Source organism: Lepeophtheirus salmonis, chromosome Z, assembly GCF_016086655.4.
Source record: "Lepeophtheirus salmonis chromosome Z, UVic_Lsal_1.4, whole genome shotgun sequence".
Classification (NCBI taxonomy): Eukaryota; Metazoa; Arthropoda; class Copepoda; order Siphonostomatoida; family Caligidae; genus Lepeophtheirus; species Lepeophtheirus salmonis.
The window spans coordinates 10555618-10697683 of NC_092584.1; the positions used below are offsets into that span (position 1 = coordinate 10555618).

Below are 142066 nucleotides of genomic sequence, written 5' to 3' on the forward strand. Positions count from 1 at the left end.
GCGATAAAAAAGGAAAAGTTTCCTAGTAGAAAAATTGGCTAGATTCGTTTAAGGTGATATCTCAAAGAAAAAATGGCGGTAGAAAAAAAAAGTGTGTATTTGGAAAAAATGGCTAGATTCGTTTAAACGGATAGCTAAAGGAAAAGATGGCAGGAGAAGAACATAGAAAATTGTCTATGTAGAAAAATGGCAGGAGAAAAAATAAGGTAAAGTGTTTATATGGAATAAATGGCTAAATTTGCTAAAACGGATATGTCAATGAAAAAATGGCAGCGGAAAAAATGCAAAAGAAAAAAAGAAAAGAGTCCAGGTGAAACAATTGGCTAGATTTGTTTAAAGTGATATCGGAAGGAAAAAATGGCAGCAGAAAAAATAGTAAAAATAAAAAAGAAAAGAAAACTGTCAAGTTGGAAAAAATAGCTGGATTAATTTAACCGGATATCTTAAGGAAAAAATGGTATGAGAAAAAAAAAGAAAAGTGTCTTATTGGAAAAAATAGCCTGATTCATTTAAACGGCTAGCTAAAGAAAAAATGGCAGCGGAAAAAATGGTTGTAGAAAAAAAAGCGTCTATTTGGAAAAATGGCTAGATTCGTTTAAACGGAAATCCGAAGGAAAAAGTGGCAGGAAAAAAACAAAGAAAAGTGTCTAGGTGGAAAAATGGTCTGAGAAAAAAAAGGAAAAGTGTTTATGTGGATAAAATGGCTAGATTCGTTAAAGTGATATAATAGCAACAAGTTGGCAATCACCAACATATTTTATACTAAGATTAAAGAAAAATAAACGAACACGAAAGCGCAGTTGTTCGAATGGAAGAAGAGATAATATCTTCAATCTCCCGTTACTCATGGATCGACCAACAAGCATTAGCATAATATGTCGAGAAATACAAGGCACCTGTAATTTTTGGGGGCTGGAATATCCTTCCCAAGGAAAGAGTACACTCTACGCCCTAATGAAGATTTGTAGTTTTCCTCGAATGGATTTTCATTCCCTCGTCCCTTATGGGATTTTGAATTCCAACATCTCTTGAGATGAATGATCAAGTTAGAAGTATCTTCCTTGAATCCCCTTTGACCTTCTTTTGGCCCAACTCTTGAAGGATATAGAAGTCCACTTCTTCCGGTCTTAATGCTCCCAGGCCTGAGCAATTGTCATATTAAAAGAACATCTAAATATCAAATTTGTCTCTCTTAGAATGATTCAATTCTTTCCATGTGTTGTTTTTCATATATTTTATTTTTATGGTAATAATTTCAATCTTACATCTGAATTGTTAAAGGATCCCGTGATAGTTTCAACACTTGAACATATTCATTGCTGTATTGAGGTGAATAGATTCCTACCCTAGGAAGGAATTCACTCTACTCTAGTATGAAGCTTAGCTTGTTTTAGTTAGCTTCTCAGGATAAATGTTCATCCCCGCATATATCAAAAATGGAGACTCTCTTGTTGAGGATAAAGTATCTCGAATCTCTTCTTTTGTCCTAATTCTTAGAGAACATGGAAGTATTCCTATCTTTAATGAATGAAGATCGATCTTAGCTAATGAAAAGCACATCTAAATTTAAAATGTTTGATATGTTTCAACCTTAAGATAATAACTAGTGTTGTGATAATCCTAAGTAAACATATTTTACATTATTATATTTACATATACGGCATTGAGTCCCCTTTTATATTCCATTATTATTATAATTGTAGTGTTTTGAAAAGGGAGTGTAACTAGACTTTAACCAATTCAATATATTTATTTTATCACAAATTGAAAGATGTAACTTTTATAATTATGTAAATCCTCTTTAGTAAGTTATTTGATTTTTTCCATGGATTTGTATTTGATCTAAATTAGTTGAAAATTATGCATTTTATAAACACACATAAGCAGAAAATATCGATTGAAATCAATAAAATGACATTTTAAGTACCTTTGAAAAATTATGAGGGTATTTAAGATCTCCAGAATTGGACTAATACCCACCATGATAAAAAAAAAAATATCCATTTCTCGGTAATTGAAACGTAAGCCTAGAGTTAAATAGACAAAAAAGTTTCACAAACGCCAAACTTTTAAAATACAAAAACAGTTAAAAGAAATATAGGGCACCTCACATATTAAAGGCCTGAACCCCTTGCCTTAAGTTTTCCCCAACCATGTCTACCAAATTTAACCGAATGAAATAATTGCATGAGTGTCAAATAAATCTTTTATATCCGCTTCTGTTCTCATTAAATATGTATTCACATTTATTTAATAAATAAATTAATCGATGGAATTAAACAAAATCATTTACATTAATATTTGTTTTACAAGTTAATAGAGCTTGAGTTGGATTCTCATTCCAAATTAAAATAAATGAATATATAGTGTTGTAATATTCATATTCTTTGATAAATATCACTGAAGATCATTATTATTCATAACAAAAGTAGTAATATATTCAAATGTCATTGTATCAAACTACATTTCTACACATAAAAATTCGTTCAAAGAGCCCATAACTTATAAGTCACTTATTATGGTTCCCATAACTGGGTATGATACATTGGTAATATGAATTCACAATCCTAGATAAATAACTTTGAGAATTTATAGTACTTTAGGTAACTACATTATGCATCCTGATTCGTTCTCTTTAAAATACTCTTGCCATTTCTTTCACTTATATTCATTCTTTCTTTTCTCCTGAAATTCTCCCATTTTTCCCTGAAATCCTATTAGATAAAACAGGTTTAAAAGGGGAAAAAATTGGGATAGAATAATCACCGACCTATCAAAGAATTGGAATCTCAATAGCAAAGTAAAGGAGAGTCCGCTGATATTTTATGTAATAAATAAACAACGGGTAGTACTCTTTATTTTTTAATCAACAGCTGAAAGACGATTTGCTCTTTTTCTCATTTTTATTCAATAGGTTGTGCATCTAGTTATTATATAGGTCGGTAGATATAATGAGTAGTGATGAAGCACAGATATTGAAATCACACAACCTCGTTTTTGCTGAGGGGAAGCCTTCGTTAAATAAATCTTAGATATTTTGTATGATTAGGAAACAAGCCAAGGAATAAAGTGAAGTATCCCGATATACATGGAGATTATGTTCTTCGAATAAGTACAGGACTTCAATAAAACAGCATCTATTATGTAGAAAATAATTTATTATGATTATATTAATCAATGAAAACCAATAATAATACATTTAAGACTCCAATTTAGATAAAAATATAAACATGGTTTTTTTAAATGCCCCAGAGTGCAGTATAAATAATATTTCACCCTGAATACAAATTTACTTGCTACAATATTATAGATACAAATACGATAACATTTGGATTAAGACACATACAATGAATTTAAGATACATTTGACAGTTTATTCACTCTTTTCTTTGCTCCAGGATCACTATACCTCTTGCGTTTCCTATTCCAATACTTTTAACTATAAAATTAGACGTTTCTAAGCGATAAATTCAATTAATTTAAAAATGATCGAATAATTTTTCTACATATATAGCACTTATAAAACAAGGTCTATTGTACATATTAGTCTTCCTCTATACCAAGATATATAGAGACAAGGTAGTACAGAGACGTTCCTTTCAACATACAAGTGCAGAAAAGGCAAAATGACGTCACAAAGTAGGTCTTTAGTATTAAAAAATAATTTGGTTCTAAATAAACTAAATATATTTATAAATAGCTTTGAAAAAAGTTATTAATAAAAATTAATTATTATGGGTACTTTTCATAATATATTTTTTTTATTTACCTGATAACATTCGACTATTTTTAAATATTCTCCATTGAAAGATAACTATTCCCTGATTTGATAAGTGGTAGTTTTTGTAATGAATGGCAAAGGTATTATAAATACATTTCAAATTATTTATTTGACCCTTGAATGACTTTCGAGTAAAATTTAACTTTTTTCGAATTGATAGAAACTGTTAAAATTTACTTTAAGTATTTTCTTTTTTAAATAAAATACTAAAAATAGGTTTCCAGGAATTTTTTAAAAAGTTATTCATGTTTTTTTAAAGATTCTACAAGATGCTACGAGGGTTGCATTAATCCACCTTTAGATACACTTTGAAGCCAGGGAGATATTTCTGACGAATTTAAGTTACTGGTTTTTCCGATAAATGAGGGCACTCCTCTTGAAATTTGTAGGGAATCCAACATATAAATAAATCCCTGATTGCCCATAATATCGTCTTCAAAGTCTGAGTCTTGGATTCCTTGGCTTGTAAAAGTAAACTCGGGAAAATAATCCTCAGCTGTTAAAGCAACACAAGATTCAGTGTATGACCCATCGAAGCTGTAATGAATTGTCCATCTTCAATATGATCAAACCTGTTGGATTTGTCTAATGTAGCTCCTTGTTTACTGCTATATTAACTGGAGCAGATGGAACAGCAAATTTGGCTTGTGGACCAAGCTTCAAAATAATAAATTCGACTCCGTATCGGTCCTTGACGACATACGGAAACATTTGTATAAGGGCATTTGTTGTCATTAAAATTCCGTTTTGGAAAGAGCAAATATGTTGATGAGTACCAAATTTCCGTAATTCCTACATTTGTCTCTCAACTTCTTCAAGTACATACTGTTGTTCATGTTGATGAAACCCACCATAACCACATTCAAGTTTTTTGCTATCGTATTTTCGTCTGGACGAAAAAATAGAGTACCACTTATTGATAAAATAAATAAATTCATCTTGTTCTTTTAAGTCGGGCCATTGAATTTTAACAAAACTTGACACTTCATGACTCAGTAATTCAGTAGCTAAGTATACTCGTTGACGATCATTTCCTTGAAAATTAATGTGAAGGGGCTTTAATTTATGAAGTGGCTTTAGGTCTCCTTGCAGATTGCCATTATGGCTTGAAATAAAATGTCTTACCATAGGTTGATCGAATCCCAAGTATATGGGCTGCTTCCATGGACAAAGTAATCCACGTACATACCTAACTTGCAACCGTTTAAATGGACCAAAGACTTGATCTAATGAATGATTGTATTCAATGGTTTCAGAAATGTTAACTTAATCTAAGGATAAAACCATTAGATCAAAATTGTTAGTATCACTAAACGCTAAAAAAGTCTTTTTCAGAACTTCAAGCCCATTCCACAAAAATTCTACGACAAGCTTAAAGTCTTTAATCCAACTTCAGAAAGTAGATGGGGGAGGAAGGCAAAGAATTTTTCTATCCCTAATTTTTCTATCCCTAAGAAACTTGTATACTCTAAAGGATATGGTTCTGAGCAGAAGACCATCAATGATTTCTTCATGTGTGAAATTTCCAGAACGATTTTTTCCCCCAATAAAAAGTTAATTTTTGTTTTACAGTGGATTTGCAATAGGTGTTTTTCGTTTCTTCTCAAGAGTTAAACCTCTTTTGACCCGGCGAATTTGAAGTTTCAGCAGAATCATTTCCCGTCGACAATTTTGATCAGCACATTTTTCCCTTGACGATTGAGGTACTAAAATATCAAACACCAATTACTCAGTTGATACATTCATTACAGCAGATTTTGATTCTTGAGTTTCTTCCACAAAGTTCAAAATTTCAAGGGACACCTTATTTTTAATATCATCTTCCTTGACTTTTTCAAGCCTATTCACAAGGTCAATCTTATTACCAGTAACTGGTAAGCCTTCCCCTATTAGTTGCTTTTTTAGATCCTTAATCTTATGGCAAATAACAGAGGGTACTGCCGGGGACTCCAATAAATGACTCAACATCTCACTTTTTTCCTTTTACTCTGCTCTAAGAGTTCTTGAGGACTTTTCATTTTTAATAGATCTTGGGGAATTGATATTTGGCTGGGATTTAGGTATTAACATTCTTTTAAAATTTGTTTCAGGAATTAACTGATACATTAACGAGGATGTATCAAACTAATCATCACTGAAATGCATGCTGCATATAAATGAAGTATAAAAATTAAATGGATCCTTCCTCAAACAGAATTGAACCCAATTTCTTCTCAAACACGGATCAAATGGGAATGAATGGTAGGATGCCTCATAAGAACTTGGACAATTCAAGAAAGTACATATGTTTTTTGAAGTTATTTTTAACATCTTCGGGCATGGACATGAATCCGAACTTGGATTTATACTTTGATCCATTCTTATTTTTTCCTTGACCACCTTATTGCACTAATGACTAAAAGAAGATAGTAAATTATTTGTCAAATCTTATCAAGAAGATTATCCTACTGACGTTCATTTCAAAGGAAGAAGGATACATTTTTACTGATTATTATATTAATTGATATGTAATTCTTATTTGGTAAATAAATAAAAATATATGATGAAAAGTACCTATAATAATTAATTTTTATTAATACATTTTTCAAAGCTATTTATAAATATATTTAGTAACCAAATTATTTTTTATACTAAACACCTACTTTGTGACGTCATTTTGCCTATTCTGCACTGGTAGGTTGAAAGGAACGTCTCTGTACTACCTTGTTAGTTGTCTCTATATATCTTGCTCTATCCTTCTGATGATGAAGAGAGCAAAATTTGCAAATTTGAAGGATTTGGTATATTTATGAATTTCTCAAATTCATGGTATATGAGGCATAAGAAAAAATCAATTTCTTAATTTTCGTAATCATCTCTTTTGTTTTCCACATTGTAGTCTTACTACCCAAGAATAACTTTCAAATAAGCTATAAAGTTATGAATTGTATCAACAATCTTAACTTATTTGATACTGGAAGTTTTTTTTGATTTTGATAAGGATAAAAACCAAGTTCTTTCTCTAAGAACAACCTTAATCCGATATCTGACAAACTGTTAAAATGATAGGAGGAGTGGAACGCGTCTATTTGTTCATTTAATAATTCCAATTATCTACTCCGTCTTGCTTCAGAAGATGCTGAATTCGTATTTTACCATTTGCAAGATTAAGGAGTGTGTTTCGGGTACAAAGATTGATGGAACTATATCTTTTTTTTAGTTTACTTCTTTTTAATAGGCCATAAATATAGAAAGGCAGGATTTGTTATCCCATAGGTCGTCTTCAAAGTCCTTATTCGAAAATGTAATGAGTCAACACTTGAATTCTAGAGTAAAAGGTTCTTTCTACAAATATCCTTAATCTATAGCCTCCAAAGATTTAGAAGTGTACGTTCCACTCCTGCGGCTTACAACACAGGATTAATCTGAGCTAGGAAAACGTCCTTGAATATTTTCATCGAATCCTCAGATGTCATTCAAGCTCAACTCAAGTCTATCACTATAATATATGGTCTATAGTATGAAGGCTTTTCCTGAGTACAGAATATACTAGGTATCGAATCTAGTCGAGTTACAAGACTTGGCTATGGATTCCAAGTCAAGTCTCGAGTCCAAGCTCCCATTTCTGGCAATAATTGACCATTATATCTTAAATTATACATTTATTATTATAATAACAATTAATAAATCCTAAATGTAGTATTGAAAACTCACATTGTCTTCGGAGGAATATTCAAAAAAGTGAAAAATCAAAGAACAAAATAATTTCTTTTTTCCCCATAGCAATTTTAGAGTGTGAGGCGTGCAAGGTACTGCATTCTAAATTATAATTAATTAAATTATAATATATATTATCCACTACCGAGGAGGCGTACATCCTCCTTCTTTATTAGATCCCAGCATACCTTTAGTACCAAAGACATATTTTACTTCAGGACTTGAATGGATCACGTACCCTATTGAAAGTGCGTGCTGTTTTCTTTAGTTCCATTCAATACATAGAAGTGAAGTGAAGAAAATATTATTCAGTTTATTTGGTCATCAATTAATTATAATTATAACTCACCAATCAGAATTGGAGACTCGAACATAGGTTATAGTTAACTTTTATTAAATTGGGACTTCGAACTCCAGGAGGACTCGATTTGGACTAGAAAAAGAAATTTCAGATTTGACTAGTACTCAATATGAAAGACTCGTAACTCGTCTTGAATTCATCGTCAGATCGACAAGGTTCAGATTTTAATTAGACTTAAGGCTTGAAACTCACTAACTCACGTACCAAAAACCCGCAGCTTTACTTTTAAGACTTCACTTGAGCTTATCTCTCAATAATTTATATTCTACCAGTGTTTGTAAAAATTACTTGTGAACAGCTACATTTACGATATACTTGTAACTCTTAATTTCTACTTGATATATGTTGAAAGAATTCAACAAAAGAATGATCATCATCACAAACAATTCTTAATTTGGAAATGAACTCTGTTTGCTCTTGAATTTGACTTATATATATACAGGTTTGAAGATGAGTTATTTGACTGACTAAAAAAAAAAGAAGCTCTTGTTTCATCATTGTTCATAATTTTTAGAGTGAAGACACAAGATAAATAAATTATATTAGAAGGTGAAACTAATCAACCCGTATTATTTATATTTTATCAAATTTATTTTAAATGGTTGAGTTATATCAACTTACACACATCATTGGATAAAAAAATGGTAGTAGTTTATAACCTTCTGGGTATTTTGTGACTTATATAATGGAATATAACTTATATATATATATCCTGATAAGTAAAAGAAGACTTCCTTACATCTTGACATATTTAAGAGTGTCGTTGGGCAGCCCTTCATCCATTATTTGTGCAAATTCATAAGAATCTTTTTAAATGCAATACTATATTATCAGAGATTAGAAAATGGCCAAATGACAGTATAACAATAAAATAATCATCACAAAATAAACAAAGGCTTTCCGAATAACAAAGGATATCTAAACTCCAAAAATAAAAATCTACAGTTGTCCTAGATGAAGATATTAGTCGTTGGAGAAAATAAATAACAAATTCTATTTGAATATTATACTAATAGATTTATGATGTGTAATTCTGAATAGATACAATAAATATAATTAAGTAATACTCATATTTATACTAATTTAATTTGTAAGTTTTGATGTAAATGATACTGCAAGTCTAATAACTGGTGCCTTATTTCTTAGAATTTCTCTTATCTATTTATGAATCATTATTTGTCGACAAAAAATCTATCCTTAGAAAGTTATTGAACATAATATTGTTTGCTTGATTCTAAGCGAATAATATTATTATATTTAAAAAATAATAAATAACAATTTTACTACAATAACATAAATAAAATCCAATAATAATTCAATAAATCCAAACAAAATTGTGGCTTATGAACAGTGAATAGATAATGACAATAATTAAATAATAGAAAATGTATAAGTTTAGCATTAAGTAATATATAAATAAATTATATTAGAGAATACTAATAAGAAAATGAATAGCACGTAGTTCTTGTAAGATACACACATTCGTTTTTAGCGTTCATGTCCTGTAGTAAAAGATATCCTTGCTTAAGTACTGGAGTCTGCATTATATTTTACACTCCCTAATATTCAAGAAGTTGTGCCACAATTTTTTAGTAAGTGTATGGAACCAAGGGTAGCAATAGACTATGATAGCTACCGATTTTTTACCCATTCAAGTGTAGTACAAAAAACAAAAAGATTAATTAAGTCAATAGTGCTAAAATATCATCAAAAATTACTGAATAACCAAATATGATATATTTGAGCAGTATTTTTTTAATATTCCCTTAAATTGAGACCTTTTAATACGACATGAGGTATAATTCTGCATTATCAATGATAAAAGGGGTTTCAAGAATATTCAAATAAAGTTTTGTTTCGGAAGACAAAGAGGATAATTTAGCAGCTTTTCTTCGTTAATATGATGTTAATTATTTTTTACGCTTCAGACTTGAATGAATTTCATTATTTCTTGACATATTGACATTGAATACTTTGCACGAAATCTGGCTCAATAAATCCTGGTACTGGTAACCCAATTCCCATTTTTTATCTAGAAGTGAGAATGCACTTTCATCGCCATTAATTCTTTGGAACACCTCATAATTGAAAATATTAGTAGCAGATGAAGCGTTGAACAACTTTTTGTTTCAATCTCGGCTCTTCAAAATGCTACATAGGAAGTTGTTTATGTAGCAAATTGACAAAAAGAGCATAATCAAAGGGGTAATAAGTACTCCTCTACTAATTAACTCAATTAAACTGTATTATCAGTTTTTTCTTCGGTGGTAGCTTGAATATTATTAACATCAAAGGAACCCTCTTTAATTAAAAGAATTTGGAGCTGGTACAATAATTTTTTTTTAGAGACTGACCTTGCAATGAACTCACCGATGTAGTAAAGAGTAGCATTGAGATCGGTATCTTCATTGGTAAACCCAATTTCGATGTTACAGATGTTAAACACCAAATCTAAGTCTCCCTCACATTCCAATTTATTACTGTCTTCAAGTATTCCGGACAACTCGGTTATTGGAACTTTAGTATATTTAAAAAAAGCTCTAAAGCGAAGGTTTTTTCAGATTGAAGAAGTTGTCTAATTGAGATGAAATAGTTTGCCCCTGCCATCTAAAAGCCCAGACACTTTGACTTTTTCTTTTTAAGCTATTCAATGCATCTTTAATAAGAATTTTTTTTTTCTACTTCTATGCTTTTCAAAAGTGACAAAATGTTTGGAATTTGCAAAGTCTCTGGAAGTATTAAGACATTAGACAATGGATCCTTGGAGAAAAGTTTGAAGCTTTGAAGCTCACATTTTCTTTTTATAATGATTCCTCTTTCTACCACAGGGAGTCCATTTTCACCCTCACAATATTGGAGAATATCTATATTTTTGGGTTTGATTTGAAGAATTTGAAATCTGCTGAGTAGATAAATGTTCCATTCTGAAATGAAGAAAAAGAAACCGTAACTTTCAACTAGACCGTTCTTGAATCAATAAGTAAACAAAAAGCAGAGATGGTAACCAGATTCATGAATTATCTTTCAAATAGGAGCTGACAATTTCAAATGAAGGGATTTTTCAGCTTCAAAAAAAAGCTTTTTCTTTTTCTTTCTACTGAATACCTACCCAGACTTGAAAAATGAGAAGTTGATACATCAGCTATAACCTTTTTTAAATCTTTTTGATAATCCTGATTCCATGAATTCACTTGTGTCTTCGAATTAGATTAGCTGAGAGCCGGTGGGTTGAAACGTGAGGCGGTTTTTCTTCCTTGGTTAACCCACAACACAACCAGGTACAACACAGGCGTTTGGCATGGTTAATAAATTACCTCAATGATTAAAGTATCTTTCAAAGAATCCAAATGGATGCCGCTTGAATTGAAATAGAACTCACGTTATAGTCATCCTTTGAAGGGAAGATGGAAACTTTCCTCAATTCATACTAACTAGAAGAGTAGAGGGAAAAAGGAAAATTAGCGACTATTACAGTTATATCGCCTTCCTTGGTATTAACTATTTTATTTGTGTGAGAATAATTCTTAATTTATTCAAAGTAATACAATTTTGACAGAACAACGGAAAATAAATAGAATATTACTTTAACAAGAATCCTTTTGATTCATAACTGCTAAGAAAAACTTCATTCTTAACATTCTATGGTTGAATATAATAGGTTGTTATTCACTATGACTATTATTATTAATATAAATTTACAGTATTTGATCTCTTGTAGATATAGTAAGTTTCCCCACTTGTAAAGATTTTCGATGAGATTGAGATCCAGAGACTTGGCAGGCCACTCCATGATCTTAATATGCCTCTTCTTTTTTAGTCATTCCTTTGTTGCCATGGCAGTAAGTTTTGGGTTATTACCGTGCTGGAAGATCCATTTTCAGTTCTTTCCCTGAGGTAAGGAGGTTGTCACTCAAGATATCCCTGAGGAAGGTCTATTCTCCCTTCGATGTGGTGAAGTTGTCATTTACCCTTCGCAGAGAAACACTCCCAAAACATAAAGTTTCCACCCCCATGTTTTAACGCTGGGGATTTTTCTTCCTCAAAACACTTTTGTTTTGTTCATATAATAAAATGTACCTCACTGTTAAGATAAACCTAGCACTAAAAATATAAACGGCAAGCCAACAAATACTTATTTTCATCTCCGTAGTTCGTTTTTCAATTATTTTCATAATTTATAATTACTTATTATATATCATTCTTAACAGAGATGGATGAACGTCAATGGCACAGTATTTAACTTTCAAAGGTCATTTGTGCATTTTTGAACTGGGTCCAGATTATTGACGACTAGAATTACTTTGGCTGTTCATTTCATAAGAAAAAAATGACAACTAGTTGTACAAGATATTTTATTTAAAAAGTTATTAAATTTTATGGTTAGGCGAGAATGAGGATACATATTACAAACAATCCGGTTTTTTTTTAAATGTCATAAGTTTCACAATTTAAAAGATGTTGCAACGCCTGGCTAACATTAGATAGGTTGTTACCTAAGACAAAGAATTCCAAAGTATTTTTGATGTAGTGTAATAATTAATAACCATTTATGGGTGTTTTTGAAACAAACCTAAAGTAGGAGACTTGATCCACCAGGAGGAGACATGATACATGGTAGGAGGAGACATGGTACGAGGTAGGATAAGACAAGTTACAATAGGAGAAAAAATGTAAAAACTACCATTTGTTAGTTTCAAGCATTGATTTTACTTTTTATTACAGTTTGTCTGCATAAAGTAAATACTTATAATTACTTAAGATAAACTAATAAAACATTTGAAGAAATAGAGCATAGCTAATAATGAAATTTAAAAAAATATTATTTATACTATTTACGGTGACTGATAATTAAAATATATCATGAAATTACAGAAAAAAAATTAAATATATTTGAATATAAAAATACATGTATATTTAATAAAAATGGGGTGTAACATGTCTCCTCCATAGCGTTGGAATTAGAATAAAGGATGTGAACTGAATATTGAAACAAATAAAATATATTGTAAGCATTTTAATTAACTGAACAGCAAGCTAGACTATGAAATTTAATAAAATGAAATTAAAATCTCAAGTTTTATAATATAAATATATCTCAAGAAACTCTTAACTAAAATGTTGACTTTTTGTGTCAAAAATTTCAATGTCGAATCTTTCTAACTGTAAACATTAACCAAATAGAGTTTAATGTTGATTTGATAAACAAAGATAGATATTCAATCGTATAAGAACAGGTTTGTTAGATAATATTACATTTTAAAGTTATTAGCAGTGTAACGTGTCTCCTCCGTAAAAAGTATTCTCACTCTCCCCTACTTTACATTTTGCTGTCATTATCTAAGAAATATGTTCTTTTTTTTTTAATTAAAGTATTTAGAGTAACAGCAAATACATGTTTTGGATTCTTAAATGTAAATTATGTGTTTCTTATAGTATCTACTTCAAAAAATGTATGTAATATTTAATAAAGATGAATTTTAGTCAAGGACATGAAATCTGTTGATCTTTTGAGCCCACTTTTATCCAAGGCATCCAAAAATGAATTTAAGATATAATATGTTTCATTTTCATCAACATAAATAAGATCATTGTCTGATGAACAGAACCATTCAAGACCACATTTTCAGTGTAAACATTTCATTATGCTAAAGGCTATAAATCAGCAGACGTAATAAATTACATTTTATATTCTGGTAATTTCATCTAAGTCTGTGATATCTAGATGAGAAATGCTTCACAAAAATGTTTTTGTATAATCTTCAACGTTTTGTAACATTTATTTGTATTAACTTAATGACCTAATGTTCATTTTCAATAAGGACCTAATTCAATTTTTTTTTTCGCTCTCCAAAAAATGAACGAAACTCCAACATTAATTACCTCCACCAAGTTGACAGGCCCATCCCTCTCAATGGGGGCATAACTTATTTTTCTGAGTAATATAAACTTAACGTATTTTATATGTAGGAGATTAGTCCTAAGCCGATCCTTTAACTGTATGAATTGCAGTTTGAAATGTTTCATTGTATAAACTGTAGCACTTACCAGATATTGTTTTACATTTCAATAACTATTCACTAAATGAAATTACATCCTATATTTGTGCTCTTTAATCGTTATGAATTCGTTTTCTACTGCCACCCATTAATTTTAAATAATAATTTTAATAGTAACTCGGCAATTCTCCTTTATTTGTACCATAATGATTTAAAGCCTCTATTGTTGATTTATAAATGTTTCAGTGATAGGTTAACTTAATTTTTTTTTCTATAGGATGTGAATGAATTACTTAATTAGTTAATTTACATGCGTTTTAGATGCCCCTGCTTATTTCTTTTTTAAAGATAGGCTTAATACCGTCTAATTTGCAGTAATGTAAGTGATTTTGTCATTTCCAAACGATGGGAAGACGAAACTTCGACGTATAAATTATTATTATAGAAATTTTTGAATATTTGCGCTAAGTCAAATATAAATATTTTTTTTTTTACCCTTCATTTTAAAAAGGATTTTTAATATAAGGAGCCTTAATTGATAATGTATCAAAGTATAATTATATGAGTATACATATATAATATTATCTACTTTTATAAAATCCGATATAATTGGAATAAAATGAATGAACTGGAACAATATTTTTTGTATGACAACTTGTAGAATATCAAAAAGAGTGCATATTCATTCTCTAGAGCGCTCCCTGCCTACATATATTCACTTATTTTTCTTCTAATGTATCAAGCACTGCAAAAAATAAAATAAAAGTATGGCTTAAACAAGTATAAAATTTCTTTACACTATGTTGAAAATGTGAGGCGCGCCATTTCTGAACTTTTTCTTATGAATAATGAATATAGCTAAAAATATTAATATTGAAAATACTTTGTATCTAAAACAATGAGAACAATCCTTATGAGCGTCCTTAGCGTCACCTACCTAGTGTCTTCCATTTGTAATGAATTCATATCTCTTTCCATTCAACTACCAATAACTTGAGCTAATTTTTAGTACTTCGTAAATTCTGTTTATTCATCTTGTGATGTCTACAAATGATTTTTTCACTCAAATGCAAGCCTCTCCGTCCAAGTTGGACAATAAAAATGATTACTCCAAGACAACTGGTCAATAAACTACAAATTGTTTGGTATACATTTCATAGAATGTAATCTATGTACAAAGTAATTGAAAGCTGTACACAGAAAATCAGATCTTTAATTTTTTAATATACATAGATATAACTATATTTTAGCTACCATCAAGATAATAATTATAATAATACCCATACTCAAGAAAAAAAGCTAGTAATCTTTGGAAAAAATAGCCAAAATAGTAGATCGTATAGACAAAATGAAAATAAACGCCGTTCGAATTTTTTTCCCGTTCATTGTTCATATTTTTTAGTTTGTCGTTCAAAAAATGAACGGAAAGCGTGAATGCCGTTCGTTTTTTCCTACAATGTCCAAGCTGATATGTAACAATCATAAGAGGAAATAATGTACTGTTTCTTTTTTAATGATCCATTTTAGTTATAGATTAGCTAGATATTCCAGAGAAGCACTTGCCTTAGCATTAGGCAGATTAAAGTTTAAAACTCTCTGACATTTAAAGGGAAAATTTGAGATATTATCATGTTTGGTGGAAAGGGACCAGCCGCAACAAATGTTAAAATTATCCCCGTATAGTCTTTTCTTGTATTATGTTACCAGCGGGGGTATTTGGCATTATATAAAGGTATTAGAATACGGTGTACTACTTTTAGTTGCCTTATAACTTTAAAAACTGCATCTAAATAATTTATTAGTATTTTTCAATTTTCTATAAATAAATGATCTACACCATTATCTTATTATAGGGTATATTTTTATAATAAATACTAGTTATGTGCCACGTACAAAACTCGTAAATTGCTACTCGAGTTTTATGAAGTAAATAAAAAACAACACAAAAACTCGGCACGTAGGCATCAAAAGCCAAGAATTACTTGGAACCCGACAAAGGCTCGTTACTCGTCAAGTCTTTGGGCTCTCTGTTTTTCTTTTTCGAGCCAATATAACATGTAAATCTTCCTAAACTGACGTCCTCTCTCTTTGATATTTAAAATTTATTTTTTCCTAGAGGCAACAGTTTTCTATAAACATGTTGACCTTTCTGGAATGAGTACTCTTAATTCCAGTTCGTTTAAAAAGTAATCGTTGTTTGACTATTTTTAAACCAGCGGGAGTAATCACCAATGGACATTGCTTTCGATTACGAAGTTTATTAAGCACAGCTTCAAAAGTATTCCTCACACCTGTAGACATAACACAAACTTGGCTGCATCAATATAGATCACTGGTTCTTAATCTTGTTGGAGGTAATGAACCCCACTAGTTTCATATGAATATTCACCTAACCCTTATTAATTGGTGTAGTAGAGCGTGTCATCAAAAATCATGTTTGTTTTCACCTCCACCGAACCCCTGGGGTTCAATCGAAGTTCAATCGAAACCAGGTTAAGAACCAATGATATAGATTAATAATGAATATTTCTAAATGCATCAGGAGGGGCCGCTATTAAACATAAATTTGAATGGTCAAATTTTATTTTCAACCTACTGGCTACTAATTCATTTGGCATATCCCTTGAGATTTAACCCTTCAACATAATCCCCATTCCTCTAGCACTTGCAGCATTTCAGTACTTGAGTATTATTTTAGTAACTATCAAAAATCTTCTTTGTCTAAATAGTAGTTACATCTTAAAGTGAATTTATTCGTCAAAATATGAATATGTATTCATATTCGATAAATAATTTTTCTGAAGACGAAGAATTAATGTCTTGTGTTGAGGCCGTAAATAATAAAGAACTGGTGACTAAGAATTTTAATGGTGAAGTGGGTTACATATTTGAGTATAACAGCCATATTTATCGTTGCGAATCTCTAATTGAACCTGAAGATTGTGAAATAGTCAACCCTGTATCTCTTATATGAGTGAGGCCAAGTTTTAAGTCAAATTCTGGAAATCATTCCGTTCCATCTACCCATACTCTATCGAGTCAGAAAATGGAAGAAGGTAAAAATAGCATTGTATATAAATTTTGTTTAACAAGATCTAAGAAGGGTAAAAATATTGGGATTTGCAGTCTATGCAACAAAAATATAAAAGTTACTGTGGTAACAGCACGACCTCAATGAAACACCATTTGGAAAACATCCATGAAGTCGCTTTGAATTATTTTATCAAAAACAATACGTTACAACCATCAGTTTATGATTATGTCCAAAAAAAAAAAGAAGTTGTCTGGCCCTCGAAAAGAAATGCTTGATCGAAAGACAGCTATGATTCCTATCACGGATCTAAAAAAATTATCCTTTCTAGAAGGAAAAGGATTTAGGGAATACACCTATGTACTTAACCCAATTGATGATCCTCCGTCTCGCAATAGGGTGACTGAATATCTTCTCCCTAAGATATATGAAGAGGATAAAATGGTGCATGAGGATCTACTGAATAATGTCTCTTTTGTTGCATTTACGACAGATATTTTGTCTAGCATTAATACTACGGCATTTATCTCTATCACGGCTCATTTTCTAGAAAACTCCAGTAATCTGGTACAAAAGTGTATTTATTGTAAGTCCTTTTGGGATGTCATAGTGGTGCCAATATTGGTGAGCTTTTGAATAACAAGGCTATTGAGTTTGGTCTAATCAACGAAGTTGTGAGTATTACTACTGATCATGCCCCAAATGTGTCTTGCAGAGTATGCGAATCAGAGTTGAATACGACATGGATCGGTTGCTTTGCACATAGTTTAAATTTGATTGTTGACAATGCAATTGATAATAACTAAGAATTGACATATTTTAGAAAAAAGATAGCAAAATTTGTAAGCAAGATCAGAAAGTCTCCTTATACTAAAGAACAGTTCTTTGAAGGTCAAGAAAAAGTTAGTCAGAGACCTCACATGACAAAGTAAATGCTGCTTCAGGATGTGCCTAACCATTAGAACTGTTTATATCTTATGCTGGAGAGATTTTTAATGCTCAGGTTGGCTCCTTTTAATAAGCTATATCTGTAAATTTATTTTTTATTGATATATTTGATGATCTGGTACTTAATGCCCTGTCTAAAGGGAATGATTAAATTAAATTTATTTCTAACTAATTAAAAATATACTAAGGAGTTCCTTTTTTCATGCTGACATACAGCCTTTCCAATCGGTAAACCTAAGCATTAAGTGTCAGAGGGTCTGATATTTAAATTTTGTACAAATTTAAATGTATAATGATCCGCCATCTGTCTCTTTGTAACTGTTTGGAACGAATCGAAAAAATAAATTATGAAGATCAATTTCGAGGATTGGAAAGTTATTGAGGAACTTCTGGAAGTGTTAGGAGCCATGTATTCTATTACAGTAGAAGTAAGCTCCAAAAAGAAGATCACGGCATCTAAGATTGCCCTACTCTCGAATTCGGTACAGAGCCCTCAGTGTCCATGGCCGTTTTTCTGAGGAGTCATCTGTCAGAAAGCTTGTCCTTGATATGCTTATCAATATGGAAAAACAGTTTTTAACCAGGGAAAGCAATGCTACTCTCTGTAGAACAACGATGCTTGATCCGAGATTCCGTGATTTTGAAAAGACTTTCCGGAACATGAATCATGTGGAAACAAACAAAATTGAAAAATTTGCTGAATGCAAAATGATGATGAAATTCGCCATACCGTCAGTTATCAAAAAAACAGAAAATCAATTAGATCTTGGTTTATGATAAGGATGAAATGCCTTCTGTTTTTGTAAATAACTCCACAAAATTAACGCTTGGGACGATTTAAAAAAATATCCTTCCTCAAAATGAACCAACCATCAAAGTTAATAAAGAATGGAAAAACTACATCAACGGGCCTGAAGTTAATGAATATTAAGATATTATTGCGTGGTGGACCATCTGCAAACGACATATGCCTACTCTTGCAAGTGTAATATTGAAATATTTAATTGTTCAGGGGACATCTGTACCAACAGGTTCTTACTGAGAGGAGAAATCGACTAATGGACTCCCATGCCCAGTAATTAATTCAACTTAATGCTAATCTGCATTAATCCCTCTTAAATTTAGTTAAAAATTCTATAGATAAATATACTAGTAATATAATTTTAATTTTAAATTAAATATACCTTTAATTATTTTATTAGGTTTATTTATTAAGATGATTTTTTCATTCGTGAAAAATTTATTTTTGTTGAAATAGTAGATTTTAATAGGCAAATGATTAAGAATATAGCCATGAAAAAAAAAGCTAAATAAGTTCATATAAAAAGGTACTAATTATGTACATATAATTTTTTTTAAATCAATTTTCCTTTTTTAAGGAGGAATATGTAAATAATAAATATTAGCCGTCTAAAAAATTTAATATATCTAATATTGATCCCATGCATTCATATTAATAAGGATCAGCAGTACCACTAAAAACATATTTCTTTATAAGTTATAATGAGACTATAGAAAACTATTTATGTGTAGACTATATAAACTCTTGAATGACCCCTATGACGACGATTTAAATAAGTTAAACTAATTTGCAAGTTAATCTTGGAAAATAAATTAGGAAAACAATTTTTAAATTACAAGTATTAAAACTCTTAAAAAAATATGATTTTTTTGTCTGACGAGTTTTTTAGCGACCAAAAGTGTTAGATGGAGTAACGAGTATTCAGACGAATACTGAGTATGCTCGTAATTCCTTGAGGTTTTTTTCTTTTAGAAACTCGAAAATACTCATGTAGCAAAATTCAGCTCGCGACAACATCACTAATAAAAACCACCCATCAGTAGAGCGAAGAAATCAACTATATATTAAGAATATGAAGACATTATGTACTTAACATGAAATGCTCATGTCAAAAACATAAAATTATAATAAGATCCTAATTATAGAGCTCAATGTAATGATCTTGTTATTAGAATCGAAGAGGCATTTAATAATTGCCTTGGGATTTTTAACTATTCTCTCTAGAGATATATATATTTTAGTAAATATTTGAAAAATACTCGGGAAATCATATTTTTTAAAGAGTTCCCACTTTCTATTGCTTTTAATAGTTTGTAATACAGGTCAATCATAGTTCTACAACTAATAATAGGAAGGATTTTGAAATTTCTACTCGAATAACAATAATCACAATAATGAAATAGTATTTGTGTGTCCAAAATAAAAACGGATCAATCAGATAAAAATAAAATAAAGTAGAACTTATTAGTAAGCAATGTCAATTTTGAAGAATATGATTGATGGTTTATTAATTTTTCAATCGATATTAAAACAGTTCTTTATTATATTTTTACATTTTAACAATGGGTTTCAGTAAAACAACTCATAATTAGTTAGTATGACAAATAATTAATAATTTATCTATTTGTCAGGGGATTCTAGATTTTTGCAAGAGTCATATCCAATATGGTGAAAATCAATTTGGCCGTTAAGAAGAGGGTTCTTCACTCAAAAAGTTTGGGAATTGCAATGGAATTCAGATATTTCAACAGAAATTAAAAGGGCTGCTAAATATTTTTTAAAACACATAATCACTTAACTGTTCCAAATAACTATATTATTTCTAATTAATTTACTTTTGTAGAGATCCCAGTTCTTTGTTAGAGTAATATCCCAATAAGGTGACAAGCAATTTAGTTGTTTAGAAAAGGATTCCCGACTCAATACCTTTGAAAATTGCCGTGATATTTCAAAATAAGTCTAAATAAGTTAAGAGGTATCTTATATTATTTTTAAAACACATAATCACTTCACGGTTCCAAATAACTATTTATATGTAATATCTGAATAGAATATGCTTATCAGAACAAAATATCAAAAAAAAAAAAAAAGGGAGCACATTATTTTTACAAATTTAAAATAATCTTCCATTTGTTTTCCAATGACAAAAGAGACTCACAAGTGATAAAGAAATCAGGCATGAGCTTAAAGTGTCCAGGTTATATAATTATCCATATAGACCATATATCACAAAGGTCAACTAATAAATGGAATTGATATAAATGTATGATTGAGATGAGTGATTTCTACGTTATATACATCAAGGACATTGAATGACTTATTATTGAAATAGTTTTCTTAGAGATAGAAACGAAGCAGAGTTTACTTTCAAGAAAAGAGCTGTGGATGTCGGATAAGAACTCTTTCTGTTCTTCACTGGGTCTTTTGTTAAATTATTCTGTAGTTTTATGGAACTCCTTAGTTCTAACATGTAAAAGTATAAGATGATTATGTAGAAAGCCTGGAGGACTTTGTATATAGGGATAATGATTTACGAGATCATAAGTAACTATCACTGCCCTCAATATGAAGAGGCATCTGCAAGATGAACAATCCTTCCATTGAAGGAGACAAGATCCATCGAGTGAAGAACTTGTTCAAGGGATCTCATCATAGGAGTTGATGTCCCTCAAAAATACCATGGCATTGAAGAAAGTCACAGAAGACTTGCTAATTGGATATTCCTAGGAACAGGAAGGATCCATATATCAGATTGACTATCATACACAAAGGGATTTGCTCGAACTAACTTATTAATATTAGCATATTGTCTCTTTTAGTACCTAAAAATTAAAACTTATAATTAATTCCTTAAATTTTTTTTCTTCGATGAATATCAAATAAATACTTGTTTAGAAAATAAGACCTCCTGTTTTTCAATGCATTGCAAAAATCTGAAATTTTTACAAAAAAACTTTCATTAGTCAATACTCCAATACAAATAATGATTATTCGTTGATCTCTTATTCAAATGAATCATTATTATTCTACAAATATTAGTTCATGGCTTTTTTGTTTAATATTAATATGATCAAATTTTAAACTTTGTTTTTATTATTACTAATAATTAAATAATTACTAATTAGCTTCCAATTAGTAACATTGTTACATTTTTAATAGCGACTCAGAAAACAAAGTTATAAAAAGTACGCCGTTGTGTTTGGGGTTCACAACTCAATACGTCCACCGTTGTATGAGAAAATCTATTAATTTGGATGTACTCATTTGAAGTCTTTAATTCTTATATATTCGACTCAAGAAGTCCTCTTTTTTTGTTTCGTATTTAATCTTATTCGATTAACTGAAAAGTTTTATTTAATGATTTTAAATAAAACTTTTCAGTTAGTATTGCAAATTCAAAAAATCAGAAATATGATTGGCTGCCTTGAAACAAAGAATGAATTTATTAGTACATTTACAGTGTTTGAGTGTTAATAGGATCTGACGGCATTTTTATTTATGAAGAGATCTTTCGTAATAATATTATTCACAGGAATTGGTTATTTTGATACAGGATCCAACTTTTCATTATCTCTTACAATAATAATATATTCTAAATTAAATCTCAAAAATGTAGGAGCTTTCTAAATTTGTGATTAATGGTAAAAGTCAAATATCCATTCTGATTTTCTGAAAATATAAATGTATGTGTTTGAATGTCTTATTATGTTAAAAACTTGGACGGATATGATCAAATCATAATTATATGAATAATTACTCTTCCATAGTTTTTTAAATCATTTACCTTGACTCCAATTTAGATTGTATTCTAATGTACATACTTATTAATTTACTACTGTTTAATATAATTTCAAACATGTATCTATCTGGTTAAGAAGGAAGTTTGGTTAAGTCATAAAATTATAGCAAGGATAGTTTTTAATTTTTTAGTATTTTAATATGATCAATCATCACTGTCACAAACTATTCCAAAATATACGCAAGAGTACTTACCATAGAGCTATTACCAAAATAAAATGACTAATTGCACTGTTGCAGTAGTATATTACTGGCAAATATGGCCTCTAGATCAGTGAGAACTTTTAACAATAAAAAGATTGTATTAAATAAGTATTTTAAAGGAGGTTCCCAAATGAAGAATCCCTGGAATAACAGTTTGAGAGGACTATAAATTATTGTAACTTAAATAGGTAGTTATAGACAAATTGAGGACTGAATGTAGGGGCCGAATCAGAATATCTTTGAGAAATGGAACGGGTTCGCCTTATTGGACAAAACTACTGTAAAATGTACTTACACTATTATTGAATTCCGAAATATTTTACATGCTTTTAATTGTTGATTTTTACAGATGACTCCTCATACCATTGGAAGTTCCGTGAAGACCCAATAATGTATTTCTTTGTGGATCAGATATCATTTGATGATGGAGAAGCGAAGGTTTAAGTGTTTTGATCTCACTAATTTATGCACTAGACACAATTTAAACTGTACATTTTCATACAGATGGCGTTTAACGTCTCATATGGAAAAGGGATTCATTCCTTCAATTTATCTTATATGCTTGTTCGTGAAAGGTTCCAATGAAGACTAATTCTTTTCACTATTTTACAAATTTTGAATATACCAGTATGTGTTTTTAATTTCATTTTAAAGGAGGTTCCCTAATGAAGAATCCGTGGAATACAGTTGAGAATGAAATAAGAATTGTTGTAACTTAAATAAGTAGTTATAGACGTTATATAATTTAATGTGGGCTTTTTTTAACCCTCAAATACCTTAAGACGTCCTCAAAGTTTTACATTTATTATTTAAAAAACGAGTTTTCAACTAACAACATATATTTTCAATTTTTTGAAATAATTTGATTATTTAAATCCTTTTTTCACTCGTTTTCGGCCAAAAAAAGCACCAAATTCAGTATTTTGTTTTACGGCATATTTTATATTCCACCAATAAAATCCTTAGAAATTGTCCTTTTAAGTCAGAAAACGTCCAAACTTTTTGTTGGTAATAGTTTTTAAACTGTCTTTTATCATGAAACTTTAAGATACAAAAAGTTTAAGGGTGATATAATGAAGATTTCTTTTTTAATTTGTGTGATATGTATTTTTATTCATAGATGTTTCTCAAAAAATAAATTAATAAAATGTTTTTATAGGTATGTTTGTATTAATCAAGGAGCAGATCGTTATATATATATATAATTGGGACAAAAAAAAATTTAACAAAATACAATAATTAACACTTTAACCCGCTGCTCGACCCCTTGGTTGAACCCATTTTAAGTCACCATATCTTCGATATATGCATATAAATATATTTTGTATAAGTTCAATGCATAAAAAATCATGCACGTTCTTTAGAAAACACTTTTACTATGAATCAACATCGAAGCCCTTTGATATTTCATTTTTCATTTTTTTCTTAAATAAACTATTTTTATATAGTACAACTAGAGTTAACATTCAGTAATTAATTTGTTTTTTATTTTTTATCGTTAAATAAATAGTTATTTAATAATATATGTATATATAAAAATATATATTTATGTGTTGTGTATTTTAAATATTGATATCGATTGATAGGTCGATAAAGTATGGAGATAAAAAAATAAATGTTTAAAAATAAATATCTCAATTGAATGTGCATTGATTCAGCATTTCGAATAAATAGAATATGTTTGAGACAGGTTCATAAATAATATACGTCAAAGTAAAGCATGAACATATTTGTGCAAGTTTATTTAACCTTTCGTTAAGTAACTTCTTTTTATATAACGCTATTAGTGAACTTGGTTAATACATAATTAATTACTGGATAAACTTGATTACTTAAACGATTATTATATTAAAGTCATTTAAATTTTATGTCATTTTATTAACTATTCCATCCAGTAAATATCAATTCAAATGTTAAAAATACCTGTAGTAATAAAATACATCCAGAAACAATACATTCTTATTTAAAAAATCTTACCAACATGAGTTTTGGGATCAAAAAGATATAATTGTTATTTTTATAGTAATAATATTATATTACATTACTTTGTAAAATTTCTACGGAGTATTTATAACTTTATTCGAATTTGGGAAATCTAATTATTACGCATTATTTATTGATGAGTTATTATTTATTACATAAAATGATAGCTACAATATCAAAAATTTTAGTTAACGTTTATGTCTCAGTCCTAAAATTGAAAATAATGATAATATTAATAATTCAAAAAATATACAGAATAGGAAAGACTGTCAAGGAACATTTAATTAAAATCACTAAACCTCAATTAAAAAATGGCTCAAGATACGAATTAATCATTAAAAAGACATTATCAAAATACGTAAAGAACTACCTATAATCTCATTTTAGGTGTATGGTTTTTACTGAAAAGAATTGGCTATAAAATGTAGATTCAAGGGAGTAGATAGTATTTTATATATTTTGAGTTGTATCCCAGTTCTCCAGTGGAGGGTTAATATATTAATATAACGTTTCCAAAAATTATTTATTTATAAATCCTAACTGTTGTATCTCAATCTCAAACATATATAATATTTAAAAAAAAAATTAAATTCAAAAGCCAAAAAGTGGTACTTATATTGTTCTTTGTAATTTCTTCCCCAAATTTCATCATTAATTATAAGTTCAATAAATACTATCAAAAAAAAGATTAACCATTCTCAGCAGTAGCTTAAATTACTTTCCAATCCCGTAAAAATAATATCGATATATGTGTTATTTTTGTAAAAGAAAGGATCTAAGAAACATCAATAAAATAAATTTAAAAATAACCCAGCTAGATGAACATTTAAGAATAGATTAATTTCTACATTTAAAATAAATTTATAAAGTTTTTCCACTGACACTTAATGAAATTTAATTCAAATACTTGAAATATAGTTGTTAACAAATGAAAATTTGTTCGATCTATTGTGTTTATTTACTCTATATAAATATCATATATCAATCAAATGAACCCATCAAATTCATAGATATGTATAATCTAATATAATCCACTAACCAATCCTATGAATTGTCATATCAAATTGCATTTATGTTCATATAATAGTTTTACTCAAATTGAATTTACGTCAATATAAATAGTATAACACAAATTTCAGAAATTTGTATATCAGTTATTTATTATATAACGTCTATGTATTACAAGCTGTATCGTAGCCACTGGGTGGGAGCGTGACCTCCCAAAACTATATTTTATGTTGGGGCACACCCCAACATGAAATATACATAGTACACACTTTATTATAGTACACCTGTAGAATGCTTTGTATACACAATTACATATTTGGAAGGATCGGGACTAATTTTAGTAAATAAATGCAACAGATTAACCAATTTTTTTACTTATAAACTACTTTATTCAAGCTATTATAGAAGATTTCGCTGACGATCATAAAATCCAAATATAAATTTAAAAGTACATTCATGACGAAAAGACATTAACTTGGACACCAAAATAAGCCTTGAAGGAAAAACACAAAATATACTTATTTACTTCTGCAAAAGAAACAAAATCATTATTTATTTTGTGAAGAAATGTCTTTAAAAGTTTCAAATAAAATATAATAATTATAATATCTTTGACAGGGTGAAATGAAGCAGAAAGATTTTGAACAAAACTCATAAAATTAACTATTCCGCTATTTTTTGGCTCGTATATATATATGTAGTATAAGTGAACTCAAAGAACAATACAAATATATAAGACAATACTTAAAACTCATTTCTGACAAACACTTTGTGGCCCAAAAAAAATTTTTTTTTTTACTCTAAACTCACAACACTAAATTAAATGGAATATACATAAAAGGTATATACGTATGTATATTAATAAAGGCGTCAAATATCTATATTAGGATTACTTTGATTTAGGAATACTCTTTACATGGAACATGCACTCTTTTTTTGACCAACTTGAGGCTATTTTTCTAGTATATATTAGAATTGTTATGACATGAAAGAGGGGGGAATTCAGTTAAAACAATTGTGTAGTTAATGCCTTGAGGAATTGTACAAAAATAATATATTGATTTGTATTCTGATAATATAAAATTAATAGAGACAAAAAAATCAAATATTTTTAATTTCTTCAGACATTCATCACAGGATTGTTTTTATTCTCTACCCTTTTTCCATTTATAAATGATATACTCTAAAAAATAACCCTTACTGCTAAAAAAAAGGCAAAAAGGAAAGAAATATGTGTGATCCATATATAAAGTATTCTATATTTTGATAATAATAAGGATTTTGTCAAGTATAACTTTTTCCATAGATTTCCACACATCACAACATTACAATTAGGTATATAACTCATAATTAATCATTTAGTTTTAAAGTTTGAACAGTCGAGGTTTGATGATATTGGGATCGATTGGCAAAATCTGTGTTGACATCATTCAGTTGTGAGGACTTTGTTTTCATTGATGGAGCTACTGGAGGGACAATAATTTGATCCATTGTTCCTTCTTCCGCATCTTTACTACAATGTGAAAATGTGAAAATAATTATTAATTAAAAAATTAGTTAAACAAACAAAAAGAATATCTTTTTGATTTCATATTGAATTCTAGTAGCAGAGTAGATGGGGTATAGTTAGTTTGATTTCAACTGCCCAAATTTTAACACAACATATCTACTGCTATAAGTTGCATACTTTTTAAGATAATGCACGTTTAGTATTTTTCTACCAATCGCTAATCATAAAAATAATTATAAAACTGTTCCAAGACCGTCTCAGTACTTAAAACATATTAAATTAGCGGAGTAATAAATTTAATAAAACAAGACTCAATATTATTTTTGCATGAGAAAATAACTAGATATTTTATGTTTTTAAATTATTTAACTTTAATGAGTAGATTAAGATATAAAAATCAATGAGTAGTATTATAAATAAGAAAATTCACTCTCAAAAATTTCTTCATGGCCAAGTTCTGTCAAAAGAAAAAAAAGAAAGATGTAAAATATAATTGTAAAAAACAATAAAGAAGAATCAACAACGTGAATGAAATACCAACGCTTTCTATAACTGTTTCATTTATTCTGAGTAGTGAGTGAGTGATTTTTGTATTATAATAAAATTATATCAATTGATAGCAAAACAATAAACAATTCAATTGATTTCAAATATAAGAAAAACAATGGAAAACGAACTATATTATTACATAAAGAACTATAGAGAAACCACTCTTAACTATGATAACAGCAAATTATTGCATGTTCAGATGGTATCTACTGTTAGGACTATTTTTAATGAAACGATATATTTTTTTAGCAATGCCTTGAGCTCATATGAGTATTTTTTTTAATTTTCTGAGATTTTAAGGTATTTAAAAATTGTTACGTAATTAAAAATATCACATTTAGCCAATGTCGAGAGACATTGTATATAAAACAAAAACCTATTTTATTTTTGTGGCAATCTTTTATCCCAGTTTACTAATTTTGTTAAAAAAAGGTTTTCTTTTCTTTTCTACGAACTCAGACCTAAAGTATATTATTGCAAATTCCTGTTTCTCTTTGTTTTTTGTTTATGATAATGTTCAATTGAGTGCATTCAGTTATCATTATTATGTCTTGAAAAATACGGAGGTAATTCCACTTTGGAAGAGCAATTAAGAATTTGAATCCATTATATTTAACCGATTATTAAGGATTTGTTAAAAATTCAGTACTTAACCTTCATAAATGTGTGCTTAAAAAGAATCATATCGTTTGGTGACTTCCAGAAAAGGATAGACAGAGTTGTTTTCTTTGTTAAGAAGGAAAAGAAATGAGCCGGGACCTGTAGTAAGGACTGGTCGAGAATCTTGGGATATGTCACATCTTCGAGGAAAAAATTGAATATGAATACGGGGTGGATGTTACCATACAGGAATAGAAGTCAATATAGAGTGTATTTCAAAATGGAATTTTTAATCAGACGTGTTTGCTGTTTGATATAAAAGAGGATGCCTTCCTATTGGCTTCGAAACTTTTTTTCAACGGAGTATAACTTTATTGAGGAGGTTTGAAAACAATGGCTCCAGAAAAATGAATTGGTATTACTGTTTTTGTCTTTCCTTATAATAAGACCCACGACATAATATATACGAAGATATAAAAGAATATTAATTTTAATATACCGGAACCATTTTATAAAATCAACACAACCTCGATTTAAAAAATGTAAAGTCGTTCAATCCACATCCTTTACTATTTACATTTATTTCTATAAATAAAAAAACATTTTGTTATTGCTGCTGAATTAAACCTTTAGAATTAAATACTCTTTTCCAAATAAAACAATAATTATTCATACTCCATACCTTGATGAAAAAACAATTCATAAATTGAAAGCTTAGTTCAAAGTGGGTGCACCTTATGCTCACTGTTGACCAAAACAAAGACGTGCTGATGATTCTGAGCAGTGTTTGAATGGCCATGTTTAAACGTAATAAACTAGAATTCTTGCAATGGTATGTGACAATGGAAGAAACATGAAATCATCATTTCCCTCCGGAATGACAACGATCATCACTTGAGTGGACGACAACCGATAAACTTTGTTCAAAGAACCCGAAAGCACAACTTTCAGATGGAAAGATTAGCACCTCCGTATTTTGGAATCCATATGGTAAAATTCCCATATACTACCTTCAGTATGAAAAAACAATCTATATTTTGTTTTATTAAAGCGGTTGACGGACAAAATGATAGACAAAATACGCTCATTTAAAGAAGAAGCCAGTGTTGGTTCACGCATCGTGTCACAAATCAATGACAAAACGACATGAATTGAACTTAAAATTAAATTTGCATCTACGTTTCCCTTCCAGTCACTGCTGGTGGCTGTTTGCAGACCTTAAAAAAATGCCCCAATGAAGAGTTTATTATTGAAACGGAGGATTATTTTGAGGCAATAGATGCAGCGATTCATGAAACTTGGATTGAAATGTTAGAGCAGCGATGATACGATTGTCTTGCTCTTAATGGAGACTATATTGATGAATAAAGCCAATTTTGAACAAAAACAAACCATTCTTTATTTGTCAAGGTCTGGACTTTTTAGCCCATATGTTATATAACAAACAACGTATAAATCAGTGTCGTTGAGCATTGTAACTATACATATTTCTTCTAAATATGGACTGGAGTTAGAATAGAGGGAGCTGTTGACTGTTTTTTTCATTCAATTCATGAATTATTCTCCTACGTTGATTTATTAATTATTATTTCACTTTCATGACGTCACAAATAATAATGAGCAATGACTTTACAGGACACAGTGAACAGCTGACTCAATTATATATCTAATAGTCTTTTCTACTCACCACAGATGGAGCTGAATTTGGATTTTTATTTATGTACTTAACACATTCTTAAACATAAATTATAAAAAGTTAGTTTGAACGTCATGAAACTAAATAACTCACACTTTAATTTTTGACAAATGCAACTCTCAATGACGTAATGTCGATATTGGCAAACATAAATCGGTTCAAGAAGGAACAGTACTTTCATTCAGTATTTTCATGAATATAAATAAATATTTGTAATAAGTAAGGAAGACCGGAGACACAGGACGGTTGTAATTTTGGTCAATTTTTCTTCGAGATATTTGATAAGGATCATTATTTTTAAATAAAGCAGTCAGTTATTCCTTTGTTTCGCATTGAACTATATCATTTTAACTGTTAATTATTTTACTTCGTAGTAGGTCAAAACGTCCAACAAACATAACGTCGAATGAACAAATGGTAGACCGGAAAATATTACATTTTTAAATATGAAAAGCAGTTTAATACACTTTTACTCAGGTCATTTCCTGCCCGAGATATTTACCCCACCACCCCTACATAAACTAACAGTAAGGAACCCTCACAAACGCCCATTTATACCTTGAAATTTGTGCTATTTTGGGTACGGCGGGGTCCTAAATGAATTGGTGAAAAAATGCTAAGCTTTTTCAAGGTCCCTAATGACAAGCTAGTATACGATATTTGTATAAAATGAATGATTTATCCTTGAGGTCTGCCGCAAATGGGCTTATAAATTAGTACATCCCTTTATTGGGGGTAAGCTTAGTCATATTACCTAACTACTGGTTAGTAGGAAGAGGTTTATACTCCGCATTTGGGGTATTTTTAGGAGCTATTTACTTTGATATAAAGTCTTATTTAAAAAAGGATGTATTCATAGGTTTGTTTTGAGGATTTTGATAATGCATTTCTTGGGCTTATTTTCCTATATTCTTACCAAAAGAAGTCATATTTGCGCAAACTTATGTATAAGTTTACTTTTGTGGTTAGGGAAGCAGCTAGTTTGAGTACAGGTTTGTCAACTTATGTAGTACTAAAAAGGGCTCCTTCGGCTTTAATTACTTTTTTGCTAATAAATCAATTAATTAAAAGGTGAATTCCAGTATTACCAAAAAAAAAAAATAGTGGCAGTGAGTTTTATCTCATTTTGGGGCCAGTTTGTATCCGAAAAGAGCCCCAACAATTTGGGGATAATTTAGGTTAGTGAGGGTCTCTTAACGGTTGCTTGAATAGTTACGGTGGGTTTCATCCCATTTTTGAAACAGTCGTACCCCAAAACAACTCCAAAATTCGGGTTATATAAGAGGGTTGGGAGGGGACCTTATTGGTGTTTTATATTGGAGTGGTACTCCATATGTTTGAGGCGGGAAATGTGTGAATGAGATATACTCACATACCATTTGGAGGAGCCCCTTATTTTATATTACACGTTCGACGTTCTGTCGGTCAACGTTTAGTCTATTCAACGTTTTGTCCATTTGACATTTTTTTGGTTGATGTTTTATCCCCGCACCATTTTACTATTTTATCAAGTTTTTAAAACTCCGTCCCAAAGGAGACATTTGAGAAATTGTGATGCTTTGTATAGAGGGGATATTTGCAATAAATGTCGCATTTTCCTCAAATTTTTGATTCTTTTTATTTATATTATACCATTACACTTTCCATCAAGTATGGTTTTTGTTAGCTTAAAGTTAAAATTTAGGAATTGAACAGCTTAAAATCCATCCTTAATAATAATAAATATTATTATGTCTAATTTAAAAAATATATAAACTCAAATTCGATATTTTTCAAGTTGTTACAACAGTCCCTCGCTATACGGGGAGAGTTGAAACATCTGACAAAAATAATTTCTTTATAAAGTAGATTTGTACGAAGGTCTCAAAAAATTACTAAACATTTACATAAATAATCAAAAGCGGCGCGTCATGATTTAAAAATATAAATATAATAATATAAATAAGTGGTTTTCAAACTTTTTAAATTGCAACGAGTAGCATTCAGTTGCAGTTTCTAGAAAAATAAACAACAGCATACAAATGATGTATGCTCTGCTAAAATGGGGCAAGTCTAAGTCAAACTAAGTCCGAGTTATTAATGCAAATAAAGTTCCTCCGTCTCCCCTATAGTTTTCAGTACATCTAGGGTTACATCATTAGGTTCATTTTTAAAAATTAGATAGTCTCACAACAAGAGAAAGAAAGTATTGAGTTTATTTCTTTAAAAAAATAAATTCTCTGTTTTTGACATTTTGTTGATTCATTTATTGCCCAAAAAAATCATATTATTTGCAAAAAAGAAAAGGAATATTTGTGCAATGAGCGTATTTGTTAGAATAAAAGACAAGGTTTGACATTTTTTAATAGTTATAATCGCAAATTATTTAAATTAATAAATCAATTTTTTTTGGTGTCAAGAAATAATACTGTAGCAACGAGCGTGTCGAGCTATTTTTTTCCCTTCAAAATGTTCCTTCAATTGATTAAATAGATTTGTAGAGGAGATAAGAATATATTACAGTAATGAATTTGCTCCATTATCTAGGAAGTGTCCATATTAAGCCCATATACATTCATACAGTATATTTCTTTCTCTTAAAGCAACCTAGTATCAAACTTTTACACATTAAGCTCAAAATAAAGTTGCTACCGAGAGCGTTGTTGCTTAGTGTGTCATATTTAAATATAAAAATATATAAAAAAAGAACATGGAAGTACATATCTAAATTATTAAAGAAAATTTAACTCTGAGCAATGATGGGTACTTTCACAAAGATATTATAAACGATACTTCTGATATTTCTGCATAATAATTTAACTACTACGAATCTTGAACCAAATCTGTAACTATAAATTGAGGATGTTCATTCCTCGATCCGCTGTTGCTCCCTCTCCTCTCAACATATAGGTCGGTGGAAAGTTCTGTTCAATCTTTATTAATATACTAATGATATAACTAATTTCATAATTTGTATATAATTATAGACATAGGTAAACACAAGTTTCAAAAACATGTGACATAATTTTTGTTCAAAATGGTCACTTTTAGTCTTGACCACAGCCCAAAGTGTCTCTGGAAAAGACTTGCATACTGCATGCACCATGCCCACAGGGCACCCATTTGCACTTCAGGTCTCTAAATTTTTGCTGGGATCACACATACTCTGCTTTCAAGAATGGACCACAAGGAGTAATCCATGACGTTTAGGGAGGGTGGGGGGCTGGAAAGGCATTAGACTGTCTTTTCTTTGAAACCATTTAAATTGCCCTCACACCACCGCTGCTTCTCTCTGGAAGTGTTGTTGGGTTCAAGGAGCAAGACCTTTCTCCAGAATGGTGCTGATCTACTCCTTGTTGTTGATCTACACCCCGACCTGCACAAAAAAAAAAAAAAAAGGGACTTCCCTTTATTAGTCATGGTCTCCAATCCATCACAAACTGTGATTTTTGTACTCTGTTGATCATTTTTTTTTTTTGGTCAGAATCTGATCTTTTCTGGGGTAAAAGCCTGTTGCTATGTGAAAATCTTCTCATCCCAAAAACAATGTTGGGAGCCATGACATTTCTTTTCTCAAGTCTTTTAATCTTGATCTAGCTTACCAGGTGCTATTGGCTGTTCAATTTGTAGAGATACATCCCAAGGTCATCTCGGATAATGTCTTCTTATTGTTGTTGCACCCATGTTAAAATCCTGGTATTTCTTGCAATCCTTGCCTTGACGGCTCCAGGCGTCCTTTTTGACCTAGGTCTGCCTGATTTGGGTCTTTTCTTCATAGATTGATTCTCCTCGTACCTCTCAATAATTCTCTCGATGAGCATGGGATTGACTTATAGGCTTTTGAGGTTCCTTAAGATGGCTGGTCAAGATTTGCCCTTTAGGAACTTCTTGATTATAGCCTCTCTCTCGGCTTCCATTGTGGTTAACAAAGCTGTTTGTTTTGATCTAGTCTCGACCCAACTAAAGTTTAAATATAATATTTTGCAACCTCACTTATAATTATATTTTATAAAGTTAATTTGTAGTATTAAAGTAGGTTTGGGTCTAAAACATCTTCCCGCTCTACCTCAGCTTGATGTGAAGAAGTAATATATAAAATAATTTATATTTATACAGAAAATTTTGTCAGTATGTATGTCGGGATAGTTGAAAAAATGATCCTTTGATCTAAGGAATAACAATGAATTCTCGAGAGTGTTTTGCATATTACATCGAGCGTAAATACAAGATGCATTGTAGAATGTGCTCCTTTATGTATATCATAACACATTTATATTTAAAGTACATGAAAATAGTTGTATATATTATAATACACTGGTCCATAAAAATGACTGAAATTTTGCAGGAGTTTACTTCAACTAAATTAAAAAAGAAGAAAACAAAAGAAGTACTTTTAAAAAAATTAAAAAAACGTGTAAGTAATGAGAAGGTAAACTATTTTAATAATAATATTTGTCTGTTTGTCGATCCCTAATTAGTCCAACAATACTGATAGTAATATAATATAGAAAAATAACCTGTTAGATAAAAAATATTGCTACTGATTACTCAAGGCTACAATACCTTACATTTATAATCAATGTGTGACTTTATATTTTGATAAAAGTATGTCAACCGATAGCAAAAAAATCAATAATTCAGAAAATAAAATTCCCTACAAAAACAATGACAAACTTACTGCATTATTGATAAAATAATATATCATCTTAAACGGACTTTGGCCGATTTAAATCAGTTTTTATCCAATACTTCAAAGTTCAAAGAGAAAAAAAAATTGATTCTTTTAATAATAATGCAAAATTATAATGTAAATTTTGTAGCCATAGTTATTTTGACATTAAAAAAAGGGCATATTGCAACTATCCCCGTGTTCCTTCTAATAATGTGCGCCTGATTAAAGTTTAAAGTTATATTTATGGGTTACCTTTTACCAAAGTCCTGCGAATGTAGAAATAAATTCTCAATTTTCCATAAAACGCATCAAAAGTTTGTTTTGTTCGCAAATACTATGAGGTCATTATTGAATGATAAGGTATGTTATGTAATTTAAACTTTTTAATTAATGTTTTTTCCCTATATGCACATAGTGCACATGCATTTTAAAAATAGGTAGGGTCAGGTGCACTCAATTGCAATTAGTTAAAGTGAGTATTTTTCATTTACTTAGGCTTGGCAGGTCTTATTTCGTTCCACTATAGTATTCAAATATTTTTAACTTGGGCTTTTCATCACTCACCAATTCAGGTCACCAAATCTGGCAAGCACAAGTGTAAGAATAAATATACATTTAGCACAACAATTTTATATATTTGATATAACCCTTAGCAACCAAGTATTAGAACACAGTAAGTTACACATCTTTTTAGTTACTTCAGAAAGACGTAAAAGATAGTAGCGTTTACATCCTTGATATCATTAGAGTTGCAAAAAAATATTACTTGTCATTATGTAAAAAAAAGATTGAAAACGAACATGGTAATCCTGACAATTTAAAGAATGTTTTAAAGGAAAGCGTCAACCCTGTCCTGACTTCTATACACTCTACATATATCTTGCAAAGACATATCCATACTCCAATGACGATTCTTTGTCAACTAGAGCTTATATTACTTTTACACATTATTAGTATCCATATAAGTTGATTTGTTCAACTTGTATTAGCTTCTGTGTTAAGCTATGAACATTTATCTAATATAATATCTGACAAATGATCAACTAATTTTGAGCTTTTTTCTATATCTTGTTGAAAAAAACAACAAAAAAACACTGGGAGGTACATAAATATTAGTTTTGTGATTAATGACCTGACCGTTAATATGTTGAACTTGAATTCTCTCTTCTTAAGTCATGGAAAAGTTCCAATTCCTTAAATTAAAAATCATTCATAACCAATTGATTTCGAGCTTTCTTTTTGGAGAAGTAAAGGTTGTGAGGTACAATCAGGATCAGTATTGTGTTAAGTGATCTGAACATTAATTACAATTCTATCTGTGTGATTTATAACTATGCGAATTCATAACGCAACTCAACAATACCTAAAATAAAAATAAACAAGTTTTTTTTATCGCATGTTTCTAGATGTAAAAATGCAAGGGGGAAAAAAGAAAGGAAAAGCTCTCCTCCACGCTGGTGTCTGTGAATGGAGACAGTTGGCATCTCCATCCAGAATGTCCACAACATAAAGAAGTACATTAAGGATTAAGGATACCCAAAAAGAAGGCAAAACTTTTGCAACAACAATATAACTAAATTCTGGCCTACCTCCATGTGGCCCTCCTTTAGCCCTGACCTCAACTCCTGGGACTTTGAAATTTGGACTTCCTGGAGAAAAAGATCTTCAGGACATCTAATCTAAATTTTGATTCTCTCCAACCTATTGTCATGACAGTGTGGTATGCCATGGACATGGCGTGTCGAGACTGTTATTACTTCTGGAGGAGGTCATATTGAATTTCAGCTAAATATAGTATTTATCCCAAAATGGATTTGAGTTTCCTTTTCTTGATTCCATAATAATCACATTCGTAATAATTTAGTAAAGCAAACCCAATTTTTGTATCTTCACTCAGTACATATTGACGAATTTAAAATGGCATTATACTCAATTGATATTGAAAATGGTGATTGCACTACCATTATATCATTAAAAACGGCCCTTTGATGTGACCAGTGGCGTAACTCGTCCCTTTTTTGAAGGGAACCCCGTCAAAAAATAGTTTGTGAACCCCTTCTCTTAAATGTTTATCATGTATAAAAAGAAAAAGGATTAGATATATAGTTTATTTTTAAAAAGCAAAGTTAACTTTCTTTTTGTGAACATCCTTTTTATAGCATGGTTATGAATTGGCTAAAAAATAAACCCCAAAAGTAAAGGGTATTTAGGTTCATACTAAACAGTTGAATGATTTTAATAAGTACATCATCAAAATTTGTTTTTTTTTATATATATGTTTAAGTTGCGATTTGGTTCAAGTTGTAACTTGTATAAGCAAATTGTACAATTTGCAACAGAATAATGAGTATCATAATTTAAAGGAAGGATTCACAGTTCACACGATGAGGATCATGCAATAATTGAGAATATTCTATGGATGATCGATTTATTAATGGTGTCATTTTTGACTATTTTAATACAAAGTTCTAAAATATAAGTATATGTATGTATGTTTATTCACAAAAAACTTTGATTTTTCTTAAACCGTCCTCGAAACAATAATTTAAAGGATATATTACTTTTAGAGCATGACCTTCTAATCAAGGCTTAGATTGTCAATACAGACGTTATTTGCGTTATAAATACTATATAAATATCCGTTAGTCATTGTTGGTAAATATAATATGGTGCTGGCTCTTGTTAAATAATACTTTTGATTACTTTATTCACCTTTTACTCTATATAAAGCTTGAATTGTTTTTTTTTAAAATACTTTATTTTCAATTATGAAAGATAACAAGAAGCAAAATATAGGATAATCTTATCCCTTCTTCCCACGTTAATGACGAAAAATGACGCTCCCAATATTGTAAACATTCTCCTAATGACTATTTACAATGGAAATAAGCCATTTGTGTTATTTTTTTAAATAGTCAAACTAGAGTTGGTGGGGACAACAAAAAGGGAAATGCCGACTTTTGTGCCATTTTGAAAACTAAACTAAAGTCTGACCCAACTGCGTCTAATATATGGCCTGTTTAAAAAAAAAGCTAAAGGTCAGTAAAGGGAACTGAACTCATAATTCAATAGAGTCTAGTCTATCGAAGTTTGAGAGCAGTAACAGCGTCAAGCAACAGGAATTAAATATGCTCTAAAATCTTTTTGTTCAAATAAATGCCCTTCCTCATCCTCTGAAGTCGGGGAATGACTATTTCTAGTCGAGTGTTATTGCAAGAGAGTCAAAATTGGAAATTTGGATTATGTCAAAAAGACGTTACCCATGCTAGCCACAAGATTTGTGAGGAAGTATGAAGAGGGTTTTTAGTAGTTTCCACCATTATAATCAGGTTGTGTCACTCCGGGAAGATGACATAAAAATTTGTTAAAAATTAGTTACTTTGCCTTCATTGTCAATACATTTTTTATGTTGATGAAGCAACAAATTTCCAAAAACTCAATTACATGGATTTTTTACCGAGCACTTGCATACCCTGTACATATACAGGGTGTGCAAGGTTACCTTTCAGTACTGTTTTGTTTGATTTTAGTATTATCTTATAGGTAAAAGAAGAACAAAACACACTCAGATAGGCAATTACTCCGTAGTAAATGATATATGGTCTCACAACAGGGTTTCAAATCATATATACATCTGCCAAGCCCCAAATGTTTTGTCGTGAGAAATCTCACAACAGGGTTTCAAATCATATATATACATCTGTTTGTCGTGAGAAATTTATGGAGAATGTCCTTCTGCCCCATCCTCATATCATTTCAATCTTCTGAACTACATTGTGTAGAGCATTTTTCATGCCACGATTGTTAAGACCTCTTACCGCAATGTGAAATAGTTGAAAGCTAGTATTATAGGGCACCAGATGTCCAAGGAATACATTTAGAAGACCCATGTCAGATTTGGATCTCGTATCGAGAATGTGATTGATGCCAAGATTGGCCGAGTTAAGTTATGCTAGTCATCAACATAGACTTCATTTGTAATTCAAAGAGTTTTTCGAGATGCTTTAAGTTCTGCTATCTATATATAGCATACTGTTTTAAAAATGAGTCGATTTCCTACAGCAACCTCTACGTAGGGTTAAGAAACACAGTGTTAAGCAAATGATATCTGGGCTTAACTTTCTTAATCCTCTGAGCCAAAATTAAATCCCTGACCTTTTTTATGCAATACAAGTGTCCTAACTCCCCCACTAAGTTACAGAGTTACTTACTTACTTAGAAGTGATACAAAAATATTACGTATGTACATGATTTATTGTTTTTATAAATCAAGGTTTTGAAAGCAGTTAACTTAACTGACGTCAAATAACGCTTTAAATTGATTTTTACACGTCTCTCATGTCTATTTTACCCCTTCTAAAAATGTCTTCTGATGAATGAGATTTGCAGAGTCTGCAATTTGTAATGGAAAATTATACAGTACGCGCATGTTCATTAGAGTGATTACTTTTTTTTTTTTTTTTTTAATTTAATATATGAATGTGACAAGTCTAAAAATTACAAAAATTGTTGGGTCTTCACTCTTTCAAAACTTGGGAGGATCATTTACATTATTTTGCTTAATTTTGGTAATAGGTTACCATAATATATTGATTTATATTCAAATAACAATATTTAAATAAGTTGATTTGTGAAGAAAAGTTAAGGTGAGTTATGAACAAAATATTCTCATTTTGAAAGGGAGAGTTGTTGAGATTTGAAGATCATAATAAGGAAACTGTATATACATGCATGATAGATGTAGTTATTTGCTTACATTCATCGTCTGTCTTGTTAGTGTCTTCAAAAATAATTTTTTCAGACATACCTATCTAATATCAGTATACATCAATTCTTGCAACCTCATACTAAAATTAAGCAAAATCTTTCCAATACTACTTCCTTTCGAAAATAGCTATCACTCTAATGCTTATGTGTATATATGAATGATTGAAATAAGAGACTTGTCCTTGAATTTTGTATTTCATGTTATTGAAATAGACAAAAAAATTAAACACATAATAGATTGTGTTTCAGCCTTCCATTTCTGCACATACTATCTTTATTTGTGCAGGTATAAACCTTCAAATATCCTATTTGTGCAAATATATATATATTATTGATTGAAATCACACTTACCCAAATATGAGGAAATTAGCCGAGTTTTTAATAAATGTCAAGAAGGAAAACTCTGCTGCAATTCCAGGATTAACACCAGGTGCTGCTCGTCCAATATAAAACCAGACTAGAATACAAATGGCGATGCTCAACAAGGAATATCCCCAATGAATGAAGAACATAAGTATAAATTTAATGACAACCTGCAAACGATAATAGAATATTAGATGTCAGAGGTATCTGATTGTTTATACTTAGATATAATAAAATGACTCACACCAGCAAGGCTTAACCAACGGTTACAGAAAGGTGAAATGAAAGTCCGAGGTTTTTCTTCAATTTCATCTAGGTTATATTTTTCAAGAAGCTCTTCAAATTCTTCATTCCGGGTCTTTTTATCTGAAGGATTGCTTCCATCTTCGGAGACAACGCTGGATCCCGTTCCTTCTTCATCGTCCGACTTCCTCGTGACAAATGTTGGAGGAGAGCAAATGCCAGATGAACGGTATTTGGCTAAACGTCTTTGATTAAGATCAAATTGCATGCATAGAGCAAAATAAGAATATTCGATGACCCCATATGTGATAAGAAATGGCATTGTGGCTAGAGTTGCAAGGCGGTTGATCTCTCCGATTCCTATGAATATAAGTGTGATTCCAGATATAACCAATAGTGCATTGAATGGAACTTGATTCGGTCCCTTCTGTAAAACATGCGGAAAAATATGAGGAATAAACAGACAGCCGATACTTGTAAAATTGTTTTTTAAAGATATGTGTCAGAATTCTACAAATTTACATATATAATACATCATGCGCGGAAAACCGACATGGGGAAAATTGCGCTGGAAGATTGCCAAGGAGGAAAATTGCCGTAGAGAAAATTGCCGTATTTTGTTCAAACTTCAAGATGAATAATAATGCATTATAAATTCACTTACTATCATTTATGAGAAAAATCAAAACATATTTGGCTGTTTCATTTCAAGTGTGAGTAATATTAACGCAATATATAGGAGGAGTAGGAGGGGGGGGGGGTAAATAGCTTAGGACCTCTTAGAATATGGTTGAATACTCTCCACCCCCGAATTGGGCATAAGTATTGTTTCCAAACCACAACCACTTGATCCAATACATCCAATGAACCCCTTTAAGAGCACAACCTAGTTCAAAGCTCTCAGGTTGACCGGTGTCCTAGTTAAAAAAACTGCTAGAGCATCACATACCTCCAATGATCCCCTCAAATATAAAAAAATAGTTCGAAGTACGGGGTAGTTGAGGGTACCCCTAGATTGATATTGATTTTAAGGATCCAGGTGTATCCCAATTTCCACCACGTAACCCGAGATCTTGGAACAATTTTTGGTAGTAGATGGGTTTCTTGGATGAATTGGTGGCGATTTTTAGGAACGTTACACTACTCCCGGGCCAATCCAACGGTGGAAGGTATTCAACCACGTTTTAAGAGGCCCTATGATATTTGCCCCCTCCCCCCTCATTATCAATCTTCTCGATTCATTTCATTGAAGGTTGGATTGAATTTAAAAAATTGTAGGAAAATTGTATTGCAGTAATACTACTCACATTTGAAGGTACTCCCTTCGGGGATAGAACAAACAAATATGTTTCGATAGTTGTCATAAATGATAGTAAGCGAATTTATATTTGTTTTCTCTAAGACAATCTTTCATAGGCAATTTTCCCTAGGGCAGTTTTGATAGAACTTTAATACATCTGTATCATGAAACCTTCTAGAAATAAATAGTCTGAAATTTTGACTTAATGACAAAATATTTTTTAAAAATGAAAAGAAAAAGCCCACATTAATCATCTGATTAGTTTCTTAATTTATCTCCTTCAAAAGAAATTGCTTTCACTAAGGCTGACATATTTATTTGTTCTTTCATTCTGCTTTGATTTCACAAACAACTATCTAACTATTTATTTTATAAATAAAATAGCGGGAACACCCGGAATTTTTGGAGTTATTAGGCCTCAATCAAGCCTCTGTTAGTGAAGTTGTATATTTTACTGTAAGAGTTTTGTATAAATACTTCTTATTTCTTTAAATCTTCATTTTATCGACAATACTTTTCAGTAAACTTCTGTCGCACTTGAGTATGACTTGAGAATTGAGTATATACAATTCTTTATATACACAATAATGCTCTCTTTAGGATATTATCAGTATATTTAGCATTTTTTAACCAAAGTTTAGTGGATTTAGTTAACTCACTTACTTATTAGTTGTTTCTTTGTTTTTCATTATGATTTCTTGAACCCTATTTTTTTTTCCTTCCTTTTTTCGATTGTTTTCAATTTACTGTTTTAGTATAAAAATAACGAGTAATATCTTTTTAAAACCCCAAACTCATGGTTTTAGGATATTTCTAAAATATAGAGTTATTTTTACACCGAGTTATATTTGTACAAGTATTTAATTGATATTTACAACTACAAAATATATGGAATAGCTACAAAAAATGATACAAATTGTAAATGATGTAATTATTAAAATCATTCAACTGTTTATTGTGAACCTAAATACGTTTTACTTTTCGGATTTTTGGTAAGCCAATTCTTAACCGTGCTATAAAAAGAATGTTTTCGCTAAAAGAAGGTTAAGTTTACTTTATAGATATAAAAGATATCTAATCCTTTTTTTTTTTTTTTTTCAATATGAGCATTGTCAAATAACTTCTTATATACAGTCAAATCCGGAAAAAAACCCCTCTAATTTTTGCAGTGAAAAGTTTTTTTTAAACCAAAGTGTTACTTATACTACTATCTTTGAATAATTATGTAGTTAATCGAATACTACCAAACCTTTATGATGGAAATGTAATATTGATTTTGATAAATTCAGTAATATATACCTTTGTTGTTTTTGTTATTATAAGTTTTTTGTAGGGGGGCTGGATAATTCATTGAAAATTAATGGGAATTGAATTCAAAAAGAGAAAAAATGTTTGCCCCAGCTTACGATTTGCACCTATAAAAAAGGGCATATTTTTTCATTTTAAATTTTATCATCGGACTCATGAATTCCTATGAAATTTCCATTCAAAAGAGGGAGACAAGTTAACTTGATGCGGAGTTTTTATTTCATGTTTGTTTAATCCAAAGTATTTTGATGAACAAAAAATGGATATCAGAGAAAACTTTGACGATCGGAGTATATTTATTATCTTCGAATGTCTTATATCGAGATTTGACTATATATTTTTGTAGATATGACACGCTGAGCATTATTCATAGACATTTTCAATTTTTAGCCTAAAAATGACTTTAAGGCACATCCATTTTGACCAACTAGCTTTATTAATAAAAAATATGAATATTTTTGAAAAGGATAATTAAAATTAGACAACCATTACGTGCAATTTGTAAATGTTTTATTTTATTAATTCTTCTTGAATGAAGTAATGCAGGACTACTTGATTGCACTGCTTTCTAAAACTATATGCAAGGTAACAGTAGCGCTCATAAAGTAAAAAATGAATGCTTTCACATTATTAATTTTTTTGTCCTTTTCTCACGGTTCAAATGCTTTATGGATTTCTCAAAACAAAAAAAATATCAAGATTTGTAAGAGTGATTTGTGTTTTGTATTTGTTTATATACATACATTTGTATATGTGCGGCAGGCACGTCAGCACAAAAATTAAGGAATAATGATTTTTCTCAAAATTGAGTGTGAATTACATTAATATTTTTTGACAAATTAGCGTCAATTTCTATCTACAAATGTTTCTTATTACATTCTTGGATGCGTCGAAAATTGTACTTAAAGATGCAAAATTGATCTTTACAATAAATGACTGAAAAAAGGATGGATTTTATTTCTTTTTAAAGAATGATGCTTCAAAACTATAGTTAAAATTTTTACTTATTTTAACTCATAATACAAATTTGAATAAAAAGCCTATAATTGACTCAAATATGTCTTTGAAATATTTGGATGTTTACAATTATTAAGTAAAAATAAATTTATTTGATTTATACTTTTTTAATATATGTACATTAAGAAATCTAATAGAGTGTTTTCAAATGATGTGCTTATTCTGAAAGTTAACAATATTGGAAGACGCATCAAATACTTTTTTATTTTTTTATTTTGAAGTCTAAAAAATTGACAACCCCCAAGTACAAAATTATTCTCTTGGATTAAATGTGCGTAGGTTCGATACTGGGTTGTTCCTAGTGAAAAATGAGAGCAAATTCTCAGGTCAGATGGAGTAAATATAAAACTGTAATGTTTACTTATAACATACTTCATCAGTGCAACTCCATCTGACTAATTAAGGGAATATTTAAAAAAAAAAACCTTCTGTTTAACAATGTTTTACCAACTATATCTCAAACATGGTTTAATTGGTGTTTCTGTGACTTTGAGTTAAGTTTGATTTCACATTCAATAACTATTTTCAGACTGAATGTATTTAGAATGTATGTCCACATAATATAAAGGAAAGAGGGAAGGGTTCGTTGATGTAAATATGTTCTGCTCTGAGCATGTATGTAATTATTAATATGTATATACGACACCTCCCCAATAATTATGAATTTTATTAAACAATAAATTATGAAACAACAATAACAAACGTATGTAAATTAAATACTCAAAAATATAATAATCAAAAATATATGAAGTGTAATCATTTAAGCAAAACGAATTTAGTGGAATATCTATTAATCGGCTTCGGTCCCCGCATGGATCGGCGTAGATTTAGTGGACCATAAGGAGGGAAAGAATTCTTTAAACACTGTTTGTTTTCCAAATTAGAGTAACTTCCCAATGATACAGTTGCCTGTGGACCCACAGCTATACAGATATACATCCACTCCTTATAAATTATCTTTCAGTTATTCCAATATTTGTCGAAAATATCCGGGTCCAAATTTTATGCCAAAATTAAGAGCACTTCCTTATGTGTGCTGAGAGCGAGTCTTTGCTGACTAAAAGGGCCGAATTTTATTTGATTGTAGGGCTTGTGAAAGATCGATCTTTGAAAATCCAATGCCTCTTCCCAATTTTTGAATTAAATCTTCCGGTAGAGGAAGAGGATGACGGTGTTCTTTTGCCACATTTGAACCTCTTGTACCTTCTTACAATCTTGTGTACGTTTTTTAAATGGCTTGCAGAGTCCGTATTAAGGAAGAAAATGTTAGCACCTGCCTCGGGCCAATCAGTATTGCCAAGACTGGGAATTTTCATATTGAATACTCCATACCGGGCGGCAGATAAAGTTAAAATGGGTCTTACGTCCTTGTTATAAATTTCTTCTTCATAGGTTAATTTGTGAGCAATGAGTGTTTTTGCATTTAAAAGAGAATAATGTAAGGCCTTGCTGTTGTCTGAGCTATTGGTCGCAGGTCCAAATAATAAAACTGATCGTGCGAACTTTTCATTCATGTCTTTCATATTTATAATAATAAAAGTTTTAAAAATCCTAATGGATGGGTAATCAGTGAATACATGAATAGTAGAATTGTATATTTTCCAAAAGTATTTGCAAGGAGAGTCGAAATAAATAAGTCCATTGGCGATTTCGAGCTGAGCTGTGAATTGTATACCGTCTACCGTTCCATTCATTGAGCTTAAGATACTCGTCTTCCATGATTTCAGTAAATCCAACTTTTTTACGTTAATTAATGACAATTTTATCGACCTCCTCTGGAGTAGCTACACCAAGATACATTGTCAAGTGCCAAGGCATTGGAGGGACATGCTTGTTTGCAGACCTCATTAAGGGGAATTTGAATTTTCCACGTCTAAATGGACTATTCTCATTCATATTGTGAATAGTAAATATGTTCCGTCTTGATGCTAAAAGTTATAGTTGTCTTGGGGTCAGTTATCTTAAAAAATAAGAAATATTTCTTTTCACAATTCTCACAAATAATATCCACAGTAGAGTCAGAGTGGAATCGCGGACTGGCCTGCCATAAAATTCTTTGGCTAGCACCCTGTGAGAGAAACAAGGCTGAAACATAAATTAATGTTCTCAGATCCTAACATCAACCATCCATAAACTGTACTAGAAGATATAGCAAAGCGCAACTCAGTATTCGAATTTGTCGTCATGTAGTTAAAATCTTTTGATAAATTTGAGGTAAAATTCTTGATAAAAGTCTCAGTCCTCCTCCCATTTGAGATTTAGTGCTTTTTACTGATTCTATGTACCTTCGATGAAACAACTATCCTAGCCTCTTTCCTTCCTCCTTCATTGCAACTTCTGCTAATCTGGGTTGAAAAGTAGCCTTATAAACGACCAATGGAATCACCGTGTTATTGTAAACATCGATTCTTTTTTGCTGAATGAAAAACCTCCAGCCCCTAATTTTTGATTGAATTTTTTGATTCAGGGTCAACCAATTGGAGTCTTCTTCCCCATCTTTTTCTCATACTATACCTAGTACTTAAATTTGGTTTTTCATAGGCCATCATATAATATTTTCTGTTATCTGCACCTAATTATGATGCACCTAATGGAAGAATCCCTGTTTGTCTCTAATTATTTTCAGTCCTGATTTCTCTCCGAATTTTGTAAAGAAGTTAATTACTATTTCAATCCTTTTCACTCATTGTTTTTCAGAATTTGCTTCAAGTATAAGACTTATATCCTCCGCATATAAATCAACAACATGTTTGGTGTCGTGAAATTGTATTCCAAAGCTTCCATACTTTTTTATAATGGTGGCGGACAAGCTGTTTAACGCCAAAATGAATAGTAAAGAAGCCGAAGGACATCCTTGGCCACAACTTCTTTTCGAATAAATAAGCTCCCTTTCATATTTATCTAGCCACACAAATAATGTTTCATTATAAAGCATTGCACAAATGGGAATAAACATTTTTTTTTTTGTTAAAAAACTTCTCACCGCTTTAAGAATAAAAGAATTTGATAAGGGGTCAAATACCTTAACTAAAATCTATTGCAATTATTGCTCCAAAAGAGTTCCTTTTCTGTACCGATTCGATTCCAGTCTGAATATTTCGAGAAATATTGTAGATATTCCTCTTTTTCAAGAAACCTTTTGCTCTGCAGCAATTTTCCTATTTAAAATAAGTTCTATTTTAGAAGTTACCTGAGAGGATCTTATATGTTTTATTAAGGAAAGTGATGGGTGACCATTAATTTTATACCTGTTCCGTCTCCTCTTTTGTAGATTAAAACAATTCTCCCCTTGGTGACACATTTCGGGAGATACCCTATTTTTTCAATTGTTTGTGCCGTGTTTCTTAAAAAAGGGGTTATTTCTTCCATGCAACTAGTGAAAATTTTCCCTCCAAGACCCTCTGGACCAGCAGTTTTGTCATCTTTAAAGTTTTTAAAAATGTATTGGAGTGTCGTGTTAGATTTAAAAATTGACAGCTTAATTTAGAAAATATATAGAAAATAGATGTGCAAAAAAATCGACGCACTATATTTTTTGTATTTTAATTGATTTATTAATTTAGGTGGGAATTTACCAGTGGGAATTTTCCGGATATTTTTTGCAGTTGATAATGTGTAAAGTGTTTTCTTATTTATCAAAGTTGCTAACACTATTATTTAATTTTTGAGGAGATCCATCTAACAACAAGTATGAAGTATTCAAGAGTAACAAGTGGCTATTCCTGGTTGGCCTCTAGTTAGACTCAAGGATCAATATCAAACACTGCCTTATTTTACAAACACAAAGGTTTACAATGTATTTCAATGTCATTTGTAGATTTTTCTGTTTATTTTTACTATTCAGTAATTTGAACGTGGAATGGTTGACTTAGAATGAGTTCCTGGGAAGTTGTAAACAATTGTCAACAATTATTGGGAAGAGTTGGCCAATTAACAATTGATTTTGGAGCCTTTTCTGCTTCTTTTTGTGTGAAAGGTTGTGTGGTAAAATAAAGATAACAACGTGCAATATAATTATTGTCTCTTTCCTTGCTAGACACGGAGTATAATTTTTCTTAATTTTTTTACTTCAATAGCTATATTTTAGCTAATAAAATCAACGTCAGGATGTCATCGCCATGCCGGACGAGACAATGTGGAGATTGCAAACATTTTAAATCAGGACAGGTCCGTTTTCTAGAGAGTCAAAAAGGAACTGAAAAAGTTTGAATACTCTGCTCTATCCCACACTGCAAAGAAAATGTTTACCTGGATCTGTTTTTGTTGTTGTTGTTGGACACAGTGTTTGGCTTCTTAGCTCACCAGACCCCATGGACTTCGTTGTGTAAGCCAATGTTGTGCAACATACCAATACATCTTCATGCAACGCAAAGTCCGAACTGAGATATAAGATACAGGAGGAATTCCGCCAAAGGAGACTGTCATCAAGACAATTTCTCTTTTTTGAGGCCAAGTCGAGGCCGTTATTGACGCCAAGGGGGGCTATATTAAATAATTTTTAATTTTTTTCATTCAGCTATTCTTTGACATTGGTTTTTATTAAAATCAAATGATTATTTAGGAGAAAATCTATTTAACACATTTTTGTGTTAGTTGTCAAATAGGGGTTGCCCCGTATATACGTACTTGTATGTCTATAAAATTATTTTATATATGCATAGATGTGATAATAACATACTCTAAATTCCTACAGGCCTACACTATGAATTTACGCTTTGTTATTCCAACAGTATTGTTTGTTGCATTTATGTATAATATCATTTCAAGGTAATCACTTAAAATACTACTTTTTATTGATGAATCATTATGTAATAATAAAGAACTTACTCCAATGGCAAGGGATTTCATGATAGGCAACATGTTTTCGGCTGCTATGGATTGAAGTACACGTGGAGTACCGTATAGTGTAGCTAGGCAGCTGGAAATAGAGGAAATGTAGAGAGCCAAAAGGAGAAGTATTCCTGGAAATAATATTAAAGGTATTTTAGATTTTTTAAAGCTACAAATAATAGGTATATGTCATGTACAAGTGGGGATGTAACTTATCAATCTAATGAAATGGGCAACTTGTAACATGAACAACTCATACGATGATACTTAATTTAATTATTGTAACGTTAGTCATTTTAATTATCAATTATATTCATTAATGTTATCAGTTTATTTTGACAAATTAATAATTATATTTACTATTGAGACTTGGTCCCAAACCGATTTCTTTCTTCGCTTTGTTCAAAATTTTCATCGTGTATTGAAATTTCTTTTTCTACAGAAAACAAAGGAATGGATCAAAACTGATTTTTATTGTTGACGAAAGATGGATCAAATTTTTAAATAAATTAACGGTCTTAGATCGGTTTATGAGTTTCACACCATAATATTACATCCTACTTTGTTATCTGTTACATTAGGCAGTAAAAAGTCATTTAATTTTTTATTTTGTCATATGATATTCATCAATTAGTAATTTTCACCATAAAAAATATAAAATTACATCATAAATAAATTAAAAAATCCCATGGGTCCTCATCATTACATTAGCTTTATTGAATCACAGATATTTATTGACATTTCTTTTTTTTTTAGATGTTTTAACAAATTTTTTGATCAAAACTGGTTTGCCTAGATATTTACATGGGATGGAGATTTTAGCAATTAAATATGCCATAAAATCCCTAATAATGAGTTAATTTCATTCAAAAAGCCATAAAATAGACCATAAATAAATATTAAATATCCTGTATAATTAAAATAATTATGTGTGTGTCAGATTTCCATTCGTCCTGCTTGGAAAAACAATCATAAAAAATTCAATAACTGAGAAGGTTCAGACTTTCGACATAAAACAAAAGTTTTACATGATTAAGCTTTACATATCCAAGGCTCTGTTTCAAATTCCTGGGCTCTGGAGATCAAGCTTTTTTTTTTTTTAGAAATAAGTTTATTTTTTTCATCAAACAAGATCGATTCCCTGTGTTTCAAATTTTTTTTAAAGATATGGGCTGTCGATTCAAGATGTATGAAAAAAAATTTAAATCCAAAAAAGAAATTATTATCCTAACGGAAAAAGGGAGAACGTATATGAAATACGAATAAAAAAAAAGAATTAGGCAAATAAAGGAAGAAGAGGATTAGCGAGTTACTCTTACTATGATTTTTATTGTAGTTGAAGAAGAAACGTGGCAAGTTAGCAATGGGAATGCCAATAAATAAATCACAAGGTCAAACATTTGAAAAAAATGCTTTATATCTACCAAAATCAGTATTTTAGCAAGTTAAATTATATGACAATTTGAAAAGAGTCAAAAGGGGTCGCAGGATTGATGATATTTACATCACATGGACGGAAAACAATAAAAAATGTTGTATAAAAAGAGGGTTTAAAATAGAAATTTACTTATCATATATATATATATATTATAGAAGATCGTTTTAGTTTAGAATTTTAACATAAAAAAACTAACTATAAATAAAATATTTTTAATTTTTCATTGGCCATCTTTAAACTAGTGTGTTTGAGCAAGTCTTGTGTAAATGAAATCATTGTCCGCGTTAATAGTGTCCTCTGGAATATTGTCATCGAAAAATTGACAACAATGATACTAATGAGTGGACAAAAAAAAAAAGAAGCAAAATTTCACCTTTTTAAAGTTTGGTGTAAATTTCGCATAAAAATCACCGAATTGATTTTTTAACAAAGATTATGTATACATTTTTCATTCATTTTTTATAATTGACATTGAACTCTACCTCATTGGTCTCGATACAAGGTTGGAAACTTTGGAAAGCCAAGATAATATTTGTTTTAAGAAAGCTGGGCCGATTTTAGAGGCTACAAATAATATATCTTGTGATTCATTTACCAATATGTTTCGCTATAGATGAAACTGACCCATTTAAGGGTCCGTAGATAGTTTTCCCATCTGCAGATATTCATATTAAACCTTTATATAGAACAACCACGTGCCCTGAAAATTTAACCTGTACACCAACTTTGTCCATTTATATGTAATTTAAATTGAACTGTTTTGATATAATCTCGAAATAAATCAAGTCAACATATGTTGATAGGTTTTTTCAAATTTTATTGTACTTGAGTTAAACACAGGTTCGAGTAATGAAGTCAAAAGCAAAAAAACTTTAAAATCTGACCGGTTTTTAAATTATTCATAAAAAGGTTTCAACTGAATTTTGATTGTTACTTGAATATCCTTGAACAAATTACGCCATGTTTATTATCATATATTGTACACAACCTATTTATTACATTGATCACTAATTTTATAGTAATGATGTATCGAATAAAAATATTACTTAAAAGAAATGATGTGGATAGTTTTTAAAGGTAGGTATTTGATACATCACTATTTCATATAGTAAATGACAAATCAAACAGATCCAAGGAATTTAATAGCAAATCATAAAAACAAATTATGCAGCCAACAGAAAATAGGTCAAAAATTAAAGCAAATTATGCAATAACTCTTTGAAAAGCTTTTTAAATCATTTTTTATATAGTTATATATACAATTTCTTGTATCAACACTATGTAGAAATAATGATCATCACAATTGTAAAAAAAAAGCTTAGACTATTTATGTTTCCTATGCCAAGGATTTCTCGTTATTCAAGTAGGGGTAAAAATAACATAATTGATAAATAAGTATGTTCATTCTACATACTTACATGCATGAATGTATGCATGATCTCTCAATGCTAATATGAGCTAATTGCTCTTAATAAAAAACAATAGTAATAATGATAAAACATACATAACTCTCTATGTAGTTCATTTAAAGGAAGTACTTCTAAAAAATAAAAATCCTGTTTTCATTTTTTGTGAAGGCAACAAATTTGTGTAGACGTTTTATATGTACTACTTACCTAGTCCAGAAACTTTTTCTGCAATCATATAGTCTGACAATAATGCGCTTCTTTCACAAGTTCCTCCAAGTACAATAACAAAGAACAGATACAGGAACAATCTGTAAATAAAAAATAATTTTTTTAGTTATACGCTATATGCCTCAACATCAAATCAGTTGTGAATGCCAAAAACTTAGAACCACAAATAGATTAAATTCGTGAATTTAAAACTTGATTTGCTCCTGTAGTTATAGATAGTGCCTGTAGCTGAAAAAATACAAAATCTCACTAAAATCTCTTAAAACATATATTAGCTCTAGTATTTAACTATACTGTCCTGAGCTGACAAAACACAGCAACTAAATATAATCTCTTTAAACATTAATAAGCACAAGTATTTACCTATACTGCTCTGAGATCACAAAACACTGTATCGCAATAAAATCTCTTTAAACATCGATCAGCTCCAGCATTTACCCATAATGCCCTTGGGTTCGGTGGGCACCTAGGACATTCTGAGGTTGTCCTGGGTGCCCGCCGAACCCTTGAAGTTTTACAACTAATGGTTGTATCGTAAAAATACTTAAATGCATGATATGACTCGTTCAAAAAGAAGTTGGGTAAAGTAATTAACGCGGGTACTTAAGACAGAATCAGCAATTACTGTCCTCATTCAGTAAAAATTTTCTTATACCAGGCGAATATTCCTATCCCTTTGGATCATCAATGATGTAGATTAATAATTGATTTTCTCACTGAAAACAGTGCATTACGTCAAATCATCGTCAAGGAAATCAATATACCTTGACAATGCTCAAGTCTACTTGACAAAATATTTTATTTATTGTATTTCTTCACTTTACAAAAAACTTTCATTTTCTTTTATTGTGAAAAAAAATTCTAAATTTATTAGACTTTCGAAGAAAAAGTTCATTTTTTGTTATTTTCTTAATTTTTATTTTGAAGGCACTTTATCCAATTCAGAAAAAAAAAAAATAATAATAATAATATACTATTTGAATCCGAAAACATGTTTCTACAAACTATTTTTTATGGTTTTGTCTTTTATTTCAATCCTTCCAGAAGAAAAATGAAACTAAATCATGTACATGTTGTAAGAAATCATTTTCAAATAAACACTATGTAGTAGACACAAACATAAATTTCAAGTTTCATGGTCATATTCATTTTTCTCAAGATAAAAGTAATTGAGGGAGTAAAGTCTCAATCCGAGGACAAAACAAAGTTCATATTTTTTGATCTAGTATTACTTGATTGTGTATCGAAATTTTTCGAAATCAAATACTGTTTACATGCTATTTGTAATTCAAGTATCAAGAATTCTATTTCTTATTAAGTAACACATTGTATACAATCACATTAATAAAATTCCTTTAAAAGTTTAACAACATGCAATTAAATTTTATAACTAAGAAATAAATATTAGTAAAAAAAAAATGGTGTATCTAAAGTCATTTCATCTTATAGAAACAATTGTTTATCATTTCTTTCGTCATAAATTTTGCTAGTCTAACCACCCCAATATAATTACATATCCAACTTGTCAACATAAAAGCAAGCCATAATATTTTTTTTCCAAATTGCAATGTGAATAAAATTTGTATTCTTCAAGCAAACTATTTTTTTTAACCGGATGAACGCGCTGTAAATTTCACTTAAAGTAGCTAAAAGTGATCTTTAAAATAAAAGAATAAGAAATTGACAGATTTTATTTAAAAGGGGCCATATCCAGGCCAATCTGCAATCAAATAACAGTTATAAACTGTAGCCATAATTTGTCCCACATTTTTGAGCACTAAGTCTATAAATTGACTCAAATAGGTCTATGAAATATTGGGATTTTCAAAGGTGCTTGATTTTTGTTCAAAATTGTTTCCGTGTTGACGAACCATGTATGTACATACAGGAAGCGGCGATCAAATTGTCGCCAAAATATTTTTCTACAAAAAAACAACACAAAATATACACTTTTTAACTTTTTTATTGAAAATCAAAAGTATGACGAGTATATAGGTATAGAGTAGCCATTCATTCGATATAATCACCGTTGGCATCAATAACAGCCTCAATACGGCCACTGAACCGGACGCAGGCTCTTCTGACCATCCTATTCTCTATGTTGCCGAATACCTCCTGGATGGAGTCTATCAGGCTGGCCTTGGTGCTATGGGGATGTCTGTTGGTATGTTTCTCGACATAGTCCCAGACAAAATAGTCCAAAAGATTAAAGTCGGGAGAGTTAGGAGGACACAAATCCTTGGTTACGACGTCATAACAGTTCTCGGTTAACCACTGCATGGAGATTTTGGACACATGGCAGGATGCTGAGTCCTATTGCCACTCATGGCAGCCTAGATCTCTCGCCATGGCCTTCATGGACCTGGTAGGGTTATCCTCAACCATCTTCTTCACCTTGTCGACAAAGTTGGTGTCCCTGACCTTCCTGTCGGCGCCCTCCTCCTTGGGTGCCCTCTTTATGGTGGCATCAACGTCTCAAGTGTCCTCTAGCTTCTTACCAATACGCTGAACAGACCTTAAATTCACTCCTAAGGTTGAATCAATCGTTGAATTGGAGATTTCACCTCCATTATTAACCAATGTCATGACTACGGCGGACCTCGAAAGCTCCTCCTTCCACTTATAGCTCTTTATCTCCTCATATGATGACGGCATGATGCTAACTGAACTACGGTTCGTCAGCTGACAAAAATAGCTTTCCTATTTGGCTACCGGTTTTTTATTTGATAATGTCGTCTTCAAGTTATCAAGGTTTAAAGTAGGCGACAATTTGATCCCCGCTCCCTGTAGATGTTGAAATTATAATAAAAAAGTTCAAAGTTTTTATTCAACATAATTTTGTTTTGAAACAAGTTGTGTTGAAGTAATTTCATGGGGAAGAATGTCAAACTATAAGAGTAATAAAATAAAAGGAACAAAAAAAAATTCATCAGAATTAAATAATGGAAATCTATTTTGAATCTTTTTGACCAAGAGCCACATGAGCATTATATTTGTGCACATAGAGGAGAAGGAGAAGAGAGGTAACCGAATCATAATGCTTTTTGAAGTATATCTGGCTTGTGGGCAAACGTACAGTGACAGGGAAGCCACAGGGCTCATACCCAGTCATTACAATAAATTTTATTTGCAAAAGTAATTTTAAAAAAAGAGGAAATTAATTTAATAAAACAACAGGTACATAATTTGGATTTTCATCAAATCTAGAAAAGATAGCCCAAATCCAGTTGCATATATATTTTATATACTAAATGAAGCTTTATCTTTTATTCAATATGCCCTTCTTCACAAGACATGCCAGGCTGTAAAACAGATTGGCAGCTTTTGACGATGAAGGACGTGTCCCTGGCGTACCACGTTTTCAAGGCAGACATTTTTCTCCATTGCACCTTAAAGTGTAAAGTTCGGAGGGCTCAGGTCAGGGATGGAAGAGGGCCACATTAAAGCAGGTCAGGCATATTGTTGAGGGAATTTTTTTGGTTCTTCTTGGCTGTATGGCCCTGAAATGGACATCTTGATGTTAAATGCATTCTGCAAGGGAATGCCAAGGAATCTCCAGCCTTCTCCGAACTAACATCAGAGCTGCCTTTATTGTTATTGATCGTACATTTTTATACTTAGAATCATGGAATAAAAAAAATAATCGGGTTTTTAACTGTCGTTTGGCTGCGTAATAAAACTTTTCAATTAAAATAACGGGAGTAAAATTGCAGTTAAATACTACTGCAAGTTTTAGGTCCACACACAGTATATCTTTTTTTTCCCAAAAAAGGTCCTTAAGGTGAAGCATAAGTAAAGTTATTAAAAAAGAACATAGATTCTTTATTTCATAAAAAAGAAAGAAGATTTTTAAAGATCTTTAGAAATAAGTTCAATTAAAAAAAGGAAATTCGTAAAGTATTTAAAAAACGAAATTGAAATAAAATCTGATTTTTATTTCGAAAACAAATACAAAATCTAATATTTCCTCATAAAAAACCCTTTTCTTAGTCTTTTGCGTAATTTAAATAAAATTTCTCCTCTGAAAATCATGTAACTCCACCAGTACTCGTGCTTAAGTTGAATTTTAAACTTTATATCTCAATGACTGAACCAATGTTATAACAGATGGGCTGAAAAGTTAAAAAAGAAAACACGTTTCTTTTAATCAAAATTTACTTTTTTTTAAATTATTATTATTGTATTACCTTTATGGAACGCCGCACTCATAACACTTTTCAAGCCATTGCTTAGCTTATACTGTATTTTTTCACATCAAGAATTAGTATCAAATTAAAACACGAAATTGTTCTTGGCCCATTGTTTTTATAAATAACAAAATGAGCGACACTCTTAGCACAGTAGCTCATTACGTAAAGACCAAATTGTCATGAAATTTTGACATCTGTCTTTTGAAAGTTGGTTACTAACTAAAAATGAGATGAATAAATAGAAAAAGCGTCATCTATGTGTGATGCCCGGGACTTTTAAGCCCATGTGTTAGCTTTGTACATAATTTATATATGTAATTAATTCTGAATTCATAGACTTTTAAATTATCTCACAAAGGGACTTTAAAGTTGACAACAAATTATTAAAATAAGTATTTAATTTGATTCAATATATCTATGTTTAGATCAAGCCACTCGTAAAAATTTATTTTCTTGTTTCAACTATAAGATTCAATTATTTTTCGAGTGTTATAAAAATACATTAATGATGAATATTGAAGTGAAATGAACAGTTAAATGACTATAATTTTATTTTGAAATGCAAACTAATGTGTCTTACCTAACACAAGACTCATCGTTTTAACTTAGTAATTCTTTGAAATTAGTTAGCTAGTGCGTTACAATGTATGTACATACCTGCAAAAGTATGGGCAAATCATTAAGTATGTAGCCTTTTATAAACGTACACACATAAATCTTTCATGAGTAAGCTGAAGTTAGTTATAATTTTTTATCATAAATAAGGTTTTTTTTTTTTTTTTTTTGTTTTTTTGCAACAAAGCCTATTTTAGACATAGAAAGACTTATTGCTCTTAAAGCATTTTGACGTCATCGGGATATTAAAAAATAATCAACACACACATGTTCATTAGTTCTGCCTTACTAAAGTTAAATATCCAAACACTAGGGTTGTTTTATTGGATTTCTAATGGGGTTTACACCTACGAAAAACTCTGAAGATAAAAAAATACTGCACTTGATGTGCGGTATACCGATACTATAGTGTAATCGGGATACCGACGCATTTAAAAACGTTACTATCTTTATTAATAAAACAAAGTTAGACACCTGGGTATTTATAAGAACATCAACTTTTGATTGCTTCAATTTAAAAGGATATTCCTTTAAATAAATTAGTGCATTTCATTTTGTGACCTTTAGATACAATCTGTTCTTTTGTAATAAATCTAACTCATTGTCGTGAAAAAGTATATATATAACATTGTTCAAGTGTCATCTAGCGAGGAAAAAAGCAATTATATGTATTTGAAAAAAGTCAACGGGTATATTTATTTCCTACCACAAAAAAACACCGTATACACCGTATAATATAGAGTTTAAATCAACCCATATTAAAAAAGACAATTTAAAAGAATGAATGTGATTTTAAATGAGGTTTAGCAAGAAGGAAGTACTCTGTGGCTCATCAAATTATATATTTTTTCCCCAAAATGTTATTTTTATTTTTTTTTCTTGAGGAAAGAAGGTTTAAATATTGAGTGAGTAACTTCGTTTAAGTTGTGCTCATGAAAAACGAAGAGTATCATGAAGGATTTGTTTGGGAGTTATCTTTTATATATTAAAAGCAAAATGGATAATTCTGTGCAATGGCGAGTACTACGACCAGTATCTATTAGACTGGTATTGTAGACAGTACTTGTATGCCATTTCATTCTACAAAAATTGACTCTTCGATTACATAACTTTTTGAATACCTATTGGTCTGGAGCGACTCCTCAAAAGATACCAAAGAGTGCTGGAGAGGTTCGATACTAATTGAACGATTATCGTTTTAGAAACTGGGAAGATGAAAAAAGACACATCTAATCAGACACTTTTTTTTTACATATCTATATTTGATTTAAAAATATGTGCCTAAACATTTTTTCCCCATTTTTCCCCCTTTAAATATAACTTATCACGTAAATAATCCATTTTACTTGTTGAGTCGTCTGACACATATCCTCTACCCATTGACCCGTACAGACCTATATTGACAAACTTATTTAAATGACCCAAAAAGTTTCTGTTTGTGTAGAAATAACAATTGATATTGATATTTGTAGAACGTATTATTTGTAAAGTAATATATTATTTTTATGCTGAAGGACCAAAATATTGTTCTTATGTAATAGGATAAAACATTTAAAATATTACGATACTTCCAAAATTCTGCAATTTACTCCGTCCAAAAAATTGTTTTTTGAAAAAAAAAATAATAATAATAGTTTATGAGATAGCGATCTCTTCCCCAACCCCCTCCTCACCTAACCAAAACATAAATTCTGCAGACACTTCTTTTGAACAGTTGAGTTGCCCTTTTTCATTTTAAATTGTTAGTCAAAAATGTGTGGAAAAATATCCAATTACCAATACAAATTTGGGTACCAGAACCCGTACAAAAATATTGATATCTTGACAACATAAATGGGTTGTAAAAATCAATGTCCAAAAATGGATATTTGTAGATGCACCTTTTAAAAGTAAAAATAAATAAAACTATTCTATCGGAATAATTCTATTCCAAATGGTCAAAAAAAATGGGAATGTTTAAAAAAATAATATGACTATCTTCCTGATTTTGAATTTTGCTCCAACTATTGGATGTGGAAAGAGAGACTTTCCCAAGTCAAAAGACATTGAACAACCTGACGCACCCTCCTCCTTTACAGTACATGGAATTGCATTGACAGCTACATTTATGATTCAATGCTCAATCATGCAAATATATGGATAGATAAATTAGGAATGTGGGTCTCTCTTGGTGCTAAGATTGCTCTCTCTCTCTCTCTCTCTCTTTATATCATTTATCTATTTAAAATTTTAGTTTTGTCCACCTACATACTCTTTTTATTTTGATACTTGGATAATATTTGACCACTCAAAATTGAAGAGACTTTGGCTTATTGCCCGCCCTACACTGATTGCACAAGGTTTTTTGGCACCTGTTCCACTATTACACATATAAATGACTATAATATACCCCAATTATTATTATTGTGATCTGATCAAATGAATAAGAAAAGGAATATATAATAATATACGCTAACAATAAAGACACACCAAAAAAAAGACAATAAGAGAAAGTTCATCCGGTCGCGCACTTTTGACCCACCCAAGAGTCATGTACATGCGCAATATTTTAACTTTTTCCTAATGTTGGAAATCTTTTGTAGTAGTCCATCTCCTCCCATTCAACTAAGGTAAATAGTTATTCTTCAACTCTAATAAAGAAATAAAGAAGTGTCAAACTCTAAATAAGGGAGTCAGTACAGAGTATCCAGAGAATAGACTTTTTTTTGCCAAATACACAATACTATAAGTGACCACGGTGTTCTATAAATAAATATTTATTCTTTTTAGAGGAGCGCCTTCAAAGTCTGCGTGTGAGAACATACCATGGGAATACCAGCTGATATTGTAGCCCGTTTGGGAGAGCCAAAGAGTCTTGAAGGCTTGAGCGCTGATGATCTCAAAGCCATTGTCCAGGAATACTACGAGAGGTAGGAATTTTCATATTCTATAAACATATATATATATTTATAGCCATTTTCTATTGCCAATTGAACAGATAAAGGGAAATATTTGCAATCAATAAATTGTTTGAAATATACTGTAATATATTAGCTGCTAATTTTTTTAATGACCCAAATTTCTTATAGGTGGGTAGAGACGGAGAGCACAAAGTATGACATTGAACATGATGTTAAGGTACGTGATATGCAAATCCATGAATTGGAAATGGAAGTCTCTGACATGAGAGGGAAGTTCATTATTCCTAAGCTCAAAAAAGTTCACAACTTCAAGCTCATGGGAGGTGATGACTAAGCGGCAAAACAATAAAAACAATAAAAACGATAAAAAACTTAAAAAAAACGAAAGAAAGCTCACAGCATTAAGTCTTAAATACATTTTACTAATGGAGTTCTCACAAATGAAGAAGTTGAAGAAGAGTATTGGCGCGCATGGTTTCATCTATCCATGGATCATCAATGACTCCTACAAACTACTACGACTACCTGTCCACACACACAAAAACTTTCCCTTCTTCACGCCAATTGTTTCTAACGTTGTATCAAAAATAGAAAAAAAATATCATATCAAGAAACCAAGAATAATTTTTGTACACACTGGAGATTTTTTTTATTTTTTTTCCTTAGTTTTTTTTTCTTATAATTAATTTATACAAATATATTTTCTGCCAATCCATTTATTTGCATAGAATATACCAATATAAATTATGACTTCCATCAATCGACCAAAAAAGTACATGTGTATAAACACAAAATCGTTCTTTAGTTATACAAAAATCTTTTTTTTTTATTTTTTTTGTAAAAGTAAATCTTTTGACTAATTTAAAAGGGCATTCTATACATATTTACGAAAAAAAAAAATTAATATATATTGAAAAAAACACAATTATACGTATCAATAAAAAAATATTTATGGGTTAATCCTTTGTACAATTAATTGTTATTATAATTTGTGCAAAAGAAAAGGGTATGAATATTTAATGATTGATGTCGGTGCCATCAGCTGAATTCCTTGTATCATAGCTTTTACTTGTCCTTCCCTACAAGCTCTTTTCACTGCAACTATGATGGAATTTAAAAAATTCAACTTTCTACAAATGTTTGTTTGTTATAACTGTTTTTGAAAAGATAACAATATTTCATTCCTTTTTTGTGTTTATACTCTCAGGGGGAGTAGGCTTTTTTTTTTAGTTATTAGTATAAACAATGCTGCTCACATACAATGATGTAAATTCAGTGTGCTTTTCAGCTGGTACCTTAATTTGTAATTGGTAGTATAAAGAAGGATTTTTTTTTTCTTTAGTGGTTGTCAATATTATTTAATTCCTGAGTAGTCAACAACCTTTCTGAAATAGATTCAATTATATTCAAAACCCCTTTTGAATATTCGTGTTTGCTCAGAAAAGACGTAGTGTAACCCTTATTATCAGGGGTACCATGTTCATTTTCAGTTGTTGTTTTTTTAACTACCCATTCTTTATTGGATTTTCATCATTGCTCTCTCATATATTATATACACTGTTGTATATATTGACCTTGGGAGTAAGAAGTTTTATCATATATGTAAAAAGTATGACCTACCGGTATGTTAAAAAAAAGAAAAGACAAACCAACAATCAAAGGGGGTAATTTTGACACTTTGAAAAATGTACTCCGAGTCCAACAAAAACGGATAACTCCACTACAAATATTTAGTCTGACTCTTTCTTTTTCACGCTCTAGTGATTATTTTATTCTTGTATGTTCTAGTATAAAAAATAGTAATAGCAACAACTTCTCATTTTGCAACTAATAATAGTTTCCCGCGGTTCTATGGTCATATTTTTTAAATCAATAAGTAACACCATCCTGCATGAGCTATGGCTTCTATGATTTATGCATGCGCCCTAAATTACCTTAAAGAAAATGGAAGGATAACAAAGACAATAGGGTTGAAATATGTAATAATGAAAGAAATAAAAAAATCTGTACTCAGTCAGGAAAATATATGTCAGCTTACACATACATATATCATGCATGTAAATTGTTCAACTATCTGTAAAACATGCTCTTTTGCTTTCTAAAAATGAAAGAACTTGAAAATCTATATTGTAATTCTGACAATTTAATGAATGCTTTGGAGGTGATCAACTTAGCTCTCATGAAAAGGCATTAAATTACCTGCAAGAAGCTAGAACATGAAGGAAATGAACAAAAATTCCAATGCGACTTACGTAAGGACATTGAGAGGAATGATCCCGATAGGGAATCTTAATTTTGATCTGAGTCTAATGATAACTTTGACATATAACTCCGCAACAAATATTCAGTATTGCTCTTTGTCTTTCACCTACTCTTGAGTACTTTATACTATATACAGGGATCGGCAACCGATAGCACGCGTGCCACTGGTGGCACGACGAGACATATTCCCTGGCACACTCAAATTAGAACATATTTCCGTAGTTTGTGTGTGTTTTTTTACCATTATTGTTGATATTGGCACACTCATTAATTAGAGATACTGAATTTGGCACTTCATGTCTCAAAGGATCCAATCCTGGTATATAATATAAAAATGCTATTTAATATTGTATTCATACAAAAATATTTGTATGTACATGGATTACTTGCTAATCTGTCTACCAATAAAGAGTATTTTAATATGAATATTCTAAAAGGACAGAAACCAAAGGTCTCATCCTGAATAAATCTAAAATCTTATAAAAAGAGAAAAAAAACCAGTGTCCCAACAAATTTTAACTACCTTAACATTTTCATTTTTCATCAAAACAAGCGATATTTTCAACAAATACTCCTTATACTAGACAAATATTATTAAAATTGCAATAAAAAATTGAAATTATCCATACATGAAAAGTATATGATAGGTGCAATACTATTTTATCGAATGCTAAAAAATGACATAGTTTGAAGACTTATATATAGGACGAATATAAAGTCCTAAGATATTTTTTTTAAATAAATTTTAGAGATATACTATCATTCTTTTGAATAGTTTTAAAATATTGCTTAAACATCATGAAAAATAAAGCAATTACAAATGAATCAAAATATGGGACACCAGTGTCCCGTTGATGCGAAAGGATTAAGAATACATGATTGATGATCCCAAGTTTGGAAATTACAAAAAAAAAAAAAACACACTAAAAAAGAACTTTGTATATTATAATCTTCAGACTTCAACGATTATCTATTTCGAAATAAAGAGATTCTGTGATTTAAAATGTGTTTTATTCGTAGGAGGAGTCATATATTTTGTCGATCCGCGTTTTTTTTTTTTTAAAGGATTTTTTCGTATGGGCCATCAAGAGGATTTTTCTCTATTTTTTCCCCTTAGAATTTTTGAAAATCCACCCTAAATTATAATATAAATATTTCATACCCAGTTCCAACAGCGGACAGAGTTCCAACGGCAATATCTCGGGAAGGATTCCTCAAATCTCCACTCATGTTAATCCCTGCCATGACTCCAGTGAGAGCCGGAAAGAAAACTCCAAAGACACTGAACCAATTATGATGGCCCGTATATTTTTCATGGAAGTTGTTTTGAATGAGAGTGAAATTCCATCCAATAAAGCCCTTTGAAGTATCTTTTGATGTTCGAAGAGAACCAAATCCAAAGTCTGCTGCTCCAAGTAAAAGTATGATAAGAAGTACAAATTGTAACCGAACAACCCATTTAACCCCAGCAAGGTTGATACATGTTAATAAAATGATAACCAAGGCAGCAACACCTCTTTCAACCCATGCCGAAGGAGAGTCATAAATAGCACCTGCAATGGTTTCACCAAAACCCGTTGCACACAATGCATTTCCAATTGCCTAAAAAACAAAAATGCACTAGATGTCAAATCAAAGCCACATATGAAATCAATTAATTACCTGTCCAAAGATGTAAATAATCCCAATAGCGGCACCTCTTCTTGAGCCTAGGATATGTGAAATCAAAAAATATACTCCTCCTGACTGAACGTGACATCGTTCACAGATGCCTATGGCAGACAAAACTGCTAAGAGGATGAGTCCAGTAGCTGAAAGTACAATGAGGCATGCACCCCCCATTCCTGCTTGAGCCACCATCCATCCCGAGCGTAAAAAGACAATTACACCAAAGATATTGATGAGGCATGAGGTATACACTCCATCCCATGTTCCAAAAAAAACTTTTTCAGACACTAGGAAATGAGAGAGCCACCATGGAGGAGCCTCTGAGCCCTGAAAATAAAGTAAAGGTAGTGCATTAAAGCTACGAATTTCAACTTACACAAAAGAAGAATTTTTGTAATAGGAATGTGATTTATTTTAAAGAAATAATAGTTATAACATTTTTTCTCTCTCTCATTATGTAAAGAATAAATTGTTCAAATGTATCAAAATTCCAGTAATGTTTATAAACTGATCATTTGTCAATATTGTATTTATATTCAAAGTGGGCAGCAATATTCCAAAGAAATCATGTCAATAATATATACATAATATGTAAGCATATCTAAATATACCTAGAAGAAACATGAGAAACCGAAATGTTTAATGGTTTATTAATTTCAATGAATACTTTTTTAGTTAGTACATTAGAGTAGCTCCAAAATAATAATTTTTTTAAATTCAGGAATAACTGCCCATCAAAAGATATATTAATGAATAAAAACATAATATAGAAGGTATCATTCCCATACAAAAAGATTTCGAGGTTCTGTACCAGCGTTTAAATCATAAATAAGAGCCCAGTAACTTTGATATACAGGGAGCGGGGATCAAACTGTCTCCTACTTTAAACCTTGATAACTTGAAGACGACATTATCAAATAAAAAACAGGTTACCAAATAGGAAAACTATTCTTGTCAGCTGACGATACGTAGTTCAGTTAGCATCATGCCGTCATCATATGAGGAGATAAAGAGCTATAAGTGGAACGAGGAGCTTTCGAGGTACGCCGTAGTCATGGCATTGGTTAATAATGGAGGTGAAATCTCCAATTCAACGATTGCTTCAACCTTAGGAGTGAATTTAAGGTCTATTCAGTGTATCCGTAAGAAGCTACAGGACACCTGGGATGTTGATGCCACAATAAAGAGGGCACCCAAGGAGGAGGGCGCCGACAGGAAGGTCAGGGACACCGACTTTGTCGACAAGGTGAAGAAGATGGTTGAGGATGACCCTACCAGGTCCATGAAGGCCATGGTGAGGGATCTGGGCTGCCATGAGAACACAATAAGGGACTGTGTATCTGAGGAATTATGGTGCAGGTGGGCCAGATCTTGACCGAGAAGGCAAAGGACAACAGGCTGATGAAGTCAACAAAATTGCTCAACAAGCTCAAGCACCCAAAGCAGCCCGGGATGCTGTGGTTTTTCTATGATGAAAATAATTTCTCTCAAGATCAGAAGGTCAACAAGCAGAACAACAGGTGGATAGCCTCCTGCACCAGCCATGTGAGGAAGGTAATGAAGATCAAGTTCCCTGCAATAGTCATGGTGTTCGGGGTGGTCAGCAGTGAAGGTCATGTTATGTCTCCCCACATGTTTGAAACGGGTCTAAAGTTCAATACAGGGGTCTACCTGGATGTTATGGAGAAGGTGGTTCTGCCTTGGATCCAAGGGGTGGCCGGAGACAGGCCCTGGGTGGGGCAACAGGACTCAGCACCCTGCCATGTGTCCAAAATCTCCATGCAGTGGTTAACCGAGAACTGTTATGACGTCGTAACCAAGGATTTGTGGCCTCCTAACTCTCCCGACCTTAATCCTTTGGACTATTTTGTCTGGGGCTATGTCGAGAGACATACCAACAGACATCCCCATAGCACCAAGGCCAGCCTGATGGACTCCATCAAGGAGGTATTCGGCAACATAGACAATGGGATGGTCAGAAGAGCCTGCAACCGGTTCAGTGGCCGTATTGAGGCTGTTATTGATGCCAACGGTGATTATATCGAATGAATGGCTACTCTATACCTATATGCTCGTCATAGTTTTGATTTTCAATAAAAAAAGTTAAAAAATGTATATTTTGTGTTGTTTTTTGTAGAAAAATATTTTGGCGACAATTTGATCCCCGCTCCCTGTATATGAAATACCTGTGTTGAATATCTTTTAAACGCTAGTTTTGTAAGTGAATAGAATGGATTTTTGTGCGTAAGCTATAGATAATATACAATAGGTGTTGATCAAACTAAAACTAAAATTATTTATCCACATGGCTGTGGGACTGTCTCTAGCTTGTTTTTTGAACTAGTTCTGTGTAAAAATATGACAATGATCATTTTTACAAGGCTCTCTATGTGAGTAACATACACCTTTAATTTTTATTAAATAATATTATTATTTAGTGAGTTGAATTATTTTCGCACAATACGGCGCTAATCTCTGTTGCTTTGCTTACAAACTCGCTCACTCGTATACATCGTTCAAAATCAAGAATTCAACGCTCTTCAAATAAAATTAAATTTTCTTGAAAATGTTTTTCAAAAGTTAAAATAAAATTAGTATATTATTTCGAAAAAAATTTCAAAAATTCACAGCTATTCACAAAAAATTAACTTTTCTAAAAAAAAAAATTATAATTCAGAAGTAATGAAATAAAATTAAATTTTTTGGAAAAAAATTTCGAAAATTAAATTTCAAATTTTCTCCAAGAACTCCCTGTTGTTGATCTTGGCAAGCGTGATATTAGCAGAGACCAAGGCCTTCACTAGGTCAGTATTGAAGACGTCATCGCTTTATCGTCGAAAGGATGACGTTGAGTATCTTCTGTGTAGACCAAGGCCTTCCTTGTTATTTAAATCTACATTCTTTTTGTCCACGACACACTGTCCATGCTGTTCTATGACCACTTCTGTTGGGCTTTAGTGCTAAAGCTGCAAAGCTTCCATAGCAAATACTTTGTTTTAGGCACATAAGTCCAAATTTTTGTGCCACCGAGCTCCTTCATGAGCACTGAGTGGTCCACTATCTTGGGCATGCTCAATTTAAAAAGATGGTCTTTCATTTCAAATGAATTTAAATATATTGAAAATAAATTCTAATGGAGGCCTGTTTATATTTATAGAGAAAATACGGATTGTAAAAAATCTAAATAGTTTAGGTGGTAAGATGGATGAAATATATTTTTGAATATCCGAGTACTTTTCTTTTAATAGTTCTTGGCGCCAATGGATTAATTCTTTCCTCTTCTTCTTCTTGTCTTCCTTTTCCAATACTCGAACTCAATCATCTCTTTACTCTAATAACTTAGTAGTTTTTTAAAAACTAAGAATGGCGGGAAAATGTAAATAATAGTCCGAAATACAAATAAATCTTATTTGTATAATTTGGATATCACTAATATAAATAACGAGGGATCAACAAGAAACAGGAGAGTAAGTATAGATTAACTTATTACTTTGTTTATTTATCAAAAAGAATAGAGTATGAAATACCATGACGTATCAAGCAAGAGAAGGGAATCGACAGCTGACAACAAAATACATGAGGTATTTGTGTGTTAGCGAGCTAGAGTCGTGTCTCCTAATCAGTGTTCTAAACGTGGATTGGTGAATAAGAACTAGTTCTTGACTTTCGATCCGAATATCCTAAAACTTTTATTGAACCAAACAAACTTCTTATTTTGAAGAAATTGGTCTGGATGATTTTTTTTTTTTTTTTTAATTCGGTGTATACCAATTTTATAAATAAACTATTGATGATACCATGTTTGTTTTATAAATTGGTTACGCTGTATAAGGTTTAAAGTTTTGCATATGTGTACAACTTAAATCGGGCCATAGAATAACCCCAAATAGTTGGTCCACCATATGAAAACAATTTAATTACAGTCCACGGTCTTGAGCAAAATATCGAAACTAAGCGGTCTAGAAAAATTTACTGAAGAACAAAACCTTACCTTTTAGAATCTTAGTTAAGAGGAGAATAATGAAAAAATCAATTGATCCTAAAAGAAAATAAGCAGTTTAGCCAACTGCTTATGGAAAAAAATACGTTAAAAAGTGAGGCTTAACCTTTGTGTTCTTCCACTAATAAGTCAACGGCAGTTATTAAGAAGTTTTCCTACATCGTAACAAAAATCCAAGTGGTTCCTGCCATACTCAACATAAGGTGAGATGCTTTGTTGGTCTGTTTTGGCAAGTCATTTAAGTTAGATTTCGGTTTGGAAATCCTTAATTAGTGAGGGACTCATATAATTTTATTTTATTTGGTTCAACTTCAGTGTGGACTGGTCTAGAAAAAAAAAACACTAAAGATTCAACAAAAAAAAAAAAATTGATCCCTAAATAAGTATCAGCACCAATAAATATAAACGAGTCAAAAGTTCAATGACTTATTTCGTTCAATTATAGGCTTTATACTTAATTTCATAGGATGAGATGAGATATCAAAGAAAACTGTAGTTTAAAGCAAGTATTTTTTTTAATGTTCTTTTAATTGGTCAGATGAATTTGCAGTGATTAAATATTAAGGTATTACAATTATCCCATCTGACATAAAATTGTATTTGAAATATCATTCTCGAACATGGCGGAGTATCGAACATACACACATTGAGTTCAAGAAAGTAATTTCTCCAAAGGGTTTTGTCCACTGAACTACGTCATTCCATTCGATTCTTGATAATTAAGGAATGACAAATTTGAAACAAAACAAGTTCTTGATTTGAATGCAACCGATACTTAAGCAACTACTAAGAGTCCCTCACAAACCCACAATTGTACCCGGAATATTGCTGTGTTTTTGGAGTTTAATAGTTCTCATTTCTTTTTATCTTAAAATTATAATCTGCTATACGTCCGGGATACAACTGGGGGTTGTGAGGTGTTCTTAATAGTTTCTTCAAGTATCAGTGGGGGGTTGCATCCCGGTGGTACCTGTAAATACCCCCAACATTCGGCGTAGAATTGGAGAGTTCTGAGACGCTCTTATTTTTTTATTCAAGTATTGGCGGTAAGTTCCATCCCTTTTGGGATCCGACAGTCCCTTAAAACACTTCCAACATTCGGGGTACAATTAGGGAGGCTCTTAGTAGTTTTTCAAGTAACAGCGGTGGGTTGCATCTCGTTTTGGGATCTGGCAGTACCTGTAAATCCCTCAACATTCCAGTTATAATTGGGTGGGATGGGGTTGTGAGACTCTCTTATTTGTTTCTTCAAGTAATGGCAGTAAGTTGCATCCCATTTTGGGACCTGGTAGTACCCGAAAACACCCTCAACATCCGGAGTACAACTTGGGGGGGGTTAGTAGTTTCTTCAAGTAACAGCAGTGTTTGTTGTATACCATTTGGTCTTTTTGAAATGTTTGATTATTTTTAGTTTTAGGTCCTGGCTAGAAAGTCTAACTTGAATTCAATGGCTTAGTTTTGGTGCTGTAACTAACGCAATTACTGTAAGTTATATTAAATTCATGTGTATATATATCTGAATATAAATCTGAATAACTAAAGCAAATTAAAAACAAAGAAAGTTTTAAAAAGGTAGTACATTTTCTTTACATGTAATATTTTTAGATGTTTCCTCCCTGTAAAAGTCGAGCTAAAGATTCATTGAGTACAGAATATCGATAAAGCCAATATTCCACATGGATCATCAAATGCAATGTGTCATATTAATTGATCAAAATGAAATAATAATCCCAATTATAGACAATAATTTCAGAAGGGACTGATGTTATCAGTAAATAAACGCTAAAATCTACTTGTACAAGTTCCAACTTGTACCCAACATATATGTAGAACTTCTCATTCAGAATAATTATTCTGAAATCATTCTACATCACTAATTACAATAATGATAATGAAAGAGTTTTATGCGAAAATATTTGAGTCAACTGTTGGTGGTTATTTCTTACCAGATGGAAAGATTTTACACCATGAAAATCATATTTTATTAACTACTTTTATAATAGCAATTATAATTATAAATATCTGATGTAATTTAATTTGACAGATAATAAATACATTCATTGAAATGATATTAAAAATTATATATCTAATTAATTTGGAGATATTTGAACAATTAAAAGGGTTAATCCGTTTATTAATTTGTTGAAAATAAAAAAGTAAAAAAAAGAAGTTGTTATTTAAGTGTCTGAAGATTTTTTTAATAAGCCCTTTATTAAGAAAAATATAACTAAGATAATCAATTTTGGCATTTAACATTTGAAAAAGAAAAAAAAAAGAAAGAAGAAAGTCCAACTGACACCTGTTCCTTCTATAGTAGCAATGCTAGTTTCAAGATTATTAATACTATATTTATTGAAATGAACATCTTGTATTATTTACCTGATGATCAGCAAACAATTCTGTGTCATCTTGAGGTTTTTGTCCACCGTAAAGATCAGTATTTCCTCCACCAGATTGTAGCGGCTGTCGTTCTGAATCCTTTTTTGACATGATTATTTTTAGTATTTATACCCAGAAAATACGATCCTTTGATCTCAATGTTTTGAAAAAAGCAATGATGAACTATAAATTAAAGTTGTTATTATATTTTCAATAAAAAATATGCTATGATTTAATACCTAACTTTATGTTAACATTCTATGCTGTAACTGTTATTCTACTATTCATATCTTTAAGAGTAGCAAATAAAAGTAAGCGTACAGCCATAAAAAAACTACATCTGCCATTATGGAAAAAGAGAAAGAAGTTTCTCTGTTTCGATTAATGAAGAATAGTGAAAAGGGGAAAATGGAGAGAGTCGAACAAAGAAGGAAATCAATAGATATAGATAAAAATAATTTTATCTGGAATTACTGCTTAGGCACTTTGTTACGATTTAAAATATTTCCACCCACAAATTAGCATCTACAAAAAAATGAAAATATGTCAACATTGTGAAGAAATCCAATCAAAACCATATATAAGAAAGGTTGCGTGACTAAATATATTTATATTTGTTCCGTAAAAATAAATTAAAAATTACACCTTTCATATTTTATGGATATTGGCTTTCTATTTGTTCTACCAACATAAAACAACTTTCACCGGTGCATTATTCAAACTGCGCATGCGTTGGTTGTATAAATAGAAATACAAAGATTAAATAAATTTTTTAATCTTTTTTAATATTTCAAAGACTACCAACAACATATCAAATCATATCAAAATTTGTTATACTCAAAAAATATGGTTCTCTATCCACCTTTACTTCCTTATGACAGTAAGAACCTTCGTAGGAATCGTATATTGTTTCGTCATGGGTATGTTGTTGCTATTTTTTGGGGTTATAATTTAATTATATTTTATTGAATAATATCAGGGTTATTTTATGGGGAGAGCAAAATTATTTATCATAGTACACTATTTTTAGAGAATATTTTATGTAAAGATATATAAAATTCGTTAAATGGTTTTGTAGTTTATTAATCATATCGTTTTATTCATGATCCAATTTTTTTAGAGTCCATTTTGTTTTTTTAAGAGCGGCAATATTTTCTCTGTTGTTAGAATAACATTTGCTTAATATTAATAAGGTCAATAGTTAATTAACGTAACGTTTTCATATCCATTCTTGATGTTGTTCATTTTGGGGGCCTAAACAACCAAGATTTATAACAATCAAAACCTATTTTTCATATAATATTAAGGGAAGGAGTGAACTATATCAAAAAGTGAGACAACAAATGAAATGAATGCCGCTCTATCAAAAAATATATTCATCTACTCCTAGTTTTATTAAATATCAGACCCAAATATTTATTAAAAATATATTATGAAATCGTTAGTGAATATTATTTCCATTTTCTACATAATAAATTAACTATTAGATAGTAAATAATAAGATATTTTTTCTAATTACAACATATACTTTTCTCGTCCGTTATCCATCCCCAAAAATATAGAAATTAATTGTAAGAATCTAGACACTTCAAACGGATTTTCAGTACCTACTAATTCTATTTAATATTTATGCCATTGTGTATCTTTCTCATCAAGTAGTATTCAATGAAGGTGTTTAGTCTTTTTAAATCCATTTGATGAAATTTAAACACATTTTATTGGAAATTTGTTCATTTATTTTGTCAAAAATATCAACTTTGAGCTCCCAAGATGGCGTCACCTTCAGTTATGTAATTTATGACGTACGTGAAAATGTGATATATACTGAATATATATAATAATCATACATTTGTATGATTACTTTATCATAAAGTAGAGTTTGAATAACTTAAACTTAATGATAAATAATACCAATTTAAAATTTTCAAATTGGTCTTTATGTTTCTTTGTACTCTGAAAATTAGCAACGCTAACTAGCATAATAGCACTGATTCTTTGGGTTTTTATTTATGGCTCGTAAGCAAGTAAGACATTATATTTTTTTGCCAAATTGTGTATGGACTACATATGTATTCTTCATGGAATGATTATTGTTCATTTCTATTAGCAAATTATTCATACCAGTTCTTTGGATGAATTGTAGATAAAGTAGGAAAAATATATCTTCACATAATTTGAAATTGCAAAATTTTTATTAGTAAGGGACCGTATTGGGGACAAATTAAGTCTCATAGATCGAATAAAGGTTCTACACTCCAGGTAACATTGTCAAGTATCTCAACTCATTTCAAAAATTTAAATACATACTATATAACTTACCAAAAGATGACAATCAATAATAATAATCCCTTTTCTTGATTTTTGTTCAAGACTGCTTTTGAGTAAACATTCAGTTATATTTTAATTTTTTGTCCATATAAATCCTACACAAAGATTTAATGTTTTTTTTTATTTGGAATGGTTATCAAATAATAATAAAATACGATCAAAATTATGTTTAGAATGTAAGTGAGACCTTGGACGGTAAAACAACATTTGTATTTTTGTTCGAATTACTTAATGAGGGTTGGGATTAAATTCACCAAATTATTACACCACAAAATTTATACATTTATCAAAAAGGGCATAAGATAATTAAATTTGTTGTAATTTGAAATTGGGTGTTAGATGTTAAAAATTTTAACCATCCCCTAGGTAGAAACATATAATAATGCTTGTATCAGTCCCATTCTCCTGTCTTGTGCTTGTAATCGGTCCTTGAATAACGTTCCAAATTTTAGAGCACCCTCTAGAAGGCATCATTGTTACTAATATTATTGTAAAGTATCCCTGTTTACCAAATTAAATAGTTTAGTAAAGCTTTAAATATCTGTCATGTGCAAAAATAGTTTGCCAGTGCTTCTTAAGTTTTTTCTTAAAGTATTTATTATTCTGAAAAAATGGATGATTTGTTAATAATGACGTCATTAACTGATATCTATGATGACGTTGTATTGAAAAAGTTGTTCTGTGGGGCTATTTTTACATCCAATTCTGACGTGTCCTTATGATTTAGGACGGAACTGAAAGATACTTACAATTCTGAAACTGTTCAACTCTACATACCTATAATATACTAGACGGGATATCCAACATTGCCTTGAGTAATTTGACGTAAACTATAACACAAGTAATGTGTTAATAATATAGTAGATAACTACACAAGAACCCCTCAGTGCTTATAGCAATTCATCTGTATTCTGTCCTCAAGAATGGAAGGATAATAATGTGCATTTTTTTTTTTTTTTTGTTCTAATATGATGAATACTTTTGTCTTTAGATCGCTGATTAATACAAAACAAACATAATTAATTTGAAAAGAAATTATCAGCATTTATATTTAATTCAAATCCTAACATATACTACAAATACAGACAAATTTAGATAAATAAGATAGATCAATAGCAAAAACAATCAGAAACAGTGATCTTTGTACCCATGAACACGCCTGCTATATGTTATTAATACGACTACATCATTTTTTCTTTTATAAAAATATGATTGATATGATTTCCACCAGGAACATTATATGCAGTGTACCCAGTGACTCGATTTCATATCTATATAGACATTCAGATATTCATATAGGCAAACCGACTTGGCTTTATTAATATATATGTGATCAATTTCAATGTGACTATCATCAAATGATTTAAAGAAAACACCCTGCAGTTCATTATTATCTTTATTGTATCAACAACTTTTCCTAAAACAGAAAGAAATACCCAAAATCAGCTAGTAGTATCGCATTCCTCCTAACTATCAAATTATTATTCAATAATTGTTTACAAATTACAAAACAAAAGTTACTTTTTCATTTACCGTAATTATTTATTTTTTTCAAAATATTTATCACGTATTTATAGAGTCGAAAATCAATGATATATATTAAATTAATCAATAAATAGTTTGCAGTACAGCTTAGCCTTCTTTTTTTGTAATTTATATAGTAACGACAACCTGTTTCGAAATAGCCCAGAGTAGTCCATAAATTCAATTTTGGTTAAGACATTGCCTCCAAAAAATGTATCAAGTTATTGACGACCTCCAATCTCCAAGGAGTTTTGTTTGAGTTATCTTATTTTTTATGGGTGTATATCAGTAAACAGACAACATTAACCGAATATTGTATACAACTTCAATGTCTTATAATAACACTCCACCCCGTAATAAACACAAATGTAATATAATACCGCGCTTGTTACTAAATCAAATGAACTCATTTACAACTTAATATTTGCAATATTTTAAATTTCTTACATTCTGTGAATGAATCCCTTCATTATTTCAATTCTGGAATTAGAACCAAATACAAACGTAGTAAAAGATAAATCATCATAATTTAATATATATTATAAAACTCTATGTAAACACATTAAATATAGGTTTAATTATCGCATATTTTAATTACTTTGACGACAAATTTGTTACGTTTCATCTTTATATACCCATATGTACATAGGTAGGGTATGCAATAAATTCCGTTCTTTTTATTTTTTGCTTGCAGATAATAGATATTAAATAAAACTTTAGGAATCTACATTTAATGGTCTCTTAATGAAGTATTTAGATTGTGCCGTGTTTATTCTAAAAACCTCGTATATTTGGTTATTTGATTTGAGTGTGTCGTCGCAATAAACACCGTTTTTAAACAGAATTTTTTTAATATAAAAACTGAATTAAACGTATCCCTGCTTAACAAATTATACCGGAGCTACCACATAAATTAATAGTTGAGTTCCCTTGTAACGGTCAGTTTTTTAATATTTAGAGAGACTGTTTAGTACAAAACGAACAAGGAGGGATTGGTTAAATATATATATATACCATAATTTGACGAGTTAATCAGGAGAATATGTATGAATGCAAATAAATGAATGTTTTCCTTAAATTTATAACGTTGTTACTTCTATTGCATTACGGAAACTTTCATACAAAAAAACAAAACAAAAAAACGATAAAAGACACAAAATCCGGGGATTGTTAGCTTATTCTTCCAATCTATTTATTTTTATTAAAATTTAATACAATAATATAAAGGTTAAACTAACAATAAAATACATCCAGAGGGATTACAATAAAATTAATCATAAATAAAGTTATACTTTTAAATTAATCCCCTAAATATTAGCAGACTGTATAAAATTATTCTAATGTCTACTACTACAAAATATGAGTACATAAAATATGAAATTCATAAAATTAAAACGGACAAACAAACAACTACTATCCATGTCTTTGATATTTTTGTCCTCATCATCGCGTATATTTTTACTAAACATTTAAGGATTGAGTAGAAATTACATGACGATTGTGGGTAAAATCAGGAATGTCTGCAGCATATTTCCATTCTCTAGCCTTGTAACTGGGTATCCTTACGAAAAAGGCTACGTATCTTGTTACAGATACAATGAAAATTGTCTTCAGATAATGAAAGCTGACTGGTCACCCAGAAGTGAGGCTATTAGCTATGTATGCTTTAACCCTAACTAGAGCAAAGTATATATCCCTAGTTCCTGGGGTCGCCTTCTCCCCCCTTTTTGGCATTCCAAAAGAATGTAGGAAAACGGGTACAAGGCAAGGTAGTAAACTCAAAATTAAAAAGATCAATATTCAAATTAAATAAATGTCGAGAACCAGATAATGCTGGGCATCTTGCAAATGCATGAATGACTGAGTCAAAATTCTTTCCACAGTCCTTACAGAAAGAGTTAAAATAAATACAGCCAGTCGAATCATGGAACTGAGTCGTAAATTTCCTTTCCTTTTTGACAAAAGTGAGGGTCTCCATTATTACCTTTTCCCATTTTTTGTGGCATGTCATTTATTCAAAGATTTTACTTATAGAAAGGACAGAACGTCATTCTTTTTCTGGACTACAGGATTATACATTATAAACTTCCTGTATATTTTAGTTAGAACATGAACTAACTCAACTAGCAATCCCCCAAGTTGTCCTTATGACCTTTTTAGATAATTTTTAATTCGATCGCCCAAGTGGCCAATTTTGGCAACGCGGTAGCTAAATAAAGCACTGAAGGAATCAACTTTACGTTGTACATGTCGACACACGTCTGTCTGTAAGTTCAATCTCCTCCATTCGTCTATTGTAAGGATTATAAACCTTTCTAAATAGTTTTTATTTGAAACAGACTCTCTATGTCTTTCCCATTTAATTCCAAGACCCCTAATTTTGTCCTTAACCAAGCATCCCTGAATTTCATCATCCTCCTCTAGAGTCCACTCCCCCAATGAGAGGATTACTGTTTTCTTTTTATTTAATTCCAAACCTGAGAATTTCTCGTACTTAGCAAAGAGCAAAAGTAAAATTTCAATCTCTTCTTTCACTGCGATTCAGAACTCCCTTCCACAAAATAGTTATATCACCAGCATATATTTCTAAAAGATATTTTTTTTTGTCCACGGCTCTAGGTCTTTAAAGAATAATTGGAGCACTTTTAAGACTATCGAAGGGGATAATCAGTAATTGTTTGACAGAATAAAGGATTTTTTGATAATAAGTAAAATCAAAACATTTACTGAAATCAATTGCTATAAAAGCACCGATCATATTATTCAAACCCAAAGATTACATGGAACAAGAATATTGTGGGATATATCTGTAATCTTCTTATTTTTCAAGAAGCATTTCTGATGTGCTCCGATCCTTTTGTTGAGAATCGGATCTATTTGCCAGGCAATAACACCTGAAAGGACCTTATATGATTCGTTTAACACTGTTATGGGTCTCCAATCATTGATATCTCAGCCATCCCCTTTCTTTGGTATTAATACAAACCGACCTTTAGAGATTGACTTTAGCAATTCCCTGAATTTTTCCATAGATCTGCCCACTTTCAATAAGAAGGGATTTATTTCTTCTCCAAAAGATTTAAAAAATACATCGCCCACTCCATCGGGACCTTAGACTTTATTACGCTTGAAAAAGTTCTTAATATATTCATTTATATTAACGGATGTGAAAACTGGAGTATATGTTTCCTTTTTTCTAACTTGAATTTTTGGACCCCTTATACCAACTAAGGATTGGAAAGAATCGTGAATTGCATTAAAGATGTCTGCTGCTTTACATAAAGTCTTTTCATTATGTATAATTTACCTTATTGATGATGTTGTAATATTTTCTGTCCTTTTCAAGTTTTTTATACGCTGAGTATGGCTTTTTTCTTTTAACACCTTTTTCTTCAAATCATCTTCCGAAACTTCTGATATTCAATAAATATTAATTAAGTATGGCAAGTAGATTTTTAAAAAAAGAAAGTCATTATCTAAAATATCATCCATATTTTTTTGAAACTTCATTATTGTAGCTCCTGTATATCGAACATATTTGCATGATGATAATTTAATAATCCTGTAAACGTTTTAGTATCTTGCATGGCAGAAACATCTGAACCAAAAGAGTCTACTAGTTTAGTTTTCACGGTCCTTTGAAACCCTTCTTCTTCAAAAATCGATTTTGGCCTTTTTAAGCTTCGAGTTCCCAAAAGGCTTTAGAATTCAATTTCTATTATTTTATTATCTAAACTAGGCTCCGGATGATACTTGACAGTCTTAATTCTTGAAAAAATGATGAAGAGACGAGAGCATGATTATTTCTTCAAGAATTTAGCACCCTCTGTTTCCTCTAGAGATGTGACTCTCATAAAATCTACTAAATAAACTTGTCAGATAAGTTTATTTAGAATGTGCTTATTTGGGTAGTATCCATCTTCCTTGTCCTGATCTACATTTAATTCGCCAATAAGTAGTAAAGGAAGTCCTCATTTATTTGCCTATTAATAATTGACTGAAAAAAATTTAACGATTTCTCGTTTCAGCCGTAAGCGTTCATTAGTAAAAAACAATAGTCAGCATTATAAACAAAAAATTTGTGGCAATCACTTTACTGAGAAACATCCTTTACAACAGAAGATTCATTTAATCTTTTTGACTCTAACTTTACAGCACCCCTTTTCATATCTAAGCTGATAAATCACATTTAAAATTCCTGGGGAGACACAGAGGGCAGGAAAAAATACTAGTGGTTACAAAAGCGGTTTTACATCCTGTAAATCCTCTAAAATTGGGATTCATTGATATTAAGCGCTTCATAAGGGTGTGACGAGACTTACGCTCCTTGCTACCTTGAACATTGAAAGAAATCAACTTACTCCATATTTAAAAAAAATATAATTCGTTATAGTGTTTTTTATAGTTTGCTTAGTGTTATATTACTTTTTTTCTCCGTAAGTCGTCAATTCTGAAGTAATATTAATAACATTTTTGGAGCCTTAATGGTGTTTTTTTCCTTTCAAAAGAATTACCCGATGCAGAAAAATCTCTCTTCTCCTCAGATTAGGACTTAATAATCTTTTTTGGTATGTTAATACCAAGAAAATCATTGAAACCCTGTATTAATGAGGCCTAAGTGATCTCTCTGGTAATATGTTATTATGGTTTTTGGTGATCATGTTCATCCGACCAATTTTCTGCTCCGACATTGTTAGAAGTTGTCTTATCCTTAGAAATACAATCTGTAGAACTCTCCGTCACTAGTTGTACATTCAGTAGAACCTCAATGAATTCAAGTCCATTATTAATCTGTTTTGTTATTGTTGAAATTTTATATCCATTATACTCATCAGAAAAAATTATTTCAACTCCATCATAACTTTGTTTTGTTATTATTAAACTTTCTCTCCAACATCATCATCCAAAGGAATCACCTCTTCTATTATGTTATTCACATCAATTGGAAAAAATTGAATGAAAACAAGCCTGTCCCACACCGAATCTTGGGTTAGCGCCCACAAGTTTGTTTCCTTTAAACCCAAAAAATAAAGTTAAATTATTCACATTAATATGTTTTAATCTGTCTTAGCGAAAAACCTTTCCATCCTTGTCCTCAATAAGAACAACAAAAGTTTCCCATTTAACACCCCCATTCATATTTATACTCTCATTAACTTTATGATTATAGTAATCACTTATTGTAGCAACAGGAGAATATGATTTTTTAACAAAATCATCCGGGGAACGATCAGTAGCGTTCTCCTCCATAAAAGAGATCTCAAAGGAAGGGAAAGCTCATGGGTTAAACCAAGTAAGAAACGATGACCCGCGTGATCAATAGCAGAAAAATGTATTGGTGCACATAAACTTTTTATTATTTGGAAATGAAATTAGGAGTTATGATGTTATCTAATATATTTTACTTTTTAGAAGATGCTCATTCGTATCCCGGAAGACAGACTTAACTTAAAAAGGAAATTTTTTTAAATTAAAATAATTTCTTCTTCCTCACAGCAATTTTAGAGTGTGAGCTAAGCGTGCTTCATCAATCAGTAATCACTCTCTTTATTACATCCATCCTACGTAAGTAGTAAGAAAAATGACGGAGGTATGTAATATGAAAAGCTACATTTTGCAAAAAGTGTTAAAACGTTGCACCATTCTATCCCCTCAGGAGGTATGGTCGCGCGTTTCGCTACTTGTTTTAAAACTTTAGGGAGATCAAATAAACACTCAGGAGGGTAAGCCGGACGAAAAACACAAAAAAGGTAGAAGAGAAGATAAGCTGATAATAAAAAACAAAATGAGGTCTCTATGAAAATCAAAATCCTCAAAAATAGTTTCCAAAGATAAAAAATAGGCTAAGGATATCATTGATGATCCAAGCCTTTTGATAAAAACACACTCAGTACAGTTATAATCACTTATTTGTAAAGAAAGAAAAAACTTAATCAAAATCACTAACCACGCCAAAAATTAAATAAAAATCACAAGACAAGGGATAGAGCACTCCTTGACATCCATAAACAAACTTCAATTATTTTTCATAGTTGGTGTTTTTGTAAAGAAAAATAGCAGTTTTAGTATCGTTTGGTTACAAAGAAAAACACTATCCATAGTCATTTTTTGATGAAGGGCTTGCAAATAAGTGAACATACATTAGATCCATTATGTAGACAACTTCTTCACTAGTATTTTTTAGAACTCAATGCGTGTGGCTCATAGAGAAGGAAATACACAATATCTTTATGAACTTCAAAGACAACTTCTAGGTCAGATGCAGCAATTGTGACACTATACTCTTTATTTTTATTTCATTAATGTAACTCCATCTGACCTATTAAATGAACATTAAAAATGTTAATAATTGTACAAAATAAAATAAGAAAAAAAGGACCGGTTTTAGTGTGAGTGGACCTATATCAAAGATAAATCTGCAAGGCTCTTTTTATTATTTTAAATATTAACTGAAATTATATTATATTGTTTTCCCAATTGAGGTTTTTTAAGTAAAAATATTCTTTTTTACTTTCTTAAAATGACATTAAGAGGCTGTACTTTTTATTTTATTAGTTTTTGCTGTAAATAAATCCGGGACCTTCATTATTTTATGCTTCCTTCTATTTAAAATAATCAATTGTAAGTTGGCATACGCTATTTGGACTTACTTGAGGCATATACAATTATATAAAAAAGAGTGTATTTTAGATTAACTTTAAGATCTGTATTAAATTTACCTATAAGAGCAATATTCTAAGCAATGGTCTAATTTTTGATTAATGTCGGTTGAGAGTAATATTGAGATCATTCTGTTATTTGTAAACATGACAGTAACTAATTATCAGGTTACTTTTTATAGAGAGAAAATGAAAGTAATTATTTTAATCACACATGCACATTGAAAAAATAATACTTTATTTATTTATTTTGTGTATAAAATTTGTTCTTACTCCTTTCTGAATTTACTATAAACTTGATGTAAACATAATTCTCTTAGAAAGTGAAATATCATTTTTTATGTTTATGTCTTAAAAAATTAGACATAATGTTTAATTGGAGATAAATTAAAGTATTATTCAGACTCGACTTTACCAAAGTAGACAATTTTCTTAAAATGACTCAAAGTTGTCCAAAATATTATTTCAATGCACAACTAAACTCAAATCATCAATTACGATTTATCTTATAGTCAGTTCTTTATACTTTTGTTATTAAATCCAGAAACAATGTTGAATTGATGTTATGTTTTGCCCTCGGTTCTAATTTGTAAATCGAATTACGGAAAAGTTTATGACCGATTTTGTTAAAACTAAAACTTTGTTGGAAGATTATATATATTAAGAGTAAAAGGTAATCACTTTTTATACTGCATATATCAAAGGTCAAGCTCACACAATATGTTACAAATGGAATCGTTGTAGCTCATAGACAACGCGATGGGGAAAAATTATTCTCTTGAACTCGATGTGCGAAGGTTTGCCCCTAGGTGATTCCTAGAGATAGGAATATGTATATGGGCTTAAAAGAAGATACCTAGGTTAGTTGAAGTCAAGGTGAGAATATATTAAGTTTGCCGAGAAGAAAACTTGCAACGCAGTCTGTTTGATGACTTTTTTCGATGACGTCACAGTGGAACCAAGTTCAGTGTGTTATTCACGACTGATAAGTTTTGATCATAGATAAATGCTAGAAGCCAAAAGATAATAGAAAAGTTTTCAACTGTGTGGAAATATATTTAACTCATAGTGATTAGTATAGATTTGGATATATTCATCCTCATCCACACATCCCAACCGTTCATATTCATATTTTTCCCATTTGGATATCCAATACATCTTCTGATCCTCTCTTCAACTTCATGTAAAACTTTTTTATTACTTTTGCACCAGTTTGTATGTTAATTAAAATAAAGTTTAATAATTAAAAAAATATATATATATATTTCATTGATAGATGTCTTTGATGCATATAACGCAGGAATTTAATGTCTATATAAATAGTTATATAATAACCTGGAAACTTTAATCCTCACCCCTGATTAGTTATTTCGTCATTACTTGTGAGTCTCTTTTGTGATTGTCGATAGTTTAGCTTGTAAAGCATATTCGATTCTGCTATTGGATATAAATAGTTATTGGGATTATTAATTGATTATATGTTAAAAAATATAAGTTACTTCTTAACTTTTGTAGATTTCATTGAAATATTTGAATGTCGTCGCAATTTCTAAGCTTATTGACTCAAGAATCCTCTAATAAGTAGCTTAGTTCCGTTAGCATATTGGGATATTATTCTCCCGAAAATCTGGGATCTTTACAAGAATGAATAAATTACTAAGTGTGTGCCAATCGAGATCATTATAAATATATATATATGTATATATTGTGTCTTATTCATTCATTTGGTTCTATTTTGGACATTCAAATTTTATTTCGTTATTGAGATTCTTTTCAGGCAAGTATAGACTTCAAAATCATTCATATGATTGGTTAAAACACTATTGTTGGTCTGTGTTAAAAAACAATTCCTAGCTATAAAAGTGGAGATTCTTTAGAAAACTTGAATTCTCGTGTTTTATTAAAATAGGTATATTTAATGCTAATGACTTTTTGTAAGTATTTTCTTGTTGTTGGGGTCGATCCTTCGATGTTTTCTATGACTTGTAGAAGACATTGAAGTTGTGACTTGTCAGTTGTTATTAATCCACTATATTCTGTGATGAGCGCCTCTTTCAGCAAGATCATTATATACGTAGAAAGAAAGAACTTTTTCTGATGCCTCCATGTTGTCTTCCCTACCATTCCAAAGTGCTGGTTCAACTTCTAAAAAAACTATCAGGCAACTTCAAAATTTCCAGATTTTTTTTTTTTTTTTCAGTCGTTTTTTTTTGTATAAAATCATTGGCAAAGCATTTTTCTATATATAGTTAAACTTACTCTATCATCAAAGAAACCAAAGTCCAAAAAGTTCCTCCGACAAATACCATAATTGATTGGAAAATTTGCAAGAGGCAGATTTGGAAATATTCCTATTATTTGAAGAATATTCGATTAACAAATTCACTAGACTGAGGTCGTTCAAAGGAGCATTGGAGGACTGACATCCATTGACCCAAGTTTTTGATTTATGTTATTACTATGAACACGAAAAACATCACGTAATCCTCGTTCTTCCTTTGGAGTAAATTTGAATTCCCTAGTCTAAATATCCAAACCTAGAGACTATATATCACTTTTGAAAGCCAGCAAGCATGATGCAATGAACCAGGTGATATGAACTTAACTCCATACTCAGGGACATCGTCAAGATATCAATAATCAATATATCTCAATTTTTGTCGCTTGAAAATATATTTTTAAGATTATTTTTTGCATATTCTATAGTACAATCTCGTATGCAATTAAAAAAGACTGGATAACCTTTTTGTTTGTAGTTCCAAGTTTATAGTTAGTTTGTAATGATTGATGACCAAAAGAATATCTGGTTACGATGTAGCAACCATACACTCATGGAAAACAGTTCTAATATCTAATTCTATTATATGGTGTCTACAAGCAAATGGTAGAAGTTTTCCCACAAAATTTTTAAGTAGAACACAAGTTGCATTATTCTTGCCGGTATTTGAACCTGTATTGTGAAAACCCATCGAGTTTATTTTGTATGCAATATCCCATTCTTTAATTGCTCTAAATACAACATTGGCTTGTTCTTCTCCTGTCTCAGATGAAAGTTTGTCCACCGATAAAAGTTCAAATTAACAAAGATAATTGAACAATTTTTTCTGTTCTATTAAGATTTGGAATCATTTTCTCGCTAGGCTAAGAAGAAATCTTTTTCTTCTTCCAATACAGGGGTAGAAGTCAAAGTTGGAAACAAAGGTTTTTTTTTTTTTCAAGTTGTGTCGTTGATGGATTAAATGAGTTCTTTTGGAGTAGTCTCCATTTTTCAAAAAGGCATTCAAGTCTACTTCGACTATTTTGGTGGTCCATAATAGGAAGTCTAGGCTTATTCCAAAAAACGGCTATTTCTTCAATTGCAAAAGTTGAAGTTCCCATAATTGTCTTTTTCAGACTAAGATGATGATGTTGTAAAAAGAGGCATAAAGTCGTTCGAGCTGATGACAATTTGCTTCTTATTAAGACTGTCACAGATTCTCCAATTAGATAAAATGTAGATTTATATCGTATAGAGGTAGATATTATTATCATTTGAAACTGATAGATACAATGACTCAATTATGATAGTATTTATAAATTCATTGCATATATTTTTTCTCCTTTGTTTGACTAAATAGGTATGTACACTTTGTTCAATTTAAATCTTGTTAAGTACTTTTTCATTTCTTCTAAAAAATACAGTTTTGAATAGGAGTTGTTGATCAAATCTTAAGGTTCCGAATATTTTTGAAGCGCTTAGATTCTAAGTCTTTGATTGATGTACTTGTTGTATACAACAATTCTATATATGTCACTAAGGAAGCAAGAATATCCATCAAAGCAATTTAATCTGAATCGAGAGCACCACCTTGGACATTATGAAGGACTTATAGGTCAGCAAGGTCATAGTCTGTTGGATCCGAAATCGTTTGGCTGATGGGGACAACCTTAAGGATAATTTAAGAGTGGAGGACACACCATAGTGAAGCTTGAATACATCATGGAGGCATTTAAGGTCAACCCAACAATGAATATATCAGAGTAAGCCATGAAGAAGAAGGTGCATTGGTCTACTATAAGCAAGACCATCCAAAAGTGGGAGGAAGGTCTCTTAGAAGAATTGAGAGGCCACTGCTGTCCTTAAGTAAAAAAGAACTCTGTCTTTAGCGATGTCAATAACTCTTGAATGATCTAAAGCACAACAGCAACGGGATATTTTTTTCTCTCATGAAATGACCTTCACCGTTGAACCCGTATACAACAAGCAAAATGGTCGGGTGTTATGCATTGGCAAGGCTGACAACGGCATCAGGAGAGTCACCAAGACTCAAGATCAGCAAGACCACAAAAAAGTCCACGTACATACATATTCCGGCAGGACGGGGCTCTCACCCATAATGTAAATTATTGTACAAGAGTGGATGGGTAGCAATATTAACTTTTGGTCCAAGAACATCTGGGCCCCTCAGAGCCCAGATCTGAATCCACTGGATTGCTCCATTTGCTGGTAAATTCAGAAAAAGGCCTGCAATGTCCGCCACCCGAATATTGATGTCCTGAAAAACTCTGTTAACCAGCAATGGAGGATCATGAAAAAGGACTACATTACCAATTTGTGAAAGGGGGTCCGGAGGTGGTTGGAGGCTGTCCTTGAGGCAGATGGTAATCAAATTCATACTATGTGCATTGTTATAGTAAAAGATATTACAAAATAAAAATTTCCGTGTACCTACAACATCATAAGGATCAACTCTGAGGATTTTCGTGACTACATAGAGGCAGGCCGAAGTACTTTTTCTACACCTGGTACAAACCTTCCTCTCGATATCATCCTAGATTCCATAGTAATGAGGGGTCCTATATAGATCAACTACAATCAGCTGTGACAAGGTTTAGAAGGGGGAGAAATAAATAAACAAGAATATTGACCGGAAGGATATCTTCATACCACTTTTGAGTTTTTTTGACCTTGTTATTTCTCTCAATGACCTTGTTGTCGTCTGTCAGCTTTTGAATCTTGGTAACAAGACCCCTTGGAACAGAGGACGATGCTGGAGATCTCATTTTAACTCATTCTCATATTAAGAAGCGCTGACACACGATTTAATTAGGTTTTTGTCTTAGGTGGCCTGATGAAAAAATTTGTTTCACCAGAAATATTTTTGTATATTCCTATATTTGTTACGGAAAAAAATGGTTAAATTATTTGGTGCATCAATTTAACATTTCTACAGTTTCATTAACGGTTCCCTTAGATACGCTGAATATGCTAATTGTATTATTATAAAATTCAGGAATGCTAAAGAAATTGACAATTAGTATTCTTTATCTTTGTTTTTAATATAGTCTCTCAGCACAAAAGCTCACTAGAACTATATAACTCATAATGGAGTGGGGATTATATTTGTATTTTTCGGCGAAGAATGGTTTATTTTGATTAACGCTTTGGGCGTGCTGCAAATTCTAATTAAAGTAAAAACAATTGAATGTTTATATAATTTAATTAAGCTAAATATGAGCACGTTATAAAACACTTTTTCAAAAAAAAAAAAAGGATTTTTTTTTAATGAGACATTTTGTTTTCATTATTGTTCTAATAAGACGTTTTGATCATTATAAATCTCAAGAAACACTTTTAACGAGAAAATTAGAGTAATATCATACTTTTTTTTAAACATAATTTGTATTTATAAACACAAAGCATTTCGTCTAAATATTTATATTAATTTCTAAAAATATATTTGCAAGAGAGAAAAAATCATTAAATATGTGTAATTAATAAGGGTTATATGAAATTTCACGTTATCAAGTTTAATTATAATTGTTGTGTCATTAAATCAAATTTAAAAAAATAAATAAATGAAGAACTCCATATACCAAAAATACAAGATTGGAAATATTTTAATCATTCTAACAATATTTTTTTTTTAAATATCGTATTGTGTTGTCACAAATTCTGGATTAAAACGGACTGGAGAACAAGAATTCTACATATTTTTAATGGTATTATAAAATTTGATATCGTGACACAACAATTTATATTTTTTTAGAAATGAGTGAAATCATATCTTTATTTTTATTGTACCCTTTCTTCAAAAAAATAAAAAAAATAACCTGAAAAAGGTCGCAAACAGTTACAGGCTTAGAATTATTATTTATTTATAGTTATTGAAAATTGTTCAAAGCTTAACAAGAGCCAATTTTAATTCTACGAATCAACATTGAGTAAGGGAAAAATATGTAGAAAGGTCGAAACCCCACATAAAAATTCATATTAGTTAATTTTTTTTTAGTTGAATGAACGCTTCTCACTTCTGAATGATTGGCTGTACTGACTTAAAAATAATGTAGTTATAAATATGGCATCACCAAGATTCATAAACAAGTGCTGATTTTGTATGCAACTACTAGGGATACAAAATTTATTTTTTCTTTCGTGAGTTTAAATCAAAAAGAAAAGTTTTTGTGAGCAACTTTGATATCCGTACACATAGATCACTATACAAACTACAGTACTTCTAAATACGTTTGAATATTCAAAATAGTGGTATATATAATTAATAAGATCACTAATATCATGCAGGTTAAAACATTTTTTTTTATTTTTTTATGTATGCCCAAGAAGATTTCGATCATTTTTACATTCCTAGCAGTTATATATTTTTATCATTGAATATTTAATGATTAAGGCCAATTTGTTCGATTAAATATCAAAAGAATTATTTTTTTTTAATATTGAAATTTTACGGAATATAATTGAAATATTTTGTGAATGCAAGTGCAAAAGTATCATTAAGCAAATTCTGGTCAAATTTTATCAATAAACTGTTTACCTTTTGTGTTGCCACAAATTGCACTTGCTGTACACAAAATTGTTCGTCACAATGGAAGTTTGAAATTTTTTAGATTGTATTTGAAAGGCCATGGCGGATCAGTTTAAATATTTTTAGTATCCATTGGTGCAGCATTTGGTCAGTGGAGAAGCTTTGGGAAGAAGCCAGGAGCTTCCTTCAACAATATTTCTTGTGTGACTTTAGAGATGTGGTAAGTGGCGCCTTCCGGCAGCAGCCACCAGTTCTCTCCATAGGTTCTTCTGGCTCAGGGAAGAACTACTTTTTCAAATAAAAAAAGTACGTGACTGAATCCAACTTCTGACCTTGTTCAGAGATTAGACGAGATCGCACTTTTGTCCATCCATCCAACAACTGCAATCACTTGCATAACCCTCTTATGAGCCTTAGCAGTCCCCAATTTGGCTTATAATAAATTGATTATAATATATTGTCTCCAAAGTCCGATAAACTATCTTACTAGAAATGTCAACCTCTTAAATAAAAAAGATAATCAAAGCAAAGAAAGCTAAGCTAAATTGGTTAGAATCATAACCAAATGTTAGACCTTGGAATAGGAATTAAAGAACCAATTTTCTCAAATTTTTAGAGTATTCCTAAGTAACTCTATAATACAAGCAGCTGTGAGATGAAGGAAAAAAAAAAAAACCCAAATCCATGCACCAGTGATTTCTAAATAAATATTCTTTTCCCTTCAAGTATAAAAAAATAATGATGACAGCTTTTTTTTTTGTTCAGGTAGCAATTAGAAGAAGAGTACAATCTTCAAATTTCATATTTTTTTAAAACTATGCCAAGAATCACAGTTTGGCTTTCGTTCAATTTTTATGTCAGAATGGTAAAAAAACAATGATAACTGCTAAGGAAAACAAAAAGGATCTATTTCGGTAAAAACTACAAAAGTTGCTCCTTCCACCATGATCATATTATTTTCATCTTTGTTGATTCCTGATAAAGGATAATTAGGATGAAAATTGTGGGGAAAAAAAGAAACCAAAAATCCACATAGTAACCCTGAAAATGTGCATAATATTTTAGAGGAAAGCAGATTAGCTGTCGTTTCATTAGATATGCTGCAATAAACAGTTCGAGGGAAGAGGGGGAAGAAATAAACGAGGACTTTGAAAGAATTACTCTTATGGTGATCCTCAATTCTACTTCGAGTCCAACAAAGACTTAAATTATAACTTCTCAACCTCTCCGTCTTTTAGGAACACACACAACTGTTCTATCAGATTTTAAATATAAACAGATGTAGAATAAAAGAAACTCAAGAATTAAGTAAAAATCACATCAGCATAGGAAAATAAAATTCATTCTTTAGATTACGAACTCAAAAAAAAAAGTGGACGAGCTAAATAAATACACTTGCTTTTCATCACTAATGATTATAGTCTGTAAGACTTGGGTGGACTGTTCCTTGTGTAGAGATAAATGGTGTATAATGCATATGGAGTGGGAATGCATTAGGTCAAGAAAAAAATACCTGGGTTTTTTTAAAATTCAAAATAAAACAAATTCTACTATTATTTGCAATTACAGTAAATATATTTAATATAGTGTTAATTAGAATAATAGGTCATAATACGGTCATTGTTTTCCCAATATTACTGCATTTATAATAAATTTATCTGTCACCTAATTTAGGGTGGATTATACATAATTAAACGAAACTTTTTATACTGAAATAATTACATACAGGACTTCTTGTTAATTTACTGTAGGTATAAAACCAAATGAAATCTCATGAAAACAGGATCCCCGGAGAGATTTGCAACGCCGCAATACAATATTTGAGATAAATATAATTAGAATGATTGAAATTTTTTGATTTTATATTTGCTTAAGGATGAGTTCTTCTTTATTATTTAAAAAAAAATATATATTTAATACACAGAACAATTATAATCATATTTCATCATGTTCAATTTTGTGCAAAGTATTATTGCATCATCCCTATTAATTACACATATTTAACTACTGAAAAACATTTGTAAAGTATACTTTAAGTAGTTATATAAACATTTGGACGAAATGTTTTGTGTATAAAAAGATGTAGTTTGTTTAAAAAAAAGTATGACTTTGCTATCATTTTTTCATCAAAAGTTTTTACTTTCATTAAAAGGTCTTATTACTATATATATGTATTTATAAACAGACTGCCTAATTCATATTCTTTTATTATTTTAAACAAGAGTACATTTTTGTGTTATTCAGCTTCATTAAGCTATCTAAACATTATAATATGTGGTGCGTTAGCATAAAAATGCTCTTGAACAAAAATCAAAAATACAAGAAAATCCCAATTTATTTTATTCCTTCAAATACAGTGCTGGAAGATGAAATAATTTTTAATTTGAGGTTGCCTGGAACCAAATTTCGGTGAAATATCATTTTTTTTTTTTTTAGAAATCCCGCATAGTATACAAAAAAAACATTAATTAATTCTAATTTTGTCACGATGGAAGAACGATACTCGGAATTGTCGGAGATTCAGTTCACAGAGGATGAAGGAGATGTGACGTAGTTACCAATGTGTCTAGTTAATAATAATAATAAATCAGGAACAATGACATCTCTAACACCACTGGACTGAGCATGCATTACATCAGGGAAACCAGAAAGAAACTGGATAATGCCAAGAACCCCTAGAGGACTATTTCAATGTAGCGGAGGTAACAGGAGGACTCAAGTTCATTGAGAAGGTGCTGACCATAATTGACGGGTCCTTTGTCTGAATTAGAAAGGAACTTGCCCTAAGTGTGGCAGCGGGACTCTGTACCCTGGCATGTGTCCAAAAAGTATCTTGGCTGGCTAGAGGAGAGCTATTACGTCATAACCAAGGACAGGTTTCCCCCATCAGCCCATATCTTAATCTGATGGACCATTTTTTTTAGGCCCATACTAATAGACGCCCCCACACAACTAAGGCAATTCAGGTGGCTGTCATCAAGGAGCATTTTGCATCATGTCCGTTGACCTTGACATCAAGGCCTGCTCCCGCTAAAGAAAACGTATCAAAGTCGTGATTGAGGCTGGGGCAATTAAAGCCAGTAAATCAGTGATTTTGTGTTTTATTCAAGATAAAAATATTAAAAATAATGGATTTTATGTTGTTTTCCGAAAATAGGATTTCATCTTTGAGTTTTGTATAATGTATACACATGCATGCAGCTTAATATTTCATAGACATACTTGAGTCAAAACTAGTTTTGATATTCAAATTTCTAGGATTACTTAAATTACCTTAGAGTTTTAACCTTAGTTTAGAACTTGTAATCGATTTAAGAAACTTAGATTTGCTCCGATATGACACCATTCAAATTAAATATGTCCATTTCTCATTTATTCCCCTTGAGAATCAATGTTGACTGCTTCAAGTTGAAAATGTCATGACTTCAAATGGTTAAAATAAATAATTTGACGATAATTCGTCAATAAATACAAATGTAATCTGACTTAATTTAGATAAAAATAATTCTACCATGCTTTTGTGTTGACGGGGCGCATAGTATATATAATACTATAAATCATCATGACATAACGACTGGTAGAGTCTAGGTACAAAGATTGAGTGTGTGACATATTGTACCTTATTTATTAAATGTACGTTATATTAACATTACTTTGTTTATTAATAATAAAAACTTTTTATATTACAGTTGGAAGATTTTTATTAAAAATTTACCTATGCTATTCATAGTGATGCTATTTATTCTCTTCTACTTTGGTTACAACTTGGACTCAAAACAATCTCGCTCCTCATTCGACGCTGCAGTATTTGAATACTCTACCTATCAGTATAAAGAAGTATGTACAAGTGTGTAAAACTCATAACTAATTACACTAGACAACACATTTTTACCCTTGGATTGAAATGGTATCTTCCTGATTGTTTTTACTTTTAGAAACATAAAAACCACTTGTATAAACCAATATGTCTGCCTTTATAGATGACGAAGAGCAACACTTCATATTTCAAAAATAAGCATAGATAGCTTAATAAATATTTAAAAAAAAAAATTTCAGGCAAGAGATCTGATATAATTTTGAGTATACTGTTATTTTTGTAGAAATGCTCTTTTTTTATCATGGAGTTGCATGTCTTCAAGTTAGAAAAGACTTGGATGTCTATTATTGATATAAAAAAGGATGAGTTTTTTAGAGTTCCAAATAGAAGCGTCAATTTTCGTACCTATCTTTGTTCTTAGAAGGCATTTTCTCAGATTCCAAAAAAAGACAAGGAAATCATTTTAAAATTTGTGGAGTAAGAAAATATGAACCTATAAGTTGTATTTTTTATTTTTTTTGTAAAGTCAAAAATTATTGTTGGTACGCCACAAAAGCAGATATTTTGGGTTATAAATTTTATTTTTAAGATTCTCATAATAAAAATATTTAGGAGCACACTATATTTATCTAAGTGCAAAAAAAAAAAAAAAAAAAAAAAAAATTGAAATAAATATTGACGAATGCCACATACCCTAATTATATGATACATATTAGCAGGACCTACTAATGTATCGAGGCTCCAAAGCACCCTGGCTCCTTCGAAAACCAGATGGAAACACCACACGATTAAAAACAATTCTCTATTGGAATGAATTTTATGGTCGCTACGATACATATGACTTTGGTTATGGACACGACCCCTTCGTGGAAAACAATTGTAAAGTATCCGACTGCTACGCCACAAAGGATCGTGCTCTCATGTCTCTTGACGAATTTGATGCACTAATCATACACATTCGCGGCCTTCCAAATGATTGGCCTAAATCAAGGGACTGGGATAAGCAGAGTTATGTCATGCTGGCCATTGAAGCACCCATTTATTTGTCCGAGTATCGACAATTGGAGAATCTACAGTTTAATTGGACAATGACGTATAGGTATCAATTCCGCTTTTGTTTGTGTTCTTACGCGTTTTTTTTACAAACTTCAAACATAAAAAATGAGAAATGATAGGTTTATTTATGAATTTTTTGAATATCATAGGGAACTTACACTTTTTTAATAGTGGAAAAATAGAGGAAAAATTTAGGGGTCGATAACATTATCATAGCAACAAAATAGAGCTTACTTGTTAAAACAATATTTTGAGAGTGAATGTCATCTATTGTCAAGGAAAAATAATCATTGAAAACAAAATTGCAAAAACAAATACATAAACACTAAACAACCATGTTTTAGTTTTGTGTAGTTCTTACTTAAATAGTACCAAACAATTTATGATTATGTGTTTTGAAAAATACAAGTCGTATTTTCTACTGTGATTGACAATGTAAAGTATATTCAATTAGTTATCTCTCCAAAGACAAAATTCTAAGTAGAATAATAATATTCAATGACTTATTATTATTATAATCAAGAACTCAACAATGAAGGCTTGTTAAATAAGTGACCATTTGCAAACTTGGAGCTTATTCTTACTTCTTTTTTTCTTAATACTTTTTAATTGAATTATCCTGTAGCTTTTTTCGTATAAAAGTATTATTTCTTTATGAGATATTGTAAAGTAAAAATAGAGAAAACAAAAGAAGACAATATTTATTCTTTACATAAATTGAATAAAACTTTTTCTTCAGTAATTAGAAATTACAATGTATGTTTAACCAAAAATATAAGTTATATTCTTATCTAATTTTTAGACTGGACTCGGACTTTCCAATCCCCTACGCTTGGATGGACCGAATCAAGCCCCTTCCATCAGAAATTGAAGCCTACATCAAGAGTTTTGGGAAAAGGAAGGCAAAAAACTCCCCTTCCAATGACAAAGTGGGTCTCCTTGCACAGCTCAACTACCCGTCTTCTTCCTCTACTGATTGTGAAGATCTATCAAGGACTGATGGATTCATGAAGGATCTTCCTCAACACATATCCATTGATGTGTATGGTGACTGTGGAGATTTGAGTTGCACACCCAAATCTGTTCGTGACTGTTACTCAGAGCTGGAGAAAAAATATAAATTCATTATTACTGTAGAAACAGCAGATTGTAAAGACTATATAACAGAGGGATTTTTCACTGCCTTAGGCTTAAACCTGATCCCCATTGTTCATGGAGGTGGACTCACAAACTATTCGAACTTTGCACCATATAAATCCTTTATTGATGCATCTAAATTCGAGTCTCCAGCAGCTCTTGCTAATTATTTGAAGCTTTTGGATTCGGATGATGCTAGATACTATGAATATTTTTGGTGGAAAGACTTTTATAAAAAGGGATTTCACCATCATCAAGCTCTATGTGATCTCTGTGCCAAATTGCACGACAAGGAAAGAGAGTCCTTCTATCCGGATATGCAAAAATGGTGGATAAATGACGCTAAATGCACTCCGGCAAATAAGGACTATTGAGTCTAATCGTAGTATATAGGTACATCAAATCTATAAACATAATCAATTAAATCAACAAAACTCACGTCATCTGTATGCTAGTGAATTATCAAATATCCATTTTGAAAATATTCGCAGCCATGCAAGTACTGCAAGAAGTAATTCTCCGTATTCACATATGTAGTTTGAAAATGTGGATATAATATTACGCTATGTCAATACTTACAAAACTTTTCATCCCTGCAGAGAGTTTTTTAGTATTTTTTTTTTTATCTTGATATATATGAAATATGCTAAATAAGTTTATTTTATATCTTTCGGGACCTTGACGATACACCACAGTGTCCTGGTTGGAAGCCACTGCCTTATCAGTATTCACCTACGGCATAATACAAAAGTGATAGAGAGGGCCGGAACATATTCATATCTTCTCTATCACCCAAAGTCTCTCATATCTACCCCTCGGCTGCTGAAACAAATAAGCTAGTGATGTATCGAATATTTATATCGGTAGAATAAATTTCTTTTAAAAATATTCACACCCATATCTTATCTTAAATTTGATTTCCGTATTTTTAGATTTTGAGTAAATAGCATATACAGCCTACATATGTATATGTACGTATCCAATCTTATGATATTATGTTAATAGAGAACCTTAGTTCAATCTTCAGTAATATTTTTACATAAATGTATTAATTATCTATTTTTTTTTGTACATTATATTTTTGCTCAAATTTAGATTTATAAATTTCCATATATTTTTAGATGCAATACATAGACTTCACAGATAGAACAAAGCTTATATATTTCAATAATTGCAATAGTGTATTGTAAGTAGGGGCAATCCTTATTTATTTATGAGGCACATAATTTTCGTAGACATTTGAACAACTTTTTTAATATAATTTATTTTTTGAAAAATTTTAAATGTCAGTTTTAAATTTGCATTAATTTAAAATCAAGATTCCTTGATTCTGTTATAATATCAATGTTTCTAAATTGACACAAATATAAATATAATTTTTTGCCTTTACAAAGTAAAGTTACTTTAAAGTTTGTGGAATCTTTAGTAACAATACATAATTTCTCAAATTCAATGAATTAAATGATCACTTCTAACACCAAAAAAGCAATAATGCTTATAATATTCAGTAAATTTTTAAGTGCCAATCGTCTGAATTAAGTAATGTAATATTAAAATCACTTAATAAAATCATTCATAAATGAATGCAAATTTGAAATAGATATTTTAGAGTTTTTCTAAATATTTTTTAAACAATTTTTTTTAAATTATCTATCGTATCATTTGTCTAATAATATGTAACTCATGAAAAGTACTAAAAAATATTTTACACTACGGATAGATGGGGGTAAGTTATTAAAATGTAAGGGAACTTTTTTTTGGGGATAAGTTTTTGATATTTTTCTAAAGTTTGAAGAATAACTTTTCCTCCTAAACAATATCATTGTAGCTTTATTTGAATACTCCTTTTTTTAATTGTTATAACGATATATCAAAGGTGTAGTAGCCCTTTGGATTATGAGTAACCCAACCCTTTTATCCCCACCGAATGAAATTTCCTTTAATTGATTGCTTTGATATTTGCCGTCCAAAATAGGAATCTTAGCTTTGTCAATTAATACTTTAGGTGTGCCTAACACTTGTCCAAATTTAGAGAAATTTTTTGTTCCAGATATCAAGAAATGGCTGAACTTTCGCAAATTTGTCGTTTAATGTTTGAAATGGGATATTTGTTGCATGAAATAACTTCATAATTTCATAAAAAAGAATCTTGCCTTATAGATTTTACAATAGCTTCATTATGTAGATCAGGCTTAAATTGCCTGATAAGCCGGCAACGTGGCACAGAAAAATAACTTGACACTAACACTATATCAATTTCATTTGAATTTATTGTAAAGCCATGGTTACCTCGTTGAAATGCATGACTTCTTGTTGTTTTGACTAAGGGCTGTTCAGACAGAAAAAACGGAAAAATTTCACGAGGACTTCTTTTTAAGCTAGTTTCTAAATTGATGGGTTGTGATTAGATTGAGTAGATTTGGAGAAAACTGATATATCTTCAGCTATTCCATTTCTGGATAAAAAAATTTAGACGGATGAATGGGATTGGTTTTATTTGTGTCCTCTTCAATCTTGAACTCAATTGAAGCAAATGCAGCGAGTTGTGACGAAGGAAGTTTTTCAATGCTCACGTTATCCTCTTCAATGTGATCCTCATTAGTAATATATCCATCATTAAAGGCGTTATGAATACGTTTTGAGTTTTAGGGGATTTAATATATTGATCTGGGGAATAACCACCATCTAATGACAAATCTGACCATTTATCAAGGTCATCTAGTACTTTGTTTAAAGTTAATGGTATCTAATATTTGTTATAGAACATATTCAAAAAAAATTATAATAGCAAGACATGAAGTAGTTGAACAACGATCGTTGCGCTCACATTTAAAAAAATTAAATCCTCATATGGATGACATGAACTTATCCATATTTTTAATAAATACATTTTTTAAAGATAAGATGTTACTACAGTGTTTCAAATTTCTACAAAGTATTTATTATAATAATTTAGTATAAAATTACCTATTTGATCTCAACACACTTTTTTTTATAAAGTACTAACGCTTTTCAGACAATAGTTAATGTTAATTATTGGAAAAAAAATGAGGCAGTAAAATGAAGAAAAAGTACTTTTATTTTGTGCAGTTATAATCAAATTCACTCATTCGTTTTACAATAAAAAGGTTTTGAATTTAGCATTTTTTAGGTTGCAATAGCTTTAGGAGTGCCTTACATGAGCTGATATTAAATAAAAACTGTTTTTGTGGGTAGTGATGGATTTTTTGAGGATCATTATTTTTTCATTGTCAACTAAACTGATATTGCTTGAATTATTGACTATTTTGCTATCAGTTGAGATAATTTTATCAAAATTTAAAACTCACTTATCATAGAGAAACTTGAGATATTGTAATAGCCAATACAAAAGGAACAGATGTAACAAATTGTTCATCGCATTTTTCATTCTTTTGTATTATTTAATATATTTACACTATACATCAAAAATGTCTCATCGCCATTACAAGATACTACAAAGGGTTTTGAGAGTGAATTAATACGATAAATCATATTCATTTGTATTTATTAAAAATCTGATTAAAGATTAGTTCAATATATCATATTGAAATTTAATAATTTCGCATCATGAAAATTTATATATTCATCAGAAAATATCCTTTTAGTACATTCCCTAACTGTTATAACCGTCCTTGGCCATACGTAGACAATTGACTGTTATTACTTTTAAATAGATTTAAACAATAGCAAACAAATATATGTTGCATATTAACCAAAAAAATTACGAATGTTCTCGGTATCTCTTACTTTTTACAATAAGACAGCAAAGATGAAATAGACTCATTTATTATAAAATATTCCTAAATAAGTGGAAAATAGTGCAGAAGGTTTCACAAGTTGAATAATTTTATGCATAACCACTATGATATGTTTTAGAAAATAACCCAATTCCAACATTATTTATTTTTTGCTCTTAATCTCCTCATAAAGAAGATTTTATGTTGCTTAAAATATGGGACATTCATTTTATATTTATTTGTAGTAGGTAGTTAGGATATTAACAGTTTATATGATAATTATAAGGATGGGTCTGGCTAATAACCAAACACTTCGACTCTTATATCAATGAAAAAACTAAAGACAATCTTAGTACTAACTTTAAAAACTATCAAATAGAGATTGAGACCATTGTTTAATTTTTAATAAGTCATCTCTCAATTAATAGGATATGCCCAATGGACATTGTCCATTAACGTGTCCCATAAAATTAAAAGTAATTTTTTAAAAATGCATACCCACATTTTTTTTTCTATTTGATCTTAGCTACTCAATTCTCTAAGACAAGGATAACCGGTGCCAACGATCTTAGAGTCCATTTAAGGACTTGATTGTAGGGTGGACCGAGAAATTTGCATTCAAATAAAGATTACAGAAAAAGTACTCATCTTAATTGTATTTTAACTCGTTCCACTATTATTAAATAGATGTATGTCCGTGGTGTAAGAATTTGGGTTTTTTAATTTGAAATATCTTCTAGTAAGTCAGTGAAACGTGTTTCAACTTTTCCTGGTTCACCCTACTCTATATAAAGTGACAATGTTGAGTTTATCTTTGAACATTGATAAATAATAGAACTCTATCTTCATATATTAGGATTATTTTTACTTTATAACGTAATAAATTAATGTTATTGGATATATTTTCTTCTAAGTGTTTTATTTTTTACTGAGGATATATTTCCTTGTGTTCATTAACACAACGTAGTACAAATTGCTTTTGTTTCTCATCCGCTGTAATTAACCCTTTTAGATCCACAAGGAATTGGAAAGAAAATCTTTTTCATCATATTAAAACTAAGAACTGGGTTTAAACGGTAATTCTTTAGTCAATAATAAATATTATATTTACACTATGCAGTTCAATTCTTTACATATATTCATTCTTTTTATATATTTTAAATTTCGAATTCAATCAAGGAATAATTTATTTTGGAAGAGGGATGAATATTATTATAATATGTGAGACATTGTAAAGAAATTCCTATCTCTGAATAAACATAAAGCTTGGCTACAAGCCATGCAAATTACCGCAGTCCGATTTTCTTTATTTTTGCTTGCACAGTAGGCAAATTTTATTCTTTTTTGTTTAAACTACGCTGAATATCCACCATGATTTTCCATTTTGTGAGATACACTTTTTTTTTTTCGTTGGTCTAGAAGATTTAATTACCTTTTGACACCCTTCAAAATATATTATCAGACTCTTGGCAATTACAATTTTGTAGTCATGAAGCGATAATTTATTCGATATTTAATATTTTAAACGATATAACTATTAGCACATGCTTTATAAAGAAGGTTAAAGAAGATTCTGAGAGAAAATCGGGTAGATGACTTGCAATCTAAGTGGTATGAAGCTGTTCTTTGATCCATGAGATCGACTCCCCCATGCCTTTGTTGTAGAACTATAAGATACAGATAATTTAGAACCTGATCCTTTTCCTCTTCTTTGAATATTATTAGCTCATTCATCCCTTCCAATGCAGATTATACAAGAATAACTGATCTATTGTCTATCTATTTACATATGATTACGTTTCCCGAAAAAAGAACCTCGCTATTACATTATTCCATTTCCTTATCATTAGTCATAGTCTATTTCATAGAACCGTTCCAATTCCAAAAAAAAATTCTTTCATACAGTTTTTCAATCAAAGAAAGACTCAAAAAAGTTGTCAAAGTAAACAGTGAAATACGTTCCCTTCTAGGCTCTTTGTCATTTCGAGAACAACTTCTTCAAGCAACCACAAGATTGAATTCGGATGTCTGTTTTATTTCCAAGGTACATATCTGTTTGATATAGAAACCCTGTTTTGCTGGTATAACGATACCAAAATTTGAAACGTTATTTGATGTACTTAGATTATATATACTGCTTCATAGATGAACGCCCTTTAAACTTAAATCATATGCTCATGTATGCTTTGCTCATTATCATTGGACAAGTTTTTTGAGAATCGTTCGTGCAGATAAGTGGTATGAATTTGCATGCTTTATCCCTCGTATCATCTTTAAAATTATCAGCAAAGTGAAGATTTCGAAATATCTCCATAAAACGGCATCTTGTAATAGTGTTTTGAATGCCGTTACTGCCAATAAAATCGTCCATTCGCCAATATTCTGCAATAGTATATAGCTTATTAATTGATATTACAAAGTTGATGCCCAGAAATGCCTTCATTTCTTCATTACTAACTGAAAAAGTGCGTCCATTTTGTTGAGCACAGATGTTCGACCGAACAACTAATAATTTTATTAACTCTTCTAGTCCCACAACTTGAGAAAAAATATACAATGGAGATACATTTTCACTTTGTTCCCCTTAAATTTTTAGGTCTAGTTTAGAACACTCTCTTTGATTCAATTTCACTTTTCTTGTCCATTTCCCATATCCATTATTTCTTAATTTTGTTCTTAGTGGTTTTTAATCATTTATCACGACGTGAATCTTGGCTTTATGAGTCAATGAAGTATCTGATGCATTCGTTTCTGTATTAATATCTTCATCAGATATAAATTCAATATCAGAGTCATTTAATAAAGTGTGATTGTCTTCTTCATCAGCAGTTTCTACTTCATCCAAAATGCTATAAATTTGGTCACTAATATTGCTGCCAAACATATTAAAATCTCTTTTTTTTTTTTTTTTTTTGTTCTTTACATTATTTTGTATATGAACAACTCTACATTCAATAATTATGGAAAAAATATTCATAATTGTTCAATAATAGTTGAAGGTTATTTCCTTGCTAATCTGTCTACAAATAAAGCGTACTTTAATATGAAGACTCTACAAGAACGAAGCACAAAAGATACGTGTCTGATCATGAACATACTTTTTAAAAAAACAAGAGAAAGAAAATATGTACCCTTGATACCCAGTATCTCAACGACTTTAAACTTATTCAACTTTAGTTTTTTTCATCAAAACAAAGCTAAATATTTATCAAACACTCCTTAAACTAGACAAATATTAAATAACCAATAAAAAAGTTAAATTATACATTAATTATAAAAAATATATGGTGGGTAGAATATTATTTTATCAAATTACAAAAAAGGACATAGTTTGAAGACTTATATAGCAGAAGCAAAGAGTAAAATCATAAATACTTTTTAATAAGTTTTGAATATCTACTATTATTTTTTCTTATAATTTAAAAATATTTTAAATATCATCAAAAATAATGCAATTACGAATGAATGAAAATATGGGACACCAGTGTCCCGTCGATGCAAAAGAGTTAAACCATGGAAGTCTTTCGTAAACTTTTGAAGTATATCTCAGCTGTATTATGAACTGTTCTAAGCATTTACAATTTTTCTCGAGCGTCAATCTAAGTAGAAATACTATCCCATAAAGACGCAGTGTTACAAAAAAAATCATAATCAATTATGGAAGGGGAAAACCGAGTCATGCATTAAAATAAATGTTAAATGTTAAAATACATTGGATCCAAGGCTAAACGTATATTGTTAGAATAAATAAACATATGTATATCTGATAACACTATTTTATTGTCTTGATTTATTTTAAGCTGGGAACTTAATAAGGATATTTTCAGAGAGTACATATATTTCTTTTACAATCAAAGGAGCTAGTTTTAATTTTTGTAATCATTGTCTCTACATACAAAAATATACATAGTTGTATGAGTTTCATTAAATAATATCTCACAATTTTTTTTTATAGCTCACATTTTCAAAAATCTTTTAATTTTCTTTTAGTTGACTATAACATGAAAAATACATAAATATAAATTAAGATTGCCCTTTGGGGGAAACCAAAATCTTCAAATTTATTGTTGCAATACTACTTAATTTGATGACTTTATGTAGCATAAATTCACAATTCATATTCTAAATTTATATATTATATTACAAGGATAATTAATAAGGCAAAAAAAGAAGAAGATTTTTATTTTTTTATTTTCCATACTAAAGTTTAATAACGTATAGTATGTTTGATAAACATTCTACGCACAAACAATATGGATCTCTACAATGAAGGAAATTTGAGTCACAAAAAAATTTATAAAACATCATAATCTTTATTGGTTCATAGAAATATTTTATTGAAGATGATATTTTTTAAAAAATCCACAAATTATTTTTTTGCTTCATATGTATTAAAAAATTGCAATTGTGCTAAAGGTACCGTTCACCAAATTTAATACAATTTTGTAATTGTGCTCTACTTACCTAGCTACAGAATCAATATTAGGTTCCCCTGATTCTGACAAGGATTTTTTATTTTGAGAACAACTGCATCACTCTTATAAAATACATTTTATAAGTAATCCACGTTGTTGCGAAATGGTTTCACCATTTCGGGAACCTTATGCTTGATTTGCTTCAAAATGTAAATAAGTAATTTGAAAAATACATAAAGGTCAGACAAAGAAATGCTTAGCTCCTCCACAAATTAAGGGCCAACAATTTTATTAGACTTTAACTTGTACATATTTGCTTAATCTTATTTGTAATAAATTGTAGTTTAAATTATTGGATATATAATAAAGGTATAAATGAATTGGACATTTGAAATAATAAACCTTAAAAAATAGATATTATGTTCAGAAAATAATGATAGGAAAAATGAGACTTTAAAAGGAAAAGCTGGAATGATGCTAGTTATTCGCAAAAAACTTTTATGAGCCTCTGATGTTACACACAAAAACATCTTTCGATTAAAAAATCTTGTTACATTCGGAGAAACTCCCTTATACATATTACTTATTGTATCTACTCTTTGTCCCATTCAAATGCTTAAGTTCATTCCAGCTCAATGAGTATGCAATCGAAATATGTTCTTGATTACAGAAAATAAGTTAACGCGCAGAAAGTACAAGGGCCTATGCACTATGCTTGACTTTTTATTGTTATTTACAGTCTGGGAATTATATGTATATACACTTTTCCCAACATTATACACATTGCCTAGGTATCATATATATTATACCGGATTTTCATACATAGCCGCTAACATATTAGACTGTATTAAAATAATAAATCTTGAAAATTTGGTACGGCAGCATATTTACAACACAAATATATTTTTTTCATAACAAGTGTCAATGTGTCATATAGTGGGTCGCCGAAAAAAAATAATTCCACACAGCTTTGTGACTTTTTATCTTGGGTTCTGGATTAAGTAAAGATGTTTTGTGAATGCATACAGAAAGCTCCAAGGATTAAGATTTTTTCCTTTTTTGTTCATTACATTAGTATGAGTCGTTTTTACGATGAAGTCCCGAGGAGAAAACATCTCTGCTCTCCTCGACACACATGTTTCCACCAAGGAGATCACCCTACAGCTCAAGTGCGACTGCAAGACCGTCTAACACGTTATAAAGCGAATGGAAGCTGGATAGGACCTGAACCGACGCCGCGGAAATGGGAGAAAATAAACAGTGGATCAGGCAAAGTACATGGAAGCCGCGATCGCCAACCCGAACTCCACAAGCACATCTATTACAGAGGAACTCAGGGTGGGAAGGTTTGCTGCATCTCTCCGCATAAAAAAAGGCGGTAATTTTCTAAGAAGAGTTGAAAGGCCCTTATTGTCGTAAAAACAGTGTGACAATAGGCTTGAGACGGTCAAAAAACTTTTGAATGCGAGGAAACAAAATCCAGACGACATCGTTGCATTTTCAGATGAGAAGACTTTCATGGTGGATCCGGTTTTTAACTCGCAAAATGACCGGGTATTGACATTGCCCGACCTACCCCTGTAAATTGGTATTTTGTAACATACCTACATCTTGGGGGCTCAAAGTTAATACTTTTATAGTAGAATTACAAAAAATTTCAAATTCTATTTTTCTTTTAACCTGTTTTATCTAATAGATCATGTTAAAAACCATTTTGATACCAAAATCATGTCATCACTCCAATATTAAGGAAGTTACGACCAATTTATCATTGAATTTTTACACTTTCTTTTGTAGTGTTTATGTTATAACCTACACAAAATCTGTGATTTAATAAAATATTATATTTAAATAAAACATGGATTAAATTTTCATAAATGACAGAGTACTATATTGTGCAAAAGATGATATTTTTAAATACTTGCAATTGAATTGTATCATATGAAACTCCAGCTTATAAATATCTTCCAACGCTCTCCAGAGAATTAATTATAAATATTGAAAAAAAAGAAATGTTAAAAATTTAAAAAAAAAGTAGTTTTATTTTGCTCAGTAATGAAGATTGAAGGTGCTAACGTAGGTTGAAATAAATGCACATCACATTAACATATTTTTTGAAAACATTCAAGATACTATAAAAGAAAATATTTTATAGTCCATTATAATTTTTATTTGATAAATTACACTTTATCCGTGATTTTAAGGCTATTTTGAGAAGAATTATTTTCCTGCTCTGGTACAATTAAACATAGCAACGGATAGGGAAAAATTAGACACCATGAATGATTAAGAATTTATCTGCATTAAATATAAATTACGTAAAACTGATTTCCAGAATTTAAGTTACAATTATCTTGTATTTCTACGAGGACCCCCAAAACACCTCTAGACTTCCGCAGACCGCAGACACCTTCTGCAAGATTTTTCCTTTCTGTAAATCGATATTTTGTAACATACCCAAAGTTGATAATCCCGTAGTGAGACACATGTGCAAGGAGAAAGGGTGGGGGGAGAAAGACTTATTGTATCCTTATTTAAAATACTGATGTGACTATAAGTTGCCTGCTTTATTATGATTTTTGATGGTATAATGAAAGTATTTATTAGCAAAATGTTTAATGAAGATATACTACGTATAATTGACTTAGACGTTTTTTATCTGTTAGAGTAAATTTGAAAACGTCACACTCCATGAAATTCTAATTCATTATGCACCATATTCTCAGAATAATAACTAATGAAACGACAAAGTAGAGTATTTCAAAATATATTTGAATTTTCTAGTTTAAAAAAGAAGGCCTAAATTAAATATAATCTACATACTAAAAAATAAATCATCATCATACATTAATGTTAAATATACAAAATTAAACAGTTGTAGTCATGTAACTAATAATAACAATAAATTATAAATACAGAATATTGCCATAATAGATTGATCCAAATAATATTTTCTTGTTCTGACATCGAAATTCAGATAAATATGTCATAACTTTAGGTTGCAAGACATAAACAAGACGTGGAGTTTAATCAATAAGATAATCACCTCTTTTTCTTCATGTGGAAGTTGCTATATACAATTCTGCACAGGATAGATATATCTCTACCGATGAGATGTAAGTAATGATTAATAATAAAGTAAATGTCAAAATCATAAAATTAGACAGTAAATGTACTAAAAAAAAAATGTTAGAATTAAATCCATCGTACAGATTTAGAGCAGAAGCTAATTATTTAGTAGTGTCCGGAGATATTACTCCTTATTAAGAGCATCAAAAAGATCCCCCCCGTTATTTATGCTTGTATAACAACACATACTATAATCATGACAATTGCTAATTATAATACTACATACATACACCCAATGCAACTACTCCCGTTGTTGTGACCATTTAAACATTTGTTTTTGCCTTTTATGAGTTTTCTGAACACCATTTCTTGGGGCTTATCAACCATAGCTAATCCGTAAGTGATAAAAAAGTAATATTTTTTGACTATGTAATATTGGAAAACCTAACGATCATACCCAAGTCTTTGAGTGAAGAAACTAGTGTCAGACAAACTAGTTGCGAACCATCCAAAGCTACTACCCCCGTTGTTGTGACCATTTAAGCAGTTGTTTCTGCAATTTAATGAGTTGTGTATCATAATTCTTGATATGTTTAGCTAAAATAGAATCCTATTTTATTGTTAGATTTAAAAAAAAATGAATACTTACTGTTAGATGGTACAAAATTCAGAGTTTCATTTCGAAATTAGTAAATATTTTATACTTTTGAATGATAATTTTGATCGTAATTTGGTGTGAATGTCTCAAAACATGCTGAAAATTATCTCAACTTCACGACTTACAATGGGGGTATTTCTATAAATGATATCATTACCAACATCCTCCATTAATTTAATGATGGTTCCTCGGGAAGGGATGGGTTTGCCAATGTATTTCTCCATACTTTTTTTAAAAGTGGGATGATTCGCAATGGATAAGGGTATATTACATGCCATAAACATCTTTGTGAGATCAGAGTTAAAGTTTGACGTGATGTATTTATCATTAAATTGATTTTATATATGAATATACATGCTCTTGATATGAGATGAGGATAATGAGTGGCGTTTAATTCTAGACGGGGGACTAAAGGTACAATTATATCGACAAATCCGGCAAGCCATCAGTTTTTCGTCCAATAAGTATTTCCAAATTCCTGGGCCTCCATTTCCAGAACCCCAGACAGAAGGAGACGTTATTTTAAGCATTTTATTCAGTTCTCTATCGACTATCACTATCTAATATTATAATAATATTCAATAATAAAGGCGGGAATTGATGACGTTCTTGATGAAGGAAGATGCTTATTATTTTAGTCAATGGTCAATGATACCATCAGTATTTCTTCCCTTTTCCTCACCCGCTTTTGTATCCTTGCTAAAATTATCAACCTTAAACATACCTAATTTATGGGCATGGTTGCATATTTTATTTATTAACTCATCAAGAGAAAGTTGATAGCAGTAACTCATTTATTTTGTACTTTATATTCTATGTAAGTTAAAAAAAGTGATTGTTAAAATACGGTTAATCTATAAAATTATGTGGTAGCTATTTTATAATTTATGTGACTGCTGGCTGGAGATTGTAAGAACACTCGTGATACTGTTTTTTTTAAACAGGATATTCAGTTGAGTGTGGAGACTCGCTTCAATCGGGATTGATGAATATATATTTATATGAGTAATATAATTGATTAAGAACAATCTTTCTACGACTCTGAATTGAAATTATACTCTAACAACATGAATTTATATCATATATGTGGGTTTTAGCTGGGGGAGAGGGCGTTCCAAAACTGGTATTTTATTGCATAGATAGTGTAATTAATAGTAATTTTATTTAAAGTTACATAGCGGTATTATATGATAGAAATTATTATTATTTAGTACGAGTATGCCATGATAATAAGAAATTGAAATCCTAAACCATATCACAATAATGTTGCCTGTTCGACAGTAGACCCTCATAAAAATACACTCTACAAATACAAAATTGAACAAAAACCCTTGGATTTGTATGTTTTTTAAGTAAGTCTTTCTAAAGAATAAAATATTTTTTTACAATATAAATCATGATTTTCCGTATCAATATGAATGATTGAAAAAGTTATTAGTGTCTAAAGAACATTGTCGTCTTCCATGATATTTAAAAACTGAAAAAAGAAATATGTAGAGTTCAAAATAAGATACATATTCAATTAAAATACTCATATATTAATGAAAAATACTTTTATACAGTGTGGTCCATATAAATCTGAGCACTTTGAATTTTAACAATGTTTATTGGGACCGTACTGATGGGACTATAGTCTTTTTTTTTATTATTAGACTGATCCAATTCTATTCATATCTAATGGATACTTGGAGTTGGGTATGAAATATAATTTACTGGTCTTTTTTATTATTATTAGACTGATCCAATTCTATTCATATCTAATGGATACTTGGAGTTGGGTATCAAATATAATTTACTGTCCCTCCTTTATATAAAATTACCCAAACAATATACATACAAGATACTATAAAATATTACAAACTCATCTCGCCCCCACTGAGTTTTAAGAACTACTATGTTATTTTAATATTTGCTTTCTAAATAATCAAATACAGAAAAATTGTGTGGTTTTTTATTTGTGAAAAATCATTCATAGTGGAATATTTATAGAATAACTTTGTTTCACATTTGTTGAGAGCAATGGGAAGTACTTTTGTAAACTGATTGAAGATCTAATCTATCATTGGTGGGAAATAAAGCGTAAGGAAACAAACATTGACAGAATAAAAGGAAATACATAATATTTACATCTTAGAGTTTGGAGAAGTAATACTTTTGGAAAAGTAAGTACAAGACAGAATTACATTAAAGAAATCTACCTTTTACATAAGGCTAAGGCATTTATACATTTTATGTAAAAAAATATGAATAACCCGGAAGGGTTGTAATTCCATTTCTTTTTTTATTACATAAAGGGGTAATAATTATTTTTTCAAGGATATTCTTTTAAATATTACATAAAGTATTATAAGATTTTCTTTTGATTAAAAAATGCGCGAATTGTTTGTATTTTTAATTTAAATTAAAACTTACTTTCCCCCCTCTCTCAATCTTCTCAAACTAATCATTATTTTCTTTATATTTGTGAAAATATAATCAAGTACAATCTTGTACAAAGGATTGCATCGGTTCATAATAAGGGACTTATAAAAAAATTCCTTGTCCCTGTTATCGGTCTTTGAAAATAAAAAAAAAGTCCCCAAAATTAAAATACCCTTTCCAGTGGATAATTTTTACTAATGTTATATTACAATTCCTCATATTATTATTTGTTATTTTAATTTATGGTTTTTATAATTTATTCGATATATCCCCAACATTCATCAACGACTTCTTTTAGAGGAGATTGAAATGTCTCACACGCTACACGCATTATACTTTTGGGAAATTTGGCTCATTCTGTCTCAATTTCGGCTAGGATATATTCAAAATTTAAATATTGGCGATGTTTTCACCTTTCACTCGAGGTTAATTTACACAAAGTGATCGAGGGGCTCAAGATCTGGACTCGAAGGGGGCCATATTGACTTGTCCAAGGAATAAATTTTTGTTTTCTTTTGACATTGAATGCTGGTATTTATTGTAGCTCTGAACGATTACCTTTTTCGTATTGGATGAGTTTGCCTCAATACATGGAAAGACCACAGGCTGCAAAACAATTGAAATATAATCACCAGTCTTCCTACGGACACCTTCCGGAATAAAAACTAAGGGTAACTATTCCCCTTTACTTGAAAACCCTGGCAAAACCTTAAGAGATAAAGTATTAACCCACTTTTTAACAGTCCAAAAAGGTATTTTGTCTTTCTGTGTGAAAAATTCTAATAAGTTTTGACTTCTTTCAAAATACTTCATTCGTGCATCATCTGTGATATTGTCAATGTAAGGAAACTTGAGGAAAAGCTTTCCTAGATACTTAAGGATAGTTTGACTCATCGAAATCCTTGACACATTCATCACATTTGCCATTGTAAGTATTGATCTGTATGGATCCTGCAAATTTTGCAGGATCTTTTCAAACGGATTGCTAGACGACCTTTTACAGAACTGATACTAATGGAATGTTTCAAAATTCAAATGAATATATTTGGTACAGTGATTTACCATCATGATAGATATTTTCTTGTAATCGTCTTTCTCACTCAGTTGTAAACTAGTAGACTCATTTGATTCAAATGTTTCTACCAAGCAAGGCACTAGCAGTGATGCAGTTTCAAAAAAAATATGGATGATATTTTAGCTAATGAGTTTCTTTTTTTAAGAATTTACCTCCCAATACTTAATTAATACTTATTGAATATCAGAAGTTTAATATGAAGATGATATGAAGAAAAAGGTGTTAAAAGAAAATTGCCACGCTTAGCGTATAGAAAACTTGAATAGGAAAGAAAACATTACAGCATTATCAATAAGCAAAATTATAATTAATGAAAAGACTTTATGTAAAGCGGCAGACATCCTTAATCCAATTCATGATTCTATTTAAGAAGAAATAACTACCATCGTATTGAAAGTGGGTAGATATATGGAAAAATAGAGAAATTTTTCTATGGTAATAAAGTCTTAGGTCCACATGTAGTGGGAGGTGTATTTTTTAAATATTTTGGAGAAGAAATAACTCCCTTCTTATTGAAAGTGTGCAGATCTATGGAAAAATTCAGGGAATTGCCAAAGTCTAAAGGTAGGTTTGTATTAATACCAAAGAAAGGGGATGGTTGAGATATCAATGATTGGAGACCCATAACAGTGTTAAACGAATCATATAAGGTCCTTTCGGGTGTTATTGCCTGGCAAATAGATCTGATTCTCAACAAAAGGATCGGAACACATCAGAAATACTTCTTGAAAAACAAGAAGATTACAGATATATCACACAATATTCTTGTTCCATGTAATCTTTGGGTTTGAATAATATGATCGGTGCTTTTATAGCAATTGATTTCAGTAAATGGTTTGATTTTACTTATTATCAAAAAATCCTTTATTCTGTCAAACAATTACTGATTATCCCCTTCGATAGTTTTGAAAGTGTTCCAATTCTTCTTTAAAGACCTGGAGCCGTGGACAAAAAAAACATCTTTTAGAAATATATGCTGGTGATATAACTATTTTGTGGAATGGAGTTCTGAATCGCAGTGAAAGAAGAGATTGAAATTTTACTTTTGCTCTTTGCTATGTACGAGAAATTCTCAGGTTTGGAATTAAATAAAAAGAAAACAGTAATCCTCTCATTGGGGGAGTGGGCTCTAAAGAAGGATGATGAAATTCTGGGATGCTTGGTTAAGGACAAAATTAGGGGTCTTGGAATTGAATGGGAAAGACATACAGAGTCTGTTTGAAATAAAAACTATTTAGAAAGGTTTATAATCCTTATGATAGACGAATGGAGGAGATGGAACTTACAGACGTGTGTCGACATGTACAACGCAAAGTTGGTCCCTTCAGGTCTTTGTTTAGTTACTGCTTTGCCAAGATTGGTCAATTGGGCGATCGAAGCTGACGAAGGGTGGCTACAGAAATTAGTTCACCGAAGTTAAATTAAAAATTATCTAAATAGGTCAAGAGAACAACTTGGGGGATTGCTAGTTGAGTTAGTTCATGTTCTAACTAAAATATACAGGAAGTTTATGATAGATGTATCCTGTAGTCCAGAAAAAGAATGACGTTCTGTCCTTTCTATTAGTAAAATCTTTCAATAAATTATGATAGGAACAGATTTATTTAATTTTCTTCTGTTTGACATATCTTCTGCCTAGTCTGCCTACCAAATAATTTTATGGAAAGCTTCTACGACGTATAATTCGGCTTCTACTGTGGACATGTTTCGTCAGATTTAAAAAAAGAAGGTGTTCTTTGGACCTTTTAATAACCCTATTAGTCTCGAGATTGAGGCTCTTTCCAAGGAAATTTTAAATATGCATGATATGTAAAGAATAAAGGATTCAAGGGTTAAGCCTGGAAAATTGTATTACTCTTTTCTAAAAGCAGATAAGTTTCATAAATTCACTGTACCTCGAAAATTAAAGATGTTACTTCAGACTCCCTTAGAACATAATTGAAAAAAATATTGCCAAACATATATTTATCTTCATGACACGCCACAAAAATGGGAAAAGGTAATAATAGAGACCCTCACTTTTGTCAAGAAAGATAGGAAATTTACGACTCAGTTCCAAAATTCGACTGGCTGTATTTATTTTAACTCTTTCTGTAAGGACTGTGGAAAGAATTTTGACTCAGTCATTCATGCATTTGCAAGATGCCCAGCATTATCTGGTCTTCGACATTTATTTACTTTGAATATTAATCTTTTTAATTTTTAGTTTACTAACTTGCCTAGTACTCGTTTCCCTACATTCTTTTTGGAATGCCAACAGGGGAGGAAAAGTCGACCCCAGGAACTAGGGCTATCTAGTTTGCTCTAGTTAGGGTTAAAACATACATAGCTATCAACCTCACTTCTGGGTGTCCAGTCAGCTTTCATTCTCTGAAGAAAATTTTCATTGCATCTGCAGAAAGATACGCAGCATTTTCCTTAAGGATTCCCCATTACGAAGATAGAGATTGGAAATACGCAGCAGACGTTGTTCTATTTTTCTCACAATGGGCATGCAAGTTCTACTCCACCCTTAAATGTTTAGTAAGAAGATACCAGATGATGAGGACAAGAATATTGAAGACATCGTTGTTGTTTGTTTGTCTGTTTTAATTTTTAATAGTTTATTTTATATAATCATATTTTGTAGTTGTAGATATTAGCATAATTTTATGTAGTCTGTAAAAAACATAGGATGTTAATATTGAAAGGTTGGGCTTTGATCTAGGGGATTTATTTTAAACTATAACTTTTATTCATGATTATTTTTATCGCAATCCCTCTTGATGTATTTTATTATTATTTTAATCTTTATACTATTGTATTAAATTTTAATAAAAACCCAATTAAAAAAACACACCTGAATTATGAATGTGAACTGCTGGGCTTCAAGACAGTTTAAATTCAACCGTTGCTACTTCCCTGAGTATCAAAGACCCTTTATAATACCGTACAATCCACCTCGTCCTTGGATTGTGCAGGGGACATTCGATGGAGTCCTTGATGGCTCGTGATGCGGGGTCGTTGGTATTTATCCTCTTTAGGAGCCAAGCACAACCCGTGGGCAGGGGGATCCCGAGTCTACATTGCTGTTCAACGTCGGGATTGACATTTTTCTTCAAAATACTAAGCAAGATGACCAAATCGTTGAATTTTCGGTGATCCCAGTAAATCCAAAATGCTTCTACTAAAATGAAGACTTAAATTTAGTATCGAGTGGGATCCATTTTGAAACAACAAAGTAAATCAGAGGAATTATGAAATTATCAGAAAGTTTTCTTTAACTTTCGGATTAAACATTGTTTCAATTTTACTCTTCCGAGCCGGATACACTTCGACTTATTAAGCATAGTATGTGTATGTTTCATACTTTGATCTTTTTTATATCGGTCACACCAATATTGATAGAAAAAGTCATGAATTACCCCCTTTATGTAGCTTGGAGGCGTCCCACAGGAGCATATAACAGCATCAAAGTAATAAAGAGTAATTGTTTGACATCTTCTGAGAGATGATTCGAACATCGATTGCTCTAAAGAACCTTGGAGGTTCGGGTAAAATTCTATATTGACCAGAGGAGTATTTGCCAGGTTTGTAATGAAGCAAGATATACTACTGACAACGTTTTCAGGAGCTGTAGGCTTTTAAGTCTATCTTATGCGCGGATATCATATGGACGGATGAAGAATTTCGGAGCAACGCCTGGTAGATATGAATTTTTAGAACACTATTGTCCCTAAGGTCCTCACCATTAGTACAAAAACTTCAATTTTTAATTATTCTTCTGTTTAATTTTATCATTATCATTAGTTTGATCATTTTCTAATTTTTACCATCATTTTTTTTAAGCTTAAAATTTTATGTCTTATGCGATGAGCTCAGCTTTTGGGTTTTGTAGAAAAGTTTATATTTGGATATGAATAAAGTTAAGCCATGGGGCAAAAAAAACAGCTGAGTTAAAATAATGTTTTTGTTATTAATAGTGAACACCCTAAAGACTAAAGTACTCATCAGTTATCCCAACATATTAACTTTATTCTAAAACCCTTGGTATCATTCTTTCATCCTTGAACAGAACCCTAATGATTTAAAAAAAAAAAAACTAAATGTTTTAAATACAATACTGAATTGTTCAGATTCTGTCTTCTCCGAGGACCTTTAACAATAGGAAAAAAAAACAAAACTTGTGTATCAGTTAATTATTAAATTAAATTTCTTGGGAAATGAGAGATAAAAAAATGAGATAGGAAATTAGACAAAGATATAAAGTTGTGAATTTCAATTAGTTTTAACTAGATAATCCCACTGCAATAATCTTTTTGTTTAAAGTAAATCACTATTTGTTTTTTTGGTCCTGGTGATTGGGGTTCGTGGGGAAAGCCTAGAGAAGCTTGATGCACTCAACTCTGAAAGTTTCTTTCTTACCGACAATATTCTCAAGATAATTAGAGAGCTACGTCGTCTTGTTAAAGCCAGTTTGGTTAGGAAATATTATTAGTACTATTGTGGAGAGAGTAAAAACGATTACTGACCACTTCCACAAAAGACGACTTATAGGACTGTTAATGATTGGAACATGCAATTACAATGTTATATGACAGTTTTATTATAAGATATGTATAGGTATTTAAATAGTATTACAATATTGTCAAAATAGTGGACATGAAACATGCACTAACATATTAACAAGGCATAAAAACATGTTTTTGTAGTCCAAAAATCGTGTTGTATCATTTAAAAGTTTCTTTTCTTTTGAATAAATAAAACCTTTATTGTAACCACATAAATTTAAATAACAATACACGAACATATAATGTTCGTGCTACAAAAAGAACACACACACTACGATGAAAATAAATTTGCATGATGACGAACTAAACATGGATTTCTTTACATTAGAGTGTGTTTTAATGGGTGTATTTTTGAGTTTTGAGGATTGTCCCGAGAAATTGGGTTAATTTTTTAAATGGTTTTTCAAGTTTTGGAACATGCCTTTAATTACGTTTTCAGAGGTTTTGGTCAACTTTATTCAAAAGCTGCATTAATAAAAAAGAATAGCTGATTGTTAAACTTTTGAAGACTTTATGTACCAAGTCTCTATGATAAATATTAGAGAAAATGGAGCAAAAAAGTCAAGAAATGACACATTTAGTTCGTACATGATTTAGCAATTCCGATATTGTAAAGAACCTTATTGTTCTTAGAACCAAAGTCTGGAGGGTGAGGGGTAAGATCAACAATGGCCAAGACATCAGTGATCGTCATAGAAGCGGAAGCCCGATCAAATTAAACCTGGAAACGAAAAAAAAAGTTTTTTTGAAAAATCCAAAGATTAACTATGACCGACTAGGAGAAAAAACGGTCGGTGAGCCGTTCTACGGTGTTCAATGCCGTAAAAAGAGGTGGTAGCAATTATCTCCGACATATTGAACGACCTTTGCTCACTCAAGACCAACAAAAATTACGATTTGATTGGTGCAAAAATCTTTACCATGGCCTGAGGTATAACGGAACCCGAATCTTGTTCTTCTCGGACGAGAAGATATTTATAGTGGATCCCGTGTACAATAGGCAAAATAACTAAGTCTTATGTTTTGGAGAAATCAACTACCACTTCTGTGAAGTGTCCACCAACAAACCTCCGGTCTCAGTATTGATGCTCGCTCGGCATTGTTTCATCAGAAGGTCACAAAATGATGCCAATTTGGTTCCCCTTTGGATACAGATTGAGTAGCAAGGATTACATGATGATTTGCATACACATATGCTTCCCTAGGTTTGCAAAATCACCAAGTAATCAAAGAAAGCCGATTATTTCTTCCAACAGGACAGGGGTTATGTACATACGGCAAAAAATAGTACAGTATTTGATTGCCAAAATAATGAAGTTATTACAAAAGACATCTGGCCACTGCAGAGCCCCTACCTGAATTTCCTTGATTACAGCATCTGGTGGCGAATTGAAAACAAGTCCTGTAGACAACGTCACAGCATTATTGAGTCCCTAAATCAATCGGCTGAGAAAGATTGACAATCAATGTCGAAGCACTGCGTTGTCAACGTGGGCAAAGTGTTGTGGGAATCCTGTGGAGCGTATGATTGCGGCTGAAGGTGCTTACATTCATAAATAATGTTCTTTAATGAGTAATAAACAAGTTTTAATTAAAAAATTCTCTCGAAATTCATTTAAAGTGGCTAGGTGTAATTAATTTTTCAATGCTCATTATATTTCAAGACATTCTAACAGGCCTGGTATATTGTTGACATAATCATATATCTTTTTAATTATCTAAAATCAACAAATATGGCTCCACAGAAGCTAAGATGGCCATATTGTTCCATCTCAATCTACCACCAACATCTCTTATAAGGTCTTCCGTATTGTTGCAAAATGGCATTGGATCCTCTCGAAGGATTAAATAACTTCCCTCAAAGGGGGCTTACGTATTTATATAACTTTTATTGCTTATTTACAGCTACGCATCCTCTCAGAGGACAATTTAATTTTTGTCTGCTTAGCGATAAAGATGCTTGATATTTAATCTCTTTACTTTCAACACTCTAAAGTCCTCTACCTTACCTCTTCGTTTTACATTTTCTACAGCCTACTCACTTTTAGTCTGCTGTTTGCTTTGATTTAGATCATATATACCACTACTTTCGCCACTGTCTTTGACCATGACCAAGAATAATCTCCTCCTTGATTGATGTTCATTTTCAGATATTCGATTTACTGCAATTATCTTGATTGTGATTGATCACTTTCATGTAAACATTTTTGTATAGCTCTACTACAAAAAAAATTACTTTACTTATAAAGGCATTGGTCATAAATATATTCGTTTATTTTCTCGGCCTTTATTTGGCATTAATATATTTTAAAACTTGAAAAAAAAAAAAAAGACAGAAACACTAAACAAAACACGCAAATGCAATAATAAACAGAAACATGTCATATTGAAAATCATATTAAAAAATACTTGGTATTATAAATATTTCATAACATTCGCGTAAAACTTATTCTGTGTCTTCTATTTCCTTGTCCGTTGGACGTACAAAATATGTTGTGCCTTTCTACGGACAGCATTAACGTTTTGACTCTCTCTCCTGCTAAAAAAAGTCATCACTTTGGAGCTTGTATCCTAGGGGGTATCACGGGAGCCCAAAATTGAGCTATCACGCATTCTGACCCTTCAAAAGTTGTCAATGGGAAAAAATAAATCCGTTTTAATAAAAAAATAACCAGGAGAAAAAAAATTAACCTCCCTTTTTGTACAAAAAAGTTTCTGTATGAAGTAAACAAAAAATTATTAAATAAACTTTTTTTTCCTTATTTATAAAAAAAGCTTTATGTGCTTAAACAAATGATATTTTACGATATGTTATTTTTGCTCAAGTTAAATCCCTTTCTTCTACAGCAAGATAAACGTTGCGTGCCCCTGGATTTATTGCGAAATTACACGAAAAAGATAAAAATTACTTATGAAAATGAAAAAATTCCCACATTAAAGGATTAGTAAAGTCAATTATACAGAAAAAAAGGCCATTCTCACTTGCTCCATTTTTCTGTTGAAGTTAGAAGTTTACAACTAGATGCTCTGATAACTTCATGGATGTTCCTTTTGATTTTTCTTCATTACAAATATTCAATAAGAGGGCTGAGTGTAGGGGCTTGAGAATACTTCCTCAATGATCATACTGAAATCGTCGCTAAGCTCAATCTGAATGGCATGATTGGTAGTTGTAGATCTTTTTTTTTTTTTTGTGAAATAGAGAATAATAGTTTCGTACTTCCATTTTGGTAAGAAAAGATGGGTTTAGAGGAGCGTCAGCAACTATATACGTGTACATTATATGTATATAATAAGCCCTTAGTTTTGTTAAGTTTTAGCCTTACATACAATACGTACTTTATCTTAAGATAAGATCAAGTTTAATTTTCTTTTATTGTATATACACTTCTTCCTTAGCAATTTTCTTCAAAGTATTTAGATGTCTAAGTATTTTTTGTACTCTTCTGACTCCAGCTTATTGGCATTTTTCCTCAAATAAAAAAAATCATTTATATATTATTGTTTATAAATTGTTTTCTATTCTTCCCATGTGTGAATGAACTCATACACCCAGTTAAGTTAGCTTTTCCATGTCACAAATGTTATTACTTTTTGAATTCTGTGCACATCCTCCCTCATTTTGAAACAAACACGTCATTGAGACGGGGAATGGAGGCAATATTGTTGGAGTTGTTTATCCCAAAGACATCATAAATAAATCTCGAGCCAGAAGATGAAGTTACTGCTCAGTCAGATATATATTTCCGGCTTTTGAACCATCCCCGTTTGACATAACGTTAGAGAAAGGGGATGTTTTAAGATAACCCTAATTTAGAATAAATAAGAATTATTATAGTTTCGGAAACTTTATGTTTTAGTCTATTGAATGGGTTTGTACGAGTTTATATAAAAAACTTTACCTACTTGTTTTTTTTTTTTTTGGGGTTTCAAGAATTCTAATTGGGTGAAGTTTGTCTGTTAGTTTTTTGAAAAAAAACATATTGTCGCAAAAGGATAAAGTTAAATATGGGTGAAGTTTGTCTGTTAGTTTTTTGAAAAAAAACATATTGTCGCAAAAGGATAAAGTTAAATACACAGATTAGATAGAACTTATACATTTTATTTTGTTCTACAAAGTATTAGAAAGAAACATTTATAATTCTTGAAACTGACACCTGAAATATAGCCATTAATCCCACTTTACCTAAAAAATGAAGTATCTGACTCTATATATAAAAATTAATGTGATAGCCCACTCCGTATCCCACAAAGACAGAGGCTAAAAGAATTAATCAAATATCGATTTTCAATTATACACCGAGTCCAATAAAGACTTAGGGTTTTCAGTTATAAGTGACCAATAAAAGTGATTCTCTCCGTCCTTCACGACCAACACACACGCAAATAGTTGCTTTATAGAACGGATATTAGTTTATCTCTTCAAGAATGAAAGAATAATGACCAAAGCTTTGAAAAAAAAAAAAACAGCAACACTTATTTGGTTACAACTATAATTTTTTTTACAATTATATATATATTTGAAGGGGTCTAGAGCTATTCGCATGTGAACAATTTTGGGAATAACGTCATGCCTTATATTGATATATTAATATGATCTAAAAATAGATTATGATAATGAAATATTATTCGTATGCTAAATGAAATTAATTAGTGTTCTTTTCCAGAATAACATTTATACTAATGCCCTGGAATATATTTAATAATCTGTTACTTAATTTCCATAGTAACATTACTTATTTTGGATGTACTAGCCTCTCCATTTTTAAGAAAAATGTAGGCCCTTGATATTGGTAGAGTTGCCATACTACTAAGGTAAAAAGTGTATGAGGAGAAGGTGGGAGCGAGACATATGGTACCCCTGAATTAAGACACGATCAGCTGAGGGAGAAAATAAGTTAGAGCTATAAACGGGGAAATTCCACATTTAAAATAGCATTTGTAATTTTTTTAAAATTATTTCTCAATTATTATTTATTTCTTTTAATATGCAGTTTTTAAAAAAGTAAGCCACGATTTTTCGTTCAAAACGAAACGCTAACTCTACGAAGAGTTATTATTCAATCTACAAAAAGAAGAAAGAGAACACGAAACAACCGTTTTTCCTTTTCCAATTTTTGCATGCACATACTTTTTTTCATTACAAACATCACTACTCTAGATATTAGACATGAGACGACCGTAACCATTGGACCCAGAGGACAATGGGCCCAACTTTTTAGACTGAGTTTAATAGATGCATAACTATGACTATAATGAGTCCCATTGAACCAGATCCAGATCATTATTGCAGACATTATAGTCTAAGGCGTAAACAAGAAAATGATGACTGATAAAGTGATGTCCAAGTTATGTAAATAAGATTTATTTTCATTTTGGGCTCTTATTTGCATTTGATGTATTTTCGACTTTTATTTGCACTTTCCCCATAATTTTTAGGTAAAAAAAAATCCGTTATTCAGGGAATTATAACAGGAAAAGTTATCGGATATTCAAATATATATACTTTATCTGTGTTACAATCAAAGTCCTTTAGATTTTTATGGAATCCATTTTTTTGTATAAAAATATAAACAGGCATCCAATAAAATTTCTTTTCAATGTATTTACATTCATTCGAAGTATATGACCATTTTTTTAAATTGAGCATGCCTAAAAAAGTGGGCACCTCAGTGCTCATTAAGGAGCTCAGTTGCACCAAGATTTGTACGTATGTCCTTGAACCAAAGTATTTTCTATACAACCTTTGAAACTTCAGTGTTAAAGCCAATAGGAAGTGTATCCTACAACAGCATGTAGAGTGCACAAGGTACAAAAATAATGTAGATTTAAACAATAAGCGAGACAAATCTGCACATAAGGTGCTCTACGTTATCCCTTCCATTGATAACAGAGATGGTGTTTTGAATGCTGACACAGTGAAGGGCATGGTCTCTGCTAGTATCCCCCTTGGCAAAATCAACAACATGTAGTTCAAAGACTTCTAGAAGAAGTACTCTAAGAAGAGGATGCCAAGCCATACCAGATGATATCTCAATGGAACAAGTACCTGTTTGATTGATACATTTTAATTATAAATATTTTTTTTTACAAGAAAACTACCTACTTCATCCGATTTATTTGCATTTCGAGTTTGTTATTACATTTTTATTTGGATATTTAGCTTATTTTTATGCATTATTTGTACATCACTTGTGATAATCCATGGCAAGGTACTCTTTTTTCTACCACCTCCTACTTGAGAAGCTATAAGATTCAAACTAAATACTACTGTGTTGTGTTTATAATTTGATCATTAATTATTTCATATAATAAAAAACATTATTTATTATATTAAAGAAAATACAATGTATTTCGATGTGAACTGTTGTTTTTTTTTGCTTTTTTATTACCTTATCAGTATTTTAAACGTTGATTGGCTTAATTATAATCATCTTTTGTTCAACAGTCAATAATCTCCAACAATTATTAAATAATAATTCCATATATGTAAGAATTGTCTAACCATATTCGGCATCTATATCTGTTGTTTTTTCTGTAGACAAGTTGCAACATACAATAAAAGTAACGATGTGCACTTCCTTTAGGTAAATATTTTATGTCCTTTTTGTGATATTAAATTTAAAAATAATCGATTTTTAAACTTATATTGTAGGATAATTTCATATTGGATTTGTGGTAATGAGGATATATTTTTTGTTATTTATGAATGCAAAGATTAAGGTCTAAAGTTGGATAAATAAATTTATATGTAAGTTATGCTAATTTGCATCATTTCTACTCTTGAATTTTTGCATTTTCGATTAATGATGTTGTTCAAAAAAACTGATTTCAAATCTGTTAAAACCCGTTTATCGAGTCAAATAGCTTATTGAAAAGGGTAAAAATCTTCTCATTGTTTAGAAAAAGAGCCGACAATCTGAAGTCCGGAAGACTGAAAAGACTATTAACGGGAACCAAGTGGATCAATTCAGAGTGGTTATTTTATACTTAATTGTTCTCTCTTCATGAATTAAATAACAAGAATAACTGGTTTTAAAAAAAACTTAAATAAACTTTTTAAGTTGGGTGTCAGGCCTCCCACAATCTTAAAGTTAATTGAAAAAGAGAGTAGGAAGCCTTTATGAGGCCAGAAATTCCATTTTTGAGTCCAATTATCAAAAAATACATCTCCTATTTTCCCAAGAACTACTAAAGCAGTTTAGTCATCACCTGAAAATATTTTGAAAGTTGACCCTGTGAGGAACATACATTGACATTTGTTCATTGTGCATTTGACATTGAGGTAGTCGGGAGTATCACAACCATCCAAAACCATATTGTGCCTTTAATCTGGTTCCCCAAGTTTATCACCTTAACATCTTGTTGAACATATGCAACATATAGCAAAAAACGTCTTTTTATATCATATTTAACTAAAATCTGTAACAAATGTTAACATTTATTATTAAAATTTTGTATCAGAAAATACTGATTTTTAATTCGAAGAATAAAAATGCACATTTTGCTTTATATCACTTTTATAAAGCCTTATTAACTTGATAAAATTATTTTCAGTCCCCTAAAAAAATAAAGCATTTAACGATTAAAGTAAAGATTAAAATGAAAATTTAAGATGAAAATGGGGTAATCTGATTGTTCCAATGGAGACTACGTCCTCCTTTCAGAGCTCCTTTCTGGACTAGTCCAGAAATGAACCCATTCTATTATGCATTCCAAAATCTGTAGACAAAGTCACAAGAATAACCACGTCATGAAGAATGCCGTTGATAATTCATGACAAGCCATTAGCTAGAATTACAGCACATGTGTAAAAGTAAAATTCGTTGAATTAAAATGTTAGTCTAGGTACGAGGAAAACTGGCCTTGGGAAAATTTCAAGTGGAAGATTGTCTGAAAGAAAATTGTCATATATCAAAATTGCCCGTACTTTGTTCAAACCTCATAAAAAAAAGCATTATATGCAATCTATGGTATTAATTCGAATTCGATCAATTGATTCTCTAATATAGTGGGGAAATATTCCTCCTCAAAGGGAAATAAAACCCTCATTACCGATGATCTCAACGTCACCTTCAAACCAACTAGTGTATAATCATTCAGCGATGAATATAAATATATATTTGCTTATCAGCAAGATTATGTGAAAAAGGACTTTAGCCCTCTTTAACCTAGTTTCCAAGCCTAATACAAATACTTCCACTAGAATTTTGTCCCTCAAACATTGAAATGGATATTTTAAGAAAAACAACATTTATTTTCACTCAATAGTTGTAACATATGATACCATGTATAAGCATCCGTGAACAAATGCAATAATTATTATAATTATATTGTATAGTTATGATTTCATCCTCTAAAATAATAAATGGAGAAAAAATTATTTCTAAATTAATGGATGATTATAAAACAAGACATATTTAATACAGAATAAGACATTTTAAATACATTATCTTTTTAATAGTCTGCTAACACGCTAAATAAATTTGTAAGGATTTTTTTTTTTTTTAGCCATTGATAATAAATCCTTGTAAAAACATACTCTTCAATATGTTAAAACTTAGGTTTTCAATTCGATTAATATTGTGAAAGGCTTTTTGAATTTACAAATACTGCTATATTTTTCGAGTTATAAAGAAAATAAATATGTCAAAAGTAAAAATAATAATAATTTGAATAAGAACAAAAATCGATCCGATAAATTTCTAAGGCAATTTTTTTTTTTTTTTTTTTTTTGAAGAGGACGAAATAAAAACAAATTTGATTCCGATTCTACTTAATTTTGCCCCATGCAATTTTTTTTTGCTGGTGATTTAGCCTCTAGCAGATATTTGCTTTTTTTTTTTTTTTTTAGATTATAGGCATGAACTTTTGTTTAAAGATTCTATTTTATCTAACGATTGAGTTTCTAACATTTATTCATGCCTCTACTAAGTTATAATTATTAACAAGGTACCTATAGCCGTTTTCAGGCAGATTTAGGATCCCGGATCCGTTACTCGTTTATTTTTTTAACACGTCTCCTTCCTATTTTAAATCTTTTTTCGTTTTTTCTCCTTCTTATCCATATGGAATTACTAAAATTGTAATGATTCAATTAATCGTTTCAAGAAAAACCATTTTATTTTTTGACTGCGAGGAAAGTTTATGGAATGGAACTCATACATATTTATTACATATAACATAAAATGAACAAATTGTCATTGAACATTCTTGGAGATCCTTCAACACTGTCGTTGAGACTATGGGAATCATTGTCTGTAAATATGGAGCAAACCAAAAGAGGTGCAATTGTCAAACCTAATTGTGCGTCTGTGGTTTTATATAAGATAAAGATAATTTAGAAAAATAACTCATTTTGACATAATAACGAATATTTTTAGATAATCAATAAGATTCATAGGTACGGTATAATAGGATCAATAATAATTGCTTTCTAGAAATCAAACCAGATTAAATATTTGGAAAGATTGCTCCTAAATATAGATATTGTACATATAATATGACTAATTAATTATCATATTACTTGTATACTAGTAAATAGTATGTAAACATTAAATATATATCCCTAATCAAAAATGCAGCTTGTACATAACATACCGATATGATTATGCATAAAGTAGCTCCTTAGCGTCTCTTTGAATCGTAATTTGAGTATGTTCCTATGGAAATTAGCAACTCCAACATTAAAAAGTGGATTTCACAATATAAAAATGAATTTTCTTTTTAAAATATATGGTGGTGAAGAGGATGGTCGTTGATTTAATACTCTCTTTTTTAAACACACATTTTCTTAATATGGATGTAATATACCCTCTTCCGTGAATCAATGTACGGGCGTTCATTGATATATACTTTTGAAAGTATCTAGGGATTCAATGTTTTTTCTTCCATTCATAGACCGACGGCAGTTTTCGGGCAGGTAATATACCATATTCTTTTTTTTTAATGTGTTTAGGGGTTGAAGTAGTGCGTAGATATATTATTGGAGATTTTAAGGTTTCTCCTGCAGCTATTTTAGGTTCACACCGCTGCTACCAGATTTTGGATATGGATACAATATTTATGAAGAAGATATCAGTTTATTCAATAATGACTTATTTTAGACACAAACCTTCTTTATATCGTAAGATATAATTATTATTATCCACTTTGAACTGGGCCTGTTTTATAATTTTTTTGAGGAAACTATTACATATATGTAATATAAGACTGTTTGTATACGATTCATTCAAATGGTATAAATTTTTAAATTAGAAAACAGTTCTATCTGACTTTTTTTTTTAAATGTGGTTTTTTTTTCATAATGATATTTAAAATGTGTTTTTTTAGTGGGGGATTATTTATTTAATTTTAAATAATAAAATTATGCTGAATGCCCTAATTTCAAACCACGTACTTATAATAATTGAAAAAATGCCTTATCTAACACTCATTTATAATTGATTGTATTTAAGATTAAAGATATGACATTATTCATCACATGGTCTGTTAGATATTGTTTTCTTATTTAATCTTGAGAAATGGGGGACTATCTTCCACTATTTCTACTTTTATTTTAGTAAATATAGCAGAATAATTCTCTATCTAGTTATTATTAGTTGACAATTTTGTACATAAACACCATTCAGGCTTAACAATCTTAAGTTACGTATTACTTAATATAGGATAATAAGAGCCCCACCAAAAATTATCTATACTTAACTTCAAAGGATGGTAATCACAATTTGCATTTATCACAATTTCTTAACTTTTTCTAAAGATTTTTATATTGTTGAAAATGTCTCATTGATTTAAAACACTATTTAATGTTAGAAAGGATTGCATTACTAAAAACTACATAAATAAAAATAAGGATTTTGTCCCTTAGTCATAGTTATGAATTATTTTTTTGATTACTTATACATTTCGTTTAAGTCATGTTAAATGCATTTAAAAAACTAATACAGATATATTTCCTATGAATAATAAAGTTAAAAACTTCAATTTACATATTGAATTCATTTTATCAAACTTTAAGCATGTTTTATACATACATTTAAATGTTTTGCCATAATTCATTATTTAAACTTAATTAATAATATCACATAATTCTTTTTTTGTATGAAAAGGATCTGACAAATTGCACAATTTTTTAAACAGGTGCACCATAATGTAGTTTAAATTAGACAGCTTAAGACTTAACAGCAATACAAGTTTCAAAAACAATTAACTAATAAAAACGCAAAAAGGATAAATTAATGTACCACTGGAGTAAAAATTTTCAATTTATGACGTCAGTCCCTTGTCAAAAAAATTGTCCTCAGCTCACTTACAAATTGTTTTACCATATTTAGTTTTAAAGCAAAACAAGATTTGCAATTAACTAAGGGAAATGTTATAATGAAACCCCAAATAAAACTTTGGCTTTCATTTAATTTCCCTAACGTTGTTCTCTTTCATATCCATGTTCAATGGTAAAAACTCGTGAAGTATCACCACAAAGGGGAATTAAACAAAAGCATACGAAACACCATCAAAAATATTTCTACAGTGTATTCAAAGACTTTTAAAAAAGAGGAAACCTATATCCCACCTTTGCTACAATTTCAGATAGGACAGTTTTAAAATTCAGGGCAGTGTAGACAATATATTTTTACCATAAAAATATCGACTGTATAATAAAGGGTCATTCAAGTAAATCAAAACCATCTTTAACTATATCCTGAACAATAAGGAAAGCATTTAACTCACTTATTTCAATTTTAAAGTGAGAGGGTGAGCGTTGGCTATAAGTTTGTTGTGTAACTTTTAATTCCAAACAAGTATTTACGGTGGAGGAGACTCAGAGGAACACCTTTATCGAATTGGCTTGCGTAGGACAGAACCTAACATGTAACAAGAATATGCTCGGGTATCCAAAGAGTACAATCTAAGACGGAAAACCTCTGGAAGAAGGGGAAAAAACCAATATCAGAGGAAAGTACACAAGTCCTGGAGCAATAAAAAATGCACTCCCGTATTCCTTGGAGGGCTGAAGTGATCCATGATTGCATTATCTAGGACACAAATGATCGTTCTTCCCAAAAAGTGCAATTGAAGTCCCATGGTAACCGAATAATCTTTTATTTGGATGAGAAACAACAGACTGTCGACAGATCCCACAACATTTAGAACGACACATGGCTGACTACAGAGAGAGCTTATGTTCCCCACGTCTTTAAAATCAAGTTTATGGCCAAAATCATGACCCTAGGTGTGATTCGGAGTAACGGTAGTGGCATGTCCTCCTCTTCTTTGAGTCAAAAGAAAGAGCCGGTGCTGAAAGGTACTTTGGACTCCTGTCTGATCAAGTGATGCCTTTGATGAAAGCTGAGGCTAATGGTGTCGAGTTCCTGTTTCAATAAGTCTCAACTCCCTTTCACAAGGCCTGCAAAACCCGAAACTTGCTGAAAGAAGAGAAGGTGCCATTTTGGGACCCTCTAACTCCCACAATATGAATTCCATGGATTACTTCTTTTAGGGGGAGTTAGATAAGAGGTTTCTGCTAATTCACACAACAGCATCGACTCCTTGAAGGCCTCATATCGAGTGAATTGTTGGTGATAATAGTGGACACATAGAATGCGTTTTTTGTTTTGTATTATTAAAACTTGAAAATAATATTTCAAACCTTTACTTATTTTTACTTCTTGATCAGGATGCAGTTAAAAGTAGTCCAGATTTATCTAAACGACCCTGTATATAGAGTATATACAGTGTATATTCTGACCTACACTTTTACGACTTTATAATACCGTACAGATACATTAGGCAGTATTGTTCCAAAAATCAACTGAATGTAGATCTTTCAAGTGTCGAGATCATAACAAGACCAACATTGCCATAAGTTGAGGAAAGCTATTTTTTTAAGGAAACAAAATTTAGGTGGTGTTTGAATCAGATTTGACTAATTCCATACGTAATATACTCGTATATATATACATTTGAAATTAACTTAATATCTTTATAAAATCAAAATTATTTTTTAAGCATTTGTATTAGCAAAAAATTTCGACAGTCAAGAGATCTAAATGGAAATCAATATTTCGTGTGAAATTAATCTAGTAATGGGTTTATAGATGGAGTAATAGAGAGGAAGAAGAGTATAGTCAGATGGATTTTGTAGTTATTAGGTTTAGGGAAAAGTAATTTCGTATGTTTCTCTTTAGTTCAATATTATATAAGAAGTATTACTATCATCCGGTTTAAGCCATGTATGCCTTGCTCTGTTTGATGTTGCCAAAGATAATCCAACTTCCTAATGCCTTCACGCAGAATTTAAGGAGGGGGGAAATCAGGGGGAACCACTGTTGTGCATCACAAACCGAAAGAGTAACAGCCCTGTATACATCACAAATTTTTGTGCTCTCGTTGGATCTGTTTTTCCCTTTCAGGTAGGAAAAATGGTAAAATATTGCGAATTTCTTCGATTGAGACCTCCATACTCGACGCACGATTACTTCGGACTAAACCTGCAAAGCGCAATACTATTGCACAAAGTTTGTCATATACACTCACACCTTTGCAATGCCGTATCGTATAATCTGATGTGATCAATAATGAGGAAGATATACTGAGTTTAAAAACGGGCGGGAAATACGAAATTAATTTTCCACCAATCTATGATTTGGTTAGAAAGATGCAGTTTATTATAAAAATTTGAGCTATATATATTCTGTAATTTAGTTTTTTAAATGAATGTATTTAAAATATTTTTAAGATGTATAATGTACAATCATACATGACTGAAATTTCATCAAATTAACTAAATTAAATATTGGATCATTTAACAAGGGTTTAAAACATTTATGTAAATAATGGGATGGATGATTAAAACAACAATGCATTGTGGAACACAAAAATGAAATATACTTATATTATTTATTTTTGAACACAAGGTTTATTTACCAGTTGGGAATAAAAATTCACAAACTCAATGAGTGTAACCACTAGACAGAGCTAATAATTTAAAAATTAGTAGATGTACCCGTCTCCTCAAAGCATTTGTTTTTGTTTTTTGTGCACAATTGGTTTAGTTTGTTTGATAAAAGTTTTAAAATTAAATATTTATTGGCAGCTTTTAAGTGATAAAATTTTAATTAGGCTCTGAAATTTGACTGGTCATTTTGTGGTAGTAATGTTTCAAAAACAAATTAAATATTTTATAATCAAAATTTTACGATATCAACATTAATAATAAAGATTAGGAAGTCATAAATCATAAATAGAATGCATTCAAATAATTAATTATAATTAAATGATATTAATTATATTTTTCCACGCCTTCTTTTTGTTCTTTCCCCTCCCTTTTTAAATAGAATTAAAATAAAGTAAATATTCTACCGAAAACACTCATAGATTGAGAAGTGGTCAAGACTAACAAACAAAGCTCCTAGGTTAGATGTTATTTGTCAAAAATGTGATTAATAATTCTTATGTGGGATGTAGCGTGCATACACTGGAGAAGGAGTTCATAATATTAGTTAAAGTGGGTACCTTTGGATTCCGAGTGGAATAATCCTGTTCGTATGCCTTGCCACGTAGAGTAACCAACTGGACATTGGGAAAAATGTTCTTTATTTTGAGACACTCATCATATGAAGGAAACGTGACGACAAGCCAGTCCAGCTGAGTGAGTTTCCCCTCCAAAGTGACAACATACTATGTGCATCACCTCTCTCTTTGTCAAGAAGGTTGAACTGAGGTTATATAAAATTTGGCAAAACTTGATGGAAAATAATTAATACTAACAGTAAAATGTCATTAAATTACTAAGATCAAGATCACACTAAACCTCATCGAATAATGGACCATATAATTGAAACATACAGCAGAAATATATGTTAATTTTTATGGGAAACGGTTTTAGAAGGATGTTTGCGCTGCCGATTGTCCCTTCTAATTTGGTTAATAAGTTATTTGCTCTAACATAGTGAGACTAATGTATTTGAATAAAAATATATTAGTCATCAAGTACCGATTTATCAATTGTGTCTCGGTTTCGTAATGTAGCAAGATACCCGTCAAAAGAGAGAGAGATTCTACTGAGAGACAAACTAAACTGGTCTTAACAGTAACTACTGACTAAGACTTATCTAAGATTTGTTTTTCTGTAATGTAATGAACAGGAAGGCAAACCTTGTGTAAATAAAGATGAGTGACGTCATCAAGGGCCCAACTTTATAATTTGTAGACCGAACTCGACGGGACTGCAGTTTCAGTTCTAAATAAGGACCGAATTAACACTCGTGTTTAATTATTCCCTATCTTCAAAAAATGAACTCAATGGTCAGCGTGCTAGTGAGAATTTATTCTCACAAACTCATTCTTCGTAGTTTCATGCTTTGGTCGTTCCATTGTGTATATGGACTTCAAAGAAGATTCCAAGGTCAAATGGAGTAAATATCATACTAAAATGTTTACTTATACTTAATCAATGAACCTCTCATTGACTAATAAAAGGAACATGAAATATCGGAGGTCATGTCGAAATTTTTTCATAACTTTTCCGATATCAACACAATGAACCTATTGGATATTTACCCGATATATCACATTTTTTTCGATTTGATCCGATATATCAGCTCACGTCTAGTTACCACATCAGTAAACTTTAAAAATTATCCCTTTCAATATAAAGTGCTTTAGTGATATAAAAGGTTTCTTGTGTGGGATATAAAAAATGTGACGTTAGTAATTTTCTTGCCTTCAAATCTTAATTAATCATGACATTTTCACTCCGACAAGTAAAACACATTTTCAATCCTATAATATATTTATATTGTAAGAAATAATTTGTGAGGCTTAAAGAATATAATAGGCAAACTTCTTAAAAATCATTTCTCTGTTGTTTCCTTTCAAAATGATATATTTTACAGTCAAACCATACAATAAGGAATTTCCCTGAAAAGTTTAGTTATTTTGTGAAATAAATGTTTCACTTAGGAATTTCCTAAAGGGACTAAAATTTTTAGAGATTTCACGAGATAACTGAAAAAGCTAGTTTCCAAAACAGGTTCTAAGAATATTCGGAAGTAGAAAGAGAACAGTAACACAGCTGATTGGAATGATGATAGATACGATGTGATTTATAAAATATAATGATAAAATATTCATTGAATATGTAATTAGAAGAAACTGCCAAATATATATGATATTCTGCTTGACCAAAGTTAGTAAGTAATTTTATTACATCCGGGGATTAATCAAGTTATCATAAATACCCACTTATAAATAATGTGCTTCTCTCTATGTATGTTCACTCACTGCAACTTAGATAGTAAACCAATTTAACCGTACAAACAGCATACATACCAAACTTGACCGAAAAACGGATCCCACAGTGATGTGGAAGCGTTTTACTACCCTAAAATATAATAATGAAAACACGTGATTCTGTTTAAATTTTCTACCCTGATTTCAAAAAATGATATATTCTTGCTCCCAAAAAAGTAATTATTGAGATACATACGATTTTTTGATTATTTCATTGTCAAATATGTCTGGAAGGGGGTAATAAAGGCTCCAAAAAAATCCCCGGTATAGGTGGCAGTTCAACTTATTATTTGGTCAGCTGTTTCTTTAATCAATGGGGATTAATCGAAGCTTCTTTACTTTTCAGATTATCTCAAAAGAAAAAGTAGTCTCCACCGAAGTCTAACAACATTGATTTTGCTTTATTAAACTCTAAGGCATTAATTCCTGGAACGCTTATATCCTATGTGCCTTTAATGAAAACTTGAGCAAATGGGAAAATCATTATAAGAAGAGTTTAGTATCATTGAATGAAAAAATGGTAGTTGCAGGAAATTACGCAATTATTTTTTGTAAAAATATTAATTCCAATAAAATAAGTCAAATTGACCGTCAAACTATAGTTCATATGCTCATGGGCTTGAAGGTTAATTTTAATGACTGGATATTGAGATGAAATATCTGGATAGGGAACATGGTAGACCTCGCCGTTACCTTTATCGTATCTCGTAATCTTTCATCCAATAAGAAACAGAACAAAGGTAAGAAATCCGTTGGTAGTTAGCAGATAAGCCAATCATACCAACTGATATTTATCTATTTGTACTCCCAGACTGTTATTGTCATAAAATTACTCAACATTTTTTAAAATGAATCACATATAAATATTTAAGTTCTAAAAAGTATTTCATGTAATATTTTATTATAAAACTGTTATTAATATTTTATTTTAAAGTCTATCTTTAAATTTGTATATGAGTGCCAAAATTTACGCATAGAAATAATAAAATGGACAATATATATTTATATACGACAAAGAATATACGAGAAATTGTATTCCAGTACTTTTGAGAAGAGAGGTTAATTTATATTATGCATAAAGATGGAATTGACGCCTGGCAACAAAATAAATAAAGCATTTTGTGTTACAGAGGTAACACCGTGAGAAGTGTGGAGTCAGTGAAATCATATGTGTACTAGACCTGGAATGAAATGAATCTATACTACGTCCTCTGTCTATTTCGTAAGAGGTATACTACCATGGAAACAGACGTTTGTGACATCATTGAATAGAGAAATAGCTGAACCTATTAAAGATAGTTGTTTAAAAAATATGAAAAATTATATAATTATAAATATATTAGGTATTGAATACTAATATGCAAACTCTAACAAGTTTTACATTTCACCCTGTACAAGAACAGATCATACTTAATGAAATAAATAAATCCATAAAATACATCTAAAAAATTTGCAAAATAATTATATACATATTTACAAAGATATATGCACGCCTTTCAAGTTACTCTTAACCCGAGTCAAAACATCTTCCTTTTAGGCATTTGATTAATTTTTATATCCCTAACTTCGTGTTTGTTGATTAAAACATAAAGAGCTTATATATGATTAAAAAAAAATGATTAAGTTCATCGTGTTAGTCAGATCATCGTAGCTTGAAAGACAAGGACTCGAAAAATAGCTTAATGTGTAGTAGTATTCATTGAATTGGAAAGATAAAAAGTATCTTTAAATTCTCAAGAATGTCATCTTGACAATATCTATGTCGTTCCATTTTTTTTTTTGTGAGGAGTACCTTTTAATTTTGTCATCATTTTATCTACATGTTGTCATAGAATAAAATACTAAAAAGATAGTTTTTCTATAATAGTATTAATGTATTATAAATGAAGAGTTGTAAATGTTTTGTTTATGAATAGTAGTATAAGCCTTCAACTTAGAATCAATAGAACATAAAATGAAATTTGTTTGCCCCCCTCATTTTCACATTAAATAAATATTATTTAATGTGAAAACACAGTTTTTTCGTGAATAGACATAATATAATTTTCATTGACTATCTTGAAAAAGGGAAAAATGGCTATTGATTTTCTAACAACAAAAGAACGATTTCAGCATTTAATAGCTATTTTGAGGAGCGAAACAGTTCTTATTGTACAAACTTTTTGAACATTGATGGAAAAAGTGGATAGAGCTCCTCCAAAAATTTTGTGTTATGTTTGTTGGGTTGGATACTTTTGATATTATATAGTGTATTAAAAGTTCATGAGATTCTGTGCCGAAATGAAAACTATTTTGTAACAAGTCTTAACTCACATAGCCGTATACTAATGTCATAAATATTTTGTATATTGTTTTAATTGAGTAAATTGGGTTTATATATAAAATGAGTAGCTACTAAGTCCAAATAAAAATAAAAACCATACGATCCGAGTCATATCCAATACAATAGAAACAATCTTAATACAGAAAAATTTATTTTTCTACAAAAGCAAACGTTGAAAGGGGAAACTCATTTTCCAATATAGCTTTTAATATTCTAAAGAAATAACAAATTTTGTTCTATTTTTTTCAAATTCACCTCATTTCAAGTTAATATCAACCTTCCAAAGAGAGCTGTACAAATTTCATACGAGTTTTTTTTTGGTCTGAGTTGTTTGGCTAAGTGTGACGTTACTTTTGTTATTTCCAAAACAATGGATCAAAAATAATGCAAATTTACACGACCCACAAAAACCCCAAAAATCTACAAAATCGTTTTGAATGATTGTAAAGTGAAGATCTTCAGACTTGGGCCGTTCATTGTTGAGCCAAAACAAAAACGTGATTATGACTCTGAGCAGTGGTTGGCCCTGCTTAAACGTTACAAAATGGGATTATTGAGTCGGTATGTACCAACGGACGAGGCATGTATCCACCATCATCATTAGTGTGGACATCAATCGGTGAACCTCGTCCATAGCACCAAAAGAACAACCACTACTCTGTATTTTGGGATGCGTAATGCCATAATATTTATAAATTACCTTGAGAAGAGAAATACCATGAACAAAAAGTATTCAATTTTCTTTTTTTAATCCCAGAACTTTTCAGCCCCTGATACCTTTTTATATATAAATTAATATTCAAAATTAATTTGAGACGTAAAAAAAAAAGAAACTCACTAAAAATACCCTTCTTGAAGTGCCATAAAACGGCATTCTGTCACTCCAACTGTATGAAAAATCTAGCTTTATTATAAATTTCACATAAATTTCTTATTATACACATCAGATTCTTATTTAATTCGAATATTAAGGCAAAAATTCATTGAGCTGTTAAATGACTTTGGCGAGAATATTTTAAGCACATTAAAATTATGGGTTTCAAAATAAGAGGTTTTTATCATATGGTATAAGACAAATTCCAAAATGTGATCCTTGATTTATCACTCGGATTTGAGCTTTAGCAACTCAAGATTTAACCCAAAATTAAGCTTCAAAAACGATAAAAATTAATTAAACTTGCAAATTAATGACTTTTGTGAAATAATACTTTATACATGGAGCTATAAACCCATTTTTCTTCATTTTTTTTTTGTGGACCAAAAGAGGGATTCTTTGTTATCTTTTTATTAGTGGAATAATTGATAAAATAAATTGAAAATTAAATCAAAACATTTGTGTTTTAATTTAATTTTCAATTAACATAATATTTTAGAAAATTTAATACTGTTTTCTTAGTTGGTCAAAAAAAAATAATTAACGTTCCATGTATGGAATATTCTTTGCCTTGTCCCATATTTGTTAATTAATAACTTACAACTGTCATTGTACTGAATTAACTATATAAGGAAGTATGTTCCATTTGTTTGCTAATTAATACAATCAATGCTTTTTTATATAGAACTAGCATTTTTTATATGTTTATAAACATAATCTAAATAATTAATTGATAATAAGTTGACCTTTCGTTACTTCCCTCTGGTATTTATTCCCCAGATCATGAAATATTCTTTTAATATCCTGTTTGTAGCACATTTTTGCTCCACTTTCATTGTTCATTCTTAATTTATTGTATAGTTTTTGGAAGTTACTGAAAGTTAAATCAACTATTTTGATAATTAAGTTTGCTGATAAGGGAATAAGTATTTTTATTTGACGTTATTTACTTGTTGTATACAGTGTGTACTTAATCAGGAATTATGATAATTAATTAAATATAATATATGCACAATATAGATGGATCTGTATTTAGGTACAATTTTTCAAAATATTATAATCTTGTTTGTTTTTTAGAAAGCTATTCAAGCGTACAGCGTACAGCGTACATCTATCTTTGATCAAATTGATTTTAATTACTGTCTCTAAAATTCGTTATTATTATATAAAAAAGAATATTTTTCCCCTCATTATTTTCATTTTTTATAAAATGATATGTACAACTACAAAGTTTTAACCGTTACACAAGCAAGAAAGTATAATTTAATGTGACCAAGAATAAAAAAGGATTATAACTTTTTTAAATTAAGCTTAAAACATTATCTTCAATGATTACCCTGTAGATCAATGAGATCATGCCATTTCTATTAAAAGTGAGGTTACTAAGTGAACGACCTAAGTTGACATGTATTGACATTGCATGCCACCAAGATTAAAAAGAAAAAAGAAAGTGGAAAAGGCCAGAATGTGTGATAACAACAATGAAGGAACTATAACAGAATAACCAAATACCATTTATTAATAATAAACACGAATAAATATTCTCAAAGTAAATCACAAACATCTTACATCCATATTGAAACTGTATGTATTAGCTGCTCCACGGTCAATTTTCCTTGTGATCAAGCAAGGAAAACGGCTTTTCTTCCTAAGAAAATAAAATTATTGAATTAGCGCTTTGACTGTTGAATATCAGAATATATATATAGTGGAAAATAAATATATTTTTTAATTCCAAAAACCCCCTATCATTGATAAAACAAACCCAGATGACGCATTTTCTATCGTAACATATAGTAGTAAAGGATATCTTGCTTTAGACAAGACTACAGGTTCGTCCAGACATTACTTATTTCCCATGAAATGAAAAAAAAATCTGGAAAATGTGAACTCGTACCAGAAAGACCTTGAGCATAAAAACTTGGACCAGAAGACCTGAAGCATGATGAATGGGCTTTGAGCTAAACACTAAAAAGTTGGACTCAAATAAAGCTCTGAGTATTAGATCTGTACTCTTTTCTGGAGAATTTCACGAAACATGTTTCTTTTTCATTCCCAACTTCAAATTGATAGCATCGTGACTTGATTCCATTATATTCTTTGAATAAAGCTTCAAATTATTATCGCGATAATATATAATATTGAATGCGATTTATGGCAATGACACTTTTGTAATTAAGTGGATAATATTTATATTTATAAAATCATATTAGCCTACCAATTACAAAAAATGCCATGTCCTCTAAATATAATATTCCTTCCAAGGATAGTTTTTAAATGACAAAATACAACAAATGAGAAGATCTTGAAATTTTAACTTAAAAAATTAAATTTTCAGAAATTTGACAACATAATTTTATAATCAATAGGAGGGTTGAGTAGTCATGGGCTTATCAACCCTCTCAAAAACACAATGCCCTCTTGGTACTTACCTCTCTAATACTTGATCCTTCTGAACTTTGGTTGACCTAAACGGTAAAATAATATACAATTTGAGTAATGAGTGAGTTGATACAATTTGACTGAATTGAGTGAAACAACTGTTTTATTATTTAAAAAAATGCTAATTGCTGTAGAAAAGTTTTTAAAAATAAAATTAATCAAACTTAAGAGCCATCTAGCGATTAAAATATAATCTATGAATGTATTAAAATACATCCCGGGGCACTAAAATAATTATTTCTATGGTGTTTTTTTTATACGACACCCCACGCCTTAAGTAAAACTTTTAGACAATGAAAATCGACCTTATCTAATGAAAAAAAAAAATCGATTTATATGCGAAAAAAACTTGCTCTGCAGAGCCTATGAATATTTTCTAATCAGAACTAAATATAAGCCACCAGATGTAGCCCTAAATTTTGTACAAATTTTATTTTATTTCTTTAGTTTTTATCTTTCTCCATTTAGGCCAACGTTCACAATTATTATGAATGCCACAATTTTATTAAAATTTAATGGATATAATTTTGAAGGTATTTTTCACGAATTATTATATTTAAACATGGATTACTTAACATCCATATAAACTATTTACTTTTAAAATCATGAAAAAAAGACCATATTAAAAAATGTTGCAAGTCTAAAATAAATTTATACTTTTTCTCTTTCATTATTGGCAAAAAAAAAAAAAAAAAAGAATATAAATTTATAATAACATTTATAAATAAAAATTATATAATAAAATCGAATCTTATTTAATGTTAAAAAATTAAATGTATTTGTTATTTTTATTTGTTCTTGTTACATGCATTATATAATAATACAATAAGTCTTAGAGTGAATACATTTAATAAAATTAAACTAACTTTAATGTATGCATTCTTTTTTTTATTTTATCTTATATTCAGGAAGACTAAAAACTATAAAACTAACTTTGATTTGTTATTTTTAAGTTATCCATTATTTTTATTTAATTTTTAATCAAACTTAAGAAATGTCTATCACCTTTATATATTTAAGCAGTTTGGTTTTTTTTTTTTTTTCGGGCGTTGAAGAGGACGAAGGAATTGTTCTTTGACGTCCTACATAATATTGAATGCGATTCATGGCAATGACACTTTTGTAATTAAGTGGATAATATTTATATTTATACAATCATATTAGCCTACCAATTACAAAAAATGCCATGTCCTCTAAATATAATATTCCTTCTATGTCAAAGATCTATGTTCAACTCTTCCCATGATTTTATTGAGAACAATGTGATTTTGGGACACTAATGATCCCAGAAATGTATCATTTTCTTCAAATTTGGCATGCCATTCAACGTTGAGAAAAACTGGGTATGATAATGGATTAAAATTGTAGCAATTGGTTGGGAATTTATATTTATGATAAAAAGTCTTTGCTGTACTTATACTTTTTGACTATAAACGGAGTAGTACTTGTGTTTACTTTCTTTCAAATCCTCTGAGGGTATCTCAGAGTTAATCTTGTAAAACATCATGACAATTGAGCTGCTTTCCAAATTGTCAAAGTTGTTACTTTGTATTAAAAGGGTTCCTTAGAAGAATTGAATGATTTGGTGGAAGTTTTTAGCAATTTAAAACTAACCCGGACCATTCTGAAGGCGGAGTGTATTCTACCTTATTTTAAGAGGGCCTAAGCTATTTACTTTCCCCTTCTTACCTATCCTCCGATTCAGTTTTAGAAGATTGGATTGAGTTTAAAAAATAATATTGCTTTTAAATAATAATAAACGAATTTATAATGTGTTATTATTCATCATGAAGTTTGAACAAAATACGGGTAGTTTTCCTAACTGGTAATTTTCCTCCAGGGCACTCTTTCACGGACAATTTTCCCCAGGGCAGTTTTACTAGTACCAATTTTACATATAATGGGAACCAAACATTTTTTTTTTTGATCTCGAGTAGAAGTCTGCTGATGTTTTTTGTTTTTTTACGTAGAAGCGTACTTGGGTTTTTTGTCATCCTAATAGAGAAATTCATATTATGACTATTTTTACAAAGATTCCTCCTTTCAATATATTCGAGATGAATCTTTTGTATTTATGGATAATTTGATCATTTTCCACTTTTTTTTTTTATCCATTTTATTTTACCAAAAAAACTTTTTCTGCATTTTAATACAAAGTAGAAATGTAATATTTTTAATGCACTTGAATTTAATATTCTTGTGTTTTGATGTTGGAATAAATAAACATTTTTTTATATAAGATTATTAGAATAACAAGAAGTATTTTTTGTGAATAAATAATATCTTTTTTGTACAATATGAGTCAATGTTAAATTGGATTTGCTTCTCCGATATACTATATGTCAGTTATTATATTAATTGAATTAATTTCATATAAATCAACAGAGATAATAATTACATTTATTCATATTACTGAAAAAAAAAATATATATATATACAGAAAAATAATTAAAAATTGAATTTACTCAAGGAGTGTGAACTAACAGGGCGGGATCAGATACTGTATCTCCTTCTCTGTTTCTATAACAATTACTTCAACCGAATAATGACTTACGCATATATATTGAAGATGATGTTAAAGTAACTTAGGAACTTATTTAATATCAAACTAGAAACTATCAACCACAGGGTTGTTTTTAAATGACAAAATACGACAAATAAGAAAATCTTGACTTTTTAACTTACAAAATTGAATTCTCATAAATTTGACAACATAATTCTATAATCAATAGTAGGGTTGAGTAGTCATAGGCCTCTTGCTGCTTACCTCTCTAATACTTGATCCTTCTGAACTTGGACTAGTTGACCTAAACGGTAAAATAATATACAATTTGAGTAATGAGTGAGTTTATACAATTTGACTGAATTGAGTGAAACAACTGTTTTATTATTTAAAAAAATGCTAATTGATGTAGAAAAGGCTTTAAAAATAAAATTAATCAAACTTAAAAGCCATCTAGCGATTAAAATATAATTTATGTATATATGAATGTATTAAAATACATCATGGGGCGCTAAAGTAATTATTTTTATGGTTTTTTTATTTTTATACGACACCCCCACGCCTTAAGTAAAATTTTGGGACAATGAAAATCGACCTTATCTAACGAAAAAAAAAATCGATTTATATGCGAAAAAAACTTGCTCTCCAGAGCCTATGAATATTTTCTAATCAGAATTAAATATAAGCCACCAGATGTAGCTCTAAATTTTGTACAAATTTTACTTTATTTCTTTAGTTTTTATTTGTCTCCATAAAATTATGTCCAAAGTTCACAATTATTAGAAATGCCACAATTTTATTATAATTTAGAGGATATAATTTTGAAGGTACTTTGAAAGACATTATTATATTTAAACATGGATTACTTAACACTTCCTTTTTTTTTCTCTTCATCTTAAACATGAAGATTTTAAAACAAAAAACTAAATAAAAAAAAATATATTAGGTAAAAGTATATATATCATCTTTAGAATAATAAAAAAAAGTAATAATTAAACATAGGACCAGTATAATTTAAATGGATGAGGTAAGTCGTAAACGGAAAAATGAAGAAATAGATTTAATGGTGCAAAAGTTTTTTGTTTTTTTTTAGAGAAGATGACATTTAAAATTTGTTAGAGCTCAAACAATAATTAAATATTAATTGTGTGCTTACAAAGTAACAGTAGATTGAGTAGAAGATAAAGTTTAATTTCTGAATCACGTATTTTGTACTACACACAAATTTAGTGATATGATAACTCTCTTTTTGAGAAGATAATTAATTCATTATAATTTTGATTTAATAACTATATTTTTATTTAATTCATGATTAATAACTTAGCTTAATTCATTTTAGGTTATTCCGTTTTTGGATTTAGTGTAATAATTCAAAGAGACTAGAAATATAAAATGTAGAATTCTGCAAATAAGTTTTTTAATCAATGAAATAAGTCATTGGTGTTTCCAGAGTGAATAAATACATGTAGAAAGTTATAAGCTTACTTACTTTTTTGAAGACTAATTATACTGGCGAACAAATCCTTTTATCTTGCATAGATTTTGACAACGGATTCTTATAGAATTTGGGCTGCTGATTCCGAATATATGCTAAGATTTTCCCCATCACATTAATTTTTTGTTTCTATCTGATATTTAATATCCGTGGATATTTACATAAAAAGACTACAAGTGTTCCTGTTATGTTTTTATGTGTTTCTCTCTCTTTGACTCGAGTACCTATTGTGTCTTAATATTTAACTCGGTGTGTGCCAGCTTTTCCTTTAGCAATCAATATATACTTTAGTTAATCCAATCGATACCAGTAAAACTCTTATTTGATCTGTTCTCTCGTTTTGCTCTCATTAAAATTTAGTTAACGTTGGGTATTCGAGATTTATATTTATCTAAACAATCTGCTGAGTTATTGACATCAAGACTTCAAGGGCAAAAAATGCACATTTTATGGTAATAAAGATGAAGATCTGAAGAAGGTCTTTGATTCCAACAATCACTTTGTATAATGCAGTGATTATTGAAGAGGTTTTTGTGGCTATGGGATTACCTGCGTATCATTCAAGTGAATGGAGACTCTTTATTGATATAAATAAATATACTGCCAAAATGCAGTTAGATACACCCCATGCAAGATAAATTGTGTTGGCCAGTGTTATAAGGACGTGACTGAAAAAGATGCAACTATTAGAATAAACAGCTTCAATCAAACCATTTCCGATCAAGATAAATTAATTTCCTATCAAAAATTAACCCTTGTTTCCGAGAAATACATGATCGGGTTTTCGAATAAAAATAATAAGTAGAGAATTCAACAAGAAATAAATTTACTTTATAGACGAATTACTATACATCGAGGTATCATTGTAATAATGAGTTATTCCAATTAAAGATTAATATCATTCATATCTACATATATAATGTAATACATAAATATCTGCAAGTAAAAGTTGAGCTTACTGTCACAGTTAACTATAAAAATCAATATAAAATGAAATAAATATGAACTTAACTTTATTAGGTACCTTGTCTTTAGTTTAAAGAGTGGCAATAATAATGATTTGTGGCATAAAAATAAGCAAAGTTTGTACTAATTCATGCTTAAAATGTTGTATCATCCTGATTGAAGTTCTGTTTCAAATTATTAAGCTTAAAAGTACATATTCAAGCAGATATCACCTATTGTATATATATATGCACAGCGGAGGAGGAAGGATCCTTGCTTATAAACTCTTTAAAAATAAACAACATACATATAATCATCTAGGAAATCAAATCCTATTTTAAACAGTTTTAATGACTTAATGAATCAAATCCAAACACTAGAGGTAAGACAAGAATTACTTAATGGGAAGTCATCTATAGATGAAACAAGGTCCATCAAGAGAAATATGATGAACTACGAAGGAACGGATAATCTCATGGCTATATTATGAATATTCCTTCAAAAAAATATCCCTTCGCTGTGGTTTTAAAAAAAGATCCTTCCTCCATTTTCAATAATAAAGGCAATCTGCTATTAAAAGTTATATCTAAAATGATTTAATGGAAGTCTTTTACAAAAAATTATTTATTTCTTCGATAGAATTCAATAATACTTAATATTTGGTGTTGGAGGACTCTTTCAAGTTTCACAGCAAAAAACTGAAACTTTTCGACAAAATCTTTCACCTAACGATCCGCAATTCCATGAATGATTACTTAGATTGCACATGAGGCTTTTCAATGAACGATGGGATAAGTCCTTATCTTCGTGTATATGATTCATCACTTTAAAAAAAAAAAAAAAAAACTCTTCTTTTCTACAATAATTATATAATAGAATAATTAATAGTTTTAAAAGTTATAACAATTAAGTTGTGTGGCTTGTATCTATTCAGATGTTAAGTAATCCATGATTTAAATAATGATCAATGTTTTCGACTGTGTATATTATTACTCAAGGTAAACAGAAAGTAAGTTTTAATGAGCTGGCGAGAGCTTCAGGCTTTCTTTTATTGTGATATGTGATGCATTACCATCGCAAATACAACAATATATTACGACAAAAGGTACTAAGATAAATTTCAACTTATTGGTACCATTGAAAGGAAAACATTAAATAATCCTTTTCTTATAATATACTTATTTATACCTGTTTATTGTTTGTAGGCATGTATTCTGGGCATGATAGAATATTTGCAATAAATCTTGTTTCATTTTTTGAAAAGAATGCATTTGTCAGCTCAATGTGTAATTAACAAGAATGAATAAAAACAAGGCAATTTAAGGTTCTCGTTAAAAAAAATAACATGATTTAAACATTTATTGCTACAAGTAATTGTATTCTAGTCGAAAAAAGTAAATTATAGAAACTTTTATTTTTATTTATTAGGGGGTATCATGAGATCCAAATTTCGACAAATCACAAGTATAAGGATTTCCTTTCGAAATTTGCTTCGTTTATTTTTTACATTTGTATTGAACACATACGTAGGTTGCTACTTATATTTCTGGTCTCAAAGAAACTATGCATTGAAAGCTCCATTTGTTATATCAAGTTGATAGCTTGGAATTTACGAGTATCAACTTTAAAATAACGTTTTGTTATTTACACGTTATTTGAGTATTTTATAGTGATTTGAAATATTATTTCCAGTAAAAAATCGGAATTGACTAATGAACACTTTTGTGCAATCATTTTTCATAACTTTCCACGTAGGTTATAAAGACGGCAGGGTGTTGATGAAATTAATTCGTCATATGGCGATCACGCACCATCTTAAAGTACAATTAATTAACTGGTGTATGGAATTCAAGCGAGGTCTGAGTTCGTTCAAAAGGTTACAGAGGTTGTACAAAATCGGTATTATTTTCAAAATACATTGATGTCCTGCATGAGCTATTAAAAAAAAGATCGTCATGTGACTTACCAGGAGATCGAGACATCTTTGCAATCAGTATGACCAATATCTACAGGATATTGCATAAAAATATGTAAAGATCTGTAAAGAAGAGTTATTGACGTTAGATCCCACTTAATCTGACCAATGATTAAAAAAAGGCTCTCGTGTAGATTGGTGCCAGGAAATACAAAAAAAAAAAAAACTGTTAAAGGTGTTAAATTTGTAAAAGCTCTCTATCATATTTACTCGGGTGAATAAAGGTGGATCTTTCGTTATAAGGTTAAAAAAATACAGCAATCGATTGCCTTTCCAAATGAGCTAAATCCAACAAAATTTGTATTTTGAAGAAGCACAACAAAGCAAATTGTTGCCTGTTCTTTTCGATTTGACAGGCCACATAGCTTCATTGGCATTAGAGTAAAGTAAAGCAGTTTGTCTACCAAAAGTCT

The 142066-nt window shown here is 30.5% G+C and overlaps 3 protein-coding genes and 1 long non-coding RNA gene across 5 annotated transcripts; 2 read left to right on the forward strand and 2 right to left on the reverse strand.

The window, feature by feature from the left end:
* Window positions 1–983: 983 nt before the first annotated feature.
* LOC121130388 (uncharacterized) lies at window positions 984–2911 on the reverse strand. Its single transcript, XR_005868714.2, has 2 exons — window positions 2771–2911; window positions 984–2714 (listed from the first exon to the last, which is right to left on the reverse strand). It is a non-coding gene; the product is annotated as an uncharacterized lncRNA (long non-coding RNA).
* Window positions 2912–25973: 23062 nt separating this feature from the next.
* On the reverse strand, window positions 25974–69843 carry LOC121130147 (solute carrier family 12 member 8). The gene is made up of 9 exons (XM_040725873.2): window positions 69770–69843; window positions 69531–69713; window positions 63146–63478; window positions 62646–63085; window positions 51496–51596; window positions 48439–48572; window positions 39988–40413; window positions 39732–39913; window positions 25974–27120 (listed from the first exon to the last, which is right to left on the reverse strand). The coding sequence occupies exons 2-9, from the start codon at window positions 69639–69641 to the stop codon at window positions 26958–26960; spliced, it is 1890 nt and encodes a 629-aa protein (XP_040581807.1). The 5' UTR covers window positions 69642–69713; window positions 69770–69843; the 3' UTR covers window positions 25974–26957.
* On the forward strand, window positions 58793–60181 carry LOC121130148 (troponin I). Its single transcript, XM_040725874.2, has 3 exons — window positions 58793–58930; window positions 59091–59230; window positions 59390–60181. Exons 2-3 carry the CDS (start codon window positions 59127–59129, stop codon window positions 59553–59555), a joined length of 270 nt encoding a protein of 89 aa, XP_040581808.1. The 5' UTR covers window positions 58793–58930; window positions 59091–59126; the 3' UTR covers window positions 59556–60181.
* A 416-nt stretch (window positions 69844–70259) lies between the features above and the next one.
* Window positions 70260–94007, forward strand: LOC121130483 (alpha-(1,3)-fucosyltransferase C). Of its 2 annotated transcripts, none has more exons than XM_040726222.2 (4): window positions 70260–70450; window positions 90534–90681; window positions 91378–91760; window positions 92520–94007. In XM_040726222.2, exons 1-4 carry the CDS (start codon window positions 70377–70379, stop codon window positions 93226–93228), a joined length of 1314 nt encoding a protein of 437 aa, XP_040582156.1. In that variant the 5' UTR covers window positions 70260–70376; the 3' UTR covers window positions 93229–94007. The 2 variants fall into 2 exon arrangements, with proteins under 2 accessions (XP_040582156.1, XP_040582158.1); XM_040726224.2 differs by having other exon boundaries at window positions 70307–70450; window positions 91381–91760.
* The last annotated feature ends 48059 nt before the right edge of the window (window positions 94008–142066 follow it).

Coding starts and splice junctions, on each gene's coding strand:
- LOC121130148 (XM_040725874.2), top strand. CDS start 59,127: ATGGGAATACCAGCTGATATTGTAGCCCGTTTGGGAGAGCCAAAGAGT. Junction 59,231..59,389: donor GTCCAGGAATACTACGAGAG/GTAGGAATTTTC, acceptor AATTTCTTATAG/GTGGGTAGAGACGGAGAGCA.
- LOC121130147 (XM_040725873.2), bottom strand. CDS start 69,641: ATGTCAAAAAAGGATTCAGAACGACAGCCGCTACAATCTGGTGGAGGA. Junction 63,479..69,530: donor AATTGTTTGCTGATCATCAG/GTAAATAATACA, acceptor CTTTATTTTCAG/GGCTCAGAGGCTCCTCCATG. Junction 39,914..39,987: donor GTTGGTTAAGCCTTGCTGGT/GTGAGTCATTTT, acceptor TATCGTTTGCAG/GTTGTCATTAAATTTATACT.
- LOC121130483 (XM_040726222.2), top strand. CDS start 70,377: ATGGTTCTCTATCCACCTTTACTTCCTTATGACAGTAAGAACCTTCGT. Junction 90,682..91,377: donor CTACCTATCAGTATAAAGAA/GTATGTACAAGT, acceptor GATACATATTAG/CAGGACCTACTAATGTATCG. Junction 91,761..92,519: donor AATTGGACAATGACGTATAG/GTATCAATTCCG, acceptor TCTAATTTTTAG/ACTGGACTCGGACTTTCCAA.